Source organism: Patagioenas fasciata, chromosome 2, assembly GCF_037038585.1.
Source record: "Patagioenas fasciata isolate bPatFas1 chromosome 2, bPatFas1.hap1, whole genome shotgun sequence".
In the NCBI taxonomy this organism is placed as follows: Eukaryota; Metazoa; Chordata; class Aves; order Columbiformes; family Columbidae; genus Patagioenas; species Patagioenas fasciata.
The window spans coordinates 77,187,354-77,300,397 of record NC_092521.1 but is presented as its reverse complement, the minus strand read 5'-3'; the positions used below and the strand labels follow the sequence as shown (position 1 = coordinate 77,300,397).

General features: G+C 39.9%; 1 protein-coding gene across 1 annotated transcript; it reads left to right on the top strand.

Moving 5' to 3' along the window:
- Positions 1–40,786: 40,786 nt before the first annotated feature.
- DAP (death associated protein) lies at positions 40,787–97,207 on the top strand. Its single transcript, XM_065831449.2, has 4 exons — positions 40,787–40,976; positions 47,683–47,779; positions 92,119–92,161; positions 94,378–97,207. The coding sequence occupies exons 1-4, from the start codon at positions 40,922–40,924 to the stop codon at positions 94,495–94,497; spliced, it is 315 nt and encodes a 104-aa protein (XP_065687521.1). The 5' UTR covers positions 40,787–40,921; the 3' UTR covers positions 94,498–97,207.
- Positions 97,208–113,044: the final 15,837 nt, after the last annotated feature.

Below are 113,044 nucleotides of genomic sequence, written 5' to 3'. Positions count from 1 at the left end.
TCAATTGTTATCATAACATCACACTCCATTGCTATGCTTATCAAAACATGTATCTGGTTCTCCAGAAAAATGCAGCTAATATGAAGGCTTTAACTTACAGGAAAATTCACTAAAAGAGAAACTTGGTTTTTTACAAAACCAAGACAAGTCTGTAAAGCAACCATACATACCTTCCACTGCTAAAATGATCAAAAGTTGGCAGGTCCATCTCAAAAAGATCTACTTACCAGGGAATGTCTGTCTCTGTATAGGCATTCATACCCTTCTTACCTTTGTGGCAGAAGTTGGCACACTTCAGAAGCTCTTACCTGTATAATAAATAAACTGAAACTTGCTTGTTTTTAGAGGCCTGAATTTGTTGTTACAACCTGACATCAATGAATCTAATTCTGGTATGTGGTGATAATGCAAACAGTAGAACAGCTCTCAAATTCACCAGATTGACATAGTAAAACCAGAATTAATACTACTTATTTATCATCCTCTCTGATCTTTCCCATGCATATGCACTGCAGTCTTCAGGTTGAAAGCGCCACCCATAATAAAAGCTTTTCCATTCTTGCTTGTCAGTTTGCCTCATTCAAACACTTCTGTCACTGTTGGGTTTTGTGTAGAGAACTGGAAATCTAAATTGCCTGACACACTCTTGCCCAAGACAGCCAAATTAGTTGGAAATACTGGGAACACTTCCTGAAATGTTTCTTCCAGTAGGACTATAACAATGACTTCAAACATTAAGAATTTGGGATATCTATATAAAATTTTGAAATCCAGCTGGGACATCTTGTCTGAAAGAGGGGCTGTGACTTTCAAACCATTTCCCCAAACTTGTTTCAAAGCCTGTTTCGCAGTTCTTTTCTCTTTTTTCTTTGTGTGCCTAACAGCTTCCAGGTCTTTGCACTGTATCCTTCTCCCCTGCTTCTCTTCTGTACCCCTTTATCATCCTCTGATTTCAGCACTGAAAGCTAAGCTTTACTGAGACTTGCATGCCTGGAGTTAAGTCTTTAAATAAGGAGCTTGATTTTCAAAGGCATTGGACACTTCCTAATTCCCTGGTAGTCGGTAGAGTTGCTCTGGAATGACTTCACTGGCATTTTGTGAGAAGAGTGTGGTGGCATGCACTTCAGATGTCAACCTTGCCATGGTGAATGGGAAAAGAGCAAACGAGCCCAAATGTTGGTGATGTACTGACAGCAAAATTATCTTACCTGCTAAGAATTTAATGATCTTACATGATGATTAAAACAAACAAACAAACAACAAACAAACCAAACCAACCAACCAACAAGCTAACCAACCACCACAAAAAAAACAACCCACATCTGGAATTCAGTTTATTAGCAAAAGTACATTGATTGGGTTGGAATTACATGATACTTCACAACAAAATAAGAAATAAGGCAAAATTAGCTTTCTCCTGGGATTGTGGTGGGAGTATTTAACATGGGCCTAAGTCGTGTAAACTCAGTCCTAAGCCCTGGGAAACAGTGTTAATTTCTGTGGCACAGGCCAAGTTTTGACCCAATTTCATTTCAGCCTCAGTTAATCTCAGGTTGGTGCTCAGGTGAATCTTGGCTGATGCAGAAATTCTTTTCATGGCACAGGAAACTCAGCAAAGGATCTCCTTCTTTCTGCAGGCAAAAAAACAATTGTGCCCTTTCATTTGTTTTGAAAGACTTCAGTCCTGCTGTCCCAAAGCCACTACACAGACTGGTTGGGAAAAGCACCTGAACCTACATGGGGGTCTTTCCCCACATGAGAAAAGAATAAAACCCAGGCATGACCTGCTTAATGAGATACCTATCAGTTTTCAGCAAGATGAAACAAACATCTGGATGATCAGATAACAAAACAGCAACAGAGAGGAAGAGTCAAGAGAGTCAGGAGATAAATCTTCAAAGGTGACAGAAGCATGAGGGACAGAATATACAATTGCCTACAAATCTCCTTTGTGTCACCATCTCACAATTTGCTAATACCAGTTCTCGCTCTGTTTGTAAAGCTCATAGAGTCTCCTTTTTGGAAAAACCTGCAAGTCCTTGGGTGAAACTGGCCATGAGTGCACCAACTGGATCTGTAATATCCCACATTAAGCAGGGTTTAGCATTTTGAGTTCAGGATCGCCTCTGAAATGGTGCAGCAGTGAAACCTTGCATTATTCTCCTGTGAAAACAGCTGCACTGTAAGAAGCCTTGTCTGGGGCCTGCAGCTCATGTTCAGGAGCTACGTTTCAGCTCAGGCCCTTGCTCCTTCTCTAAGATACATGGTAGGTGCACCTGTGCCCAGCCATGTATCCTGCTGATCTTGACCTTGCTTTGCTGATGTGACCACCTTTATCACTACAGATATTTTTGGTGATCATTGTCAGCTGAATCTGGTTATGGCTCTGTTCTTCTTGTTCAGGTGCATTGCTCTGCTCTCCTTGTCCCTGAGGATGCTGAATCTGCTTGCTCCACCATTATCCTCAGCCTTTAGCTTGCCTTCCCTTGTGGAGCAGTCTGCTCTTGCTGCTCCCTGAGAGGAAATTTAATTAAATTTAGCCTCATTCCCTGCTCCAAGAACTTTCGCTATAATATATGTGAGGTTCAAAACTTTCTAAAGAAAACATGTTATGCTGGAAAATTGGATGTTCTCACACAGTATGTCAGAACTTAATGACCCTGTTTAAGTGTTAGAGTGATTTTTGAAGAACTTCCAGTTGTGTTTTCTCCGTCTAGTTTTTGGGCACCTAAGGCATACTGAGAAATTAACAAGAAGTGGTGAAATGGAAATGGGATTTGCTTCAAAACTTCACCAAATCATTCTCTTAGACAGCCTTTATGATCCAAAGTCCACCAGCTAAACACATTGACTAAGAAAGATGCTGATTTCCACAAGGAGATCCACAAAGGAGAAAGGTTTCCTTCCAGACCATCCTGTAAACCTTTTCCCTGAATACTTCAAGATTTTAATGAGATGAATGTCTGATTTCCCCTAGAAATGCTAGAACCCAATTAATTGTTACTCTGTCATTAGTACATAGTACTAGGGCACATACTGACTATAGCAAAAAAAGGTTGCTATAGATTGGGCAGTTAAGCAGCAGTGCACAGCAGGACCTAGACATGAGGCTGTGTTCTGAAATGTTAAAGAAAAAATTTGCATACTAGATTTGTGAAGCCTCAACTGTAATAATGTCCTAAGACAACCCAACATTAGGAAGATGGTTTTATGTGTAGGGACAAAATTGGAACATCTAAAGGTTTTAAGTATGTGTGTATGAAAGTAAGAATCAAATACATGAGAAAAATCATGTAGTAAAATCCTTTGTGTTTAATTTGCAATGCAGTCTTGCACATCTCAGGCATAATGAGTTACTTCCTGTTTGTCCTTTTATGTGGTAAGGTCTTTATAACTTTCGCCTGCAGCTTGGCTATTCAATGGTAATTTTTCAGTGAAGTACTAAAAACAGGGAGTGAAAATGATCTGTTCATTAACTTCAGCCATTGTAGAGTAGCATCAGCCTCTGACTGCAGTCTAGAAGAGGGGCAGTAGCTGGAAAGAGGTTACATCAGGTTACATTCAGGCTCATTACTCAAAATGTTGGACTAAACAGCTGTTCATGGGATTACTCACAAACAAGACAGTAAAAAGAAGACATTCAAAAGGTAATCTGCATACTATTTTAGGAACAAAACTAAATCCCCTAATTTTGAATAATCTGTAGTGCTCATTATGCTGCCTTTCCTCTGGTAACAGTCTCCAAGTTAATTACCTTTTCTTATTCCAGTTTTTCACACATCATTTCAACTGCAGTGTTAGTAATTTTACCTTTAATCTTCCTTTTAGCTGCTCACCAGTTCCGGCAGCCATCTTCTGGGAGTCCTGAGTTCTGGCTGCAAATTATGCTACAGGCAGACTACTCAGAAAGAAAGCATGGTCAAAGAATGTGGCATTAGACTGTTCTTGACAGGAATTTTTCAATAGATTTTGACTTTGATTGGGCTAAACATTTCACTCTCTTTCCTTGACTGGAGCCAACATCTTTATGATTAGATGCCTTAAGGAAGTGTGCTACACTGAAAAAGAAAAAAAAAAAAGAATGGTTCTTTGATGCACAGAAAAAAAAAAAAAGAAAAACTGTCATGTTGTCTGAGACTCAATAGTTTTACTTTTCAATTTTTCATAACTTTGCTATGTGTTTTGGGAAAATGGGGCATGAGTAAAAAAAAGCACCAAGGCAAAGCTAGTGGCACTGTGTTCAGTGTCTGCTTCTTAGACTAACAAGCTTGTTGTGACAAAGCAATGGAAAACTTTTTACTGAGATCAGAACATCTTGGCCTCTAGTCTTCTGAACACTGATACACTAAAAATCATGTATTGAATTTACAGGCTAAGTATATATGTACTGATGTAAAACAATACCAATTTGCTCCGTACAATAACCTCAACTGGACTGCAGGATTTAGAGCTAGATTTATGTAAGAAAGAACCTCCACTAAACGAATCAGCATTCAGAAATTTTTAAACTAGGCCACAATCTTTGTCATCTGAGGATCTTCCAGTAGAGCATGAAGAAATTTGACTAACATCTGTCGTAACTTTTTCTTCTCATACTCCTAAATCTTGCACACTGGTGTCATGAAACCATCAGTGAGGTAGAATAAGCTTTTTCAGGCTTAGGTTCTCTGTATAATCCATGTAGACAGAGAGATATATGACTAAGAGATCTACACAAGCCAGCTGGCTGGCTCTGCTGGGCAGCTATTTTACCTTACCAAAAAGAGCCTGCATGCCTTACCCTAATGAAGACGAAGGTGCCTGGTGCCCTTCAGGCTTCTGTATCCTCTCCCAGGGTCAGGTGCCAAAGGCAGTATGTCACAGAAAAAAAAGAGGACAGAAATAGATTGTATATGACAGTTCAGTTACTGAAGTGGGAGTTTCTGGTTCAGCTCTCTCTTGATATAACCCTTACAAAGGAAAATGTTTTGACCATCCAGCTCTAGAAATCCCAAAATAAGTGCAAGACTTAGCAAAGCGAAGTGTGTTGTATTGCACTGGAGATGAAGGCTGTGTAAAATGATATACTTTGCAACCTTTTCCCATCTTCTTCTTGGGAAGAAACTAGAGCATTCTTTTGTTTTTTGTGGGGCACAATAATTTGGAAGCCCACCACGGTGCAACATTCTGGTGTAAAACACTGTGGTGCACACTCTGTTTATTCTCTTACACTAGTTCCGCCTTGCGTGAAACTACTAAAGAGAGAATAAACATGCCTCCGACCTACTGATTTGGGTACCTGCTTGGGCAGAAAGAAACTGTAGATCGCTATCCACATTTCAATGGGGATGCAGTTGAAGGTGAGTCTTTTGAATTCTGGTTGAGTGCTCCAGTGAATACCTCTCCTACTTTGTCCAATACTTCTTCTTCCCTTCATATATAATATCCTACACCCTGATGTTTTTTAGACAACATTCATACTCCTTTTCCTGCCAAGTCTTGTTGAATAATCTGTATGTTAACCTCTCTTTTTCTGATTGTATAGGGTTTATGTGGAAAGGTTTTGGCGGTGAGGGAGTTACAAGAGCAGCTGCTGTGAGAAGTTGCTAGAAGTTTCCTCCATGTCTGACAAAGCCAATGTCAGCTGGCTCCAAGACAGACGCAGTGCTGGCCAAGACCAAGTCTATCACTGATGGTGGTAGCACCTCTGTAATAAAATGTTTAAGATGGGGGAAAAGTTACTGCTCAACAGCAAATTCAACTGGAGAAAGGAGTGACAATATGTGAGAGAAACAGCTCTGCAGATACTAAGGTCAGTGAAGGAAAGGGAGAAGATGCTTCAGATGCTGGAGCAGAGATTCCCTTGCAACCCGTGGTGCAGACCACAGTGAAGGCTCGTTGTCCCCCTGCAGCCCATGAAGGTCCATGATGGAGCAGATCTCCACCTGCTGCCCATGGAGGGCCCCACACCACAGCAGGTGGATGCTCAAAGGAGGCTGTGAGCCTGTGTAGAGCCCACTCTGGATTTGGCTCTCGGCAGGACCTGTGAACTCGTGAAGAGAGGAGCACATGCTGGAGCAGGTTTGCTGGCAAAACCTGTGACCCCATGGGGGAGCCACGCTGGAGCAGTCTGTTCCTGAAGGACTGCACTCCATGGAAGGAACCCACACTGGTTCATGATGAACTGCAGCCCATGGGAAGGACTCACATTGAAGAAGAACTGTCTCCTGTGGGAGGGACCCCACAGTGGAGCAGGGGAAGATTGTGAGGAGTTCTCCCCTGAGGAGGAAGGAGCAGCAAAGACAATGTGTAATGAACTGACCACAACCCCCATTCTCCATCCCTCTGTGCAATTTGGGGGGAGAAGGTACAGAATTCAGGAGAAAAGTTGAGCCTGGGAAGAAGGGAGAAGTGGGGGGGAAGGTGTTTTAACGTTTGTTTTATTTCTCATTACCCTACTCTCATTTTGATTACTAATATATTAAATTAATTTCTTGAAATCAAATCTGTTTTGCCTATGACAGTAACTGCTTAGTGGTCTCCCTGTCCTCATCTCGACCCATGAGCCTTTTATCACATCTGTTCTCACCCTGTCCAGTTGAGGAGCAAAAGTGATTGAGTGGCTTGGTGGGCATCTGGCATCCATCCAAGGTCAACCCACCACACTCATCATTCTAATAGACCTTCTTTCCAGCATCATTTCCAACTTGAATTCATTTTTTTCTAACATATGAAAGCAGAAGTGAAACTTTATCAATATAAGCTTCTCCTGCTGGAACCATTTGGAACCCTTCTGGGATTTCTACTTTTTTTTTTTTTTTTTAATGATAGATAATCAGGACCTTGTTTATTTCAAGTTGGACTACATATAATGGAGCATATTGCATTTATTGAATTGCATGTCTTTTGTCTGAGACATGTCCGGTGTAATCTGTTTTGCAAAAGGTCTCCTGAATGAGTGAAACTTTAGTGTGTCTTTGATTCACTTCACGTATCTGCCAAGACCCTATAAAATAAAAATATGAGTTATGTTAGAAGAAGGTTAAGTATTTGTAGCAACTTCTGATAAGACTCATAGCAGAAATATGCTTTTCATTAATAACTTTTTATTTCTGCTAGTTGTAACATTTTCCATAGGTTATGTCTGGTATTTTCAATTAAATTGAAAATAAAAACCAACCATCTTAGTTCTCACAGATGTTTTCTCTTATCACATGCTTACAATTTTGTTCTGCATGTCTTCCCCACCTCTCTGTTGATCTTTATGCTTATTCTTGGCTCCTACCTTACCTTGGTCCAGTCCTTCAAGCACTCCTCCATGTGCTTGACATTAGGGCCCTGCCAAAGTAGAAACAGATATCTCAATGTGGCTGGAACATTGGACTAAAAATATTTTTTAGGATATAGGATGTACTTCTGCTTCATAAGCCTTCCCACAAAGTAGAGCCTGACTGTAACCCAAGTGCCTGCATGTGATTGCAAAATAAGTAGTTTTATAAATAACCTCAAAAGAAGAATTCTTACCTGCTTCTTGATGTAGGAACATCTTTTCTGAGTCACCCAGCATAGTGCCTGGAACAAGTGGCTGTTACTTACCATGTTTGAATGGGCAGAACAAGAAATTTCATAAATTTATGGACTTGGTCTAAAAAAGTTGTATGCAGATGCATTGGAAATTAGGAATGGATTTTGAACACCATTGATTATCTAAATAATTACTGGAAAACCTTAAAATGGCTTTTAACAAAAATTAAAAGAAAGATACACAGCTGTCAAGGTTTAATTGCAAGGTAACAATAAACCATGGCAGATGCTCTCTGTTCCCCTCTCACTCACCCTCCCCATATAGGAAAGATGATAGGGAGGAAGGGAGACTTTGAGTTAGAAAGAGTCTTGCAAGTTGGAAAAGTTTTAAAGGATTTATTAATGCTACTAATAAATAGAGAAAATCATACAAAATATACAAAACCAATCTTGAATCCCCCGGAGTAGCATCTTTGCCCCCTTCACGTTGGTGGAGGATGGAGTTGGTGTAACTCCGGCAGCTGCAGGGCAGGCACCGAGAAGACCTGGTTAGGACTTCATGGCAAACCAGAACTGGATTCAGGGATGCAGGGTCTCAGGCCTTGGATTGCAGGAACGACAGGCAGAGTCCTCTTCAGATACCAGACTCGTGATCTTTTTCTTTTGTAGGATGTATGGGGTGGATGGGATTGAATACTTGGTCAGTTTTAGTCACCTGTTCTGTTTGTCCCTCCTTGCATTTATGTCCTGTTATCAGAATTCTTGCTTGTTATAGCAATAAATCTAAACATAAGCTTCTCCTGCATTCCATTGGTCATCTTAGCAGTCTGGAGTGAACAGCATCTCAAAAAACATGTAGCTAGATTCAGAAAAGTGCAGTTACTTAGAAGGTACTTTGAAGAACTTAGCTGAACAGAAAACTCACTAAAAGAGAACTGGTCTTGTTTTCAACAAAACCAGGACAACAGCCTTCCACGTGCATGAAGATCAGTTAAAAGAAATGCGTCTCTGTTTGTTATTTCAAAACATTACAGAAGATGTTGATTCCAGAGAGATGTATCAAGCACCTCCTTTACCTGAATACTACACTTCAGTGCAAAACTAAACTGATGGGAGGTATGGATTACTCCTGTCATCTGTTAAGGCACCTGAAACTGTAGTAGCAGTAGTATTCCTGTGTCTTATAGTCAGTGATATGCAGATGGAGTGCTATTGTGCAAAGTTTACACATTAATTGTAAGAAAAAAAAAAAAAAAGATCTAAAGATCACTTGGAACTGTACATTAATTCATTTCTCTATATCCTTTACAAGCTGGGAAATTATCTAGACAGAGTAAGGGGTTTTGCTCTTAAGTAAATGCACTGCTGAGCTTCAATCAGCACTGTTAAATACAGGGCACAATTTCAATATCTAAAGCAATTCTCTGTCCTTTCTGTCAGGCACACATCTGTCCCTGAGCCTTTTTCTGACCATGCTGTGTGCTGAAATGGAAAGATATTTGTGTGCTGCTGAGACATGATGAAGATCACTTAAATGTATATTAGAGGCTAGGTTTTGCCTTTAAAATCAGAGTCCATTTACACTGGGGTAAAGATGGTGCTGCAGATAAGTTAGTCATCTGTGAAATATTTCAACTGTCTATAAATAAACATTTGTGGCCTCTTTAGTACTCTTCAGTGTCTTATATGCAGTCTATCTCTGTGACACTTCTATGTAACATAATGGAGAAAAATGATCATGATGCAAATAAATACCTTCTATACTAACTTTTATTTTATTTCCATGTAGTTAGGCACAAACCTTCACTTGAAGTTGGCAGATATGATTATTGATCTGAGTCTGATAGCATAACTCCAGCTAAACAGTGCAGGAATAGCTAAGAAGTTGAGTTTTTCCTTTTTTTTTTTTTTTATTTAAATTTAATTTTAAAGAATAGTAGCAAAAAACAGATAAAAATGTAGCAAACTACTGGGGCTAAAACATATCATCAAAGCAGAATCATATTTTTTATGGTTCAGAAATCCCAAAGCCCTTCTGGAAGAACAGTGTACATGTGCCCATAGACCCCTCCACACCTGGAGTGTTTGACATACTGTGCTGATGGAACACAGACAAAAAGACACTAAAATCGAAAAAAACTGGAGCATTACCAATGTTGAATTTAATCTGGCAGTTGCATCTTTCACCATTATCTGGTGAATCACCCTGCACATCAGAGGAGGCTGACGTCCCTTCCCTATCTTCCCTGCTTTCGTCAATTCTTGCACAAAGTTGTGTGTTCTGAAAGCCTTGGTTTAGTGTCAGGCTACAGTCTTATTTGGACATGTGGCACTCTGTAGTAGAGAAAATGTTTATGCAAGTTCAGTGTAATGAGGAACAACTCTTCTTTTTCAAAAGCACCGTGGATATCCTGAAGGAGTATTTATTAACTGATTTTTTAATTGCAACTATTGCAAATGTCAAAGCTTTTATTACATTGATTTCTGAGAGAATTTTCTTGAGTAAAATCTATGATGAAGCTTAATTAAAGGAATTATATGAATTCCCCATTTCTAATCTGAGACAGAGCTGGCTCAAGGCTTTGTAGACGTACAGGCATGGTTGAACTTTTCTGTTCAACGAGGAAGTGAATACTTATTTTGTTGTCATTCTGGGGCAGAATGTTTCAACAGAAATATTATCCTTTGGGGGAAGATTAGAAGAGATTCAAGAGTGGCTGGGAGTGATCTGTAGGGTATCTGTTGACCAGAGACGGAGGGACTATATTATTTTTACAAGTAGGCTGTTAAAACATTAACTGTACTTACAATAAATTCTTGGTTCCACATATATGCCTATAATGAGATTTTGATTGTAACAGCGTGGTCTGTTTCCCCAAATTCTCTCCCACCATTCCACAGTTTATAACTCAGGGACCACCATTCTCTCCCATCACCAAGTTTATGACTTGCCAGATTTGGTGACTTGGTTCTTGATAACTTTCAGTTTCTTAATTTTCTTCCCCCCAGAATCATCCGATTAACCCTTAACTCACAGAAACTTCCATCTGATGGAAAGGCGTTTGGACAGTGAACTACATGATGTATGAGAAATTGCCTCTGTGTATTTGTTATGACCTTGCCACCAGCTCACTTTGATGCTCCCTGGGTGGCAAGTAGCAACCCCTGCCCTGGTAAGTGGTTCATTATTTGTCTGCCACCAGCTGACCTCCTTTCCCCTGTCTCCAGGGGCATTTGGTTTATATCACATCTCTTCTATACGGGCCTCTTTTAGGACTGTGCAGTTTCCTCACGCCTGGCACAGTGCTCCTGGCTTCCTTCCTCATCCTTCCCTTGAGGATGCAGGAGGGTTTGCTCTGCAGATATTTGCACCTCCTGTGGCTGGTCTGTTATCAAGAGATTGTCTTGTAAAAATGACTTGATATTTTTAGCTGGGAGCTCAAGGCTTGACATGTCATGGAAAGCTACCTTCCCAAGAAAAACTGCAGTTGTAGATTAGCGTAGTAAAATGGGAATAACTCCTGCTTTCAGGGACCCTGTTTGGATGACAGAAACCTCGAACGTATCAAGGGTAATACCAAGAAAATCAGAAAATCTGTTAAAAATTTGCCACTTTCCAATATGAAGCGAGGCATTTATTCAGTCAATTACAGGACATTTTTGAGAAGCTCTATATACAGAAAAAGTACAACTTGTATAGTGCATGTCTTGCCAAAGCCGGATTCTAAAGACCATCTTCCACAAAGCAAAAGCAAGGATTTAAATTCAGGTTTTCTGAGCCAGTGTACTGACCACAGAGCCACTGAGGAGAAGCGAGTGGAAGTGGAGGGAAATAGCAACCGCTACTGCCCTCCAAGCAGAAATCCAGCCATTAAATGCACTCAGGCAGTGCCTGTTGACAGGGTCCCTCTGGCAAAATAGGTGTCCAAGTACCTGTCTAGTGACTGCTAATGGGGCTTATGCATGAAGAGGTTTCGACAGGCTCTGCCCTGTCAAGATTGAGATGCTTCTAAGTTTGCTCGCAAACAGAAGTGCATCTGTAATTTAAAAGTAAAATAAAATAAATAAAATAAAATAAAATAAAATAAAATAAAATAAAATAAAATAAAATAAAATAAAGTAAAATAAAGTGAAATAAAGTGAAATAAAGTGAAATAAAGTGAAATAAAGTGAAATAAAGTGAAATAAAATAAAATAAAATAAAATAAAATAAAATAAAATAAAATAAAATAAAATAAAATAAAATAAATTTTTTAAAAAGGAAGAAAAAGAAAGACTTTGAGGGAGTTAGGCGTGGGCAGAGCACAGGTTTTTTAAGACTGAAAAGTTTGTCTTAGACAATTAAATCATGTCCAAGTAGTTATGTGGGTCTACTTGTAACCATCTTTTCCCAGCTTTCTAGAGTGGCAGGAGAAAAGATAAATCGTACTTCTACGTAATAATGAGGACTACTAATTATGTATTTCTTATAGAAGTGGAGAAAGAAGAGTCACTTTTTAAAGACACAAAGATTTCAGGAAATGCATTGTGCCAATTAGATTTGGTAGTACTATCAGGAAATAAAATTGTGTTATTCAACTACCAGTCATATTTGTAGCCATTAGTTCCCATGGAAACTTATCAAAGCTTTAGAGTACAGGTGTAAGGCAAAAATCTCAGAAAATGAATACTTGAAAAAAAATTGCAATTAACCTTTGAATGTCATTTTCATGAATGAAAGTAACAATGTGGAAGATTTCTCAGAATAGCAACTTTGCCTGACTAAAATTATGTAGTATTCTGCTTGTGTTTTATTTTATATATATATATATATATATATATATATATATATTTTTTTTTTTTTTTTTACTTGATTTGGATACATACATACATACATATATTCTATGTATGTATTACATTAGACATTTCTTTTACCGCCAGTAAATTTTCAGAAATTCATTTTGGACAAAATTAGGACATAAATATTACAAACAGGTACATTTCTGTCTATTGCTGCAGGTCTAATAATCATCTTAGGAAAAGTGAAGATGAAACTTCTCCCCTAGATGTTTAGTAGTACACAATCAGAGGGCTGAACTATAGATTTTGTTTTCTTTCTTTGCTGCCGTTCTCTGATGTACCAAGTGTCGGCCATTGCCAGAGACGGTATTTCAGACTTGAATTGAAATATATTCTATATAATCCTGCAATTACTTGGTTCCTATGCAGCAAAAACACAGGAACAGGAGACTGAATAAATAATTTAATTTGAGGTTTAAATGAGAGTTTCATGCATGGAGGAAAGATTGGCTCCCAAGTGCATTACCTAAGATGTACACAGGACATACATAACACAAATATGTTTTTATATAAAATAAATGTAATTAATAACTTTTTTCCAACTTCAGCAAGCAAATGAGAGGCTAGATACTTTGCAGGTATTGACTGTTACCTAAAATTGTTTTGTACATTATTTGAGAGACTAGTATAACATCACAGTGGGAAACATTCAAAGAGTTGCTATTTTATAATCCCAAGGAGTTTCAATGTTTTAAAGAAATCTGTACTGTTCTTAAATCTGTCCTGCTTTTTCTACTTATGCTCAGGACTTCTCCTTTCCTCACCTGTCGTGTTCCTGTGTGTGGTATCAGAAAAAAACCAAACAAACAAACAAAAAAAACCCACCACACCTAACTTTTCTAATTATATTTTACGGAAACCCTGAGAATGGTTTGGTGATTAGTACTTTAAGATAATAATCTAAATTGCCTGGTGGAGCCTTTATTCCAGCTTGGATTCAAAATGCAGCCATGACTTGCCAGTCAAAAATAACAACAACAGCAATAATAATAATAATAATAATAATAATAATAATAAGCTTATAACACTCTCAAATACAGAACAGTGATTGGATTTTTATAGTATCATCATTTGTTATTGATTATTCCCTGGGAACATCAGTTTCATAGGTAGACAGGCAGTCTTCTAAACTCTGTATCTGTGTGGCTTAGATATATTTAAATACATGTTACAAGGGGAACACACTGTGGGGAACATTGCAATGAACACAGGTTCTCCAACTGTACTAATAAAAGTGACAAAGAGTATTTTACAATTCATGTTTCAAAAACATCTAGTAAAACGTAATAAAAGAAAAAGTAAGGATAATAAAAGCATAGGCACATGATGTTACCAATTTAATGACGTTCATTCCTTTTATTAGTAGCAATCCCAGAGATGCCTGAGGAAGCACATTTGCCTTTGTTAAAACAAATCCATTCTAGAAACTATTCTGACATTCATCATTAAGGCATTTTATGTGAGTAGTCTTTCTTACTGTATTATTAAACCATTCATTAATATGGTAGATAAAAACTTCATTCCACTGAGAATCTGCCATGGCGTTACAGAAATGTACCCTACTTGGCAATGATGAAATATGTCATGACAGGAAAACAACAACACAATGTAACTTAACATCAGGTTTTTCAAATTGTGGAATATTTCTATTGTGCTGCTTAGAATATATACCAAAGCAAATTTCCTCTTAAAATAAGTAAATGAATTCAATTTGAACCAGAATTAAATTTTGGCAGTGCATTCTGTGAAATGATTGCTAAGACATGACAGGAAACGAAGATTGAAAACTCTTAGTAGAGCAGTCACTGAACTAACTCCACATTCTTTTAGTTCCTGATACAGTTCTTAAAGGTGCCTGGACAGCCTGAACTGTATCTCTGTACTTAGAACACCTGAAACTGCACAGGGTTCAGTGATCAATGTATCTAGGCATGAAGGAGGACATCACTATCCTTTTCATTCTTCAATATGTTACAGGGAAAACGATATTTTAAAAACTAGGCTTTCTAGATAACTTCTCATACCATTACTGTAGTGTTTAAACACCTTGCAGACTTCATCATCTCTTGTAGTATCCCTGTGAGACAGAAAAACACACCTTAGAAACAGAGTTAGAACAGAATCACTGAATCAGACAATTACTGAGTCTGGAAGGACCTCTGAAGATTGTCTAGTCCCCTGCTCAAAACAGAGTCACCTAGAGCAGGTTGCTCAGGGTCATGTCCAGTGACCTTCTGATATCCCCATGAGTGGAGACCCCACAACCTCTTTGGACTACCTGTTCCAGTGCTTACTCAGCCTCACAGTAAAAAAAGTGTTTTCCTTAGGTTTCAGCAGAATTTCCTGTGTGTCAGTTTGTGCAAATTGCCTCCTTACCCATAAGCTGCCACCAGCTCATCATAAGCATAGCTCCATGCATTCCAGCTGCTCTTCCACATAAAGGGCAACTCCTCCGTCTTGCCCTCCCAGCCTGTCCTTCCTGAAGAGTCAGTACATCAAAACTCAAGACTTAACAAGCTGTATTGGAGCGGTTGTGTGAGTTCTCATCCACAAAAACTTAGGCACCATGGAAACTTCAATCTAAGAAACTTCCAGATCTGAGGAACTCAGACAGTTCCATGAACAGGAAAAAGATTAGCAGAGTTTCAAGAATGTCATTGTCTGACTTTGCACCACACTGCCCACTGTCCTTCCAGATAGAACGAAGTCCGTGCTATCATGGTGTTCTGCCCAGGTTACTGGGACTTGCTCACCACCTGAAGCTGTGCTACAGCAGAAGGCAAGACTTCTTGTCATATTACAAGGAAATACTGGAGGAAAGCCAACTCATAGTTTCAGTGTGTTCTCCAGAACAGCAAAAACTAGATGTAAAGTTAAGCTACACTATGTATATATGAGGATGACCTTACATGGAGGGGATATACATGAAAAACAGAAGTAGTATAGAGCCAGTACTTTGAAAATGTCTGATACAAATCTTGGACAGGTTCAATTGGGATAAAAAAGTCAGTTCTTCACTGGCTTTTGAAGTTCTTCATCAAGTTCAACAAGCGGAAACTCTGCTCCTCCCTATCTAGCAAAAAATACCCCAAAACGTAAAAGCTAGGCTTATTTGAAAATATTTCTAAAAGCAGGGAAAAAAAAAGAATTGGAGGAGAAAAAAAAATAAAAATAGTCTGGGGGTTTTGTCAACTTCTATAAAACATTGCTAACTATTCCATGAAGACTCAGCCTTTAGTTGCAAAAAGATTCTGTAGTATCTAATATTTGTCATATTGTAGCATGTAGACCTATAATAATCTTCAAATTTAAACAATCCTCAGTGTTTAGACAGATTTTTATTTGAATTATTGCTTGAAAAAGCTTTAGGAGAACCTCTTGCGTTGTCATTAAAAACACTGAAAATAACATCCACACATAACAGGCATCAGAATTATCACCGTTTGAATGACAATTCTTGCAATAATTATCAGAGGATTGATGAGCTAATCACCAGACAGATTCAAAAGGGAAAGCTAAAGTGCATGTAACAGGTTGCATAGAATTGTAGAGACCAATACATTATCTTTTATATTTTCATTTGTATACTGATGCTAAGTTTACCAAGTATTATTATGGTCATTTTTTTCACTGTTTACAAAATGTAGGACATGTACAGTAGTAACAATCTCTTGTCATTGTAGCTGAATTTTGCTTCTGGCAAGACTGGAATGCTATTTAATATCCTCAAGTTAGCACTGAATGTTTAATATGCAGCTTTCTCTGGCTTAAAAATATCTTCAGGTCAACTTATTAAAAATTTGAAACTCTACATCTGAAATGTGAACAGACATTGCAACACCTATACATTGTTGTGATCCATATTCCCTATTATCATTCTGATAATATTACCTGCAAAAATGAAGATATTTATATCCTTATATTTTACTTGGATTTACTGAATTTATCTGGTATAATGATATATAAAAAATCAAGTACTACTAATTAAAAATTAAAATGTGCATTACATTGATGGAGAATTATCTCCATTATACCAAAAATGCCTTTGAACTGTAAAAGCCATGTCATCCAGTTTAATGGTAGAAAAGTAGCAAATAGTATGATTCCTGTGGTAGAACTGTTAGTCTTAAATCTCAAGAGAAAAAATATTACAGAACCTTTTATCTTTTTATTTTTTTTTCAGACAGAGGGATTTTTTTGTGCAGTGAGGGGCTGAAAATTCGATAAAACTGCCTCTGAGTACAAAGAAGTTTTGCTCACATTTGGAAAAAAAACAATAAAAATTAACTCAGTGTCAGATAGCTTTGATTTCTGATAGTCTGAGTCCACTGAGACCTAATCATTAGTCTTCTAACCACAGTTGCCTAATCTGCACTCCTGAGACCACTACTAGACATTGTACTCTATTAAAGCATAGTTTAGAAATCTAGCAGAGGGCACTTAAACTGCAAAAACTGCCAAGTCTTACAATGGGAGAATAAAGGAAAATATATCAGCTGATGAACAACCAACCAACTGCTAAACATTTTACAGTTCGGATCTCTCTACTAGAGCAATAATAGTTTCAAAAATTGCCTGCACAAAGACAGTCATGTCACCAAACAACTCACATTTGCATAAACTCAGTCCAGAATTACTGTGCAGAAACTTTTTCTTTTAAACTAGAAAGCCAATCTGAAGTTAGTCCTTCAACTTCAGAAGAGGTGGGAAACCAGAGCATTAAAAAGGTCACCTCAGAAATTATAGCTGCTGAAGCTCAGTTTGCAGGGGCAAATTTCCAAGAAGGTTAAGCCCAGTCTGTGGGTGCAGTGAACCCTCTGTCTGCTACAGATCTCCTGGGGCCCGTGCTCTCTGCTACATGTTGGGTCTTCCTGGGGTTGCATTACATGAGCACAGAGATTGAGAGGGGTGTGTGGGACACATGGCAGAGAGCTTGGCTCTCTGGCTTGCATGATCTGGGCTAGAAGGTACTCTCCCCTGCTACCAGGCCATTCTGGGTCTGGAAACCAACCAGTAAGGTCCCTTTCAACTCTTATATTGTACATGAAGTGCGACCAGATGAGATGAAGGACAAATATATCCCTCACTACAGCGTCAGCATACTGTCCACCCAAGTACAGTAACGCCTCTTTCTCTGTCCTAAATCCCATAATCACGTAGACACCCTCTGCTCTAGCCTATCATGGCACGACTGATAGGTATACGGCTAAACCCTTCCTTCCCAAAACTGAGTGTCCTGACCCATAATGCCAGCTGAGAACAGACCCTAATCCTTGCTAATTACAGTCTGTGTCCTGGCAGCATCTCAGGGAATACTAGCCAGCATGGGCCAAGGCTGGATGGGGGAACAGGCTAGCAATTAAGAAGTCTGGACAGCCATCACACAGTGTCCTGTGAACCTGTGTCCTTCTCATTTTGTTTACTGTCAGGGATGCCCTCCCACTGACCATAGGTCCCTGTGGTCTCACTCCCCAAGGATCTCTGGTTGGTGGCATTGCCAGGCTTCCAGGAGGGCTTCAAAGTGAATGGTGGTTGGAAGCAGTAATATTTTACATGAACAGTATCAAAGCCTAAAGCAGAGGGGCTCCATAAAGCTCAATATGTTTAAAGGCACTCCAAAAGCAACACACTAGAGGACACCTAAAATATTTTCTCAGGTCTACGGAGGGAAAACCAACTAATCAGGATTTCTACCAGCACTTAGCCTCACCTAATGTCTTTGCAGCATTTCTCCATGAAGCTGAAAAGCTGTTGGGATGCTTAAATTTGAGGGAGCTTTAAGCAGAACTGCCTTTCATCGGAGGAAATATCTCAGACTACTCCCAGGGCCTTACTCCAAGTCTGTTGGTCCAGCATTTGTAGCTTTTGCTCCTGTGATGAAGAGTACAGAGTACTTTTACAGATGAAGTAAACTGTACATCGCCCTGGAAATGAGTGTGCAGCTGCCCAAACCAGAGATCCCATTTCCCTGCAACGCAGTCCACACACTCTAGTTCAAACACTAAAGTTATTACGCCTTTTGTTACTTCACAAATTTGCCAATGACCCCAAACAAAGGCTTTCACATTTCTAAACTAAAATGCTGCCATGTTATGTGTTTAGGTAAAAGACCACATTCTTCTCTATAACAATTTTTTGTATCCTCATCAACAGTGATACCAGAAGAACCAAGTTTAGGCACATACTGCTGCTTCAGTGACCATCCATGTGGCTACACAGACACCTGGAATTGAAAAATCCAACACAATACGATGGTCAATTTACAATACTGCAGTTATTTGTAGTTGACAGAGCTGAGATAATCTACAACACTGAAAGATATAACCGCAGTCAAACTGCACTATAGTTCTCATGGTCAAACTACTTGAAGTCCTTGTTTGGCCCTCATTACTCTTTTATTTGAATGATGTAAAATTGTTATATTATTCATCCTTACAACACTGAGCAGAGGGGCATGTGATTACCCTCACTGTTGATAAACTAGGGCATAGGAAGACCAGAAAGCAATTTAAGTACCTAATTTTTAAAAGCTCCAATAAGCATTTCTGTTTCCAGCACTCAAGTTACTTAGTTGCCCGAAGTTTTGCTCTTGTACATGGTCTGATACAGTTTTGGCTGTGCTTATGCACCTTATCAGAACAGGATTTACAAATATGTTCAAGCACTCTTTGGCTGCCCGATTCTGTTCCTACTGCCTCATTGTTAGCACACTGCCTTGCATGGGTTTGCCCCATGCCTACCCACAGTCTCTGAGACAGCTGAACCAAAGACCAAGAACACTAGGCAGCATTTTTATATGCTGCCATGCCACGCTGTAATGCGTGTAACACATACCTTCTGTTTCAGGGTGTTACAGCACTCTCATGGTTTTGGACAGTATGAGCTGAAAGATAGGCAGAAATATAATATTTGAATCCTGGAGCCACAGAAGCACATCATGGAGGAGACTTAAGGCTATTTGCTATGTTGTCAATGCTCTCAGGCTAAGGCAGGCCAGGTCCCCAAAGCTCAGGGTCACAGAATACTCCTTAGCCCTGTTTAGTGTATTGGTAGAGATTTCGTTGTGGCTGAGCAGTTGTCCCTAAATATAATGTGGATCCAGAGGTTAAGTGTTCTCCAGCCAGTACACGCAAGAGTTACGTTCCAGAAGGAATGGTCTCTCCTATTCCCTTCCATTTGGATAACAAACTGTTCAGTGTTGGGAATATTCTCCTAGAAAAACACTGATGCAGATTTGAGTCTTCCTCAAGCACCGGAGGAAGTGAGGTCTTTGATTGCAATTTTCCAGTGAGAGTTCCCACTCAGCTGACTGTGTATGTCAAACTGAAGATCTATGACATCGGACACACAACTGATTCCAAAGAATTAGTAAGTGACTTGCTTAAGTTAAGGCCACCACCTCAGATACATTGCAGAGAACTAAACAAGACTTGCAGGTACGTTTGCCAACCACCCAGCTGCTCTTCTTTCTAACCTGCTGGAATTTGCCATGCAGTGTTTATCAAAGTAATGCTCAACTTCTATTTCTCATTCATTAATTTTTCAGGAAATATGAAGGGCCTGTCTTGCTAAAGGCCAGTGCTTTATAATAGGAATAATGGTTTCAGGACCTCCTCCTAAAAGCTGTTATCCTTGAAATTCTTTTTCTAACCAGTGAAAGACACATTATTTCTATCACCTGAAGACTGGTGCTATGAAAATCTAAGTCTTGCCACTTGAAGCTTTTGCTCACTTTACTAGACATATGGCCCAAGTACCAGGACATATATATATATACACATATACATATACACATATATACATATATATACATATATATACACATATACATATATATATGTATACATGGAAATTTCATGAAAACAAGAAAAGTACCTTAGGCAAGATGGGAAGACAGAGTAGTTACCACCTCTTAGAATCAGGTAGGGCAATTACTATAAAGAATTTTCTGGAAAAAAAAAAAAGTGCTAACTAAATAACTATTTTACTAGAAATAACTACTTAGTAAATTAATTTGAGGGTAACAGGCCCATCTATATTTTTGCAACCGAAGTTAATTGGGTATTAAATTAAATACAATTACGTATTTAATTAAATACTGTTAGAGTGTGGTACTGTTAAAAAATGCGGCTGGTCAATGCTTCCTCTGAAGACAGTGAAGTCCCTGAAGTTCTGTAAAAGTTAGTTATCAAGAAGTAATTAAACAAGACAATGAAATATTTAAGTAAAGGAACTCCAAATAAATCAAATGTCAAAGACAATGAAAAAAGATACAAACAAATTTTTATCATGAAGACTGAATTTTTAGTAAATACCACAGACTGATGAAGCTATATGCAGCAGGGAGGCATCTCAGCCTGACCACAAGACACCACTTATCAAGACTGCCAGAAGTCATCATCAACATGGCTCCATGTCCAGATAAACTTCTGGATTCAGGCAAGAGTACACTATTAGTCTCGTGCTTCACCTCCTGGGATGAAAGTTAAAGCTGCTATCACATCAAGCCTCTGGGCAGTCTCTGCCCAGACATTATTTCAGTCACACAGCAAATCCTGCAGTTCTGGATCTTCTTCCCAATGATGACCATCCCCCAGCTAATAACCTTAACTCATGAAAAGATTACATGATACTCAAGGGGATAGTTCACTCATTGAAACATTTGTAGCCCTGAACAGCAGTTTGGTTTGATCTGAACATACATGCAGCATGTGGTGAAAGAAACATTGCAAAATCAACCATTAAATACTGTGGGGGAGGAGACTGGCTGCTAGCTGCAGCTCCAGCCATCCTGGGTCAGCTAGTGGGGCAGCAAAGACAACCTCACTGCGCTAGCGGAGATACCAGGAAAACAGAGCTGGGCTCCTAGCTCACAAAGACAGTTGCTACTGAACATTTGCAGAGGGGCATTAAGGCAGATAACGAACCCATGGATGCCATCATTCAAGCTTGGTCACCAGTACAGGAGCCTCAGCATTCCCTGAGAGAAAACAGCAGTCCCAGCCCAGCAAGCAGCCAGTAACTTTGGGCTGCACATCAGTGGGGCACATAAAAGGTAATAATTAATTCACGCACAAAAGGAACTGCCAGCTGTTAAGTTGGACACAGACAACCAACACACCACCACATTGTTCCAGGGCAAAAAATACCCAACAAAATGTATAGTCAACTAAAAATGGTAAAGTGGAACAAGTAAGAGGTTCCTGTAAATGTGAAAATCTTGATGTCAAGGACTTCAGAGAAATGGTAAAACACTAGGTAATATCATGGTGTTAATGGTCACTCCCTGTGCAACACTTCCATGTGTTCCTTGTACTCCACTCTACTGAGCAACCCCCAGTGTCCAGCCAGCCCACCAGGAAGCTCATCTCTCACTCAGCCAGACAAACCATGGTTTTAGCGACACTGTGAGAAATGTAGCCTGGTTCAGGCATCTCTGCTTAGTCTGTTGTAGGCTCAGATGGGAGAACACACAAAGATCTTCAAGGCTGGGACTCCATAGGACACATGTCAGTGAATGTGAATTTGAACCTCTCCTTTGCAGTCCCAGCCCACAGGTTTGGGCAATAGCTTTGTCATACCAGCTTAAGCACCTAGTTTTTAGACATGGTTGACAGATGCTTAGATAGTACATCTCAAGTAATTGCTTTTTCGGTCCTTTCCTTGGAAAGCCTGTTATCAAAATCCTCATGCGTCTTTGATGCGCTCATGGATTTTCTCTGACTTAAAACAGAACAGTTGCATTTAAATTGATTTAAATATTTAATATCTGTCTTTCATAGAGTGAATAGTAATGCTCTCCAAATTTTCTTCGTTATGTACCCGCAGGCATGCTTTTTCAGTCTCTCCTGTCGCTATCAGTTAAATGTGAGAAATGTGGATTATTGGTAACAAGTCTGAGAGCTTTTCCTTCTGACTTGTGAAGCTTCAGACAATTCTTTGGTGTATACTGCTCTGCCTGACATCCTCTTTCTGCTAAATGATATTGAAATTATTATTACTGGCTCTGTCTCCCTCCTCCCTATTATTCCTTTCTTCCTAAGCTCTTTTTTTCCCCTGACAATTCAATTTTCTGAGTTTCTGCAGTACAGTTTTAGTCTTTCCTGTGGTTTTCTAGAATTTTCTTCAAAGGCCATAAGGTCTTTTCTTACAGGTTCTTCCTGCTGCAATACAGAGAGTTCCCCAGGCTTGTCTAATTAACGTGGCTTGCATAAGTTTGTAGCAATTCAGCCAAAATGAATGAAAATTTGTGTTAAATTACTAGAGCTCTGGGGCCTGCATTTCTGACTTTTTATTTGAGTAACAGATAGAGCCTAAGGAAGTACCATAAATGCCTCAGTGTTGCTCACCATGCCGTAGTATTCTAATCTTTGAACTTAAATCTATCCACAAATTTTCTTTTGCATTTTCTTTTTGCTTTTATTGAGCAGCCTCAAAAAATTTAAAAAAAAAAAAAAAAAAAGAAGGAAAGTACTTGTTTTGTGTCAGGTTGTTTCTAAGAGACAAATAAACACAAAAGTGCTCGCAGTAAAGCTGATTTACCTGGGGTGCAAAGATGGAAAGTGAAGTTTATCTCTAATAGACTCTCACTAAATGTCGCAGTCACCCTGCTCAGAGGAATGCACTGCCAAGTGCATCTTATGATTTCTCTAATGAAGGGTAACACACGTCCTTCTTCAGCTGTAGAGAATGACATGCCAGCCATCTGGCCCAAAGGCTGCCCGATATCTCTGACTGGTAAATCTGTCTAAACTGCAGGAAATGATAGACACTAACTGGCAAGGAAGATTTCCTCCCTGGCATACATCAGCCATCTCCTATTATTTTAAGAACTAAGTAGGACTCCAGTGTGTTGTTTATGCAGCTGGAGACACAGTTTTTATGCTTCATGCTTTCTCTCTGACCAATACAAGATTTGCTGGGACCCAATGTAACTTTCCAGGAACCATGTAATAAAATCAGAGTGGTTGGGAATAATAGCTTTGAGTCCTGTGTGTCACTAGGTGTATTATCAGTACATGAAAACCAGATATAAAAGGCTGGTCTGGGCTTTTATTTTTCTCTCTTTTAATCTGGAATGTATTCAGATCTCCGAGGAATTGTTAACTTTGATATCAGCTGTTTCCCCAGCTGTTTCTACTTATAAAATCTTGTAAAATCCAGACTGTGTCTTCGAAGGCATACGAGTAAGAATTTGCAGCACCACAGCAGGGAAGAAAATGCAAAATACTCATTGAAACACTGAAGCTGTGCAACCAACTCTTACAGGTTTTCACAGAACTAAGTTCTGTTTCAAGCACGGAAGTGTTATGTTACATCAGCCAGTGGGAAACCTACCTAATTGGATAAGACTTGCCTCCTCCTTTTTTCTGCAAATCACCAGCTTGTGTTTCTTTTTGGTGGAAAAATAACCAGCAAAAAAATAATTAAAAGAGCTGCTAAAGCAGAAAATAATATTTTAGACATATGATATTTTGAGTTATCTCCAACATCATCATCTTAGGTAATGGCTTATCATGTAACATTTGCTTTATTTTCTCTTTAATAGTAGGATATTGCCCAAGTTGTGCATCCCATCTGTACCCATTTTCAGAATGACTGAACAAATGCAATTAGTCTGCAGTCAGCCATGTAATGGTCTCCTACTACTACCACTAGGTGTTTTTAGTCCATGAATTCTCTTATTTCTCAGCTATGCCTTCTTTCTTTCCCTGGCTTACATTTATCATCAGAGTTGCTTTTTTCCCTTCACTGCCATTCTGTGTTACTGAAAGAATCCCATATGCTTTAGCTTTTCATATTTCTCTCACAGTCACCGTATTGGAACATACAGATGATTGAAAAAGGAGGAAATTCTTCAGCGAAATTATTGCAAAATTTGCCCTTTATTTCTTCTCAAATTCTGTACCTTGCATTATTTTCTAGATCTGTAGAGTCTGCCTTCTACCCGGACTCCCTTCTACTGATTACAATGTTTTTACAAAGATATGTGAATCGCTGGAGAAGAGAAAATCTCCACATCAACCTATTGAGAAAGGAGTTCTGTTTCCTTTTCCTACAACAGATCTTTCAATGATCCACCCACCTCACAGCAGGATGTGACATTGATTTTTTTGAAGTCCAGATTGCAGCTCTGTTATGTGCTGAACAGAGCAGGGAGGAATGTGACTTTGTGTGTGCTCTTCTTTGCCTATGACACGTAAACCCAGCAGCCTTTCCAACTTTGCTTCAAGCCATTAAAAACAGGCACGTCGCTGAATCTTCCTTCGTCTTTCAGACTGTTAAACATGACATGCTTTAAATTCTCTGAATTTGTCAACTGGTTTCTTCATCAAGCTAAATGTGATGTTTCTCTGCCTGTATCAGTGATCTTGGTTTTCCTTAAAGCTGCTTGTTGAACAGGCCTTTCTGTCTTTCAATGTTTTTAATTCCTGATTTTGTAGTCCAATTTCATGCTGTGTATATGGAATTTCCTATTTGCTTGTGGTATTTTTTTTTCTATAAGGCAGTCAACTTTTCTTAATTCTAGCTTCTTTTTTGAAGTAGTTCACTGAAAAATAGTGAATCCTCAGTTGTACTTCCTCAGTAGTCAAATATTTTTATCAGGTTTTTATCTGATGTGGACAGTGCACATGCTGAAAGCCTTCTTTACAACATAGAGATGCACTGATTTAATTTAAACCAGATTTTAAACCAGTCTGGTTTAACTAACTTAAATTCTTGCATAGGCAATTTTTTAATTGTCCTGAATTAAAAATAAAAGGAATTCATTTAAGCTTAAACAGGAATATCTGTCATACTTATTTAAAATTGTATACCTAAACAGACTGGTGCAACTTTCTTGTGGAGGACAGGTTTTAAACTATACACAGTAAGATAAAAAAAAGTATATACAATCCCTTAGAATTTTTTTTTCCTCTGTCCTGTCAGTTCCTGTCTTTTCCACACTTCTATCTCTGATTACAAGCACAGTTTTTTTATTGTTTCCCAAAACAGAAACTTGCATAAATTTCACTGCAGCTTCTGGGGACCTCAATGATCTCCAAAAATGTTCTTGTGCTTACACTTCCTATTCACCAGTTCCTGTTTCCCTTTTTACCCTGCTTTTTCCACACTGTCTCTGTGGATTGTACTGTCACTAGAGTAATTTTGAACATTTAGACTATAGCGTCTGTCTTCAATAATATAACCAAGTTTCTAGAAATATCTTCAGAATATATTTTTTTTGCCCAACATATTCTTACTTTTTAATAAAGAACCATTCAAAAGGAATATTCTGACAGTGAATATAAAATGAAATTGATTTCTACCACTAGATTTGCCTAAGTTATATTCAGAGGCAGGATATACTGAATAAGTTACAGAAATACAAGCCTGAATCTTTCATTACCTTAGAGAACAGCCAAGCTTAGCAGCAGTGATTCCATCTCTAAGTCCAAAATCTCCTACTGGAAATATTTTCCTTGCTTCCTTTTGAACAGGCTCAGAAATCTTTTCTGCCTTCATCTCACTTCTCTTCCCAGCAAAAGAAATTATTCTGGTTTCTCAGTTCGCCTATTTTTGCCAGGCATTTCAGTTTGCACCTTCAGCTCAGGTTCATGTGTGTGAACCGCTTAAGCAGACCTGATAAGATGTTACTATTGTTTTCTTCTTTCTTTTTTTTTTTTCCTCTTATGCATAGGTATATTTGCTATTACATTTCCTTCCCTTTGATATCAGATTAGTGAGGCTACATTAATTATTCATTCCTCTAGGGGACAAATGCTCTGTGTTCAATAGTTGATTGACCTGGTTCTTTAAGCTCAATAGAGATGTTAGTTTTAGCTATTCCAGGGAGGACAAAGGATAAAAGATAGCTCAGCAAGAGTTCAAATATTTATAGCAGATCATTTTCCTACTGCTTCTCACAGTGCTGCATGCCTTTCACTTTATGAAACTCGACATTTAAAAAATCCTTTCATTCAGTGTTAGGAAATACTTTGACATCCAAACTGGCAGAATTCTCAGGTTAGGCATTCTCCTCCACTATTTTGCAGCTTCTCTTACTAGCGCTGCTCATCAGAAAATGACTCTTCCACTTAAACCCCTATCTGACAAGCTCTAGAAACAAACAAATGAACAAAATGCATTTGGATGCTGGGCATTGTACAAATGTTCCAGTAAACTGGTTCTAATATTAGCTGCACCTATGACATTAAGTCATTAGCTATTTACCATGAAATCATCCTTAATTCAAGCCAACCTAAAGTAAAAGGGAATAAAAATGTTTGCCTAAAGAATTTAAAATAGGCAGTTGCAAAATTTTCTAAAGCCAAAGTGCCAAAAGGAAATAAAAAACACATGTAGATCTCTGGTCATTATTTATGTTGGCTTTAAAGTTTCTTCTCACCTTTTATGAGGCAACCGAGATACTGTTAGAAATTCGTGTTCTCTTTACTGAGGATCCAGCCTTAAAATAGCTCTAGTCTCAGACTGGGGTCATGGAAGCGCATCTTGGCTCAGGGGAGAATGTTACTTTTCGCAATATGTTCCTTTGAATACATTTTAAGGAGGTGTTCAAAATTAAATTTCTCTTCCCACAAAATTTTGAACCGTCACTTCTTAAGTGAAAGGTGATCCTTCAGTTTGGATCTTCTTCTTGATTACTATTTGCCTTTGCCTCTTTGAAAATGCAACTTTCTTTTTGACAAACCAGACATAGTCGTCTCCCTGGCTTGAGTATTAGCACGCTAGTGGTCAGTTTATCACCAAGTGATATACTTCTCTTCCTACCTGATCAAAATCAAAAATACTTCCGAAAGTCAGTGTGCATTATCTCTTTAATCAGAAGGTCTTATTTCACACAAGGCTTCACCTGTGTCTTATACAAACATAATGATGGACTATGCCACATCTGCCTATCAGATATGATCGCTGGACCAGACGCAACCAAGCTCTACCCTATAGGGTAAGTCGGGCATGGGATGTCTGAAGGGCATCCCCAGCTGACAGTTACATTCATAGCATGGGGTTTACTTCACTTTTGGCCCATGATGCAGCTAATTGGGGTCAGTGCAGCATGCAGGTTCTCATGCAGCACTTCTCAGACATTGTAGCAAGACCCCAAGGCCACTGCAGGAACAGAAGAGTCCTCCAGGCGCAGGATCTGTTTGCTGGAGTTCCAGCATTTGCTGAGCAGATGTTCAGGGTAAAGCCCCTCCCAGCTGAGAGGACAGCAGAGATGCTCAGGTGGGACAAGGAGTACGTGTGTCAAGCAACAAACCCCAGTCAAACAGATGGAGTGGAAGCATTTGAGGACTCTGTGAGATTTTTCATTTGGGGTTTTTCATTTCATTTTTTTTTGCTACAGTCTTGGGACTCATGAGGTATGAGAAGTGCCCATGAGACCAAAAAGCAGCTAGATTAATTTCATATATATTTCATTTGCTGAGAGTGAGTCTGGTGCAGCAGAACTTTATTCCGTGATTGTCTCCAAAGGACAAACAAGATTATGCAAACAGAAGGCAGGCGAAATAACAGGTAATTAACTGATGTATGGGACTGAGCAAAGAAACAGGGCATTTCTTCCTGAACAATAGGTTGATAAAGGGATTTCCATGAAGTGTTCAGAGTTGGTAGCAATATGGAGGACTGGCTAATCTTTCTGGGAAGACATTTAAAACATGACCACATGGAAATATTTTCATTGCTGCATTGGGAAAAGATAACAATAGAGCAGAGAAAGGAAAAGCCAGAGCTAGCAACAAGAATTACAGAAGCAGAAGCAGGCCATACAGAGTTTTCTGAAAGGTATACTTTCAACCTGTGACCAAATTTAGGCAAGAATTAACTGATGGACAAGGGACAGTGGAGTGAAGTGTGGCTTATGACTGTTGATAATGACAGAAAAAGTGCAGTTCATTTTCAATGTAGAGCTCTGTCCTTTAGGCAGCCTATAAACTTTCACATTGCTGTGCCAGATGCAGGTTTGGAAACTAGGATTAAGTTTGTGCCTTGGAAAAGGGCAAATAGGATTATAAGGACTAGATGAAAAGGGCAAGGATGGAGCAGTAATCCTTGGACAGAAGAATGAGGTAGTTTGGGGAGCCAGAACTTTCCTGGTTAATCTGTATGAACTTGAGGCTCTGTTTCAGGATCATCACAAGAGACAATATTTCTAGTAGAGTTGTCATTGAAGAGGAACCAGGAGTTCCAAGAATTTAAAATCAGTAAAGGGTTGGAAAGAAATAGCCTATAAAAAAATAATAAATGAGGTGACTGCAAAGAGGATTATGGATCCTGTTTCTCCTCTAGGACAGGTATTGACAAAAGGATGCGATGAATTCAGAATGATTCATTTAGCCCTCTCTTATCCTCACAAAGTGTCCATAAATGATGGTGGTGACCCTCAATTAGTTCTTTGGTACACATTTTCCTTGACCTAGCAGTATCAGTCATTCTTCCTCGTGGCCTTGTAACATGGCTAGCAAATTGTAACACCAAATTGGTATTTCAGCTAGTACCAGCCATCACCATTGTGATTTCAATTCGCTGCGATTCAAGATCCATGGACAGTATTTCTTCAAGGAAGCAATGTCAATAGGTTGCTCAGTGGCAGGCACAGCCTCTGGCAATTTGACAAAACATAGTACAGGCTGTGAAATGGGACATGTAAAGCCTCTGGTAGCTTATTGTCCTCAGGACTTTGTTGAAAAGGGTGGGAAGGAAGGCGAGAAGAAGACAACAATGTGATAGTGGACTGTGGTAGCAGGGAGGTAAGAAGTCCCTATGGCCACATAAGATGACAGAACGTTTCTGCACAGAAGTTGCCTTGGGAATGTAAACAAGCTAGACACCCACATAGGACAAATCCATGCTGCCACAGGAGTAGGTAGAAATTAGGACAAGGGGGACAAGAACAACCATTCAAACAATTGCAGATGTTGCTAGGGACACTTAGATCTTGTATGTACAGTGGTAGTGATTTCACAAAGGTATGGTGCACTACCCACTGCAAAATTTGATGGTCATATACAAAAGAGGCTTTTCTGCTAATGAGCAACATGATTCATCATAATAGAATCTTGAGAGGAGTTTGTGGTACAGTGATGATGGTTTTACACCTTATTCCAAATAAGGTCATAGGACACCTGAGTAAATGTATCGATCTGAGATGATTTTTCTGAATTTGAGGTTTGTCTGGGAAACTAGCTCCTCGGCCAGTGGATTGCTCAGGGTAATGCCTTTGTGCCTATGGATCCTGGGTAAGGGTCAAGTCAAGGGATGCACCAAAGATGTGGAGGGCCTGTAAAACCACATTCTGTGGGGGTTTTGAGGTTCTCAGTGAAGGTGTATCTAGAGAAAAATGACCTCTGCAATACATATGTAGCACAATATGGATTTTCTCATCAAGCAGGGCTTGACAACATCCAGTAGAGAAGGTCAGTTCATTGCCATTGCTCTGAGTATAGGGCTGATGGATTCTATGGGACAATATAGGAGCCCCAGCTCACAGGCTGGGACTGAGACATGGTCAGAACTGGATATTTTGGAAACAAGTGGAGAAAATACAGTCTTCATACTTATTAGCATTTACAGAGCTTCACTCATTAGGCTAGACAGACCTTTGCATTCACACATGGCTATTAGTTATGTAGCATATGTGCTGCATACTAGAGTGTAGCTTATTGTTCTTTTGGAGTTTTGACAAGAAACTGAAGTGATTCCTGATATGACAATCTCTCTGATCTATCCATACCTGCTATGAATACAACAAATATACCTCTACATATTATTTTTTTAATATAAAATCTGTTCATATACAGTTTGATGACATATCCACTCCACGCTTAGTTCTTCACCTTGTTTAGTACTTCTATTGTATTTTATTAGATATAACTGTGTATGTGTATATCCATACTATCTAATTACATCTTTATACACTGTAATATATTATTCTATGTGCAGGGATGGAGTTAGTAAAGTGAAAGCTTAGTTGGATGAGAAACTATAATGGCTAGGAAGGTCTGTTAAGAAGGACTTCTGTAAATACGTCAGCAGCAGAATGAAGATTAGGGAAAACTGAGATCTGCTGTAGATTTCCTACCTAAGTGACCTAGTGACAATGGATATGGAGAAGGTGAGGTACTCAGTGTCTTTTTTTCTGCATTTTCTACTGGTATGTTCTTCCCTCAGGTATACCAGGAACCTAAAAGCAGTCAGTGGAATGGAAGCATTACTCATGATAGAGGGTGACTAGCAGAGTTAGGGATCACTTAAGCCAGCTGGACATATAAGACTGGATGCGGTTCATGCAACCATGTTGGGGCAGCTGTCTACTGTCATTGTAAGATCTCCATCACTTTTGAAAGGTCATGGCAATCACAAGTAGGTTTCTGAAGACTGGGAAAGGCAAATGTCACATCCCTCTTCAAGAGAAGCAAGAAGGAAGATCTGGAGAAATACAGGCCAGTCAACCATGCATGGAAAAGCTGAAGAACAAATTTTCCTGGAAGCCATTTAGCACTGTAGGGTTGACTGTTACAGGTGTTAAATAGCTGCCATTAACACAAGCTCAGTAACAACTTTTGATACCTGACAGGGTGGCTGTCTTGGAGCTTAGGCACAAGCAGCCACTCTTAAAAACATGAGCGAAGTTGGTACTCGGCTTCCCACAGTCTGGCATTTTGATGAGTTGACCTGGGCTGACAGACAAAGCACCCACACAGGTGCTGACTCCCTCCTTTTCTCCCACTCACTGGGGGGCACAGAGCGGGGGAAAAAAAAAGGCTTTGATGCTGTGCAAGCACTGCTCAGCAATAGCCAAAACACTGCTGTGCTATCAACAGTGTTCTAGTCACAAACCAAAAACACAGCACCATAAGGGGCTGCTATGATGACAATTACCTCCATCCCAGTCAGACCCAGTACAAGCATGAAAATCCTTCTAGTGATATTTTGGAAAAACACTTAACAGAGGATGATTGTTGAACACAAAACTAGACTTCTGTGAAAAGCACAGAAAATGTGATACTAGCAACTAAAATAAATTACTTTAAATTATGTAGTCTGTACTGATAAGCAGAGCTGAATCTTTGTGCAAAGAAAAATAAAACACAGATGCATACTTTAAAAATCTCTTATAACCTTTAGCTCTCAGCCAGCAAGTATTTTCAAAATATACTCATTAAAACTGACATAATTCTGGAACACAACTGAAAAGCAAAACAATCCATCCACCATTGTTCAAACACTGCAGTTTCCTAAGGAGAGGTCATAAGATTTCCCACACCTAAAGAATGCTGATACTTTGCATTCTTTTCAGGTAAGAAGAAGGAGGACTGGAGAGAAAACAGGAGGAAAGAATGTGTTAGCCTTATACCCTTGAGCTGTGATGAAATACCAGTCTACTTACATTTAATTATGTTCAGTTTATAACAAAGCATCCAGCAGAAAACATCAATAAGAATGTTGACACACTCAGACTCCTTCTAATTAGAATGAAGAAGAATTATAGTTGAAAATCTGGCATCTGGAATGCAACTGAAGAGGGATTTCTGTTGTTTAGCAATTAGTTCTCTGTAACGTAAAGCAGTGTTTTTAAAGGAAAATTATTGGGTAGGTTTAGAAAGGAGCTGTGTGTTAAGATTAGTTTGAAGATTTAAAATCTACTACCTTACTCTAGACAAAGACACGTTTGGACTAAATATACATCACAACATATATTTTCTTATTGTCTATTACTTAATGTTCTCTGGAAGGAACATAAATAAATCATGCATAAAGACCTGAACTTTGCAATTGATACATTTGCTGCAAGGTTAGCAGAAATCATAGGTCAACTACCAAAGGTCTGAAACTAAGGCACTAAGGCTCTTCCAAGAGAAAAAGTGTTTTTTAAAATAGGTCTGACTGTCTCTTGAAAGGATAAAGTGGGGTCAAGTAAAGCCTACATCGGGTATTGCTACCATGGGAAGCTGAGTACCAACTTCACTCCTGTATCTCAGGGGCAGCTGCTGGTGCCCAAGCTCCAAGAGAGTCACCCCAACAGGCACTGAAAGGTGCTGAGCTACCAACAAGCTTTGTGTTAATTGCAGCTGTTTATCACCTGAAATGGTGAACCCTATAGTCTTAAAAGCTTATGTCCTAGAAGCTGGGGCCAACTGTCCATACTTGGGTACATGCAAAACTCCCTCTGAAGCCAGGAACAATTTCTATGAAAGAACAGAAAAAACCTGAAGGTATTGAAATCAATGAACTTTGGTGTTATTTACCATGGATGTGGTATCTGACCCTAAATATGAAATATGAACATTAAGCAACCAGCAATTCTGTAATTAGTTTTTACTGCAAGGCTTGTAGTCAGTCAGGTTCTCCATTCCCATCACAATCACAAAAGCCCCCACATTCTGATGTTAACTGTTTTTAGAAGAAAATGTAGAAAAAAAATCCCACCAAATCCAATGTGCTTGGAAACACTAAGAATTTGAATTCTCTTGAATTTTTCATTTTACTTTTTGCACCAACTTTAATTCTTTTCTTTTTGAAATAGCACAGTTTCCACAGGTCCAAATCAGCTGGAATTCCAAAGACATAATGAGATGAGAAACAGAGAAGTAGTAAGATCCAAAGCTGAGGACAACACCTAAATCTCTTGAGCCTCATTTGGGAGCCACACCAGGAGCTCCCAGGAGCAATCACATTTCCACTGACACCGAAGCTGCCATGTGACTCAAAAAACCCAAGAGGCTGTGCACCCTCACACTCATGTGGAGGAAAGCCTTGTCATCTACAGAGCTGGAAGAACAAGACTCTCTCTAACTGGGCAACAGTAATGTGCCCATTATCTGTAAAGATAAAATACACAATTTCTTTAGTAAGTCCTAGGCTAATAAGGACTAAGGGAGAGAGAACTGCACCTCAAGAGGATTGGTTTCTGTTTTCATCTCTGCTATTAGTTTGGCTTTGGTAACTTATTTTTACCTCTCTGTAATTCCATTTACCATTTTTAAGGCAGGGGATAACGAAAATAATGGCCTTTATGCAGGATGTTGAGATCTTTGGATGAAAAAACTTCAAGGGATGGCCTTTCCCTCCCTCCTCTTCTCTTCTCTTCTCTTCTCTTCTCTTCTCTTCTCTTCTCTTCTCTTCTCTTCTCTTCTCTTCTCTTCTCTTCTCTTCTCTTCTCTTCTCTTCTCTTCTCTTCTCTTCTCTTCTCTTCTCTTCTCTTCTCTTCTCTTCTCTTCTCTTCTCTTCTCTTCTCTCCTCTCCTCTCCTCTCCTCTCCTCTCCTCTCCTCTCCTCTCCTCTCCTCTCCTCTCCTCTCCTCTCCTCTCCTCTCCTCTCCTCTCCTCTCCTCTCCTCTCCTCTCCTCTCCTCTTCTCTCTCTTCTCCTCTCCTCTTCTCCTTCCTTCCTTCCTTCCTTCCTTCCTTCCTTCCTTCCTTCCTTCCTTCCTTCCTTCCTTCCTTCCTTCCTTCCTTCCTTCCTTCCTTCCTTCCTTCCTTCCTTCCTTCCTTCCTTCCTTCCTTCCTTCCTTCCTTCCTTCCTTCCTTCCTTCCTTCCTTCCTTCCTTCCTTCCCTCCTTCCTTCCCTCCTTCCTTCCCTCCTTCCTTCCCTCCTTCCTTCCCTCCTTCCTTCCCTCCTTCCCTCCTTCCTTCCCTCCTTCCTTTCTTCCCTCCTTCCTTCCCTCCTTCCCTCCTTCCTTCCCTCCTTCCTTCCTTCCCTCCTTCCTTCCCTCCTTCCTTCCTTCCCTCCTTTCTTCCCTCCTTCCTTCCTTCCCTCCTTCCTTCCCTCCTTCCTTCCCTCCTTCCTTCCTTCCCTCCTTCCCTCCTTCCCTCCTTCCCTCCCTCCTTCCCTCCTTCCCTCCTTCCCTCCCTCCTTCCCTCCTTCCCTCCCTCCTTCCTCCTTCCCTCCTTCCTTCCTTCCCTCCCTCCTTCCTCCTTCCCTCCTTCCTTCCTTCCTTCTTTTTCTCTCTGTCCCCACTCTTGTTTCTCCCTTCCTTCCTTTGAATCTATAAATGGCTTTATTAATTTTCCATATCAGAATACTTTTTTAGTATGATCACTGTGAGTAGTCTCCAAAGGCAGAATGGAAGTGTACTAAATCAAGGAAGGAATGAATAGCAACATTTTGTTGCACAAAGTCTCTGTAAAGTCACAGAGGTTTATTCACTTTATTTTGCTTTTCATTTTAGTATATAGTGGTAGAGACATTTATGAATATTTTAATGAAAAGCACAGAATTTTAGCTTAATGTGAGACTGTATTGTCATAGTGGTTTTCATTTGGGTTTTTCTTAAAGGCAGAATTCTCCCATGAAGTAAATATAAATTTCTACTTCAGCCGCATGACAAATAACATGGAATCATAGAATGTCCTGAGTTGGAAGGGACCCACAAGGATCATCGAGTCCAACTCCAGTCCCTGCATATGACAACACCAAAATTCACACCATTTGTCTGAGAGCATTGTCCAGTATCTTCTTGAACACTGTCAGGCTTGGGGCTGTAGTAACTTCCCTGGGGAGCCTGTTCCAGTGCTCCACCACCCTCTGGGTGAAGAACCTTTTTCTAATGTCCAACCTAAACCACCCCTAGCACATCTTCCTGCCCTTCGCTTGGGTTCTGTCATTGGTCACCAGAGAGAAGAGATCAGCACTTGCCCTTCCTCCTCCCTTTGTGAGGAAGCTGTAGCCACCATGAGGTCTCCTCTTAGTCTCCTCTTCTCCAGGCTGAACAAACCAAGTGACATACAGCTTACTCTCCAAACACCTCACCAACTTCGTAGCCCTCTTCTGGACAGTCTCAAGTAGCTTTATCTCCTTTTTATCCTGTGACACCCAGAACTGCACACAGTGCTCCAGGTGACGCTGCACCAGTGCAGAGCAGAGCGGGACAATCACCTCTCTCACTCATCTGGCAATGTTGTGCTTGATGCACCCTGGACATGGCTGGCCCTGCTGGCTGCCAGGGACACTGTTGGCTCATGTTCAACTTGCCGTTGATCAGAAACCCCAGATCCCTCTCCATGGAGCTGCTCTCCAGCATCTCATCCCCCAGTCTGTATGTACAGCCAGGGTTGCTGTGTCCCAGGTGCAAAATCCAGCACTTGTTCTTGTTGAACTTCATGCAAGTGGTGATTGAGTATCTCTCTAATTTGCCTAGATTAACAACCTGTAACTGTTTTTGCAAGAAAAGAAACCTGATACAAACTATGTCAGTCTAGCATGCACCACGTCTAAAACTTAACAGCTAAGAGAATATTGGAAACAATAGTAGGGAGAAGCAAATGTAAAATTAGTAATTGCATCTGACACAACTATTAACAGAAAAACAGAATACTTTTGTGAAAAAGGCATACAGAGCAACTTCTTCACTTGCTGAAAATCTCCTGAATTTGATTCACATCTCAGTAGTAATGCACCATACTGAGAAACTGATTTTTGTGATGATGTAATACTTGATAACAGTCCAGAAGTCTGAATTTTATGAAAGATAACGTAAGAGTGACAATGTGATGTTGCAACATTTCTTTACAAAAACATCATTCCACCTTTCTGATGAGACAGACCTGTTGTACACTTTTTAGCAGAAACCTCTCCAAAGAAATTTAATAAAACACTAAGATAAAAGAGAGTTTGAGTTTTACAATTGCATTATTATTCAATTCAGTAGCTTCTAACACTCAACATATTTATATGTTTACCCCAGAGTGAACTTATTTAATTCTAAAGAAAAAAATGAATTATATAGTTTTCCTAGAAAACTGAATTACTAAATCCAGCAAGCAAGTAAATTTGTGTCCCTTGTCAGAGTAACAGTGCAGTTAGAGTAACAACATGGAATCAATCTGATCATCAAGATACAGAGAAACCAGCAACACTGACAGCCCAAGTGACTTCAAACATTAATCAATGCAACAGTAGTCTGTAAGGGAAGAGTGGAAAATGGACACTAAAACATAGGTTACTTTCTTGCCCAAAACTGTTAGCTTGTTTTCTTACACAAACTGTTTTCCCACATCTTCACATTATAACAAAATCACCTTTTTGGAATGTGGCCCATACTTCCTCGCAAACCATTCTCCTAAAAACTACACCCTTTCTTAATCTGGAATAGCAGTGGACAGAACAGAAAAGATCATTATTTGGCTTTTGATAAAGTCTCTTTACATTTCCATCAAGGTAGAAAAGGAGGGAATTTTCCCATCTTGTGACACTACCAGATTGTAAACCCATTGTTTTGAGTAATGGGTAGAGACATATACAAGTAAAGATGTGCAAACTCAAAAAGTCAAAGTGAAGGATCAAATTCTAAAGAAAACCCTTTAGTTTGTCTATCATTTCTCAGAAACTTATCATGCTATTCTAAAAATGCCACAAAGGATTAGAGCTGTGTGAAGAACTGATATTTCTATTGACTGCCTGGAAAAAAAAAATAGTTTCTCACCAGTTTTTAATCTTTAAAACCACCAAAATCTTAAAACATGCTGTTGAAATAAACTGGCCCAACTTTGAAAACAACTGACTTTTTCAGGATAAACTCTTTTGGATGCATTATTAAAATTAGCCAGCAGTTTTCATTGACTTTATGCTAATCTATAAATTTGGCAAAAAAATACTCACTGAGAGACTTTTGCCCACCCTATAGCTAAATACAGAGTAGTTTATCCTGCTCCCTAGGATTTACAGCATGCGTGTGCATATGTGTGCTGGAAATGATGGCAGAAGTTAAGAGGGTTGTGGCAAAACATTTAGCAGCATTTTAAGTGCTGAGTGATCCTAGGTTAAATTATTATAATTTCCCCACTGACTTGAACCCAGAAACTGCTTTTCTGTGTGTTTCAGTATTTTCACAAAGAACACAAAGCTTTGCTGCAGGCCCCAGTGAAAGCACAAAAATTGCAGCCATCTGTTAAGTACTGGGGAGTATTTTCAAAATAGACAGAAATGATGTCCTAATCATAGTTCAACAGTCTGCCTACTTTTAAAATAGACTGCTTACTGAACATACTTCAGGCTATAAGGCACAAAAATTAGAACCTAGTATTACTGTCAGAAGTGTTGTGAAGGGCCAACTGCAATTGAAAATCATTTTTATATGCATATTGGTTTGTTTGGTTGGTTGGTTTTTTAATATCTAATGTCTTCACATGTGTTTTGTGTTTTGTTGTTGTGTTGTTTTGTTTGTTTGGTTTTTAACCTAGCCTTTAGAATCTGTAAAGGGTTCTTTTCCTATTTATATATATGTATTTTTTTAATGGAGGAGCTAGGTTTTCGTCTGCACTGTCACCACAAAAGATAGAACTTCTTTCTGCTTGCTATTCTAGTTTAAAACAGTAGTAGCTGAGGAGTACTCTTTTCAGTTGTGGTGGATAATGTCACATATACTAGAAATGTCCATTATGAGCACTTGACTATTAGTTGAAGAGGTATGCTGTGGAATCCTTCACAAAAATGCTCTTATTCTAAAACATCCACTGGTCTTTAAAACACGTTAAAACATGAAATAAAAATATTCCAAGCAGTCTGATTTATTTACTCTTCCTTCATGGTGCTGCTGCATTTTAGTACCCTGTTTTGTGATGCTGTCATTCACTAGTTTTCCAGTAGAGACTTGCCTGTGCTACACTCTCTGGGAAATGGGTGTCAGCACCAGGCGTGGCAGACTTGGCAAAGGAAATTACTCCACAGCCAACTCTTTGTGAAAACTCTGCCTGTTTTCCTCCAAAGTTTCCTGCAGTTTCTCTCATTTGTGCATGCTGGTACAAACAAGGGGACCGCTGGAAATGACAAAGTGACCGAAAACTTTTTTGGCATTTTAATGCCTGTCACCTACCTCTGTATTTCTTGTACGTTGGCATAATGGAAAAGGACATTGCTGCTAATGTTATGGCACTGCTGCTAGCCAGAGAAATGCACGTTGCATTAGACCTGCTGAAGAAACAATCTGTTTCACAAAAGTGAAATTTGACTTACAACCTTTATGGCATCTCCTCATTTAGGTGCTTGATTTTGCAATTTATTTATTAAAAAAAAAAAAAAAAAAAAAAAAAAAGGGATTTTTGTCTCTGTTTTTCATTTCCTGCAACATTTTAAAGACAATCATGGAATAAATAAGCAAAAATTAAATTCTATACTGTGGTATCATAGTGACACCTATATAATGCTACAAGCACAGAAACTCGGCAATTGCACGGGCTCCTGTCACTTGAGGAAATGAGTAACTATATGTACTGACAAGTACAGTAAGATCTGAGAACCCCCAGGCTCTGGAAAGCAATGAAGATCCTTCCCTCTCCCTCCAGCAAGCCTGACTCTGCGCGCTTGCTCCTGCCTGACCTGCCTTTGGTTTGTCCTCCCTCCCTCTGGGCTTCTCATCTTCATCTCACCCAACCAGTCCTGGCTTCCACTTCATTGCTTGAGGAAAGACGTTTCTTAACCCCCATTGTGGCACTCACTCTGCTTCTGCAATTCTCGTGTCACCTCTCCACCACCCCTAATCAACTTTTTGTCATCTTTTCCTTGCCCACTCAGGCCAAGTCCCCCTGTGCCTTGGTTTTTTCTCTTTCCATCTCCTTTGACCTCTTCCAGTCCTTGCTTCTTCTGCACCAGAATGGCTTGTCTTGGGATCCCAGGTTCCAAAACTGATGCAGAGCTGCATTTGCAGGAAATGTCCTGTTTCAGTCCTGTGTTTCTGAGACACCCAGGATGGATGTCGTGTTTTGGCAGTGAAGCCACAGCAAGCCTTCATGCAAGTAATGGTGTTAATGGCGACATGCAAAGTCTTGTAATGTTATGAAATGTTGCCAGCTTTCACAAGAACAGCCAAAGTACCTTTTCAATGCAATTCTTCTTCCCAGTGGATCTCCACATATCAAATCCTTGCACTGAAATATGAAATTATTACTGATTCTTAGAGAAAAAAGCATTAGATTGTGGGGGGGGGGGTTAATGTAACAAAACATGCTTTCTTTAATTTCAACCTGCAACTGCAAAGATTCATACTGACTCTAGTAACCAGCACAGAGAAATCCAAACCAAACATACCTGAGAAAAACAAGTATAACTGAAAATATAATCTTTTAATTCAAATCCAGAGGACAACTGACAAAAAAGCATTAAAATCTCCATTTAGGAGATAACTCTGCCCTAAAAAAAAAAATAAAATAAAATAAAATAAAATAAAAATAGATACACTTTGACAGAGACCAGAAAGGGAATTGGTGTAATTTTTGTTAGGCTACACAGAAGATGACAGAGGTGAAAATATAATCTGAGACTCTAGAGTGCCAGATGTGGAAGAAATTGAAATTATCCAGCAGCAAAATGCAAGAACTTAGTTACAGCATTTTTATAACATTTGTTCATGCAGGCTGTTAAGGATAGTATGATGTGATTATATTTTGGACTGTTGCCAAACACCCTGCATATTTACCTATTAGTTATATTTTGACAATCGTAATAACACTGGTAAATAGTAGACAGTAAATAACATTATTACATTATTAATAATATATAATAATAAATAACGTTACAATAATTTCCCTATAACATACCTGAGAGACAGTACTACTTGAACACTTTTGGAGGGTTCAGCTTCCAGCCATGTTGCACACATATTTTGGGGACATTTACTTCCCTCATGTCAAATTATAAAAGAAAACCAGAACCACTGGTACAATTTACACTTTGCTGCGAATATATTTGATTTAGATATCGTACTCCATGTCCTTCCACATCACTTGGAAAATGTAGCGTAAGTATTTGAAAAATTCCTTAAACTAGTGTGAATCAGCACTGCAATTTCAAAGAAAAAGATCATTGAAATCTGAAGTGCATGCAAGATGAGCACTATACGTGCCATCTCACACATACGTGGTTTCACCTAACAAAATAATGTGGGACGTGTGAATTGCCACTTACTCACTAATGAAAAGTATTATTTGAAGTGTACAAGCACATAATTCAGAACCATGATAATTGCCTGTGCCGTTTTCCCGTAGCAATTAAATAAAAGGGTATATTACCCTCTAAAACTGCATATGCTATTCAAAAAGCATTTTAAAGCCAGCCTTGCAGGAACCAGTTACATAAAGTAACATAAATTCTTATTACTCAAGAAAAAAAAAAAAAGGGAAGAATGGCACTTTCGCAACACTGATTTCACACTTAGCAGCGGCAATAAGAGTCACGAGAAGAGAAATTTAAAAGCTCCAAAACTCCGGGCAAACAAAGAGAGGAAGATAAATAGACACAGGAACAGACTGGCACGGAAAGCGAGCAGGCGCTGTGCCGGCAACGGGCGGCAACACTCCCCCCACCGCCACCTCCCCCGGTGCGGATCCCGCCACTCCCCGGTGCGGGTTGGCGGAGGCGTGAGGGCGGGGTGTGGTCGGGCCCCGCCCCGCAGCCCCGCCCCGGGCGCGGCCCCGCCCTTCCCCGCAGCGCAGCGCGGCCCCGCCCTCGGTGGGCGCGTCCCGGCGGCAGCCACGTTGACAGGGCGGGAGCAGGGGCGCGCCGGGTGTCGCCGCGCAGCGCGGGGCAGGCTGGGCGCCGCCAGTTGTTCGGGGTGCGGGTGCCCGGTGAGGGAGCCACAGTAACAATGTCTTCGCCTCCCAAAGAGAAAGCAGAGACGCGGGCCGGACACCCTCCTGCTGGTACGGCCGCCGGTTCCCGTCTCTCCGCTCTTTCTCTTCCCACTTCTGGGGACGGGATGGGACTGGGGGGCCGGGGCGGCCTGGGCAGCCGCGTGCCTCCGGGAGAGCCCGGCCGGGCGCCGCTTCCCCGCGGAGCGCCCGGCTTGCGGCGCCGGGGCTGAGGAGGACGAGGGCGGTCCCGGGCGGGTCCCGCGGCGCTACCGGGGGGCGTGAGCCCCGGGCGGTGTCCCCGGGCGCCTCCGCTGGGGCCCCGCCGCCCGAAGCAACGTCTGATCCGGCTCCCTGGCAATGGGACGGGGATGTGGGACCCCGGCCCCGTCTCTGCTCGCCGCTCACCCCCTCTCCCTCTGCTTTCCTGCCATCTGCAGCCTTCACCAGTCTCGGGGGTGGCACTCCCTGCCCTGCATTTCCCAGGGGAGCTGTCTGGTTACAGACAAATCCTCACCGGGTTTGTGCTGTTTGGCATCTTCAGCTTCTGACCCAGGAGACAGATAGCGTCGTCTTAGGTGCTCCTCGTCCATGAGAGCATCCCGTCCTCGAAAGACGGTGGAGGCCTACAAACCCAGCGCCTGGGGCTGATAAAGGTGGGAAGGGACAAGGGTCAGTCTCAGCCACATCACAGCCTATGTGGCTGTTTGCAGCACGGTGCAAGCTGAGTGTGAACACACTAAAGACAAATTAATGGTACTCTGGGCATCCATTTTGCCTGCGGACGTTGTGGGGCGAGTGCTAGAGCAGGCTTGCACGCTCTGAGTTTTCATTCTGGAGGCTGGCAGGGTAGGAAACAAGCAAAGCTGCTTGCGAGTTGCCCAGCAAAGGAGCTCTGGCAGCTTCCACCCACTGCTGTGTGTTCATGGGCCCACAGAGCAGCAGGTGATCTGGGTAGAAACTGGGTTTTGCCTTTGGTGTGGCACTGATCTGCTTCCGTCCATAGACAGCAGCTCATCTTGTTACACAAGTGGTGTTTGGTTACTTGCAGTATCCAAGTTGTCTTGTTCTTTTGCATAGCATTAATTTTTCGTCTTCTTTATTATGATTTTCTTAAAAAAAGGGAACTTTGGTTCCTGCACTGGCGACTTGTCATGTGTCTTCTAGTGTTTCCTGGTGGAACAGTTGCTGAGTTTTTAAGTGATTCAGTCAAAAATGCTGAAATGCTTAATTCACAAGGTGGTTAGTTTTATTTTCAAATCAGTTGATGAGATTTAATAGCTAAATTTGAAAGCTATTTTTGAACTGTAATTGAATTCTGCTTCTTTTATAATAAGGACCTGAAATTCCTTGAAGTAGATAACTAGAAGTGATAAATAATGACTCGGCTTTGCATTAGCAGACAGAGTTCAGCAGTGTAGGTAAGCTGACCTCTTGGCTGAGCAGAGTTGTCCCACTTGTGCAGCTTCCCTTGTCTTGGCATTAGCTCTTGTCTGGCCTCCTGGTGAGCTGGGTCAGGGGACTAAACCAAAGTACCTTTCCCAAGGACAACAGCTCATGCTGCTGTCGCTCCTCAAGCTGACTCACTTTGAGAGTCAGGTAGGCATTGAAATCAACATGAAGGGATGGTTGAGACCTTATATTGGTTTAGCTGTGTCTTCCTGCTGCACCATCAATGGCAAGGGAACAAAACCTAAATGGCAGATATTTTCAGTTAGTTGCTTTGTAACTTTATTTTCTGATATTACATGTTTGAGAGTTTTGCTTCAAGCCTGTGTTTTGATACAGGTGCACTTTTCTTAAAGACCTCAAATGAACCACAGTAGACCATGTGAGAAACAAACAAATGGTGCAAAAGCATTATCGAAGTATAATACAGTTTTCTCTTGCTGTCAGAATATTTCAGGGTTTTGTTTTGTTTGTTTTTGTAAAACATACATTCACTTATGAACTGAAGAGCTTTTTCAACAATGTGCCTTTTAAGGTCCTTGGTGTCCTTCAGGATTTTTTTGTAAGCATGCACCAATTCAGCTTTGGGGAGAAGGTGACCACCAAGTCTTTCCTTCAGGCCAAAAAAACCCTAATGCTTTGTGGTATCTTCAGGTTGTTTATGGAAGAAGATGGTTCTGAGCTGGTTGGAAGGGAAAAGTGGCCCTGTGGTCTTTTAACACTTTGAAGGTCCACAATAAATGTGACGACTAGTGACAGTTTATTTTTACTCTAAGGGTGAGACTAGGTTTTAATCATCTATTTCAAGCCAGTTTAGATCCTTGAATAATAATATAATGTAATAGGTCAGTTTGCAAACAAGTTCTAATAAAATAAAAGTCAAGAATTCTTAAAAAAATAAAAGAAGACTACATACAGGTGGAATTGTGTTCATAGATAACAAGGCTAGCTCCTAGGAAGGCAAAGATGTGAACAGGGGATCTTTTTTGACTAATGGCTTGAAAGCTCTGGTTTTGATGTATACAGTGGTATAAGGAGCCCTACCTGTAATTACAGGTGTATCTTATCCCACTGAGTATGAATTACACGCATAAAAGGTAGGAAGGACTTAGATCATCAAATTAAAGCAAAATTGACAAATCAGGTTTTTTTTATATGCACTATTAGCCCTGACTTACTGACTGCATGCAGTCTGTTAGCTTCCTCTCTGCATTGACTTTTTAACATAGGGAAAAAAAAAAAGACAAGAAGAGCACTTGAAAAGAGAAAGGATAATGAAATAGAAAGAAACGTCTAGACCTCAGGCTGGTAACAGGAGGCACAAAGCAACTTTGAGCTCCTTTCTGAAACTTAAGAGGGCCCCAACTTAAGCTTTATTAAATGTGCATCTGTCAGTGAGATCAATGCATCTATAATGTATTGCCGAGTAGGTTTGTACAGCTTGCAGTCCCTCTAAAGAGGTCTGTGTAATTATGCTTTTAGCTGTTCATTTCTTTTAGTAGATACTGGGGAGGAGTAAAGCAAGGTGATTGTGTTAATAGTTAATTTATGAAGCTTTACGATAGGTTTGTGAAAATGGTTGTGTGCTTTTTCCTACATTAAAAAAAACATGGCTCTGAGCCAAGTTTTCTGTGAAATGAATGTATGTAATATCTAATGACTCTTCTGTTCTTGTTTTGTCAGACATTAATGTATGCTCCCTTAAGCTTGCAGAATGGCATATTTTGCATTCCACATCAGTCACAGCTTTTTATATATCTTTTCAGTGTAATAGAATCTGTTATTATATGGTCCCTAAAATAATTTTTGTGTTAACATTTAATATGATGCTCAAGGAAAATGGGAAGCTGCTAAAGCTTTTGGTTATATACTGGATTTCTAGAAGTTCCTCTCCAGTTGCTGTGACCAGTGGGTGATTTGGGTTGAGCCGGAAGGTTTCCCCAGGCAGGGCTGTCCAGGCTTTGCAGGCTGAGTGAGCTGGGGCCGGGCCCATTGCAGAGCTGTGGAGCTTCTCTGGGGCCTTGGTGCTGGTTGTGGCTCAGCAGGGTTTATTTCAGAATTCAGTCTTAGAAACTGGGAGCAGTCCTGTAGAAGCACAGCAGAGGGAGGGAAAAAAAAGATAGATAAACTGAGAGTGTTTACTGACTGCAGATCATCTTGAATGGTAATTGATTAACATGGTTATTTAACGTTTTTCCAAAAGAAGCGATCATACCCTGAAGAGGAATGCAGGGTGGCATTCACAGGACAAACAAGACTGTCCTGTCTGCCTTTTCTGGGGAGAAACATGACAAGTAATAGTTAAAATCCAAAACTCAGCTCTCATCCAGAGGGGCAAAGAGACTTGTGCCATTACTCTTCTTGGAACATGTTGGCAGGTGAACCCTCTTTATTTCACACTGTAGAGGCCGAGGGCCTCTTTTGTCTGTTCCTGGTCCCCTCCTGCCCAGCACAGGTCCCATCTGAGATCTCCTGAGCAACTGCAGCCCGAGGTCCCTCTTCAGCAAAGGAACTGCTTTCTTCCTAATCCCAGTGCAGTGTTGTTGACATCTTCCTCTTGTGGGCACCAATTTCTGGCAGCGTACTGGAAGGTGGTTTCTGGATTATTTAAATCCTCTCCCTGCTCTGTTCGGGGTTTACTATAAGGAAATCTGAGCTCATATGCTTATTCTTAAGAATGACTTTTAAATGACAAAATCACCATGGCAAGCATCTGTCAAATTATGTAGTAGGTGCTAGAAAGGTGGGAAGTAGACGAATCCTCTGAATTGCAAGAAAATCTCACAAATTGCGTGGGCTTTCCTTTGGTTTGGTAGATATAATTTTTTTCCCTTCACCCAACCCTGAGATAGTGTAGCTTGGTAGAAATCTTTTGAAAAGGAAGATGCATTATGTTGCAAGGGTATTCCCCTTCTTAAGCTAAGTATCTTGAAACTAGACTGGATGTAAGCATGCTCTGTCACAGGTGGCAGAGATGTACCTCAGCTGTGCATACAGGATGCTGGTCTATTTACTTTTGTTCTCAGAAATACAATGTTTGCTTGATTCTTCCTTTGGTTTCCCAGATCTGCACAGTAACTGTGGATTACTAAAGATTGTTCAATTATGGATCAATGTATTAATACTTTTAGCTGATTATACTATGCCTGTAGCTACTGGTGCAGAAAACCAGACTTGCAAGGTTATTAGGTTACTGCATTGGTCATTCACTGTTATGCTTTTTAATTGTCTGGTTATTTACTTTTTAATCCTTGTTAATTCTACATACAGAAAAATCTGAGCAGGTTAGCTGCATATCTTTGCCATTGACAGATAAAGAGAAAACAAGTGGCTGGTGGCCTGATGCTGTACAATATGAGAGGAGAGAGACTTTAGACTACGTAAATTAGCAGTAAATCATCACATATTGTTCTCTCTTAGATGCTGAAGTATGTGGAACTGTGAGTGCATTGTCCAGCAGTGCTGTTTGTAACCTGGCAGATGTTGCTGTGGAGACAGCATCTTCCACAAAAATAATTTGAAAAGGACCTAATAAGAACTGATTGTGCAATTATGTTGAATTTATAAATTAATGTAAATAAAACATACCAATTACTTTGATTAACTGAGATGTTAGAACGCAGCAGCACTTGACAGAACTCAGTTTTCGCTTTTGCAAACAAACTTAAATTTCTAAGGAGTTTGTGTCAAGAAAAATTAATAGGAAATTCATTTTTTGTTTCATTCTTAAAACTCAATTTCTTTGTTGCCAAGCCTTTCTGAATTTCCTTGTCTCTGTGAAACATTGCTCACCATTGCTCACCTGTTTAAGTAGTGTAGGTTTTATCCTGGAGAGAGAACAGAAAATGTGGGGTTTTTTTGGTTGTGCTTGTTGTTTGTTTGGTTAGTTTTTAATGCATGCTAAGGGGATATAGTTTTGATAAATTTTAAAAGGTATTCCGTTGGTTTTGGCTGTTCATCACCTGTCCTTATTTAATGTTCTTTATTGAATCAGAAGTTAATCTTTCAAGTATCACACAAAGATTAAAATCTATTTAAAAAAACACAGGGCCAAAGAGCTGATGCTTTTTCGTAGGGCAGGTCACTTTCTCTTTACCGCAGGCTGTAAAATTTATGCACAGGCGTGTCCTTTCCACCACTACCCTCGTTAAGAACTGGGAACTGAACCCATTTTCAGGGATGAGCGCTGAACTACTGTGAGGTGCCTCCTCCCCTCGGTGCTGGGGTGCAGGAGCGCTCAGCTGTGCCGACCAGCGGCTTTGGATCCTTCCGAGTGCTGCTCTGGTGTCCTGCTTGCTGGGGCTGGGGTGCCTCTGCCCAGCCTGCCTGCACACTTGCCGTGTCCTGGCAATGTGAAACACAAACCAACGCATCTTTAGGTAGTTTTGTTGACTCCTGAGCACTACAGTGGTTCTCTGATGTGGTTGCTGATAGCAATGTAGCCCATCCAGTTAGCTAATGAGATGCCTTATCTTACACTGTCCTATAAGCATGTATAGCAATGGTTGAAGCAAAAGAAAAAAAAAGTACAGTCTTAAAACAGAAAGCAAATCAACAGCAGACTGCCTGTTACTCTGCTTAGTAGCTACAGTGTTAGGCCTGGCTTAGTTCCTATTTTATATTTCACTTCGGAGGGAATAAATGATGGGCATGAGTAGATTTGCTTTCACTTCTTGTTTTGTATTTCAAAGGGATGCTTTCACATTTGCATAAATTCTAAAACTAAATTATGGCAAGGATTTAGAATGTAATAAAACTCATGTTTTGCAAAACAAAAAGCTCTGTTCTAAATGAAAGTTAAGAGTCTTCTTAAACTTTCCTTTTTTTTACACTGTTGATGAAATACTTCCTTGTATAAATGCTATTGTTATAACTGTAGTTTTTAACTTGAAATGACGTGTGAGGTTCTTCTTCCCTTCTTGTGTTATGGGAGTATTTAGCATTCTCATTTGTGGCCTTCTGTGTGCTGTTATGCAAACCATCTCCGTCATTTCTTCTGAGTGTTGCAAGTTTGCAGGAGTGAGGGAAGGTTAAAACAGAGTTGAGTTTTCTTAGATGGTATTGGAAGGTGGTGATAAAATGACCTGCAACTTCTCAGAATGAGCAAAGATGGCACAATATGAAAGAGAGTGGCAGATGCAGTTCTGAAGTAGCTGTTCCTCACACTTGCCACTTTTAAACACTTTGCCCCCCCTTTTCAAACTGTGATTACTATGAAACTATTCTGTAAAATACTGAGCGGGGAGGGAAGGGAGAGTCATCTTTAAAGCATTCTTCACTTACACTGATTTGACTGAGGTTTGTTGTGTCTCTTTAATTTTCGTTCTAGTGAAAGCTGGTGGGATGCGGATTGTGCAGAAACACCCACACAATTCTGATGCCAAAGAAGAAAAAGATAAGGATGATCAAGACTGGGAAACCAGCAAGTGAGCATTTTGATTTGGTGCATATGCTGCAGCAAATTTCCATGACCTTGAACCTCTCGCAAGTTTTGTTTTCCTCACGGGTAGCAAACCAGTGATACGATTGGTTTTGTATCATAAAATTGATTTCAAGCGGTAGCAAGTTATAGGCTCCTTCAAGAGAACTGGGCAATTGGGGAATTCTTACTTTGGTGAGCCTCCTTTAAATGATTTTACCAGGTAAGAAGGTTAGAGAAACAAGTACAGTGAAAGTAAGATATCAGCTTTCCTAAAATCTCTGAATGTCTTTTCACACTGTGCAGAGCTATAGAGTCTAGGCATATTTGATCACAAGTATTAGGCTGTCAGCCTGCATATGAGGTCGTCTTGCTGTGTGCTAGGTGATTCCTTCTACCCTCTGGCCCATGATCCTGTCTCTGTGAGGTATTTCACAACATGGTGCTTTTTAAAAGACAAGTAAAAAGAAATGCTATTAATGTCATCTACTTTTATTTTAATTAATAATTAAATTTGTTCTTATAATTTATTAATTTCTTTTTAAGTGAGAATTTAGCAGTTTTAGTGGTGGAAGATACCAAAACAAACAGTTGTTACTGTAGATTAATAAATCTGCTTAAAACTGCTAGTAACTGCTGTGTAGAAATGAAAGCAGGAAGGTTCAGTGGACTGTTGCTGTGTTTCTGTTCATACAAAAGCCGCCTGGTTTTGTGCTGCTTTCCTTGGCTAGCTGTTTTTCTTTGTAGCCAAGGCTATATTTTATGAACTATTAATAGCTTTTTGCATGGGTTTGTCGTTGCTATTTGCTCAAGGCAGAAAACCCAGAGCCGTTCTTGTGCTTTGGTAAGTAGACCAATTTATATGATGTTTATTTTATTACAATGGTAATAAGCATTGTGAAAATATCTGTGTAAATAGGAACAAACATGTTTATTTACTAAATCAAAACTTGACTAGGAAACATGAGTGTTAGAAGGGAAAAGTAATTTTAATTAATATATTCAAATGAAAAGCAGGAAAATGATACTTTATACTATTCATTAAGCAAATTGGTCACCTTGTATTTCTATTGTCATTTTTTATTTCTGTTCCGTGGAATTTAAGTTGGAGCAAAGTTTGTATTACAGTCAGGTTTTGTCCAAAGGAAGAAATTATATCTTGTGATTAATTAAACTGTGTTTGGGGACACATCCTTTTATTTAAGATGTGTGTTATGCCTGCTTATTCTTGCATTTCCTTGGCATGCCAACATCATGGTGAAAGAATCTCTTTAGCATCCAAATGAGAAGACTTCTTATGCCTGTTCACAGATCTAAACCTCTGTTACAATATAGCTATCTGCTTTACTCCTTTCTTCAAACAAGATTATAATGTTGCCCACTCGCTCAAATAGTGTAGGGAAAAGTTAAAATTTAACCTTGGTGTTTGTGGCTGTGTCTGGTTTAGCAGGTGCTGTGGCACAATAGGAGCAGATCTGTAGGGGGAAACAGAGTTGAGGACTTCATGTTCCCACTGTGTGTATTTTGGAAATTTTTTAGTCTGGCCTTCTGGACTGAAGGGCCAATCCTAGCTGGCCTGTGTTAGGTGTCTCCTTGGTCTTTATGTTCCAGTTTAGCTTCATCTGCAAGAAGTCCAGGTCAGGTGTTCTGAGACCAGTCCACAGTGCAAAACAACCTGTGACCAACAGTACAATCAGAAGGAGAAGTGCACTCCTGATCTGAGATGCTAATGAATAGGCATTACACATTAATATTGTAAAGCAAGTCTAGGAACAATTATCATTCTTTAAAGCCAGAAGAGAAAGTTTAACGACCTCTGGAGCTACTTTATTTACTAGGGAATAGCGAACTGGTGCATCTGTTCACTCAGCCACCTGATCAGTTTGTTGACAAGATATGTACTTGGAGTGTCAGAGTGTGCTCCTCACTTTGTGGCTGTTTGTTTGGGTTTTTTTGGTGTTTTTTGTTGTTTTTATGTAGAACATACATTATCGGTTCCTATTAGGCACTTGTGCATACAGTTATTCTTGAGCCTGTATATTTATACAAAAACATTGGTGTGAGCTTTTTATTTCTTTGATGTAATCCCCTTGAGAAGGAAAGTGCAGGAAGAACATAAGGAGCGTAGTTAGATGGGAACCAGCATGAATTATAAAACAAAACTGTAAGCTGATTTACAAGCCTGAGAGAAGTTGTTTTCCTGGTAGAACTGAGAGACCTTTGCATCTGTGAGGGAAAGGGTTTAATGTGCCTGTTGTAGCCTCCTGTGGGAGTACTACTGCAGCTGGTGGCTATACAAGATATAAATGTGAGCAAGAAATTATTTAGCCATAGACAGGAGAAGCAAACTCCACAGGCCATAGTACATAAAGTTGTTGTTTCTGAAAATTAAATTACAGTTGCAGAATGTTGTCTGCTTTTGTGCTGGAAGATGCAGTCCCCTGGAGTTTGTGTCTCTGTTGCTGCTGATTCACAGTGCCCTTCTAAAACACTTGGATTTCCAATGTCTGTGGAAGGAGGGTTACCTGGAGATGGGAATGGGTTTATCAGGATGGAGAGAAGAGGCTACTAGCATTCTGTTCTGGTTTCTCTGGCACTGATATATATGTATTTCTTGGTCATTGCTATCTGATATTTTGTGTCCCATTACTAATCAAGGGGACATCTGTGTTTTTAGCTTTCTACTCTCAGGGTTTCAGTCTTTGCCATTTTGAGACAACCATTTTAAGGTGGTGTTATCAATGGAACAATGCATCAACATGATGCAACATCTACTCCCTCTTGCATTCAAAGTCAAAAGAAGCTAACAGACCTCAGGGAATTATTATGAGGTGATATGGGTGACTGACAATGGTGCCAGGGAAAATAATAGAAGATAAATTTGTGCGTGTGTGTGAAGAGGGAGGCTAGGATGATCGAGTGATTATTTTAATCTCATTGCAGATTTAGTTGAGGACAGATTAATGGAACTGGCAGTAAATCGTGGCAGAAGATTTTGACCTGTCTCAGAGTTCCCTGGGAGTACATGTACTACCCACGGTGGCACGAATCTGAGCAGTTGCTCAGCAAGAAAGCTTTTGGCTAGAGTTCATAAAAGTACTTGTGGGTTTGGGGACAGCTGGTGTTGTTTTTGTAGTGTGCTTGCAGAAAAAGACATTGAGTCAGTGTTTCTAGTCTTAATGTAAACAAAGCTCATACAGGTAAATGCCCCTGAAGTAGCTAACTGTCCTGTGATAAAGGTGACTTTAAAGTAACATTCACCAGGTATATCATCTTTGACATTTCTTTTTCTCAGTTTAGCAACTTGCAATTCAGTTACTGTAATTTACTCTGCGAAGTATTTTAGTCATTCTGGTTCTTAAAATAAAATTGTTGTGACAACCTACCATTTCATGAAATGGCAGGCTACCTTGTCATAATGGTGATTTGTGATCCCTTAAAACAATATGTGGTAAGATGATTTTATATGAATTTAAACTTTTCCTACAGGGCAGTTTTCAGCCTTGACTGGTAATGGAAATAATTTTATATGTCTCGTATAAATATAGTTTTATGTAAAGAAGAATGGCTGGATGTGGTTATATGGAGAAGACTCAATGAATAGAAGAGAGAGATTGCATCATTTGGTTTAGATGAACTAAGAAAATGTGCATGGCATCCAGAGCTGGTGGCACCACTGTAGTCAAGATGTCAGTGGTGAACTTGATTGTGAGGTGGGGTCTTCAGGATGAATTCAGGAGAACAGGGATTTTGATTAGTCTGGTTGGAGACAGGGTATTGGCTAGATGAACTTGTTGTCTGTTCTGTTATTGATTCTCTTATGTTTCTGTGTTCACTCAAGACTTGCATTTATTTGTATTTGGATATGGTTGCACTTTTGATGGATTGCCAGTCATACTGATTGCTGCCAGAAGGATTTTTTTGTGATGCTAGATGAAGGTGAAACATATAATTAAAAGTAAGGTTATGAATAGAAGCCATTATTTGTGAGGACTGTATGTTGTCATAGAAAATATTTGGAATAACTAGGCTACTCACAGTCCTGTGCTTTATTAGAATTCATGTTTAACTGAGGTTTGCAATAACACACTCACTCCTATGTCAGCATCTGACTCAAGCCATAATAAAGACTCCTGAAAGACAAATAAATTGAAGTGAGTGCTTGTTCAGTTTTGCACAAGAGCTTCAATAACTGTCAGTCTTGGACCTAAAGAAGAAGTAACTATAGTTAAATATCAGCCTCTGGATTTAAAAACAAATTTAAAGCAAATATCTGGCTCATTTTGTCTTTTAACAAACAGGGTAAACTGCAAAGGCTTTAATGTTTAAAGACTCCTTTTCCTTTGTTATATGCTGAAACTAAGTGGGTAATCACAGTGATTTAATTAGTGAATATTGATGCAGTAGAGTGGTTTCTCAGTATATATATATGTAAATTATATGTGCTTTGTATCTTAAGCTTACTTGAACATTGTGAATCTGGCACTATGTCTGACTTTCCCATTAGCTCCAGAAAGAATAAATTATACACCCCGGAATTTAATAAAGTTTATTATGTGGATATTTGCCCTAACTTTATTCACTGGGCAAAAGAAAAATAAAAAAAAATTAAGAGGATAATTTAGAATGTGGTGATTCAAAAGCAAAATCATGCTAATGAAGCAAATGGGTGTCCGTATGTTAAAAAGCTGCTCTGGGGACTTACGTGGTTCCATGGCATGAGAGGAGTTGTTGAAAGCCAGGGTCGTCCTTCAGGTATCTCTGTGTTACTTCTGAAGTCTGACTATGCTAGTTAAGCTGCGCCTGCTTTTGTTCTTTTAGGCATGTGGTGGAAATCTCAAAAATTCAAGATGTGGGTATATACTTTCATTCAAGATTAAACTTGTTTTTCCTTTCTCTCGCTTTGCTCTGTTGCAACTGACAAGAAAGAAGCCACAGGCATGATTTCCATTTCTCATTTGCTACTGAAGATTTTGCTGTCATTGAAATATGTTGATTTTTTTTTGCCTTGTAATGACCTTTGTTGTCCAAAATTCTGTCACAATTTTTAAAATGTATATTATAGAACTAAGCCATTAGAGCAGGTTTGTATGTTTGTTTACACCCTAAATATGGAAATGCTTGAAACTGTTTCTCTCCCTTGTATTTCACTCTGTTCTGGTTATTTAGCAGGAGCAGGAACTGTAAAGTCCAAGTCTTGAGTCTTTATTTTGGAAATAGCTGCCCTTCAGCACGGCCAGCACCAAATGACATCTGGTGTTCAGCTCTCTTGCACACCCCTCCAGTAGGAGGTAGTTTCCACCATGGATGGAGGTGTTTAAGTCCAGTTAGTTCTAATGTTGTCTGTTGTAGAGACAACAGGTGTTTCACAGAGGGAAATCTTGGGAGTTGTAAGGAAAAAAAAAAGTGTGCAACTTTATATGTTGTTAAATATTGAAACCAAACCTCTGTGAACAGGTAGCATTGTGCTTCCTTAAGTACTTCGAGTGAATAGACCATTAGCATTTCTCCCATATAGTTCACCAACACAAAGCTGAAAAAAGACTACTCTGCCTGTGTTCATGTATCTATAAAGCCAAAATATTGGAAAAGCAAGTGGGCATGGTGAATATTTAGGGTTAAAAGAAAGAGACAAGTGGGAACAGACAGGCTGCTACATCTTCTGCTCAAGTTTTTGGAGAGGAAATGTGCAAGTTTGGGTAGAGGATTGACTGAGTCTTTTGTGCTGGCAGCAAGGCCACTTAAGTGTTGGGTTAAAAGGTCCTTTGTGCTGTTGTGTTGGTTTGTTTGTTTGTCTTCCCCTCCTCCCTCTTGTCTTTATTATTTTGGACTTAAAAATCACTTCCCAGTTTTAAGGGAATAGCTTCTTAATAGTGTCACACTCTTCTTTATATAAGTGATATTGCCTTCAATGCATTTTCCCACCTCATTATTCATCTTCAGGTCTTAATCTTTTGCATAGAGTTTTTATGATTAGGAGATGCTGAAATCTAATAAAGTTTATGTATGCATAATTTGTTTAACTATAAAACCAAAAAGCAATATTAGAATTTTCATGTAGTTTTCAGGATAATACCTTCTGCACATGACCAGTTACTTGGAGAAGTAGCAAAGTAATTGCTGTGACTAGTGTTGAATCACTCAAATGCATATATGGCTATAGATTTATCTATAGATAATAGAATATGAAGTACTGATTTTTAAATGCAGAACTACTGTAAGGCAATAAAAGAGGCTGTGAATATCTCCATCTAAGAAGTGAAAATATCTGTGAATGCAGGGAATAGAGAAAAAGCTAGATAAGATCATGAATGAAGCATTCTCATACAGGGAGACGTGAGTCTTCTGAAAGACTGTTTCATGCTTCCAGTATTTCTTGATGACTGAAGCAGTAAGTTGATAAATCCATCGATGTAGATGCTAGTTATGACATTATATGGATAGCTCTTTTCATATTCCTCAAGTACTGTGTGCATGTGTGAAAGAACTAAAAAAGATCTGATATCTCAGAGTGAACAGAAGATACACCATCCAGCTCAGCGATGGCCGGGTTTGGTCCCGAAGAAACATATGCTGTCTTAAGAAATTAGCTGGAAGTCTGAGTTGAATTGCCAGCCAAGCTGGTGTAAAAAAAAAAAAAAAAAAAAAAAAAAAAAAAAAAAAAGATTTTTAAAAGTATGAAAGTCTGTAATTTGTATTCCTTGTGATGAGGAAAGTGAGAAAATCTTAGTCATAGGCGAGAAGAAAATGTATGGGAAGGAAGTAGTATCTTGTGAGTGATACAGCTTCACTGGCATGGCGTTCCACATCTGTATGGAAAAGTAAAGTATCTTAAGCTAATAGCCGGAGTAGTTGCATTTTGCTCTGCACTTTTCTCTTGATACTTTTCTGAAGTAGTGGAATGCACGGGATGAAGGTCACCGTGCCAGTTTGAAAGCAAAGACAGTGTTGAAGCAGATATTACATAGGCATTCTAAAGCACAAATATTTCCAGCTCCAAAAGTATAATCATATGCTTTTCATTATTTAAGTGTCCAGCAACAATGAGAACATTTTTAAAGCTAAAGGTACAAATTTCTACTAGAAAAAACTGCCAGAGGACCAGATGCTACTCATTTATTTAGACTCAAAAACCTGCGTTTGAAGTGAAGCCACCAGGAGCTGAAAATGAGTAGGAGGTGTGTGAAATTGACACCACATGTGCCAAGGAAGGGGATCTGACTTTTCAAGTAGCACCTTCCTCTCCCTTAAGTTTCTTCTGCCTCAGTGGCATCAGGCACTGAACTTTGAAACAGTTTAATATTAAAATAAACTTAGAATTATCATTTGTTAACCGTCACTGAGCCAAAGAAGACAGGATTTCACTTTGCTTCTCCAATGACACTGCTACTAGCAGCAGGAGATATGTGGGAGATAAAGACAGTGCTGAAAACATTTGTTGTATTATTATTATCAGCATTCTGTTTAGTCTGCTGTAGCATTTGATAGAGATGTTCATTGCAGCACATTACTTGATGGGGAAAGCGTTCACTGCAGTAGGCTTGCTGCCTTCTGATTTTACTGTAACATTTCTTGGTCACAGAATCACAGAATGGCTGGGTTGGAAGGGACCTCTGGAGATCATCTAGTCTGACCCACCTGCTAAAGCAGGTTCACCCAGAACAGATCACACAGGAATGTGTCCAGGAGGGGTTTGAATGTCTCCAGAGAAGGAGCCTCCACAACCTCTCTGGGCAGCCTGTTCAGTGCTCTGGCACCCTCAAAGCAAAGAAGTTTCTCCTCATATTCAGATGGAACCTCCTGTGCTTCAGTCTGTGCCCATTGCCCCTCATCTTATCGTTGGTCACCACTGAAAGGAGACTGGTCCCATTCTCTTGACACCCACCCTTGAGATATTTATCAACATTAATGAGATCTCCTCTCAGAAAGGCATCACAAGCATCCTGTTATATAAATGGCAATTAGTGAAAAATATTTTAGCAACATTAATACAAATCTCAGCTCTGAGTTTCAGTTTCTCTGGGACTCATTCCTTAGAATAGATATAACATGGTGAGCCTGGGGCTGTTAACATGTTTGAAGAAGAGCTCTTTTTGTTGCTGTGGGGTACAACCAAAGTGGTTTGATATTTTCCCGAAGATTCTTAGAACAATAATTAAATACTAGGCAAGCTTGCAACTATGGAGAGACCCATGGCATGCTTCACCTAGCACCCCATCCTTCAGCCCTACATCAGGGGGTCCCCAGTGTGTTTGGTTTCACCAGTGTCTTTTGCAGCAGGTGGACTCTGGCTCCCCTGATTCTTGGATCATTAATTCCAACTGAGCTCCTTGTGCTTGCCTTGGGAGCCTCTCTAGGAAGGGGGTAGGTGGCATTAAGCTTGCAAATGACCATGTGCAAGGCTATGACTAGGTTAGGTGTCTTCCCAAATTATAAATTTTAGTCTGGGAAAATGACAGATACAGGTGCCTGTATATAAGAGAGGTGCATTTTTATTTTTTTTTTTTTTACTTTGCAGTGCTGGCTGTTTGCCATTGCATCCCAAAGCCTACTCTAAAGCCTTCTTTTTGATTAAAACAAAAAAAAGCAAGCAGATCTCCAGGTACTACAGTAGAAGAGCCAAGCTGTATTTTTTTGCTAGGACAGCTTAAGTTCTAGTGTCTCTTTTGAGAGTATTTGGAACTAGTGAAAGTCTTCAAAATACTCAGTAACCAAAATGTCTTTACTGAGTGTGTGCACCCTTGTACACCTTAAATACTGATAATGAGTTTGATTGTCCTCCAGTCCTGATGGTCACTCTCCGGAGACTGTAACGCCGCATTAGCGTTTAGAACATACATTGATAAACTGTGTTTACTGCTTGGTGGTTGTTTGAATGATCATGAGTATTTTGCATTACTTTGAGTCTGAAAGCTGCCATTACTAAAGTTTTGGTTTTTTACTCTTCTATTTTTGCATGCAACATATTAGCATATTTGCTAATATGCAAAAGGATATTGTTTCTAATAAGCAACTCATTTGCATACAGTATATTAGACTTTTGGCTTTGTGGAGCACTAATGAGTTAACTGACCAGTTAATGCACAGCCCTGTTTGGCTTGTTTGTTAAAATGTTGCTTTTATATTGGATGTGATGGAATGAAATTTCAGTAAACAGAACTGGGTATGTTTACACTTCTGTGACTCTTCTTTTATTTATGGGATCATCGTAACTTGTAATTATAGAGGAAAAGTGTATCTAGCCATTTGTAAGCTGTTTTATATCAACAGAGACACTAGTAACATTACCACAAATTCTTCCACATAAGGCCAATTAGAAGGCTTTTGACTAAATGGAATTTAGCGTTCTATGATTCTTTTTTATTGTTTTGAAAACTGCTGTAGAATTCATTTCCTGTTTTGAAACATTACACAATTTTAATTCTGCTGGTGTGTTTGAAATATTTTATTTTTATTCCAGTTTACAGTGGGGGAAAAAAATGCCAGAACCTCAGAAGCTTCTAGGAGTGGAGTTTCATGTTGTGCTGTTTTCTCCAAACAATAGGCCTCCTGGCTCATAACACTGGCTGTTCTGGTTCCTTCCCTGTACTGGGATGGTTTGGATGACCCGTAGATGGCTTTGAAGCTAATACAACATTTTGCCTTCATATCTTGTAAGCAAGCACAACTACAGAAAATGTGTGGTCCTGCTGATAATGTATTATTTATTCCTGCTGCTGCCCTTTGGGGGCTCTTCCTTTATGATACCTCGTTTACCAGTGTTTGTGTTCTTACTTTGTGTTGTGTCTTGCCCTTGAAATTGTGTCCATGTTAGTGATTGCCAGTTGTCCTCTTCCTATTGTATTTTCCTAAAATAACTTTTTGTTGTTGGTGGTGGTTTTTTTTGTGTGTGTGAAAAGAGTTCTAATGTTGAGAGACCTCTGTATATGTGTTCCTCCTTCAATGCAGAGCTTACTAACAACTTAGCTGATCTGATGATCAAAGAATCACAGAATGTTAGGGATTAGAAAGGACCTCGAAAGATCGTCTAGTCCAATCCCCTTGCCGCAGCAGGAACATGCAGATGAGGTTACACAGGAACGTGTCCAGGTGAGTTTTGAATGTCTCCAGAGGAGACTCCACAACCTCCCTGGGCAACCTGTTGGCTCTTTTATATTTTCGGTGTCACAGAGAATTAAATAAAACTGATTTTTAGGAGCTGCATAGTTCTGATAGAAATAGATATGTAATAGTCACATATGTTTTGTAGCAGTGATGTGTCATTTTTGTGTTTGGCTATTCCAGCTTCTGATCCTCAAGAGTGTCTCCTGCTGTATCCCATGGTAACTCAGTTTACTGAGGTGTCTTTTTGCATTTTTTGGAAATCTGTGCATACCAAATAGTCTTGATGTTTTGGGGTTTTTTTAATTGCTTTGGTAAATCTTTCACATTTTAATACCTTTTACTGGGAAGAGTCAATTTGCCAAGTTGGCGCACGCTGTTTTCCACCACCAACAGGAGGAGGAAAGGGAAGATAACTGCTTGCAGTTATTCACCAGATTTTATCTTCCTCTCCAGCATTTTTTTTTAAATTTATATAGGTTTATTAGCTAACGGCTTTTTAATACACTGTATAGTTCACTGTATAATTCATGGCCTGTTGCCACATCTTCTACAACAATAAAGAACTATTAATACAATGAAGGAAAGGGGGACTTATAACCTGATTGTAATCTCTTCCTTCCTCTTCTGTTTTAAAGAATGAGTGACTGTGCAGGGCCAGCGCAGAGCTCGTGTCCGTCCTCATGTCTCTCCTCGCCTGCCTGTGCAGTGCTGCCCAACAGGTGGTAGTTGGGGCAGGGGGCAAGAAGGGACAGTGTAGAATGAGCCCAAGGAACCCTCCCAGCACCTGGCAACCCAAAGTACTGATAGAAGCTTGTTGATCGTATTAAATTCCTGCCATTGGACCTCATTCCAATTTCTCTAGCCCTCTTTTGGGAATGTCTACGTATCTTACCTTGATAATGGTCTTCCTGTGGAGGCAGCACCACACTCAAAGTTGTGTATGCTGCAGAAAGTGTTTTATTTTTGCTTGCCCAGTAACTTTTTCCTGTGCCCTCCAAGTCTTATGTATTAAGAAACAGTGAATAACAGTATTTGTTTTACCTTCTCGTCTCTACTATGTATTTTCCCTTGAGTTCTCTTTTATGTTTTTGTTTGGTTTTGTGGGGTACAACTAGAATTGCAGTGTGGATGGTAAAAGCATGCTGCAAACTTACACATGGGCATAGTTATATTTTTCTGCTTTTTTTTTTTTTTTCTCCTCTTTAATTATTCTTGGGTTCCAGTTGTGTTTTTAACTGCCCTTAGAGTATTAAGCTGCTGATTTCAAAAATCTTTTCACGGCGATTCCAATTTTTTTTTTTTTTTAAGTTTAATAATGGTTCTAGTGCCCATCAGTATGTATGTACAGTTAGGATTGTTTTTCCCAGTGTGGATATTCTCCATTTATCAAGGTGTCATCTTTCTCTTTCTCTTTATTTTTCCATCATTCCTTTGAGATTCCTTGTAACTGTATACATTCAGGTTTTTTTTATCCTGAATAATTCACTAACATTAGCATATATTGTCATCTTGCTGTTTAGACTCCTTTTCAAGATTCGTGTGGGATCCTACTGTTAACCTCCATCATTATATTTGATTTATTCCTATGCTTTATTTCCAGTTTCTGATCCTCGAGAGTGTTTTCTGCCATATCCCATGGTAACTCATTTTATTTAATGAGGAGCCTTGTTTACATTTATTTGGAATTCTGTGCATGCCAAATAGACTGACAGGTTTTTTTCTTCACTTGATCATTCATTCATTCCGATTTAACACCAGTCATATCAAATATTTAGCTAATGTATGTAACCTCTACCTTGACTTAACTGTACAGTAACTTGACTGTGAAAACACTTTCTGTCTAGAAAATCCTGAGCTAAAGTTTTCTAACACTGTTACACTCACTGGGTGGCATGCAAAAATATGCAAAGGAATTACATAATAGATTTATATGCTGATTTAATTCCGCATTCACATTGCTGAAAAAAATTAACTCTTTATTTGCTTGTTTTTACCATTTCATTTTCTAAGTTATTTCTTTGTACCTATTTAAGGGAGAAACCTCGGCAAGTAAATAGCTTCTGTGAGACAAGTGGAATTCATTTATTTTTATTTGAACTTAATTATGTGACTACAAAATGTGGTGAAAAAGACTATTATCAAATGGGACAGAGTGCTTGTACGAGGAACCTAACAGCAGAATTTCTATCAGAAGTCATCCTGGATTTGCACTGTGTTTATAATAATGTTTTCCAGCATTGGAGTTATTGAATCTTTGGTGTTTATCTTTAGCCTGCGGTAATTTCAGCAAGTGTTTGCTGCCATGAGATTCCATAAACCATCTCACCTTTCAGTAGCCAAGCTTCTGCCCAAATATTCATGCATTAGGATTTAAACAAATAAACAAAAGCAGTATTTATGGAAATAGTAGACATATGACTTTGTATATGCAAACAGTGAGAGCATTGATTGTTATCAGTGACCTCAGCAAGAAAATAAACAGTGAAACCCTTAAGTCTGCAGGTGATACCGAGCTGTTTGGCTTAGTTAAATGCCCTACCAATGCTTGAGGAACTCCAGAAAGATATCACTAAACTCTGCAAGAAGAAATTTTGAATTACAAAAGCCACTGGAAAATTAATGGACAATAGATTGTTGAGGGCTACAAAATACGAGGACATAGCCTCTGGCTTGGCAAGTTCCTGAGCAGCAGATTCCTGGAGGGTGCTCTCAGGAGCGCCCTTCTGCATGGTCCATCCTCATCTCCTTCCCCCATGTGTCCTCTGCTGCCTGCTTATGGTCAGCAAGGTGAATATGTGGTCTAACACTGTACAGCTAATTGCAGACTGACTTAATGCTGACTTCAGTTGCCATTTCAGTAGAGTTATGTGTGGTGAGAGGAAATGGTGATCTTATGAAAGATTTAAGTATTGAAACTGAATTAAGAGGAGAACCTGAAAATTTGGTTTCTTAGTGGCCATAGTGGCATTATTATGGAGGCAATCAAGTAGTACTGCTGCAGGAGTTTGCAGAACGTTTGTGGCTGATTTTTAGGGACTTGAAAAATTGGAAGCTTGCGTCAGAATACCTTCTAGGAAGGCATTTTAAAACTGGATTCTAAATTATTCTAGCAAATTGCTGCCTTTCTCAACCCTATTGTAAGTAGCATAAGTAGGTTAGACTCTGGGCTGGTGTCAACAGGCCTGTCTCCCTAGTCTTGGAGGAGGATCTTGTCTCTGCATCCCACGCCTGTTTGGTCTGTAGCATATCTGTAGGCTCTATAGCAAATTCAGGGAACAACTCAAAAGCAGTGTTGTTCTCTAGTTTAACTGCGGTTGCACATGATATTATTAATACCTTTAATCTTGCAAGAGTCCCTAGGCAAAAAAGGCTAGAGGAAATGTAAATCTAATTGCTCAGACATAACACTGATACTGTTTACAGTACTTTAGAAAATATCTCCTGGCTAGATTCTGAAAATTAGCTGGGGCAGGGGGAGGAGAGGAATTCAAGACATACGTATAAGGGGTTTTTTTGTTGTCTTTTTGGTTTGGTTTGGTTTTTTTTTTAAGATTTGATTGCCAAGGAATGCTTCCAGGAGCACAGTTTTGGCATAGCAGTGTTTGAGTTAGCACCTTAAGTCTGCTAGGCTTTGCTTAGATTTATATCCATTATCTTTAATATGTGGCATAAATTGGACATGATTAATTATTTCCTGGTTCTTTAGACTACTCATGGGCATAAATATAGACTGAGCTTTTCTAGCAGATACAAGAAAAGGATGAAAAGCGAGGAGAAGAACCTTGATTTATACATTTTTCAGTTTGATTTCCTCTTTCTTGAGATGAAAAGAGATAAAAGTTGTAGTGTTAGTTGATGATTCATGATCTGCCAAGATCAATTTGACTAAAAGGGAGGTAAAGAACACCCACCTAAAAAACGTTTTAGCTTTCAAAATATGGAAAAGGAAGGAAATGTAAGAATTGTCTGAAAAAAACAAATTTTACCACAAACCTGGCAGAGATTTTGTGGAGAAATGTCTGTGTTTTTCCAGTTGAAAACTGAGAAAACAACCTGGTAAATATAGATGAAAAATTTAAGTGCCACGTGTTAGTCTAACTAACATAGTCTCTGCAAATAAATTCTAGTGAGACTAGTCAGCCTTTGGATAGATGTCAAGATATGGATGGTTTTGATCTAAAAGTTTAATTTGGTTCTGTACATCTGTCACTTACTTTTACTTCCCTTAAGTAAACTGTCAGAAGGGATGAAATATCGCTGTATGGGAAGAAGCCTGAAAAATCTTTATGCAGAGTAGAGTTGCTTTAATTCAGTGTGTAGTACTTGATGTTGTGACTTTTTATACTCAGTAATGAGCTTCTCTTCACCCCCCTGCCTCCTGCACTCTTGGTGTGATGATTTTCATTTAGGATGCAAGTCTGTGGTCCATCTGCTGCTAGGCATCCTGCAATAATTTGGAAATGATCTTGTTCTGGAGATGGTGTCCTGAAAGAGTCTTAATCAATCTGGGAGATAAGAGCTGGAGGAGGAATAGCAAAACTGTTGGTTACTATTACAGCATAAAGGTAAGCCTGGTACAGTAGCGAGCCTTATTTCTTTAAATCCATGTGGGACTTCAGGTTTTTTTTTTAATTTACATAGCATTTCATAGGTTTTGAGACAAGGAAATTACTCTCTGATTATTCTCCTAAATCAAAGCCATACTCTGTTCAGGTGAAAGGCTGAGCTGGGAGAGTGCGGGACAGGGCTGGGCACAGATATATCAGTGGTGAAATGGCACGAAAGAAATAAAAAGTCAAGCTTTTCTCACCTGCTAGGGTACATTAGCATGTTAGTGAAATGGAGGTTGCTCAAAGCAACTGGTGTCTCGTACCAGCGTTTTCAAAATGCGTTTGAAACAAGCAAGGAGAAATATTCCCTTTTAGGGAACCTGATCACTGCATTATCTAGTAGATAAACTACCTAATGAGCACTTACAGAGAGGATGGCAGTGGACTTTTCTGAGAAGTCCACAATGAAAGGGTAAGAGGCAACAGCTGGCAATGGCAACAAGAGAAGTTCTGACTAGACGTAAGGAGTTAAAAACCCATGCTAGTGATGATATGCAAAAGTTGACTGCCAAGTCACAGCAAGGTTGCCCCAATTTGAGCAGAAGGTTGGACTGGTCACTGCCAAGGTCCTTCCAATTTAAATTATCCTGTAGTACTATGAAATAAAAAGGATCAAATAGAAGTATCAGTAAATCATGTAGAGAGGTGATGTGGGATGCTTCTATTTATCATCTTCCATAACATAAGACTGGAACATCTAGTGAAAACACAACATAATAAAAGGAAATATTTATAATGTGGCCTTTCTCTAATGAACTACAAGAAATCACTGAGGCTTTTCTGGTAGGTCTCCTAGCAAACTGGTTTGTTTGTGTATAGAGAGTTTTTTTATCATCAAATACCACAGCAATGTGAGAAACTGAGATTCCTTCAATTGTACTGTAGTCTCTGCCTTGCCTCGCACGCTGAAATAACTCCCAAAAGGCTGGCAGTCTGGTTACTGTTTGAAATATTCATGTGGTACCTTGCCATCCTGACTGGATTCCTGTCTCCATCATGGCAGTGGAGAGAGAAAGGTGGAGGTAGAGACAGTGAGTGTGCTGTCAGTGGAGTCACGCAACTGGTAGAACAGCTAAGTCTCTAGCGGTAGCTCTGCCTCAGTTACAAGCTTCACCTTGGAGCCCTGGCCACGGGCTAATGCAGTTTTGTGCTGGTTAAGAGATAAAATGCCTGAAGTCTAGACACAGCCAGAGTGTGAGTTAACCTCCTTCCCCCGCTTCTACCAGCAAGGAGGAATTTGCTGCCTGAGGTTATTGACAGACAGAGTTTTGAGTCCCGTGTTTACTCTCCAGGCCAGCTGGGAACCAGCTTGTAGTGCTATACTGCTAACCCTTGAACTCCAATTTGAGATATGTTCTTGAGGAGAAAAAAATTAAGAGCCTTGCGGGGGGACAAAGCTGCCTTCTTTTTCTCCCCTCATGTTTCTGTAGAGGTGAGTAATTCTGTCTATAGGAGCCCAGTTATGAGTTAGAAACCACGACTGTGTTAATTTATTATCTCATTGTAGTAAACAAAAGCAGCATAAATGTTTACTTCTATAAGCAGCCTATGAAAAAAATCGGTTGTGAAATACTGCTGGATTGTGTTCCTACCTGTCTGATCACCCCAGAGGAGTTGCAAGCAATTGTTCTTTTGCCCAAGGGGCCACTTTACATTTTATCCATGGGTATTTCCAGTGTCTCTTGCTCTGGGAAATATATGAACAAACTCTTCAGGGACTCAGGCACATTTTAAAGACAGCAAACTAGCTTCAACTCAACCCAGGTGAGATGAGATTATGGAGGAGCCCTGCAAGGTAATCAGATTGATATTAGGCTCTTGGAGTAAGCAGAGGTGTGGACGTGCTAGCTTGAAACACTTCTTTTTCCCCCTTTATCTGTCTTTAAACTTAAGACCTTTGCTCCCTAGTGCAGGGTTATCACCACTGAGGTACAAATGTCCTTTCCTCTGCTGCTGTGTGCTCCATCAGGGCCCACTGTGAACCTGTATCCAGTGCACAGATCCACACAGACTGAAGGAATGGGCTGGTATTAACTCAAAAAGTTTAACATGGCCAAGTGCAAGGTCCTGAAGCTAGGTCAGGGCATTTGTCAGTATTGGTACAGACTGAGTGATGAAAGGATTGAGAGCAGCTCTGCAGAGAAGGACACGGTGATACTGGTAGATGAATGACTGGACATGAGCCAGCAATGTGTGCTTGCATCCCAGAGGCCGATTGTATCTTGGGCTGCATCAAAAGGAGCATGACCAGCAGGTCAAGGGAGGTGATTCTGCCCCTCTGCTCTACTCTGCTCTGATGAGACCCTACCTGGAGTCCCGTGTCCAGCTCTGGAGCCCTCAGTACAGGGGGGACATGGACCTGTTGGAGAGGGGCCAGAGAAGGCCACAAAAATGATCAGAGGGCTGGAAAAACTTTGCTGTGATGACAGGCTGAGAGAGTTGGGGGTGTTCAGCCTGGAGAAGAGAAGGCTCTGGAGAGACCTTAGAGTAGCCTTTCAGTATATAAAAGGAGCTTATAAGAAAGATGGGGACAGACTTTTTAATAGGGCCTATAGTGACAGGACAAGGGTTAATGGTTTTAAAATGAAAGAGGGCAGCCTCAGATAAGATACAAGAAATAATTTTTTAAATTTTTTTTACAGTGAGGGTGGTGACACATTGGAGCGGGTTACCCAGGGAAGTTGTGGATACCACATGGTTGGAAGCATTCAAAATCAGGTTGGACTGGACTTTGAGCAACCTGATCAAAGTACTCTTAAAGATATCCCTGCCCATGGCAGGGGGAGTTGGACTAGATGATCTTTAAAGGTCCTTTCAACCCAAATAATTCTGTGATTATATTTCTACGGGTTGTATTTTAATTATGTTGTTTTTTGTTTTGTGGGGTGAAGTTTCAGAGCACTGGATAGCTTTTGATGGTATTTTTAAAAATCCAAGAAAAAAAAAATGCTTGGCTGAAGCACATTTGACCTAGAAGCTTGATGTCATTGCAAACAAGCGTGTTGGAGGGTTTAAAAATACTCACAATAGCAATGTTTATAGTCTCATTTATATATAAACTACCTTCCTCAAAAAATGCCAGCCTCCTTGTGATATAGAAGGAAGAAATTTCCTTACAATCAGATTCTTGTATAGTTTGTTTACTATTGTGTATCTGACACCTCTTCCTGAGGCACAATGAGCCTGTGAACAAGGGGGAACACTGGCTGATACTGAATTAAAAATACCAAGTCTTCAAGGTTGATTTTTCTGGCGTTTCTTTTGAGTGTTTCTTTTCACTTAGATATGGCAAGACAGCTGTCGTTCAGTGTTTGGTTTCTGGTAGCTAAATATCAAGCGTCCTCACTGCATTATTTTGGTTATTGTTACCCCATCCTGCAGCTACTTTGTAGGCCTCAGTTGCAAAAGGGTAAGGGCATGGACAGATGAAGAATCTGTCTGAGGATAAGCAATGAAGTATTGAGGGTACTGTACTTGTTAAATGTCAGTGCCTCAGAGGGTGTTGTCATCCTTATTTAACAGGCAAATGTAGGAGTTTTCCATTCTGTTTTTTATACATTATTAGCATCTATGCTAGTGAATGACGGGAACACATAAGTCCAGATTTCATGTCTGCTTCTTTAGGGAGGGAAGGAAAACTTTGTTTCATGTACCACTTGAGGGTAAGTTAGAGGTTTGCTGTGTCCTCAGCAAGAATTTGTGGGATGACAGGAAGAACAGTAGCAGGAAGAGAATATTGCAGAAGCCCTGTGCTTGATGAAGGAGATACTTTGCAAGAGAAGAGATATGAGTTTTACTGAAATTAACACATGTTCTTTCACCAAGGGACTGCCTGTCAGGTTTAATTTGAAATGAAACTAATTGTTAGTCTGACAGCTTGATGTGCTGGGAAACATGATAAATACATTGGTACCAAAACTGCTTTCAGCTCTAACTGTTGTTTGATTTAATGAGAAAGGAATAGCTGAAACATGCACGGTTTTAGGAACAGCTGCCTATAAATTTTGCTTATGTAGAAACAATGCAAGTTTTGTGCTCTTTTCATCAAATGCTTTAAAAAACTATTGTATTTTTTTTATAATCTTTGCTAATTAACATAGGCATAAAAAATATTGCTAGTTCTGGCAACATGTCAGTATATTGATTCTGATGGTTTTGGTCCTGTTAATATTATCTTCCCTACTCTAGTATATCTGGGACAGAGAACAATCTGAATTCCCTAAACTATCAAGATGTAGAGCTAAAGTATTAATTTGCATTTTTGGTCATAAGAGATTTCATTAGAATCACTTGAACTTTAAAGAACTAATTGCAAGCTTATTTTACAGTTGGTATTGAAAGGACAGCAAGGTCACAGTCTCTGATCAAAGCAAAGACTGAAAAGAGCTGCTTGGCAACTGGCGTAGATAAATGTGGAACCAACTGTATGAATCATCAAGTTTTATTATTATCACTTCAAACTAGTGTAATTAGGCATTACCGTTTAGGCAGCCACAGGATGCAGTTGGTTCTCTCCAAAATTAACATAACCTCGGCAGACAGTGCACTGAGACTGGCTTTGAAATAGAAAAGACGATGGTTTCTCAGGAAGGTAAGACTTCAGGCACTGATCTGGATTAAGTTCTTTCTTTGTAGGCAGCTGCCACCAGTTTCTTATTTTTGCTTTGTTCTACCAGTTGTTTAGATTTTCGGAAGAAGTGGCATAATGTTTATCAGCCTTGTGACAGTGGCCAAAACTGTGCAACAGTACCAGAAAGATTTTTAGCAGAACTTTGAAGTTAAGTCAACACCTAAATATACGTAGGCGTTTGGTTTTTTTTCCTGAATAATTGCTTTTTTTCCCTCTCTCTCTCCAATCTGCTGTCAGCTCTGGAGCGGTACTGCATAGCAGCAGCAGGGAAATGTTCCGCTTCCTGAAGTTTCTTTTTGATCCTGCAACAAGAAGTAAATCAGCAGAGAATCCTGTCTGTAGAAATATCCAGGGACTAATGTCTCCAATCAGTAATTTATCAGAGCTAGATAATAAGGGGAAGAATTAAAGATCTTTCTAGGACAAAGAAAGGAGGTTCAGGGAGTAGGAGGAGGGTCTTGGAAGAAAAGATTGTAATTGTCTGAAAAGATAATGGGAAGGTGGAATTGTCTAAGTGTGACATGAAGACCTGGACTGCACCAGATAGGGCAGAAAACTGAGAGAAAAGCCTGGTGAAATTAATAAGGACCTGGGTAGAAAGAGGTAGAGGAAGGAGGAGATCAAAAATCAAGATTCAAAGTGGAATGGCAGGAGAGATTAAACTCGAGAAGCAGAAGGGAGTGCAGAAAAGCTTATTTGCTTCTAATTCTACTGCTCCTTTGTGGCCAAGAACTAAGCACAAGATGTTAGCAGCGTGTCCTTACCTCACGCCAGTGCGGAGAATGACAGCTCATTACTATTATCACTTGCTCTTCTGGTTTAGGCAACTGATATTCTCAGTGAATATAACAATCTACAAATCTTCATCAGTGTGATGGTCAGTATGATGCTATCTGATTAAATTTGTTTTCCCACTTTGCTTTTTAACAACAAACTTGCAGAAGATTTCACCCCCTGCAGGCTTACCATCTAATGAGCTATGTGCAGCCCTGCATCCCTTGTGAAAGTGATCTTCAGAAGAATAAAAAAAGCTAGCTTCCTTTTTCCTACCTTGCTGCAAGAAATATTATGTTACTAGGTCAAACTAAGCTTTAAAAAAAAAAAATCTACTAAACTTTTATTGAGTTTTGGTTTGGTGGTTTCTTCTAAAAGCAGCAGGAGCTGTGGAAAACCTGTCTGTTCTTCCAGATGTTTGTGAATAACAACTCTTTCAGAGTTAACTTTTCTTTATTATTAGACAGAAGCTTTATATGCACAAAAGCTGTCTTAAAGTAACAGTAAGACTTCAAACAAACAAAACCTAAGAATTAGGGTTAAATCTGTTCCCATCTATATATTCACTGAAAGACTTAGTTGCATGATCAGCTCTCCAAGTTTTCTTCAGAACTTGCTTTATTTCACAGAATTAATGCCATTAAGCAGCTGCTCACTCAACCTTTTTTAATCCCCAATGAATTTCCTGTGGCTCTAGTTTCTATTTATTACATTTTGAAAATCTTTTTTTCACAGCGGTCTCTGGATTATTTCCTCATGGGCTTTTTCATGGTGATTATAAGTGGTGCTTCCAGCATCAGTTCTTAAGGTATGAAGAGGCTGAGTTTAATGTTAAAAGTGCAGAGAGTACAATTAGTTGGCTGGCCAGCTTGACCGTAAGACGCAGTCGTATTAGAATACTTAGCTTGCATGTAGCTTTTTGTATCTTCCAAGCATAGCTCCTATTACCTTTATTTGTGTTGGACATTCTTTCTTTGAATTGAGGATCTAAAATTGGACACCATTTAAAAAAAGCAAAAAAAAAAAAAGTATAATCTGTGAGAAGTTTGGTTGTGTGATTTGCTAAGTATAGCTTTGGCACGTTCTCTGGGAAATCACTGGATGCCCTTAGTCCTAGATGTTTTCTCTCTTGAGGATTCCCTAGCTTATTTGCTAAACCCTTTTCAACTGTTACAGCAAGAGGAACTCCTCCTGCACAGGGCTGCATAATTCATCACCAAAGGTCTGTTCTGTTTACTGAAGACAGAGTTACATAACGGTAAAGTATAAAAGATGAGTTGAGCATTCAATGCAATTTGTTAATTCTGTTTATTATCTATTTATTAGTTGACAGAGTCATCTAAATTCCATGAAGTAACATCCAGTTCATACACACCTTCATGCCACTCCTCTATCAGTTTCAACAGTCTGTTTAATTTTAAACAATGTACATACCATTAGCAGAATCTTGTGTTCTACCTGGATACATGCTGGATGAGAGAGTAAGTTAATCTGGAGATAATTTCAGATGTATGCTGACAGCAAAGGCAATGATGAGACTTATCCCTCAACTGATTACCAAGCATGATGGGACTAGATGAAGACAAAGAGCTGTTGATGAGATGAATAGCAGGGAAGTGATCACTGTATGCTTCCTTAATAAGAACAGTTTTGCTAGAGGTCTGCTATTGGGTCACTATTAGAAACAAATGGCCTGGTGCAGATTACCTGGTTTAAAGTAGTATGCTTCTAAGCTTCTTATAAACCATAACATCTTATGAATGCAGTCCAAGCTCCAGATCATAGGATATATCAGATTGGAGAGGACCTCAAGAGATCTGCAGTCTAGGCTCAAAGCAGGGTTAACTATGAACTCAGACCAGAATGAATACTCAAAGCTTTATTCAGACAGGTGCTGGAAACCTCCAGAGATGGAGGCTATGCAGTCCCTATGAGCAACTTGTTCTACTGTTCAGCTGTTCTCATGGTAAGTTTCTCCTCACAGCCAATCTGAACCTCCCTTGTTTCAGTATATCCCCATTGTCTCTTGTCCTGCAACCATGCACCACTGTTCAGAGCCTGGCTCTGTCTTTTTGGTAACCTCCTTGTAGGCCTTGGCCAGCTGCTGTGAGATTCCCCCAAAGCCTTCATTCCTGCAGGCTACACAAACCCAGTTCCCTGAGCCTTTCCTCACAGGATGAGTGGTCCAACACCCTCAGGGTCCTGATGGCCCTCACTGAGCTCACTCCACTTCATTGATGTCTTATGTCGAGAGCCCAGAACTGGATGAAGTATTCCAGATGTGGTCTAGTGAGTGTTCAGCAGACAGGGATAATATCCAGCACAAAATACTCCTGGCTTTACATGCTGGCAGGGAAGACTGCTGGTTCAAGTTTGGCTTGCGGTTCACCAGGACTCCATGAGAGAAATGTAGCGTATTAGTTGTAAAACTTAGTCTAATGTCTTCTTCAGCCTCATCATCTGCAGCCTGTATTTTACCACTTAGCACTCTGTGCTATGTTTCTCTCTACTTTAGCTTCAGGTGGCTTTACCTTTCTTTCACAAATCTGTCTTTTGTCTTAATCCATTGTGCCTGGCCTGTGAAGCTCATATTTTCTGCACTCAGATCTCTTGGGGTTTTCCTCTGTAACAGTGTATAGTAGAGACAGCACACAGAAGCAATGATGATAAAGAATAGCTGGTGTTTTATATGTTGTTTTGGGGGATATTGCTGTCTGCTGAAATTGCAGGACAGTCCCATTTGGCCCATGAAACTTTGAGGAATCTTTCACAGGGTGAACTGTATTTGCTCTGCCTTAGCATGTGTGTACCAGATACACCATTTGTGCCTGTAGGTAAAGCATTTGTGATTTAATGTATCTCGTTAGACCTCCTATCATAGCTGGGAATGTAGATGAGCTTTTGCATTTGTGGATCTTCCTATATTTGAAATATTCAGGCTTACATTTCACACCTCAAGATGCCTGCACATCTTGCCTTGCCTGTGCCTTTAGGCCATCATAGGAACAATGCTGTCACCTCAAGATCTCATGGGTTTTTTGCTACGCTCACAAATGCCGGAGGAACATTCTTGACAAAGAAGCAGCAGTTGAGAGTCTCCTATAAGCTGTGGCAATGCTACTGCTTCTTAAAGTTGCTTCTGCCCTCAGTATGGCAGAACAACTTACCTTCCCTTGAAGTTAGTTATCCAAACAGCTGGGCTATGTCCCTGTTTCCCAGGGGATAAGCAGTCTCTGTGGTAGAGATTTCTTCTACCTGCAGAGGGTAGGCAGTCTCATTGATGTGGAGAAAGTCAAATTCTGGTGAGAACTGTCTCAGTTCTGCTGTCAGTCATGCATGAATATTTCAAGAAGTATCAGGATGAATTTTTAAAAAGTGAAGAGGTAACATTCTCTGACTTCTGTATAGCTAGAGGTGTCCAAGTGAATAATGTCATGTAAGTTCCACCGCATTACTTCTGTTGTACATCTCTTTAAGGTCTGTATCTTTTTTGCATTTATCTTCCCTTAGTTGATGAACTCCAAGAACCAGCTGATCCCAGAAAACATCCCTTAGCTAATCAGGATGTTGCAGGTTCCTGCGTCTGAGCTATAAACAGGATGAAGCACCTCAGGCCTACTGAAGTAAAAGGAAGTTCCTAGGCACTAATTTTGTTTGTTTGCCTATATGTATTTGTTGCAGTTTTAGAATTATTTCTGTGTGTCACTTTTATCAGTGGTTCCCTATTCTCTGATCTAAGAACTGGATTTTTAAAGTCTTTATATTTGAATTTATTGGTCTAACTCTGACAGAGACTTCACTTTCTCTGTCATGACTCTGGTCTACCACAGAGTGGGGTTAAACAGCAACCACCCAACCTTCGGACAGGTTTGTACCATTTATTTTAGCATGAAAACATAAATGAAAAAAAAAATAGTTTACAAGTTAATTTTCACAGGACTTAGATGCTGCAAAGTCACAAGTTCGCCAGTTTTAAGTTTCTAGCGTCTCTTAATCAGTGCAGTTTCTATGAAGATGAACAGTTTAACTGTGGAGGTCCATGCTTCACCAGTTCTTTACCTTGCAGGAATTTTACATGAATCTTGCCCAGGCAGTCTCAAGGAGCTCAAGGTTTATCTAGACCTTATGTCAGTGATACAGCACATTTTTAGTGTTAGACATACCCCTTCAAATATGTTTCCATATAATAATTCCTGAAGGTTCCATACCCCAGAAGTGTCTCATCTGTTAGATAAGGATATTAGAATGGTTGAACTGTTTTACACAGGAATTGGGTTCATAAATACAAGGAAGGAGGAAACTGGATTCCATTGTGCAAATAGGTCTATGTTAAAACTATTTTTGTGGATAATAACTTTTAAGACCTTATCCATATAAAAAGTTTCTTTCGTGGGGCAAGTGTAGTACTGCTGAAATTTCCTATTCTGCTGCTTTTAATAGAGGAATGTACATGCACATAGTTAATTCTAAACCATAAAAAAATGTGTGTATCATGATCATGAGTTCATAGTTCTATAATTATCTTTGGTATTTATTGTAAAATAATCACTGCATAATCTAATGTATATATCTCAACTTTGCTCTACATGGAGAACAAGAGAACCTAAGAGAAACTCCTAGTGTAAGAACTGTATTTCTTTCAACAAAGGAAAGAAGAATTTTCCCAATATTTATAAGCAGTTAAAAAAAGGCAGTCAGGAGGAGCCAGAAGAGTACAGTCTGGTCAGCCTCACCTCAGTCCCTGGGAAGGTGATAGAGCAGCTAATCCTGGAAACAATTTCTGGGCACTAGAAGGACAAGAGTGTGATAGGAGTAGTCAGCATGGATTCACCAAAGAGAAGTTGTGCTTGACAAACTCGTTAAATCTCTGTGATTAAAATATTGCCTTGGTAGACAAAGGGAGAGCCTTGTGTATTATCTGCTTAGACTTTAGTAAGACTTTCAATGCTGTCTGCTGTAAGATCTTTATAGCAAGGATTTGATGAAGTATGGGCTGGATGATCAGACAGCCAAGTTGGTTGAAAACTTGCTGAATGGCCAGGCCTAGAGCGTGGTGATCAGCGGCACAGAGTCTCATTGAAGGCCAGTAATTTGCAGCGTACCCCTGGGGTCAGTACCGGGTCCAGTCTAATCCTGTTCAACATCTTCATTAATGAGCTGGATGATGGGGCAGTGTAGCTACAACAAGTTTGTAGATGATGCCAACCTGGGAGGAGTGGCTGGTATGCCAAAGCATTGTGTTCAGTTCTGGGCTCCCCTGTACAAGAGAGCTGGAACTACTGAAGGGAGTCCAGTCAGTGAAGAGCCACAAAGATGATTACGAGACTGGAGCATCTCTCCTATGAAGAGAGGTTAGAGAGAGCTGGGACTTTTTAGGTTGGAGAAGAGAAGGCTCAAGGAGAGCTTATCAATATGTATAAATACCTGAAAGGAGGGTGCAAAGAAGAGGGAAGAATACTCCTTTCCTTGGTACCCAGAGGCAGTGGGCAGAAACTGAAACGGAGGAGGTTCTCTCTGAACATCAGGAAATGCCTTTTTTTGATTTTATGGGCTGTTTGTTTGGGTTTTGTTTGTTTGTTTGGGTTTGGTTTTGTTTGTTTGTTTGGGTTTGGTTTTGTTTGTTTGTTTGGGTTTGGTTTTGTTTGTTTGTTTTTTATTGTGAAGGTGATGGAGCACTGGCACAGGTGGTCCAGGAAATTTGTGGAGTCTCCTTGAAGAAATTCAAAAGCCATCTGCACACAGTCCTAGGCAGCCAGCTCTAGGTGACTGTGCCTGAGCAGGGGTTTGGACGAGATGACCTCCAGAGGTCCCTGTCAACCTCAACCATTCTGTGGTTCTGTTGTGGACTGCGCTGTACTTACAGTTCTGTAATTTGTTTTATTAGTTCTTTCATTGTTGTTTGTCTTTTAGTCTTGGCTTGTCCAGTTCTCAAAAACAAGTGGAATCTTTGAAGACAGTTTTGATTTATGAACTCTGTAAATAATATATCCAGGGAATAGGTTAGGAATGAGTGTTTCCAATACTCTAAGCAGACTTCAGAGACTTAGATTAAAGGAGTGATATAATCCAAGACAGCAATTTTAAATCAATCCAAAGTGTAGTGACCGACATTTTATGAGAGTGGTCTTGGAGGAGGCACTTCTCTTCTGTGCCACTGTCCAGGAGGAGCTACACAAGCAACACATACTAGAGACAGGATGATCCAGGAGACCCACCTAGCCTTTTCAGAGTGATGCCTTATGTAGGCATCCCCAGGTGTTACAAATTGCTGGGATAACATGGAACCACCTCTTGGTTATTTCTATAACTTTACAGATCCAAACTGTCTGATGTGAGTTCAGATGAGTGCATTTTGTGTCCAAAAAAAATACATAAATGCGGTGACATGCTCCACAAAGGAAGAAAAGGCAGTGATTTCCAGAGTGAAACATGCTGCAAACTGCCATGGGCACTTGAACCTCCAGAGACAGCCTGCCCTGAGCACTGAACCAGTGCATCACTGTGGTGATGAGAGTGTTGTCTGTGGCCTGGTGTGTGCTTATGGGCACTGCTAACAGAGCCTGAGCTGCAGTCAGGCAGATAAACCACTTGGGAAGGTACTGAAATGCAGGTCCAAGTACAAGAACACTTTAGCAGTGGTGTTTGAGTTGGCCTCTGCTTGCAATGCCTGCTCTGTACTTTAAAGGACTATGTTCTTTTGAGCTGTCGAGTCCCCATTTTGCACAATATTGTATTTCCTTATCATTACAACCAAATTGTTTTTAGAAAAATATTGGTTAGCTGTTGAAAATGAGACTACATAGTCTAAAGCCCAAGATCGAGTGTGAGCTGGGGGACAACCAGTTCTTTTGCTCTGTCCTGCTTTATTTGTGCATTCATGCTCAAATTATTTTCAGATTTTCCCCAAGGATTGTATCATATGTTTCCCTTTTGTCATGCTGCTTTAACGGTGGTTATGCAGGCTGTTACACACTCTGTTGAAAATTCAGAAATGGTTTCTCAAGTGCAAGGACCCTACTTCACTTAATTTTCAGAGGTGCAGTGTTCCTGTTTACATCAAGTGAAATTGTGAATGCCTAACCCCTTTGGAAATTGCAGAAGGGTCTATTAATGAAACTACCGAGACTTCAAGTTTACAATCTGCTTTTGAAACTGTTGCATTATGTGCACAATAGCTGAGATACTGAATAGGTTTTCCTTAGATTTTCCAAGGACATAAACACTACCAAATTACACCTTCACATTGCTATGGTAATATTTTGATCTGATGCAAAATCTGACCTACCTGAAATAATTACAAGCCTTCTTGAAGTTATAAATAAGCATTTCCATTAAAAAAATACCATTGAATAGTCACACTTGTCAGCCTGGTTTAAGTTTTTGATTAATTTGTTCCTCAAGATTACCATACCTAAAAGAAATGGTAACAGCTGATCAAATCACTTCATATGCCAACAGTGACAGTGAGCTAACACTAAGTGAAATCAAAATGGGACTTTCTGAACATCCACTGGTTGATGAGAAAGTTAGGAAAGGCTGCTTACTGGTCTGTGAGGCCTGGAGAAATACAGACAGGAATTACTTCAGGGTGGACTTTCTTAACAGTGAACTGGCTCATGTTTTCTGTAGTGTTTCAGTTCTGCATTAACACCGCCCTGTTACATGAAGCTCTGCAAAGTGGATGCAGACTAAATTCAACCTGACTTCTGTTACTTCCATGGATGATCATAGCTCCTCCTTTGACACAATGCTAGATATGTCATTTCTATCACACATTCTTGTTGTACCATGCCAGCACAGAGCAGGTACAGAGACCGGGCCATTTCCTTCTGCTGTGGACAGCTATGGGCTTCCTATTTCAAATCCTCAAGTCATAACCTTTTGATTCTTAAAAGACTGGGAATCTCCAGTGGTCTATATGGAAGCTAGGGTTCTGGAAATAGCAGAGGTACCCGAACTCATATGTAGATACCTTGTGGGTCATTACTGCTGATGGCTGATCAGTGCTTTTTATAGGAGTTGCAGATCTGTCTTTTGATGCTCTCCTTCAAGGGAATGAGAGTGCTTCTTGTCTCTGCATAGGCTACGAAACACTTGGATCATTTCTCTGTGTGACATACATGCAACTGTAGTTAGCCCACCCACACAAAAAAGAGGGGGGAGAGAGAATATTTGTGCACCAGTGTTGTCTGCCTTTGTGTGCTTAACAGTCATAGATAAGGTTTTTGTCTGGATCAGGCCGTAAGCCCATGGCAACATGCCGATTACGGATAGATACTCTGCGATACCTACATCAAAGCACTTCATGGGCAAATCAGTGGCATTTTTGCATTGTTTTTTCCTATGCTTTTTCTAGTATTAGTATTGTCTACAAAACAAGATACCAAGTTCTTGTAAGCTTGTAAGCGTGTCCCTGGATGTTTCTTCTGCTCTGTCATCTAGGCCTGTCACAGGACCTTATACTTCCACTGTGTTTTAGGAAATCTTTTGATAATTACTCAGTAGTACTGCCAAAGGAGAACATCCCCTTTTTTTCTTCATTTTTTTCATTCCCTTTCTCTATCTTTTCCTTTCCCTTGCGTCTACAGTTTCTTCTGCTGCTGTACTTCTACCCAGTACTTGCAGAATTCTTCAGCTATCTGTCCTTGTCTTTTTGCTTATGCTCACAGATCAAGGAGCGTGATTGCGCCATGTATTTTCTGAACTGTGGATTGTGCTGCTGTTCTCTCTGTGTTGCATCAGGAAACGTTACCATTCTTCACAGCAGAGCTTCATAACAAAGCTTGCTTTTTTCTTCCTTAAACCTCCTGTACAGTTTTTTTACTTTCTGCTTCCCTCGATGTGTAATAGTAATGAATTAGGATTGCTGCTGTAAAATCTGTGGAAATGTCTCTTTGCAACTGGAAGTATCTAGAAGAGATCCCTCTGATAGACAAAAATGAAATTAAACTTCAGTTCGCAGCTGGCCATTATGTTGCTGCAATAGCATTGCTGTCATCTGGGTGCCTCGAATATGTCTCCATGGGCTTCTCCTTTATAAAGATTTTAAATAAATATGACAGGAGCCCAGTACCCTTCTGCCAATTTTAATGTCATAGTGGCAAGTGTTTCAAGCAGGTATACACAAGAGGCCTGTCTTCTCTCTTGAAAGTGCAGGTTAATAATAGGAATGCCACATTGGTTAATATAAAATTTTGCCATAAAAATAGAGGATGAAAATTAGAAAATAGGTTGGCCTTTTTATAAATTAAGGATTTTCTCTTTACATCTAGCTGCTTTGTTTTTCCGTGGTGATACTCAAAATGAATGAGTAGATATTTGACATGAAAGAGGTAGGCAAAATTGTTTGCTGCTAGAAAAGTTTGCACAAATCACTTTGTCAAAATGTCATCCCAGGAAATAATGTGAAAGGAGGATTAAAATTATAAGTAAATACAGGTAAAAGTAGTAAATGTATCAGGTATAAATTTGACTTCTCATGTTCTTATGTTGGATTCTTAAACGTAAGTATCAGGTTGTGACCAAAAACCTGTAGTAATCTACCTGATTGTGGTTTTTTATGTTTGTGGGGGTTATTTTGTTGTTTGTGTTGGTTGGTTAGTTGTTTCTTGTTTGGTTGTTTGGTGGGTTTTTTTGTTTGGTTGTTTGTTTTTTGTTTTGTTTTTTCAGCCCACATGAGGGACCAGATATTAATTAGACCCCAGCATTATGTGTCTGGGAGCAGCCTAAATTGTAGTCCAGCTTCACTACATGATTTGCACCTACCGTGCGGTACGTGCTCTGGAAGTCACTATGCCACTGGGGAGAAGTGACCACAGATATAAACCATTTCCCCAAATACATTATCGTTACATCTAATTTTGTTGCTTTCCATGAATCTTCACTATTTTAGAATTTTTGTCTCATCCGAATAACAAGTTCAAATAATGTCTCTAATTTTCAGTTAAATTAAAACTTAGAGGGTTGTGGGGTTTTTTTGTGTGTTTTTTTTTTTTAGTGCCCAATTTTTAAGGTTTATCTATATTGTAATTTATCAAGCCAGAATTTAGAACCTAAATGGAGTCTGAGACCTTTCTTAGATACATGCATTTCTATCATTATGATTTCTACTGTCTCTGTTTCTCACTGTTCACATTCTTTCATGGTATGTTTTCCTGATGCAAGCAGGTTAACCAATTGAATCCTTTCTTGGTGTCCTTTGATGTAGCCATCCCAGGCCGGTGTACCTTTAATTTTCTCCCTGAATCTATGATTTAAAAAAGAAGGAAGTTAAGATCCAAAATGGTGCATTTCCTCTAAAGTATTTTTAAGACTTCTCATTGCAGAGGTTTTCAGCTGCTTCTAAGATCATGTGAATTCAGAAGAGTTCAGCTGAATAAAACAGTGCATCATCCTACACTCCAGCCTGCTGCAAAATTTGGTTGCCATCAGCTCCAAATTCCTGATCTTCTCTGTTTCCATGTGAAGTGATTATGCTGTAAGCTACAGAGATGTTTCCTCAGGAAAGCACCGGCTTTGTCATCACACCTTAGAAAATACACAATTTGGTGATTGACTTGCTGTTGTGCACGGTTAAAGTGTTATTATTAAAACCAAAAAAAACTGTTGGTTTGGGAGCCAGCCCTTGGGGGCTGAGAGGCTGTTAGAGGTAGGTAGAGGTGCAGGGGATGGAGAGGAGAGAGTATCCTTACTTCCCCTGTACCCTCTGTGAAAAAGTACCATTAAAAAATTTCCTCTGGTTCCTGCTCCTGCAAATCTTGAGCTCCCTCTAACCTCTTGCTTTTGTAACAAAAACTAAATGGGGATGTGTTTTATACTGAATTCTTAAATTAAAGAGTCAGCATTGCAGAGATGTTTAGCTGTATATCCCAGCAGATTTAGGAGTCAGAATGGAAGTAAGAAAATCTAATGGAATAAAGAGACAAATACATTTTTGTGGTGGAAATGTCTCATATTTACAAAATGTTTCTTCACAATGTGAAAATTTGAAAAGACTAAGCTGTCAATAAGTCATACCACATTACAAAAAGTCCTGCAGTATAGCATTTACAAATGTGCACTCCTGGTTGTGTGTATGATAGAAGGTGCACTTATTGTGATAATTACTATGTCCACTTCTTAATTGTTTGAAAACCTTGTTGTGGTGCCATATGTTTTCATTAATTTTCGAACTGTTGTACCGGGACTCCATTACACTACATAGAGTGAAAATGACGTACTGGATTAGGAGAGATCTCTGCATTTGCATGTTAATAGACTTCCACAAAAGGTATATCCTGGTCCATTAGCAAATACAAATCTGTTAATTAAAATGTTTGTGTCCAAGTACACAAAGGATGACAGAAATAGCTTTTTGATGCATACAGATGAAAGGAGGAATGTTTAGAAAAAATTTCTTTTGCTAATCCAACCTAAATTGGTACTTACATAAGTACACTTTATTTCTGAAATAAGAAATGCATTTTATTTATGCCCATTGTCCTTGATTTCAAAGGTGAGTAGGCTAATGATTCTTAAGTCAACTCTTGTTATTGTATTGTCACTTGTTATAACACTCAGACGGTGGCCAGAGGTACTACCACTAGGCAGATGTTTCAGAAAGACTGTGTTCTTACTGAAGACACCCTTCAGCTAGAACTACAGAAACAAAACTTTAGACAGCACTGTAGCCAGAACTGTGCCACCAGGTAGTGGATAAAGTGAGTCATTTTTAGTTTCTTTTTTTTTTTTTTTTTCCTCTTCTGTTGTGCTCTGTATGGAAATGACCAGGATAAAATACTAGTACAAACTACCAGTACGAAGTACCAACAATGTTGTTGCTATTTAATAGATGTAAACTCAGCTGAGACTGGATGTGCTTGTTCTTTTTTTTTCATTCCTCAGAGAGGGTGATCTATTTGTCCTGTAGAAACAAAACAAATAAGGAAAGCTACCTGTGCATCACAAACAGAAAAAATGTAATCTAAGCCAGTTCTGTATGGTAGAAGGTAATATTGGCAAGTGGTTAGTTGCCATCTTGCAGCTGCTATAGTACTTCTTTAAGGAAATGAACTGCTTTAACTATTAAAGCAATTAAAAGCCATTCAAACAAATGGAGAATGAGGATGTGACAGATCTAACGACTGAACTAGAAAATTAACAGTCATTTTTGTTAGATTAATAGAAAAATCACTAGTGGTATTGACATTCGGGAGTATGTAGTTGCTTTAAAATGTCTACATCCCATTGAAATCAATGGCTACTGCTGTAGAACTATATTCAGATTTAACAGCACATTGACCTATTACCCACTTGCATTGTCATCGCTTTTATTATCACTTTTAAAAGCTAGGCATTTATTTCACACTGAGTAAAAGCTTACCATCTAAGGAACGCCTCCTGAAACCCGTCAGATTGTAATGCTTTGAACTGTGTTGCTATTGATTTCCTCAAGGTTATTTTCTGTATATTTTTTTGGTACCAAGTTCAAGTTCCATTGACGTTATTGGAAGTTTTGCCGATTATTGTAGTAATATCTGATGTTGACCTTCCGGATTAAATCCTTAAGATAAATATGGAAAGAAGAAACAACCTCTTCTGATTGTATTCAGGTGACTGGATGTTTCTAAATGGAAAATGAAGATGCTGCCTTTCCGACTGCCACAGCTCAGCAGCAGGTGTAGTAATAGGGGTAGAGGAATGAAGTAGTTGCGTCCTTTCAGGTCAATGGAGGTTGGTTTCTCTGTGGAGAAATTACATTTCTCTGAGTTCATTTAAACAAAGATACACTGTTGTCTTAATCCCTTTTAGAGTAAGTTGTTCCTTGTCTTTTGTCACACTAAAAACCTAACTGGACTACAGAGCTACATTATTAGGGGTTAGGTGGTTTCTTACTATTAAAAGAAAACTGTGAAGTTGAAAACATTTTTTTAATTCTGTCTTCTGTTGTTCCTTTATGAGCTCTTACAAGATTGCATGCTTAAAGAATGTTTTCTTTGTCTGAATTAAGAGGAATTCCAGGTTCTAGGATTTACTGGTCTCTTATTCCTATGACAAGATGTATGCCTCTAGAAATGCTACTTGCCACTGGAGAATAGGGAGAATTGTGTCAATAATTTTGACAGGGTTTGAACTGAAGCAAGTTCCTGGCCAGTGCAGCCAACTCACAGAGTCTTCAGCATGGGATCTGATACTACTAGAGTGTCTTCATGACCTTCCATAATGCCCCTGATTGTGCTCAGAGCTTTGAAATGGGCAAGAACTTTGTCAGAATCTGTTCTGCTGAGGGTGGAGCTGTGAACAGCCACAGAAGTGAAAAAATGCTGATTTTATTAAACATTTGCTTTGGAGAGCTTCACATAACAGTAGGGTGCAACTGCAGAAAGGAAAACATGCAGAATGCATGGTGCAAAATTGGTTGAGAGGACTCCTCGCAATGGTGCTGTGGCTGTGGAAGACGATATTGCATTTATGCATGTGCAGACACATGCACATTTGAGTTTGTGTCTAACGTAGCTTGTGGTAATAAGAAGTGATATTGCAATTGTTCAAAGTAGTAGAAGAGTGAGAGATGCACATCTACTGAATAGTTAGTGGCTCGAGGCATTGGAAAGCAAGATTCAGATACAAACTCTAACAGGAAAAGTTGGGCAATTCTGGATCACTGCTGTGTGTCTCTGAGACAAACACAGGTTCACCTGGGCAGGAGTGAGAAGGTTTTTTGCCTTCTCATTAGCTCCTGCCTTCTTCTCTCCTTCATTGCATTCACATTGTGTATTCCCAGTACAGTGTCACATCAGTTTTCTTGGTTCCATCCCATCTTTCCTCTGCTGGGAGATGGAGGAGCTACAGCTGTGCCACAGCTGGCTCATGTGTCTCGAGCTGAGACACTGCAGTGCAGGCCCACAGCCGTGATATTCTCAGTATGGAGGTACACGTGCATTACCGTCGTGGAAATACGCACAGAGATACACTACAGCATTTGACTCGTATATGGAAGATTTGGTCCTCTTTCCCCTTTGCACCATGGCCTTTGCTGGTTGTTTTGCAAATGCTTGTGGCCTACCCTACTTCATTGCTTATTTTAGTTTCCCTTGAGCTGTGTCACCATTTAAGTACTGCTTGCTATGTCAGTTTTCATAGCGCTCCTTTTTCCACAGTTAAGTGGCTACAGGACTACAAGTATTAAGTGGGCGAGTGCTGCAGTTGCTGCCTGTGGGAAGTTTGTTGCTGGTGTTCACTAGGAGCTAATGTAGATACTGTGTTAACAGGGTTGAACCCTAATAAATGAACCAGCAGTTGGAGAATTACAGACTAGTTCTAAATCCTCTAAGTCTGTGGAAAAGGTGAAATACTTAAATCTTCATTTTGTGATCGGAAGAAGACATGAAAGAAATTTGCTCTCTGATAGCAGTGTCATGTACAGCAATAGGTATAAGAGATGGTGGATATGTTTCTTAAGTTATTTTCTTTTGTGGTTAACACATCACTAAAAACAAAGATGAATGAGAAGCTGCTGAGATTAATCAGGCCATATGCTGCAATACATTAACAGTGAATGTAAGAACAATGAATGTCAGTCAGTTGCTATTAAATAGAATGGCCAGTAATTTACCACCTCGTTAAAAGATCAGGACACCCCGTTTTCTTGTTTGTTAATAGCAAAACAAATAGTCATTAGAATTTCCTGATAGGGCATTGAGTTCTTCCATCAAACACATTAATTTTGCCTACATATGAGGAGGAGCAATTTAGCAGAGCAGAAGCTCTCTCATGGGATATATCAGGGCACAGACTTATACACAGAGACAAGAAAATTGTTTTCTAAAAGTAGTGTCTGTAGGTATGTGAATGGATTTGTGTTGTGTGTGTATATATGTGCTCCATTTCATCAAGATTTGGCATCAAGGGGAAGTATTGCTTTTTACTTGCTGCAGTATTTGCCACAGCACCTGGATTTCTTTGAGGTTGTTCCCTACTTGCTGTACACAATACTCAGAGGTTCAACAGTGCCATCCTGTGGGTGATCTTAAAGGTTTGAAAGCTATGGCAGATAAATAAATGACCTCAGCAGGATAAGTTATTATAGAATATCAGATACTGTGTGTCCCCGTGCAATCAGCAAGAGTATTTCCCTCTGGTAGTCAGTCAGACTAATTATTCCTTTTCTGTCCAGAAAGTTAATAACCTAAATAACCAATGGGAAAGTATTTCAGGCAAGCTGATGAGCAGTATGCTTGTTAGTTTTACTCGATTGCTGAGAAATGTGGTTTTAATCATCTCAGTGTGTTTTTAATCATCTTGGAATTTATTTTTGCAGACAATGCCAAAATCAAAGGCAACTATGTAAATTCAAATAAGCGACCCTATAAAGAAGTATCTGGATGTCTTTAAAGAAGCATTAGGCTGAAATTACGACTAGTTTGCTTTCATGTTTCACAACCAGAAAATACGAATTCCCAAGCAACCTTGAAGATTAGCTGGATGGTTTGAACAACTGGCCAAAGTGCTTTTTATTTCAGAAAGATCGGGGCAGGATTAAAATCTGAAGTTTCAGAATATTTGGAGAACTTCTGTTCACAGAGTGAATATCATGCCAGGACAAGGTAGAAAATAGCAGAACTTGCTCTAATTAGGTAACAGTTGGAGGATCAATGGGTAACTGCAAATCATACGGTTTCATATAGGTTTTCTATTTTGCTTGCCTAAGCAACTTGTTAATAAGAGAGAATGACATATATTATTTGAAAATAGGCAAGGAAGTAATGGGCAAGTAGAAGGTTCTACTCATTTTTCAGGTGCCTGCAGATTCAGGGTGCTGGTGGGAGGGGGGGCGCGCTGCCCGCACACTGCCCATGCCCTGCGGTGCTGGGAGCTGGGTGCAGCTCTGGGTTCTGTGTAGGTGCCTTTTCAGTTCCTAGCCTGTCCTGGGAATTTCTCCTTTCCTTTCCACAGCTGGACGCCAACACTGAGCCACAGTACATCCCACTGCGTGATTTGATTAAAGGGAGGAAACACCAAATTACAAACACCACCATTATTCTTTGGTACTTAAATTAGGATGTGATCTGTGGTTCTTAAGTCTTGGATAAACATGTCATGCTATTATTAATATATTTCATGATTGTTTACTAGGCCCACTTAAACAGCAAAAGGTGATCACCAATGATAAGACGTGTCATTAATTCCCATGAGTATGAAAACACAAATATGAATCATTCCCATTTAGAAGATTAACTTAGTATGTTTTAAAGTATCTAACATTTTTTGATCTATTTTAACAAAATATCTTCTAGCCTAAAAGAAGCCTTACATCTGGGTCGTTCTGTCCTTTTTAAAGTAAGCTAACCTGTTTTAAATATTGGCATATTGGTAATCTTGAGACTGTGCTTGTACCCTGATTTACAATACGTATATGAATTTTGGACGGATCAGATGTATCTGGAAGATAATCTCTTGTGATATTTAGTTGAAGACAGAAAGGGTAATATCTAAGGGTAACCTCTGCACAGAAGAGATTTCTTTGTAGTCCTGATCAGTTTAAAGATAACTTGAGCCCTGGAGCATCAGCATTCATACAACTTTTATGCATTTCTAATATAACTGATGTGAATGGGTTTGCATCATATAAATGTCTAATTCTGGTTTTGAATCTCACTAAACTTTTGATCTTGATGTGGCCTTATTTTCAGGAGGTTCTGCGTTTAATCCTATGGTATTTTAAAGCCATCTGCTATTATTAGTTTTAAATATGTCTTTTACTTCAAGTGTCATTTTCTACTTTTACTATAACAAAGGTAAATGGGAACAATATTCTTCACTCTTTTGTACACCATATGCAAATAGTTCATAGCTATCTGCTCAGAGAGAAGGTTCTCCATGCTCTCTCAGCTATTTTTTCCAGCTTTTTTTCTGGTCTGATTCTTTACTTATGGTGTTCCTGGACTCAATACAGTATTTTAAATGAGGTATACTGTGAGGATCCATTTTTACCATTGTTTTTTCTCATTCTTTATTTGTCTTACCATGTTGGTTTCATTTCTTTTTCTGATCACCAGTGAACAGGGAGCACTAGCCTCCTACACCGGCTGGCTATATTAAGACCCATATCCCATTTGAGGAGTTTTTATAGTTCATGTGGAAAGGGATGATGCGTGTGCTCGGTTCTGTTTCCTGGTTAGGTGACTCTAAATGTAGGCTTTTGTTCTGGATCACATTGTGAGCAATGCTCGTAGTCCTTTCTCCACATGGAATCTGCCATTCAGCCCGCCACTAGAAACCAGCATCAGATCCAGACCCATCCCGTCAGGTGACGGTGAGGTCGGCCGTTTCAGATTCTGCAAACGGGAGAGGGGCCACGTGTGTTCATCCCCCACATGGCTGTGGGAATGTGCTGTGCTCTTCCCTGCTTTTGGGACCACCCTTAGACAGCTGTGAATCTGTGTGATCTGTATGTGTGTACATGCAGAGCCTCTGCATGTGTGTGCGCTCGTACGCTAGATACATAGATAGATACAGTAACTATAAAATGGCCTGTTAATGTAGAAAAGTAATTTATTCTGTTTTTTAAATGGAGTTGGATAAATACTCATCTGCCCTATGTGTGTTCTGTGACCTGTGGGAGATTTCACAATAATCCCAATGTCACTGTTTCTGTCTTTGCAGTATGTCTGTCAGAATTCAGTTCAACCAATCCCTCTAAGGTGAAAGCATGAGATTTTAATGTTATTCATGCCTCATTTCAGCTAGTTAATGATCTTTTCAAGTATTCTATTTTCTTTGTGATATAACTGCAATGTCAGATAAAGGTCTTATTCCAGCTATGTATTATGAAATAATAGAAATCTTTGTTTTATTTGAACATAATCAGGACGAATTAATCCAGTAGAGAGTCTGATGTTAAACAGGTGCAATTCTTAGCAGCGTGGCACATATAAAATCAGAGCGAGTTCTTTGAACACTCAGGTCTTAACAGATGTGGAGTTTTTTTTCTCCATATGTTATAACAAAACAAAGATTTGCTCTGGAAGTATTGACACACACTCTAAGCAGTCTTGGCAAGCACGCTATTATCTTCCTTGCGCAATATTGGCTGTGGCTATTACTTAACTTTAAATAAATATGTGTATTAAATAGCTTTAAAGCACATATATGTATAAACAAAATTGGTTTTTGTCAGAAAGTAATATTTTTTCGTTGTCTTTACTGATACCTAGACAAAGGAATGGTGCGTTTTCAAAACAACATCTGTCAAATTGATTTTCATCAGATTAAGTATATCCTCAAAGCAACCATCACAGCTTACAAAATACTGGGAATGTAGGTTGTGCTTCGCATAAAACACCAATAGAATTTAAAGCACTTGAAAGTGCTTTCAAATGTAGCGATGATAGCCTGTGCATATTCCCCATTTTTGTTTCTATTTTCGGTGGTTACTTGGGAGAGATGGGTGATGTTGCAACACTGCAATCCCAGTAGATGTCCCAGAGTGCAATTACGGATTTATAGTCCTGGCAGCTAATCTGGGTCTGAAAATGCCAATGGTTTGAGAGTCTGGCAGCAGAGATGGCATTTATAGCGAAGAAGTTAATCTGTAGAAATATTTTTTTCATTAAGAATGGAATTGAAGTGTGAATCAGTGACTGAATATCCAGACCTTCTCTCTTCTGTTTAATTCTTCATTAGTATAGATGTGTGATTATATATGCTCTGGCCTGATTCCGGTTCTATAAATTATCAAAGATAACTGATAATATTAAATTTTTAAAGATCTTTTCTGGGACAATGTAGTAAAATTGAGGGGAAAGCCAGTGGCTTTAACATAGAACATAAATATAGACACAGTCAATCATTCAAGTTTCTGGCCAGCTTTTTGTCTTTTGTCCTGCTAGAGAATAATGCATGATAATGAGCTCCATGAGAGGCTGATGTATCTTCCATAGGCACAAAGCATTTTGCTGTTGTAATCAGTTAAGTAGAGAGGTGCAGCCTCATTACAGCGTGTGCCGCAGCTGAGTGTGGGAACTCAGGTCAGCCAGAAATGAGTTCAGGGGTTTCTGTAGAAGATCTTTGTGGATGAAGGTTAGAGGTGTTTGAGCTGTAAGCCACATCAGCATTCCCATTAGTTCCTCCATTTAGAAATTGGAAATCTAGCATAACGCAAGAAGAGTCCCATCAAAAAGCCATGGAGAAGATGAAAGTCAAGGATATATCTGTTCAGCTGCATATGGATGTAGATACATTTTGACAATTCTGGTTTACTGTTTGGTTGTTCCTTATGTGTCAGTGGTTTGCCCTGTGCTATCCTAAAATGTTCCACATTAACTGTAGGTGAGTTAGTGTGAGGTGTTTTACGTGCACCCATGGCACAGTCCTCATTAGCGTCCTGTTTCTAAGACAGTGCAACTGAAGACAGTCCCAAGAACTATGGCTAAATATATTATTTATGGTAGTGTTCAAGTGCTTTATATCTGAAGGATATAATTTTTACCAGGAAAATGGTACTGATGATTCTTGTCTTCTTTATAAAGATATGCTAGCTAATTCCGCAGTGCTACCTGAAGCATAAATTTCAGACTGGATTTTTGGCTTTAACTAATTCTGAAAATGTTGCTTGTAGGATCTTCAGCTTAGTTCCTTAGACAAAGCAATGTACAACTAAGTAAAAATAAGTACAAAAATTTAGCAAATATTTTAACATTATCCAGATTTATTGTGTACCCAGGGAACCTGGCACTTGCAAACTCAGGTCCTTTAAATGTTGATAGCAGGGTTTCTGAGAAGACTTTTATGATTTTCAGTGGGAAAAGCTGTGCTTGAAACAGCCATTGCACTCAAGATTCCTTCTGGTTGTCATTTTTGGCCGAATTCAGGGAGCATTTATCTTGTTTTTAAAGCAGGAAGTATGGAACAGACAGCAGATAATAGAGCTTGGTGCTAGGCAGACAAGCCGTAGCACATTCAGCAAATACAGGCTCTTTTTGGGAAACATTTATTTGAATTTCATGTGTCATCCAAGCATGGTGAACACCGGAAGGTCATAGAACATAAGGAAAAAATAATCTGATTTGAATTTCTCACTATACAATATTAATAATAATGTGACATCAAGCAATCAAGTGTTTTTCTGAGTGTGACTAAAGCCAGATTCCATGTATGGTTGAAGAATAACTTGCCATGCATTTTTTTATCTGTTTGCTGTCAATTTCATTTATAGTGTCATGGTGTTAGTTTATGAATGGTACCTTGAGCCACTGCAGTACATCTGTGTTTTCTCAGTCAGAGTTATTTCTTTGAGTTTGTTACTCAGCATTCAGGAAATCCCATGCAAACTGTAACATACTCCTTGGCTCAGTATGATTAGGATAAAATGAGAGTGTTTTCCTATTGATCTTTGTTTGCTATTAGTTTATACTGACAGAAGATTAGATTGAAGAAGTCTAATATAGCTATCAAAATATTCTTTCTCAGTGCAAGAAATATCACTGCTACTCTTAAATGGAGGTATTTTAGAGCAGAAATTATCACAGTATCACAGTATGTTTGGGATTGGAAGGGACCTCAAAAGATCCTTCTTTTCTCCCTTTTTCTACTCCTGTCTTTCACCTTCTGACTTTCTAAAGATTTCTTGAAGGGGTGATGAGTCTTATTGAATAACTAATGTATTCAGAGACTGTGTAGGAAAACCATAACTTAAACTGGGCTCAGGCAATATTTATTAGACCATTATATCAAGGTCTAATACTGTACTGCTTGTTACCTTAACTTTACATAGCATCATATTAATAAATCTTTACAAGCTGTGTAGTTGTAAAGTACATCATAATAATCTTTATCATTCCTCTAACAGATCATTTGATTTGTGTTTGCTTTATGTTGTTCCAACCTTGTCAGCGATAACATCACAGAGTAGAGACCCTTCTTGTGCTCCAAATAATGAGACACCTGCTCAGAGTCCTTGGTTGTCGACGTGCTCAGAGGGAGGCACAACTTCATCTCCACACCCTCTTTCCCTTCTCAATGCCTCAGGTTACATGGTTTTCTTACAGAAGAATTATCTTTATTGTGGAGATTTTCTGGAGCTCCTGGTCTCCATCCTTCTGCAGACCCCATGCAGATGTATGGGCTTACTTGCCCAGAAGACCGCTGGAGTTGCTAAGAATTTACAACTTAGGCACTGTGCCAATGCCCACGACCATGGGTGAGCTGTTAGACATGGCTGCACTTCGGCCTCCATGTAGAGGTGGTCAGTTCAATAGATCAGTGGCCCAGGGAAACTGATCCCTCGTGCTGACCAGGCTTCAGAATCACATAGAATCACAGAATGTTAGGGATTGGAAGGGACGTCGGAAAATCATCTAGTCCAATCCCCCTGCCGGAGCAGGAACACCTAGATGAGGTTACACAGGAAAGTGTCCAGGTGGGTTTTGAATGTCTCCAGAGAAGAAGACTCCACAACCCCCCTGGGCAGCCTGTTCCTGTGTTCTGTCACCCTCACTGAGAAGAAGTTTCTTCTCAAATTTAAGTGGAACCTCTTTTGTTCCAGTTTGAACCCATTACCCCTTGTCTTATCATTGGTTGTCACTGAGAAGAGTCTGGCTCCATCCTCCTGACACTCACTCACTCACTATATATGTGTAAACATTAATGAGGTCACCCCTCAGTCTCCTCTTCTCCAAACTAAAGAGACCCAGCTCCCTCAGTCTTTCCTCATAAGGGAGATAATCCACTCCCTTCATCACCTTCGTGGGTCTGCGCTGGACTCTCTCCAGCAGTTCCCTGTCCTTCTGGAACTGAGGGGCCCAGAACTGGACACAATATTCCAGATGTGGTCTCACCAGGGCAGAGTAGAGGAGGAGGAGAACCTTTCTCAACCTGCTACCCACCCCCTTTCTAATACACCCCAGGATGCCATTGGCCTTCTTGGCCACAAGATCACAGTGCTGGCTCATGGTCATCCTGCTGTCCACCAGGACCCCTAGATCCCTTTCCCCTACACTGCTCTCTAACAGGTCGTTCTCCAACTTATGCTGGAACTTGGAGTTTTTACTGCCCAGTTGCAAGACTCTACACTTGGCCATGTTATATTTCATTAAATTTTTCCCCACCCAGCTCTCCAGCCTGTCCAGGTCTTGCTGGATGGCAGCACAGCCTTCTGGCATGTCAGCCACTCCTCCCTGCTTGGTGTCATCAGCAAACTTGCTGATAGGGCACTCTATTCCCTCATTCAAGTAACTGATGAATGTATTGAATAATACAGGCTCCAGTACTGATCCCTGGGGCACTCCACTAGATACAGGCCTCCAACTGGACTCCATCCCATTGACCACGACTCTCTGGCTTCTTTCCTTCAGCCAGTTCACAGTCCACCTCACTACCTGATCGTCCAGTCCACAGTCCCTCAGTTTAGCTGTGAAGATGCTGTGGGAGACTGTGTCAAATGCTTGAATGAAATCAAGATAGACCACATCCACTGCTTTACCATCACCTGTCCACCTGGTTATGTCCTCATAAAAGGCTATGAGGTAGGTTAGGCATAACTTCCCCTTGGTGAAGCCATGTTGACTGCCCCTAATGACCCTCTTATCCTTGATATGCCTTGAGATGGCACCAAGGATAAGTTGTTCCATCACCTTCCCAGGGATGGAAGTGAGGCTGACTGGTCTATAGTTACCCAGGTCCTCCTTCTTGCCCTTTTTGAAGGCTGGAGTGACATTTGCTTTCCTCCAGTCCTCAGGCACCTCTCCCATTTCCCAAGACTTGGCAAAGATGATGGAGAGTGGTCTAGCAATGACCTCAGCCAGCTCCCTCAGTATCCACAGGTGCATCCTGTTTGGACCCATGGATTTATGGATGTCCAGGTTGCTTAATTGCTCCCTAACCCAGTCCTCATCAACTAAAGCAGTCTCCTCCATTGTCCTGACTTCCTCTGGGGCCTCAGCGGTACAGGGCTCCTCAGGACAGCCTCCGGCAGAGTAGACAGAGACAAAGAAGGTGTTCAGTAACTCTGCCTTCTCTGTGTCTTCTGTCACCAGGGCACCCACCTCATTCATCAGTGGGCCTACGTTGCCTCTGGTGTTAGTTTTATCTGCCATGTATTTGAAAAAACTCTTTCTGTTGTCCTTGACCCCTCTTGCCAGGTTTAATTCTAAGGAGGCCTTAGCTTTCCTAGTTGCTTCCCTACACCCTCTGACAACAGCTTTATATTCTTCCCAAGTGGCCAGCCCCTCCTTCCATGATCTATAAACTCTCCTCTTCCACTTGAGCATACCCAGCAGTTCCCTGTTTAACCACGCAGGTCTCCTGGCTCCCTTCCTTGACTTCCTACATGTCAGGATGCTCTGATCTTGAGCTTGGAAGAAACAGTCCCTGAATGCTAACCAACTGTCTTGAGCCCCTTTACCGTCAAGTACCCTTTCCCACAGGATTTCCCCTAGCAATTGCTTGAAAAGGCCAAAGTTGGCTCTACTGAAGTCCAGGGTTGCAATTCTGCTTGGTATTCTGTTCCTGCCATGTGAGATCCTGAACTCCACCACCTCATGGTCACTGCAGCCAAGGCAGCACTCAACCTTTACTACTTCAACCAGGCCCTCCTTGTTAGTTGAATTTCAGCTGTGGAGAGTCTTTCATTTGGGATGGATGGAGGTCTGCAAATGAAAAAGCAGGACAGACTTTGCTTTATGTTTTTTAACATTTCTTTTACTGCAGATGTGATTCTCCTGTGTAACAGAATAGATAAATATCTGCTTGAGAATCTCGGTTTAAAGTACTGGGTGTTGTTTTCCTGAGACTCAGAATCTTGATCCATTTGATTGACAGATATAAATTTGAATTTAATTTTATTCTCTATCATAGCAGTAAGTTTAGTCCAACTGTAGTTTTCATTGTTGCAATACAAATATACTAAGCCTAAAGTACTGCTGGCAGCTTATATAGAAAATTTGAGGATTAAGAAACCAGTGCAAACAAACAAAGACTCTCAGCTTTAAGCAAGGAGCAGAGTGTTGTTGGACTAGCCTTTTACTGCTGTCACAATTAATGTGAGGGAATAGCAGCCAAAACCTATATATCTGTTCTTGGGTGCGGTAAATACCAAGGCAATAATCTTTTGAAGAGGAAATTTGTGTTGTCTGTTTGAAACGTTCATTAAATGCCAAAAATGCAACTTGGTTTTTGCATTCTATGTGTGATATACTTTTCATTTTACCTGCTAAATAATTTGTACAAATAATCTCTATTAATTTTTTTCAGCCCACCTAAACCAACGGTGTTCATCTCCGGTGTCATTGCTAGGGTAAGATTACCATTAAATTTCTTTCAATCATAGAAAAGTGATTGTAGGCTTTCCAGAATTATCACTGATCAGAGCAAAATTAAGCTGTTCCATTCCTCTTCCTTTTTCATGAGAAGAGGCTTAATGTTTTGTGTATTTGTGTAATTCCCTTTGAGCATTCTTTTTGTGTGAAATAGAAATTATTTATTGAAATTACTTCCACTGTTTTACTTTGAATTTTAGCACTTTCAGTTTATTGGATCTTCTTTTCATATCTAAGCTAGATATTACTGCATTCATTTTCTTTGAAAGTGGTTGCATGTAATCTGCTGCTATAGCTTGATCTGTGATGAGGAGCAACACTCCTGCCTGCAGGGATACGTGTTTGAACATACGTGCTTCAGCTGCCATATGTGCCTTGAGGTACTTGGGTTTCCAGGCGTTATTCCCTGGATTTTAACAGCAGGCAGAACCTGGAAATCCATAAACTAAATAATTAGTATTTACTAGCCATTAATCATATGATCAGTAATTCATGTCTTTTGTGCTGTGACAGGGTTTTTATCATAGCTTTACATGATGAGTACCTTTATCATGATGGCCTTTATACCACTGGGGTGTGTAATGGGTTGGTTTACCTGTAAGATGCTATCGTTGTGTCAGATCACGTAGGTGGAAAGAGTGAGCTGATGCCATTTTCCCCAGTCCATAGGGGTAAGCAGACTGCTGTATTTCTTGGACCTCCATCTGCATCAAGGTGGATGCCTAATTTACCTCTAACTAATTATTGCATTAATGTTTAGTAATTTTGATAGCACTTTAACAGTTGTAGGGTAGTGGTATTTTTTTTATGAGTGACAGAGGAAATCTCAGACTAAAAATCACAGGCCCCCAGTTTCATGGTCATGCAAAAGCTTGAAAATAAATGCCTGTGGGGGCTAGTCAGTCTCTGTCCTTAGTGGTCCTGAAAATCAACTTGAGTAAGCTGGTCTGATCTGATAGCTAGCTCTGCTTTGAGCAGGAGGTTGGACTAGAGACATCCTGGGATGCTTTCCAACCTGAATTATTTTACAATATTTTGATTTGAAGATAGGCATTTTTTTGCTAGTACTTACAGTACTTACTAGACTGACTGTCACCTGCTGGACTGTTACAGTACCCACAAGTCATAGAAGAGCTGTTTGAGACAACAAGGTATGAGGGTTCAGAGAGGCATGGAAAAAGCAAAGAGCAGCATCAGGGGGAAAGAAGGTATAGAATGTCAAGTCTGAGAAGAGGAGATGTTTGAAAACTGGAGTAGTGAAAAAATGTAAGAAGTTAACCTAGTGATTAAAATTTTTAAAAAAGTCGTGTCAGAACAGAAAGGAAGAACTTGTAGTAGATTGAAATGGGGTCAGGTGTGAAACAGGCCATCTGAAACATAAGCTTCATAAAAAATATTATAAAAAAATATGCCTGTGTAAGATTGTCACCCCATAAGCCGATGGCATACAGGGAGTTTCTGACTTCTGTTTGTCCCAGAGGGAAGTTGTGGTGCTATTCTGCTCCCTCGTCACTGAGCACCAGCAGCAGTTGTTTCCCGCTATTTTTTGAAAACTTCATGGGACCGACTCTAGAAATAACAGTTGTTAACAGGTGGCGTAATGGTTACAACTGCACTGACCCTGCCCAGCAGTGGCACTTGAGAACTAACACTGGCAGACCTGGCTAAAAGTGCACGTTAATCTTAAAAGCCAGCCACCCCTAAGATTGGAGCCAAAAGTAGTTTTAGATCCCACCTTTCTTCCCACGGACTGGCATTCCTGCAGTAGGTTTCCTTCTGCAGGCAGTTTTTCATGCTACCTTACCTTGCCGGTGAAGTAGTCTCCTCTTACCAGTTGCTCTGTGAAAACAAAATAAGTCAAGGAGATCTGACCATACAGACCCAGTGAAAGTGGCAGAGAGTGAGGAGCCTTTAAGCACTTGAAGATAGGAGAGAGGTTTTTTTTTCCTTTGGATCATTTTAAGATACTGCATTCTTGCATGGCATATGTAATTGGAAGAAGTGAAACTTGTAGAAGTGAAATTTTGAAGCTGGCTAAAAGAAAGTCACGATAGAATGTGTACAAGGGGACTTCAGAGAAACACGCAACAGTGCTTTCCATCTGCTCTTCACATTTTTAAAACTTAAATGCATTTGAACTGGAAAGTACACTTTCGAGATTTCTTAAATTTTTCCTGGTGTGTTCTTTGAACAGGGTGATAAGGACTTTCCTCCAGCTGCGGCTCAGGTGGCTCATCAGAAACCACATCCTTCTGTGGAAAAGCTTCCTCACCCGCAACATGTCAAACAGCACATCCACCAGCCTCGCAAGTGAGCTCTCTGACAAGATCTCAACCAAACTACCATCAGCAAATAAGTTTTCAAAATAAGACCAAAACCCTTTAGGATTCATGCTGTCAAATCACTAAAACAATACGCTGTTTCTTTTACTTCTCAAGGGTTAATAAAAATGAAGACATTGTTCAGTTGTTATCCCACATGGAAAATTCTCTTTTAAGTATTTGCTGATCAAGAGTGGGTTTTTAATAAGATTTTCTCATTGCCAAGATAAAACTTTAGTACAATTAATGAGCTTAAAACTTGTACTTTTAGTTGTGGAGTCACAATAGCAGATAGTTAATGTAGGTTTTATGCTAAGCTAGTAAGGAAGAATAGCCCTTTTGTACTGGTACCTTGACTATCTGGAGGGAGTTTGAGACAAATCGATGTTTGTCTTGATCATGTAGAATCCTTGGAGTCTTCAGTAGCCTACGGTGTTACACCCCAGTACCTGTGCCCTCTGATTTCAACTAGTGAGATGAAAAAAGAGCCCAAAACCATTTTCAAGTGGGCAGAAATCCAGCTGAATCTTCTTTACACCCCTTTGCACTTGCAGTCTTTGAAGGTCTGTGGGTGTGGAAAGGGGAGAGAAACAAAGGTTACAAGAATGCTGCTGCTGTAAGCAACTTATTTGTGGTCTCATGGGTCTCACTGGGGGCTGTATTTTTATGAGGTGCTGACTTCTCAATTCCAATAGCAAACTGAAGGACCTCAGGACCCTCCAGACTTGAACTTAAAGAAAATAAACTGATGAAAAATATGTTTTCTTTTTTTAACTTACAGTTTGAGGTCACTGTCTGAAATTAAGAGATACCATTAGTAAATGTCTTTAACTTTATGACCCAGCCTCTGTTGTGTTTTTCCTAGTCTTCTTATTGTGAATAAGGACAGTGGTAATATGAGAGAATAAAAAAGTTACTTTTCAAATAGAGCAATCAGATTAGTTTAAATCTTTTGACTGCACAGTTCAAAATCATTTAGCTGTATTATTTTCCTTCTGCAACTCACCTCTGTAAAACCCAGAAAAATAATTTTTTAAACATTCTACCTACATTTTTAAAGCGTAATGCTGTTTTTAACCGACTATAGATACAGTACAGCCTTTAGTACTCTCTAGGTTTACAAAACTTCTAATAATGTCAAAAAAATGGGTACCGGAGCTAGTGCTGCAAACATAACCCTGGCAAATTAGTGGAAGTTTGGGGTCACTTGGGGTTTTACTAGTTCGTTTATGTTTAAAATCAAATACTATAGTAAACCAGTGAGGAGTGTTTTAAAAATACCGTATTTTTTACAATTTCTGCAGATTATATAATAATTCCCCGAGTAGCTGATTTAAAATAACAACAACAAAAAAATCGTCTGAAATATGGCCCATTTCACAAGTGAGATAACTCACTTCATCTGGGTGAGAGGGACCTGGCATTTCCATCTCTTCATAGGCTTGAAATGGAAATGATGTTTTGCAAAGGATATGCATGGATATATTTATTCTACACCCAAGGAAGGATGTACAATCTGTATATGCAGTCCTTATTTTCAATTTAATTAAATAACCATACTTGCCTTAAGGAACGAGTGTTGTTTATAAGAATTATTTTGTATTAGGATATGCATAATTTGTAAAATATGCTTTCGATGTCGGTACGTCTGAGGCCTTGTTCGTAGCCACTCATGAGTGTACAAGTGATTCACACATGAGTAACTGATTCACACATGAGTAACTCATTCACAAGGGGAGCATTGTTGAGTCTCATGGAATATCCGCATGAGGTAATTTTCTGGCGGGAACGTTTGTAGATTCAGGACAGAAAGTGGTGGCATCTTGTTGATGGTGCAGCCAGCAGCTGTCAGTGATGCGTCAGCGATGAAGCAAATTGTCACAATTGCTTGGTACTGGTAGCTGCTGGATTGAGAGTGAGCTGGATGATCTTGTGCCCACATCTGAAGTAGCGTCTGTACTGCAGCTGTAGTCAGTAGTGATGTAGTCAAGACAGTTGGTAGAGTTTAGGTATGGTGTCTTCAACCAAATGGAAGTGTCTTTCAAGATGAGCTGGGTCACTCTGGACTCCATCGACTGCAGTAGAAAACAAAGCGTACCTTAGCATAGGAGCACACGGTTAGATGGGGCTGGGTACCTCTACTCTGTGTTTAGAAATCACACAAAATCACAGAGTGTGCTTGTAGAAATGCATATTTCTGTCTTCTGAAAGCAACACCACATTTCCTTTCTAGTACTGAAACTTAGGAACATGGATGCTTTTAAATTACAAACTACTGCTTCTGGTTGTTAATGCAATATATACAACATATATAGACAATACCTGAATTTTGTCTTTGATTACTTAGATGAGTATGTAAGTTTGTACAATGGAGTATGACTCTCAAGATAGCTTTAGTGGTTTTTAGAGTGCAGGAATTCTTATATGGTTAGAAAATGTCACTGTATGAAAGCATATTATATATTGTTTGCAGGTATCCATGTTTATACATTGGTGTCCTTACCAAAGCATTACCATGCCCAAAAAAAAAGGAATCATAACTGGTGATCTGGATTGCCTACTGATGATTATTGATAATTTAAAGTGTGTTACAATAATATTCAAGCACAGGAGATGTTCAGATGTTGTCTTGAAATGATTGCAAAGTAAATTTTCTGTAATCGTCAATGTGGCAATAATGTAACAATAAAGCATGCAGATATATATTGGGCTGGGGTTTTTTCTGTAAGTAAAATGTAAATCAGCAGGGTGCAGTTTTGTGGGGTTTATGGGATTTTATTACAGATTGTGGCACAACTAATCAACATTTTATAGATAGTGAAATTTATTAGGAAATTTTATGACACAGTGGATGAGCTGGTTTGGATAGTCCAGTCTCATTCAAAATAAGAACTAGATGCTGCCAGCTAGAATGGGAGTTGCTGTTTTCGACTACAAAATTGGAGATCCTCACCGGATCTTTGCAAAGCTATAGAATCTAAGATTGGTAATAAATCAGTATGGTAAAGGAAATTAAATTTAACATTTTCCATTGCTTTTCAAGTTCTAATCTTCTTTCAGAAAAGAAAGCATTGTAATCAGAAGTGGTAAGCTTCTCATAAAACTGCAGTTAAAATTATATAATGCATGCCATAACACAAGTGATTCACAAAAGAGTTTGGGGAAATGGCCACAGTGTTTCCGGAAGCTTTCTAATACTTTAAAGCATCGTATATTTAGTATATGTGTAGTGTATATATAATATAAAAGTATGTGATACAGTGCAGACATGATAGATTTACTGCCCCGGGACTATTCCAGTGTTGCATCCTTAGACTCAACACTCACATAATGACGTGCTACATTATTCAAAAACTGTCTTCTTTCATTAAAATTTGGGGAAAATACATGTGCATGATGTCAGGTGTGCTGCTGGTTGAGTTGTCCATAATTATTGCAAGTTCTATAGCCCTGCTGTCAGCAGTATTGCACATGTTATTAGTAATTAGAAATTATTTACTTCAAGTTTCAACAGTATGGTTTCCCCTTTTGTCATCGGATGTCTTAAAAAACAAGACTTGTACTTTTATCTGTGGTAGTATGATCATGACATGCTCCTGGCTGTTTAATGAAAATATTCACAGCAATCTGTTTCATACAAAGGTAAAGGGAGTGGATTGGACATACATTTTTGTCCCTTTGGAATAACTTTATTCTGAATACTCATCACCTTCACAGAGGAGGGAAGTGGGGTTTATAAATCACTTCTTATGTCTCCTTCAGATTTGGGTATATCAAGTTTAAAATGACATTTAAGTCTAGGCCAATGCCTTTAGCTATGGGATTAAGAAATGTTAATTGCATTTTAGAAAATGTGGGGATGTCAGTAAGGGAGCAGTTACTTTTAGATCAGGAAGAGTTGTTGCTCGTGGGATGCTGCAACAATGTAAAGATTTTAGAAGATAAATCTCTGTTTTAGTTGAATTTCTTTGCTCACAAACCTCCTCCCTTAGAAGATGAACATGCTTAAATGTGGCTGGTTACAGCTAACAATATGTGCTCTGTCAGTAAAAGAGGAATCCAGATCATAGTGACTGGAGGAGTCTCGATGAGAAGAAACTGAGTCAAGTCTACAGCAGTAAATCTTCATCAGACTTCTTCAACAGGTGGGTGAAATAAATTTGTATTGTAGCTATAGCCTTTGGTAAGTGCTGTGTATGACTGTATTATGTAGAATTAGTAAAGGTAATTACTGAGTACCTGATATGCTTTCCTGAAGAATTCTTTTTTTCCTCAAAATTTCTCTTGCACCTCTGGCATGCATATGTGTTTCTTAGGAAGGTGGAGGTTTGTATTTTGCTTGTTGCTGTGTTCTTGGGTCTGCTTTAAGAATCCCCCATCAAAGAAGAGACTGCGTCTAGTGCATAGTATTTTTTGAGTCTTTTCATAAAGTAGTAGCACTAGTGTTTAGATGGGAGGTCTGAGGGGAGAGATGGGATGGGACATATTTGACAAAGCACTCCATGAATGAAGAAGTCAGCACTGTTGCAGAGACTGTTTCCCTTCCCTTCAGGATGCTGTTCAGAACTGAGAACAATAATACAATATCATTTTCTGAGAATGTAATTTATTACTGCTTGGAGCTGATGAGCACATATGAATGCTTATGTTTTTTTGCAAAACACACTCCCAACGCTGCCAGGGACACAACTGAAGCACAGGTACTAAAGCCATTGCAAGCATATATCTTGCAAGTGACCTTGAAAGAAGCCCTGTAATACAATCTCTGCTGCCCAGCTTGCATTGGAGATATTTTTAGAAAACTCGAGTGGCTGGCGTTCTGTAGGTCACTCGCGGCTTTAGAAAAAGAAAAGCATTTGTAATCCACAGTAATTTTAAGGATTATAAAAGTTGTTTAGCTGTTACTGAACTGTGAGCTCCCTACAGCCAGCGGTAAGGACACGTGTGTTACCTTTGGTGTATTCTCACAATGTTGTGACTAATGCTGGTTCAGCAAAATGTTCTTTGTGCCTCTTTCTGGCTGAAAAGCAAGTGACAGGTTATGAAGGTATGTCAAATAACTTCTCACAAGCTGTTTAGGCAGGCTGTCTCAGGTGTGGATGGTTAAGAAGGATAATGACATCACTGTTACATAGAGAGAAGGAAGTGCAGTAGACAGTGCAGCAACTGACCTGGCTTCCCTCTTAAAGCAGAAGTGTCTTTTGAAGTATAGAATGGCAAATTTAGTTTAAATGAAAAGCAAAAGTGAGCTACTAATCTCTGCATCCTGCCAGCAGCTGAAATCATAGAATCATTTCATGTGGAAGAGACCCCTAAGATCATCAAGTCCAACCATAACCTAAATCTAGCACCAAACCACGTCCCTAAGAACCTCATCTATACACCTTTTAAAGACCTCCAGGGTGACTAGTATCTCATTGTGTTTCAGACGTGATGGAAGCCACAGATATACTCAATGTTGTTTTGAGTAAAATTACACCAGCGTGCTGTGTTTAGGTCTGAAGGAAGAGAAGCATCAGTTTTCTCCTTGTTTTACACTGACTTGTGAATCTGCTCTATTTATCTGAAAACTTTGCCTTTTTTTTTAAAAAAAAAAACACCTTATTTCTAAAATCATACACACCTAATCTTAGGCTTCACTTCATTTTTCAAGTGATGTATCACTCTGCAGTGAGGGTTAAACTTCAACCTGTTTGAGTTCTGCTGACCTCCTGGTTCATTTCTTTAAAAAGCTTTTCTAATCCATTATTCCTTCTGTGAATTCAGAGCAGATTTTCACAAACAGGAGCCATGGACAGCAGATTCCTGCTGAGAGACTCCTAATGTCGGTTGATATCAAGGAGTAAAGGGAGAGCCCACAGTGGTTCACCAGGTGGGTGGGTGATACAAAGCAGCAGGCAACCTTTAGCTGCCAGGGAAGGCCCAGGATGTCAGGGACAGGGGTGAGGACAGCAGTCTTGAATCAGCAGGACAGAGCAGATATATGGGCCTGATCTTTTTCACCTCCCTCTGTTTTTTTTTCTGGTATCTGATATCAGAGTATCAGACGGGCTGAGAGGTGGTCATCTCCAAGTAGGCCTGTCCTCAGCGGTAGGGCTGTAGGGCTGGTCAGCTGGGTTTGTAATGTGATGGTGGGGAACTCTGAGGAAGCTAAAGGTCTTGTAGCTTTCTCTGTTGAAGACCAGTAGACTGGGGCACATGCTGGTGGAATGTTCTACACTTCATTTTTTTTTTTTTTTTTTTATATATTTAAATCTGAACAGTAGCTGTGACTAAATCAGTAAACCCTCAAGTATTAAAACTAGAATAGTAAGTGGATTAGCACAGAAGTGGATTCACTTGTGCTCTGCAAAACTGTTGTTAGAAGATGATAAGAGAAGAGAAACAGCTATCATCTCGTTTCAGAGCTGGATACTGACCATTTCTTGTGCTGCTCAGTAACCTCAGTTTCCACTGCCTAATTATGTACTGAAAGTACAATTCATTGATTTGTAAATCTACATGTCCTTGAATCTTTTTGCATGGGAGAGACCTTTGTATGAGGAAAATCTGGAAATGCAAACATATTTTAACAAACGTATGGTTCTTTCAACCTACAAGATTTAGTATAAATAAATATATAATATTTCTCTGCTGCAAAAGCTGGTGCTGGATGTACATGCATGTAGGATGTGGAATTGAGACATATTCTAGTTGAACTGAGACCTAATTAATATTGTAATGTGTGTACCTACAAAGAGAAAGAACAGTCAGTTTTAGGAACTGAAATCAAATATTTTATTCATCTCAGAGGAATTAAGCAATGTGGGATCAGATTCCTTAGAACACACAGTTTGGGTGAAAACCTTCTACATCCTTTTTGCAGGTATCTTTTCACTGTATTAAATCTGAGTTGCTAATAAAAAAACCTACATTTGAAGCCTTATCTAATTCCTACTCTGTGGATGAAAGATAATGAATAGCAAATGCTGGAGCTCTCTTTTAGGACCTGCTTTATCATCCGGAACAGAATAAACATTACCCCACTGCTGATGTGACAATTGTGACAGCTGGAAGGGTCTGGAATGAAAGGCTGAAGCCTTAAATAAGCTGTTCAACTGAGCTTATTGTGAGGACAATTGTTAAACACACAGCCTCACTTTTCACTGCACCAAACAGTTCCTACAACGTACATGCTGGAAACCTCTACTTCATAGTACGAGAGCTCTGCTTTGCACGCTAATAGCTGGTTCACCGTTAGTCAATTGTTGCTATGACAAATATTTACTGAAATAATAGAGTGTGATCTGAGTATTTATCATGACTCACAATATTCCTCTCTTCTAAGTTTGTATGTTTAGTTTGTTTACAGACAGGTTTTTTCCTGGCTGTCATTGTACACAGTGTGTCACCCTCTGATGGTCGCTCCTTTGCAACAGATATGACTTTGTTCAGTGGGAACAGGTTAAAAGGCAGAATCTTAAAAGGCAGAATCTATACCTGAGAACATATAGGAAATGTTACCACGGGCATCTCAGCAGTTTTCTCCCCTAGGAGATTTAGGATTATTTTTCTTTAAGGCAGGTTATTTTCCCATCTCATGCAGGCCACCAATCTTTCAGAGAGGATTTCTACTTTGTGTTTATGGAATCCTGTTAACTTCAGTGATACTCTCCAAAGAAAATAAGGTAACTTCAGATTTATTTTGCAGGACTGGAGTGAGTGTCAAACCAATTATTTTACATGAGGTAGGGACTTCCAAATATCTGTCTTCTCAGACATTGTTAAGGTCATGTCAACCTGAAAAATGGCGGAGAAGACTTGCGGGCAGATCCTTTGCTTTATGTGGATTGTGCTTGTGAAGGTCTGCGGAGGAATGTCAATGTTAAATGACTTTATCTCCCATCTTCAGTTGCAGTTTGCTGACTACTAAGCCACTTTTTAAATGTTGGTTTCTGGGCTTTTCCCAAACATGTTGTAAAGACGTCACTTCAGGGAGTGAAATTAAATTTGTCATGCAAAATATTATCCCAGTCTGTCATTGTATAAGTCTCATGATTTCAAAAATAGGGGACTGGAATTCAACAGAGCTCCCTGGAAGGAGTACCTGACTATGCAGTGCTGCTTGCTGGAAGAGCAAATTTGAAGAAAAGATGGTAGGAGTGACAGCCTGAGTTATTTTGAAAACAATTGAACAAAATCCTTCAGAATACATTAGCTTACTAGATAGGAAGGGGAAAAAAATAATCATTATTATAACACACAGGCGTACATGTGCATCTTTACATATACATGCTGTAAAATTCAGTATTACCCGATCTTAATAACAAGGGGAAATTGTCCTAATTTTGCAATTCCTAATAAACAAGTGTACAGTAAGTTTCAGAAGAAACAAACACAAGCCCTAGCACAGCTATTCTTTAAAAAATTATATGAACTCCATGTTAATTTACAAAAGCTGTCCCAGGGTTACTGTTTTGCCTTTTCTCCTTTACTTATATGTTCTGTTGCCTGTAATCAAACAAGGCTACAAAGCAATTGGCCAGACATCATCTCAGCCTGAAGATACTATTGAAATGCTTTTAATAGTCAGAATCAAGCAGGAACTTCACTCTTGATTTGCTGTCCTTTATGTTCTGAAAATACAAATATTTCTGTGGCTGTTTGTAAGGAGTTGAGATTATAGAGTGAAAAGACTAAAGCATAGCACTTCAGGAGGAAAAAATGTACCAATTACTCTGAGAAGCAATTCTAAATATCATTAGTGACCTAGCACTAGTGCTCTGAAAGGTGTCTAAATAAAGATGGCACCTTTGTGCTCATTATGGGCCACTGCATTTTGATAGCTTGTAATATGTACTCAAGGTAAAATGCTGGAGCTGATGTAAATGGAGAAAATTACTTGGATAGCCTTATAGTTCTAATGGGTAATATAAGCTACAAGCAATGAATATGAGCTCTGTGTATTTTCCACTCTCTGTTATTTTCAGCCATATTTGCTGGCATTAATAACAATACAGCTGAAGACTTTTTGCTTTCAATCAGCCATGCAGCAAAAGCTCTTCAAGTGTAAAAGGAGAGGTGAACTTGTTTTTACTCTGCAAACTTAACAGAAATGCTTCTTAAGAACAAATCTTAGATCGCAGTGCAGCTTACTGACAGCATCTGCTGGAGTTGGCTGGGTCATCGCTCCCATGTGCTCAGTGCCAACTTGGGTGAGACTTTTTTCTGGGTTCACAGCCTTTCCTGTCAGCAACTGCGCAGGAGAAAAGAGACAGAGAAAGATTCTGAAAAAAATATCAACTAAGGGGTAGGAGGAAGGACTTAACTTTTAAGCAAAAGCTGTTGGACCTGCAGTCACCCAGAGACAGCATGTAGGCCTGTCCTGTCTGCTGGCCTCTCACTTCCTGGTGCTGCCACTCCGAAGGACAGGCTGTCATGCCACACCATGCCTGGCTCCTACACGTGCCTTGCAAACTCACAGATTAAATTTGGTGTTGTTCTGTGGTGGGCTAGGCTTTTCAGAGGTGAGAGCTTGTCCAGGTGTGAGGAGGTATTTAAAAGCAGTGGATGGGAGAGACGTCAAGCTGAATGTGCATCTTTTCACTCCCTAGAACTGCCACTGAATGCTGAGAGTCAAGTAGGCATTTTCTGTAGATTCACTGAGGGATGGTTTGTTGGCACACGAACAGAATTTGGGGAAGGTATTAATGAAAAAACATCGTAGCAGCTGGGCTGATCTAACCTTGATATTTTGAGAGGGAAATGCCACCTAACACCTTCTTGGAAATGTACCCTGGAACTGTTGAAGTTAGGGCTGGAAGGAGCAGAAATGAGACAAGGTGCAATTCACAGAAGAGGTGTATGCAGCTCACATAATCATGCAGGACCACTTTGTCTATGACACCTGGAATAAGCAAATCATGAGCATATATTCTGTGGATGCAAAAACGGTGACAGGGAAAAATACACATATGCATGCACTGCAGCCATCACTTTTTTGGCTCCATCATTTCTGTAAGCACAGATACCATCTTCTTCACCCTTACCTTTAGCTCTTATGGTAGAGGTAGCCACACTGTTTTGCATGGTCTTCTGGTGACTCTTGTCTCAAACTCCCCTGTCCCACTGCCCTGAGATTTATCACCACTGGAGCTGTGCTCCTGGAGGGAGCTGGGCACTGTCCCGGCTGTGCGTCATCCCTGCTGACATCTCAGATGGGAACCTCTTGGCAAGGGGAGAAACAGTAATGCCAAAAAGGTGCTTTTGACTTACTCAGAAATTTCCCTTGGAGTCAGCTGAGTTGGCAGAGTCTGAGCATTACAGAGATTTGTACACTGAGGAAGAAGACAAATAGTTACTCAAAGAAAAGGCCTTCAAGGCTGCCTTTGAGCACCTACAAAGCCTAAAAGAAGTTATGAAATATCAGAAAGTGCTTTTGAGTGTTCTTGACAGACTTTTGTATTAGCAGTGATTTTCCCTGTGTTGTTCTGTCCCAGTAACTTCTATGGATGATGCAGTGGTCAGCTTTTGGTCTTAGCCAGAGACCAGAATACAATCTTTGTACCCTTCCTTGGTGAGGGTCTCTGAATTTTACACGCAAATGTTATTGATGTAGGATCTTGGAGGGCCACTGCCAGGGACACTTCTCATAACACTGCCTTGCATGGTCTTCAGGGCTCAGACAGCTTGCAGAGCTCCAGCACCTGGGGCATTTCTGGTTTACCAGTAGCATCCAGCCATCAGACACCAGTCTTCAGGAGAGTCTGTGAAGGCTTCTTACTGGTGAGCAGCTGATGGGAGAGAAGGGAACAAGAGTGTTTTGTTCTGGACCATGGGATATGTTTTGAGTTTGCGCAAGACATAAAAAGTGTGGGGTTACACACCACGTATGACTGTGTCTGCTAGTGATGATCACTAGTAACCTGATAAAGCACACATTTTGGCCCTCAATGAGGAGTGTTTGCAGTAATGCCTAGAGCATGGTGTTTAGAATATGGACACAGATTTTAAGGGATCTGGATTTCTAGCCCATTTTAGTGATTGCTTTCCAGTAAAATGCATGCGGTTATTGTTACAAGCTAATAGGGTTTGTCTGTGAAAACAGATGTGAAAAAGCCTTTAAATAGCTACATACCCTGACAAATATTTTCTCAAAGGAAAGATGCTGACATAATTGAAATTAACAGAAACACTTTGCAAGGAATCGTAGAAGTATGAGTGGCTCCCAAGGTATTTCATAGGTGCAGACCTTGCTGCAGATGCAGACCTTGCTGCAGAGGTCTGGGTGCACCTTGGTGGTCAAGAATTCCTGCTTCTCCTCCTTCCCACCACTACAGTTTTCTTAGTGCTGTCTTGAAAACGTGAGCAGCGTAACTGGTGCATTGATTTAAGTGTTTGCAAGCTGCCTGAAATGATCTCATGAAAAAAAGTGCTCTTCATGTCTCTTAATGGAATTGTTCTGGAAGCCAAAAGTTGACAATTGGCAGCATCTTTAGATCTGAAGCTGAAGGTGGGGTAAAACATGCTCAAGTTCATATCAAAAATAGATGTCTGACAACTGTGCTGACTGTAGTATTTATTACTATATTTAGTTCAATAACTGTATAAATCAGATGAAAAATTGCTGTGTTTCCTCTAGACTGTGACAGGGCTGAGGCTCAGCTGCCTGTGGGGTCCCCAGGACCTAGTTTGCCACCTTCTGCTTCATCCTCACTCACGATACTCTTGGTGCCTAGGAACCTTTTACAGTCCTTCCCAAACATCCCATGCCTCAGCTATGTTCCTGGACAAATTCAAAACAACCAAAACATGCTGATGCTTGAACACTGCACAGCCTAATTGAAAAAAAGCAATCTTTCCCAGACTAGAAGTAGTGAAATATCTGCTCTTCTCCTAAAGCATTTATCAATGCATGCTCAAAGCAGCTTGTACTCATTTCATAAGCTTTATTATCAGCCGGGTTGGTTTTGATAAGTGTGACATGACAAGCATGCCAGCTCTGGCAAGGTGAGAGACCTTCATGCCACTAGCAAAGGAAGTGCTGCTTTCTTCTTGCTGTTCCCCGGGCCTAGAAATCTGAAGGCTATTTTTGGGTGGGTCCAAACCCACAACTGCATAGAAGATTCATATCCATACATTAATGGGATTTTTAAATAACTCTGGTAGAAGATTATCACTGTTAAATTAGAACCTGGCTTTGTTTGACTTGCTGCTGCTGCTGGGTTGCTGCTGCTGCCCCTCCCTCCTCTCTTCTCCTGCCCCAGGTTCATTTCAGTTCCTTCTAAGTGTCATTCCCTGATGTGTTTTCTCAGCTGGCACAAGGCTTTCAGAAGAGCCCAGCTAATCGGAAATGGCAAAACAGGAATTTAATGGCATTTAGACTGCATGAACCTGTCTTTCACTTTTATAGCTTCATAAATCTGTTAAATAGCCCACTGGAATCTCCAAAAGATGGAGCTCTTCAGGAAAGTAAGGTGATAGTGATGTGAAATGCAAAACTTTTTTAGTGTTGCATTTCTAGGCATAGCTTTCAACATTGTTTTTGCTATACAGTGAATACTTATTTACCTAAGAAAAGCCCTTGGTGGGAAAAACAGGACAAAGATATCAGCTTCCTGTTACTCCAAGCAAAATACATTTTTTTTTTTTACAGATTTTGAAGGATGACATCTTTAATGGTATATATCTATACTGTAGGGAATGGATGAGCACTCTCACACTTTTTTGTCCTCAGAAGCTGCACAGGTTCAGCTACCCTTGAACCGTGAGCAGCAGACGATCTGTGTTCTGGATATGTCCAGCCTCACCGTCATTTGAGACCTGCAGATTACAATTGGATCGCCCCAGGCTCCACTCTGGCCCCTGCCATCCAAGCTGCCTCCACCATCTGTAAAGAACTTTACATGATTTTCCAAGCCAATAGATAGCATGTGCTCTGTTTGCTTGATTGGCTTAGTTTTCATTATGTGGTTTTGTTTCTGTGGGTTTTCTCACCCACCTTTTCCCTCATTACCTGATAACCAAGAGCTTCCCTTAAGAGTCAACTTGGGATTTAGGAAAACATTTCTGTTTAATTAATGGGGAAACAGAGGCACAGAGGAGACAAGCCAGTCTGTCTGGAAAAAGCCCTGCACTCGATCCAGTGTGTGCCAACACAGCAACAACTGCAGCTTTGATGCTTCTGAAAATACTCAGATGGTGATGTTTGCTTTAATCTGTTTTCTTCCCTTGGTATTTTCTTCAACCATATCTGCCTGTGGTGGTGGTTTCCTTTCTCTCATCCAACCTCAAATTCTCTTTACTTTGGTCATATTTGAGCTGACTCGTATACAACAGTCAGCTCTTCACAACAACCTCATTTTGTTGCTTTTTCAATTTAACTAATTCCTGCCCGAGGAAATGCCACTGAATCCTCTAAAAGAAGAAGGGAGACCAATATAGTACACATCCTGTGTCCTGTGATGATGGGCTTAAAAGGGAAAGAACCAGAGCTTGCTGTAGATTTTTGCCTACTATGTTTAAAGATTTTTCTGCTTTTTTTTCATTCTTGTATAGGTAGACACATCCTGAAGCTGAGAACCTTTAGTGATTAAAAATAGCTACAGTTAAGGATGTGCTCTACACCTGGCAATTGAAGAGCAGACTTGGGGACAAAGAAGGAATCCAGGTCTCCAAGCAAGCCCCAAGCTGAGTGTCTGGGCAGTGGGCTTTCTGTCTGCAGTACATGGTTCAGTCCCATGGCTGGCTTCCATACAAGCTGTGTTTTGTAGGAGGTGGCCTTGGGAAGGCCTGCAGACAGGGGATGACTATAATCCAGCTTGAATGGTGCAAAAGTATGGATTAATATTTCATCTTCTGTCTCCAACTGTTGTCAGGCTCACTTTGTTCCTGAACTGGGGCTGTGATCCTCAAAAGACAGCCTTGAATTAAAGATTAGACCAGTGTTTTACTTGATGGAAAGAGACAGTTCTCTGTGGAGGATGGTGATGATGTGGTTCTTACCCGGTGCTACGTGCAGGGGTTTAAAGTTTCCCAAATCCAAATGACAGACTGAAGCACTGTGGTGCTGGGAACGGTGCGAGGGGAAGAGTCTCTGGCAGTTGCGAGCCACATTAATGAAAGTGAGACTGGTAATTAGCCAAAGGTGAGCAAGTGTCACTGAACCGCCCCAGGAGGTGCCATTGACTCTGCTGTGTATGAGTTAGTTCATAATGAGAAGTTGCAGAAGAGAAAGAAGGACCTTACCAGCCTGTTGGAGAAACAAAAGCTGCAAGGAAACCAGAATGGGTCAGAGCCGAGGGCAGAGCCTTGCCCCAGGTGAGGGATGCAGCCCTTTGCACAGTGGCAGGGCAGCGCTCTCCAGTGAAACAATTTAGTTAAGTTGCCACAGCTGTCAGGGCGGAAACTGATTTTAGGATGAATGATTTATATCGCTTTAGTCTCAAGGTGTTTCTGATTGATTAAGTCAAGTGAATATTAGCCTGAATAAAACCAACCCAAGGGAATCTGAATATTTGTTCAGCTAAACTCTGCACTTAAACCAGTTCAGCTGTTTTCTGGAGGCTGGTTGGTTTGTTTGTTTAAATACAGACAAGGCCTTGGCATGATACCTCGCTATTCTTTCTTTGGACAGCTGACCTGCAGTTTAAGTCCAGCATTTTATCCGTGGCATTCTTGGAACACAGTAGCTTAGTCATGGAAACCCTAAGACAGGTCAGGGTATTTGAGATTCAGACACATGGAAGTGATTACGCAAGAATGTGGATAACCCAGTTTGAGTGCACAACCAAAACTAGTTCCTATAAGTCACCATAACTGAGATGACCAGTGTCTCACAGTGAAGCCCAGTTCCTGTGGTAGCTGGCCGAATTTCTTCTAGCAAAGAACAGGTGCAGACTCTCAGGAGTGCTGATGTGGGAAATGCTGTGTAAGCCCAAATGACTCTTGCAGAAGGCTGCCTCATAGTGGCTGGGAAACCACAGGCAAACACTGCTCATTGTGCTCAGGAACATTTTAAAAACCAGTTAATACAATCAATCATATGAAGAATAAAAACAGTTTTCACAAACCACAAGTGAAAAAGTGATCATGTAAAACATTCACAGTCTTTTTTTAACTGAGCCCATTAGTCAAATTTAAGTTTGCAAAACAAATTTTCAAGAGCAAAACAAAGAAAATTAATTTGATTAGTCTGTTCAGTTCTACTGTTCACTGAACTAGTGTAGTTTTATTTTGCTCATAACAACACACTTCAGGAGGCTGATACGGCAGCTTTTGGAAAAGGATACCAGGTGATCAAAGTGATTACTTACAAAACCACATATCCCAATACAACTGTGTTTGTTTATTCTTTTGAAATGCTGTTTCATCTTGATTTGGAACAGAACTTTTAGTGGGCCGTTACTTAACGTTATCACTTATTGATTTGGGTCGTATTGACACTGTCACTCAATAATACAGAATATCTTCACACTATGGCCTTCTACAAGAATCTGGCTTCAGTATAATGGCAGCAAGCGTGAAGAAACCTGAGGTCCCATTGCCGGATGTGGTTGGAAAGTAAATATTTTATCATCTTTGTCAACAGAAGGATGTGTATAGATACTCAGAAAGTGCCTTTGGTGGTTAGCACTACCCAGAGCAGGTTTCCGGCACCAAAAGTAAAAATACCAGACACATACATGTGAACACACACATCAGAGATGTTTGAGCAGTTCCTGTGCCCCTTTCTTGATCCTTATTTGCAAGAGCTCACTGTTCAAGCAGTGCTATGTGAGAAATCACTGAATGCATCTAGGATGGCACCTGCAGGCAGAGATTTTGCACATCTGCCTCTTGAGGGTTTGTGCCTATTTTGTATTTGTTTGGGCGGAAGGGCTTGGGCAAAGCAGTAAACCATCATTCATGTGGGAAGCTGCTATAATATGACGGGAAGGGGAGAAGGAACCATCTAAATCCATTTTTCTGCTCTTTTCCTGAGAGTGGACTGAAACTGCAGCATTTGGCCCACTAATTATCCACAAAGCTCTGCATGGTTTTATAGCCATAAAAGAATGCTACAAACATTGTAAATTCAAATGTGCTTAGAGAAGTGCCAAATTTAAATCTGACTAGGCAAAATTAATATGCATAATAACTTTAATTACCCTATGAAGTACTATTTTTCACGGAATCCACTGCCTCTTCCCATACAAGTGTTCCATAGTGTTCAGTGAAAAGGCAGCTGGCCTGTTTTCCTTTGTAGCTCCCATATTATACCCTGAATGATTTGTTCCTCTTGCAGAACAATTATTTAACAGTAGCTTTCTTAGGGACAGTCACCATTAAAATATCTCAGTGCTTCATGCTAGCACTGGGAGGTGGGAGTCTTTTTATATGTGTATATTTTATAAACTTCTAAATATATATGATTGTATAGATGTTATATATATAACATTTATTACTTGATATATGAATGACATATACGCATGACTATGTTATCAATAGGTAGCTTTATAGATATGTTTTAATTTAATATAGGGAATAATTAATATAACTTCATTATATAGGTATTTTACAGGTTGGGAAGTGATTTGGGGCACCCAGTTTGCCAAATTCAGGATGTCCTTATTCAGTGTATTTAGCATTATAAAACACATCTTGGTCTAAGCATGGCTCTGGCTGACAACATGCTTCTTAGTGGTCAGCAGCTCCACAGACAAAGCAAAAATGGTTCAGAATATATGAGGTTTCTCCTTAAATGCTATATTTAGCTGTACATAGGAATTCTCCAGGCAGAAGAAAATTCCTGTTCTCCAAAGCAAGATGAGTTGGCACTTCTCATTTGCCATGTGGCATTCTACAGGCCTTCTTTGTAATACTGTGACAGCCTGTGATACCTTTGAAGATATCTTTAAATATATATTTTTTTACTTGCCTGGATGACTCAAGAGGTATGGTCAGAAATACTCCGAAAGTCATGTATCTCAGTACAGTTTCCCTCTCCTGTTCTTTGGTGAACTTTGCAAACTGACTTTCCCTGGAAATAATCCCCTCTTGGCCTTCTGCAAGCAGAAACGGTGTTGTGAAAGAAATAGTATCTGGGGATGATGAGGACCTTTTTTTTTTTTTTTTTTTTTTACCTTTCTGGGGGCTTTTTTTGTTTGGATTGGGAGAGATCCTAGAGAAAGAGTGTCCCCAGGATCATCAGATAGACAACATTTACAGCTCCTGGGAGGGGCTCCAGTAGAACTGACCTGATACAGGACTATCCTTGTGGGAGTTAGTTATGCAGCTGAAGAGGTTTATTTCTGAAGAAGCCTTTTCCTCACAGCATATCTGTAGCCTTGGTTTGTGTTTACCGCCCTAGAAATGACATCTTGGCTTTCTTATTAGTAGAGAGGAGTAATTTTAGACTTACTTCAGGAATACATCTACACTGAAATAATAGCTTGATGTCTCCCATTCTGAATGAGCTGATTTCAGACTTTCGCTCTTTGATCTGTGTGTATCCTCCAGACAGCCTGCCACCCCTCTGCGAGGTTACCTTGTGCTCAGGAAGGTGTGCAAAGGTATTGAAAATGTTTGCTCAAAATGACTAGGAAAGCCAGTTTCCAAAAACGGAGACAATACTGAAGGGGGCTTATATTGAATCACTTGATTTTAAAATAATATTTTCCTTAGCAGACCAGAGAAAACCTTTATGGCTGCTTTTAATTCTTGTCTACATAATAGTCAGAAAAATTTGGGTCAAAAGACCAATCTTGTTTTCAATCAGAGACACACCATAGACATCAATGTATTTTCTTTCCCCTTCACTGCCTCCATTATCTCTTGTCCACTCCTCCAGGGATTATCTCTGCCCGCTGTTGTCTCTGATAGTATTAGTTCAGCAGTTTCCAGTAACTTGGTATTCAAAGACTGAGTTGCAAAATTTACTATAGGGAGAGTCTGCAGAACTGTCATTCCAGTTTTTGCTTGCCTCAAGAAGATGGCTGGCTGGCTGCTCTCTGCTGAATACACACTCTGGGTGAGTAATTATCTAAGTAATGAAGAAGGTCTTTAAATGACCCAAGCGACTGCATGGGTTTGTAATTCTACCTGTGATAATTTAAAAGGAAGAAAAATGTGAGGATAATTCCCATTTCTTACAGATCTTTCTGCTCTACTTTATGGATGAAGTTGCTGAGCAGCTCTCTTGCTGGGGCTTATTTAATCTTTCCAAAGAGGGCTCAAAGGAGACGGGGGGAGGACCGTGTGATTTTCCAGAATATCTGCAAACCAGTTCAAGTCTGTTTCCTTGGGGTTCAGCAGAGATACAGATACCTGTAAGAGGCTGTCACCTCTGTGTTTCACCCAGTTAGATGATTTCTGGAGCTGCCTAACCTGTCCCAGGGAGCTCTTCCTCACCACTTTGGGCACAGCCTGGAGCCCTGGCTGAGCCGCCTGGCAGCTTGCTGGCTCTGAACGAAACCCGCTTGCCCCTTCCCTTCCCTACTTCCCTGCACTGGCTCCAGCTATTTTGTCTAGCTCATTGAATTAGCAGAATACTAATCCAGCAAAATGGCAGGTTTGCTGGGG

Bases quoted from the DNA above. Each gene is read 5' to 3' on its own strand.
- DAP (XM_065831449.2), top strand. From the start codon at position 40,922: ATGTCTTCGCCTCCCAAAGAGAAAGCAGAGACGCGGGCCGGACACCCT. The intron at 47,780-92,118 runs GTGAGCATTTTG...AATTTTTTTCAG, and splicing joins CAAGACTGGGAAACCAGCAA to CCCACCTAAACCAACGGTGT. The intron at 92,162-94,377 runs GTAAGATTACCA...TTCTTTGAACAG, and splicing joins TCTCCGGTGTCATTGCTAGG to GGTGATAAGGACTTTCCTCC.